The sequence below is a fragment of the Ciconia boyciana genome, chromosome 1, assembly GCF_034638445.1.
Source record: "Ciconia boyciana chromosome 1, ASM3463844v1, whole genome shotgun sequence".
In the NCBI taxonomy this organism is placed as follows: domain Eukaryota; kingdom Metazoa; phylum Chordata; class Aves; order Ciconiiformes; family Ciconiidae; genus Ciconia; species Ciconia boyciana.
This window is the reverse complement of record NC_132934.1, coordinates 210,313,769-210,442,000: the sequence shown is the minus strand read 5'-3', so window position 1 is coordinate 210,442,000 and position 128,232 is coordinate 210,313,769. Positions and strand designations below refer to the sequence as shown.

Below are 128,232 nucleotides of genomic sequence, written 5' to 3'. Positions count from 1 at the left end.
CTTCTGAAATACTTATAGAATATCTTTAATGTATACAATAGCCTAATTTTGAGACAACAGCTGAACATTATTTAATAGAGCAATAAGCCATTCAGTTGTGATGCACTGTTGATTTTGCAGTACCTGCACACGACCTTTGCACTTAATGGGTTTCAGACAGCTAGGAATGATCCCAGCGCTGTGAATCCATGGACACAGGAACTGGACATCAGTTCAGGTAATAACTTCCTTCTCTCAGACTGAGGGGAATAACCAAAATTCAGCCTTCAAAGGAAGAGACTTTCAGCTTTGGAAAGCAAGAACAACACACAGATGGAGATAAACCTAGATTACCTTTGTAGAAATAAATTAAAAAAAAACAGTTCCCAGGCAGCCTTTTTCCAGTAACCAAGTATGCTTTGGAAAGTGGGCAACCCTTCTGGTACAGAGCCCTTTCATTTCATCTCGCTATTCTGAACCACAATCTCCCTTGTAGTTCTGGGGCTGGGAGGTATCCTTTGGAGTGATATACCATGCACAGCTCAAGGTGGTTTTTTCCCCCAAGCACATGATCCAAGTGAGTGAGTTGCATTTTAACAGATTGCAGCCCTTCAACATCTCATTTGAAGATACCTGGGAGTTAAGAACACAAGCCCCATTTTTTCTTAATTGCTTTGGACTACAGCAACACTGAGGAGCTGCAACTTGAAATCATATTCTGTTCATTACTCAAATCATATGTACAAAGGTATCATCGCTCACAATGAAATATTTTATGGATTGTGTAATCCATAGGTGTCTTCACAAACCAGAAAGTTGGAGGAAACCTATAAGCTCCATTCCTTTTAATCACCATTCATTGCAAGCCAGTAATCCCTCAGAGACTACAGTTTAGCTATGTTGGAGGGAAAAGAAAGTTCACCCTCCTCATTAGTTCCCCTTTGACCTAACTTTGCTTCCACTTAGGCTCTGTCCTAAGTGCAGTCACCCCCTGGGGTCTGTTAGTCCTCTGAAGACAGGTGACAGCTCTGAGGGTGCTGAGGTACTTCATACAAAACCTCAACAACAGAAACACACCTAGCAACTGGAACTGTGGCTGCTGGAGGACGAAATTGGAAACTCTGCCGTGTCTGTCCTTTGTCACATTGACATGTGACATCCTTTCTTGGATCATTTCTCTAAGAATAACATCCCCCGAGCAAGGAGAAGAGTCTACATATCCCAAAGAGTAAAATCAGCCCCCAGAAGAGGAACTCTGACTTTCACGAGAGCATGTGCTAACCTGAACTTCAGAGCTAAAACTAGCATTCAGGCTGTTGCATGCAGAAATTCAGTAGCTGCTCAGTTTTTCTTGTTAATTCAAACATATTAATAAGTAATTATTTAAATCAAAGAACCATCCTCAGGATTCATCTCAGACTGGGGAAATGCTGAGATAAATGAGGTTAAGAAAACTAATTCTCTCTCTTTTTACGACATATTGAAATAGTCTAGCTTTGCACAAGGGACTAATTCCACGGTAGTTAACTTATAACCACGTCAAAAAGTGATTTCAAACTCTGCCAAGACATTTGAGAAATAAGTGACATCCAACTCTCTTTCTATCACATTTAACAAGAGATCAGTTTTAACCTTGTTTTGTTGTAGAGAAAGTTCTTTTCCTGGCTTAACAGTTATGATATTATTTTTATTTTACCTTTGGATGACAATTCAGCTAGTAGAACATTGCCAAACCCAAGCATTAAAAATACATCTATGAGTCAGCTCCAAAGAATGCAATTGAAAAAAAAAGTAATTAAAAAAGGCAGATTTTCACATTTAAATATCTAAGCTACTTTGAACATGTTTTTGAGATTTAATCTATAAATATAAGGTACAGTCTCTTTTTTCTTTTTGAGGGAAAAATACATTGGAACTGGGACTTTTACGCTGAGCAAAATTATATCTGTTTAATCAAATTCAAGAGCTGACAAAAGGTTAGTATCAAATTCCATGTAGACTTTCCATGACCAACCATTTCTGCCATCACAGATCATTTAAGTGCTAATATATTTATCCTCACATAGTTATCCCTTTGAGGCAGGGTAGTAATTACATCTGAGTTCCCAATGTCTCACAACAAGTCTAGGAACAGAACTCTGGCATTGTTTGCTCTGTGATAGTAATTTCTTCAGAAGAACGCTTTTTCACATTATACACGTATTTTGTTTTTAGCCCCACAGCACTGATTGAGCCAGACCTTGTTTACAGTTTATTCATCAGAACTGCTGAAACCAAGGCACAGGAATAACTGCTCAGACAAAACTGAAGAAATGCATCAGTCAGAACTAGATCCCAGGGACCTTGCTTTCCATACCTACATTTTATCTTCAAATCAAGCATCCTTCTTGCTATGAGAGGTAATAGAAATCGTCCAAAGCAAGATATGCCCTACTAACATGCCTGTTCATGAATAATATCACTGAATAAACAAGATGATTTCCAGCTGAAGAGCCTGTTAATATTACTGTGTATAGAAATAACTGTGAGAAGATCAAGGGTATTTAAGGAGACAAGTGGATATCTAAGAGACATTGGCTCTAGTCCTACGCCGTGTACAAGTCTAGCAAGGCATGCTGTCTGCTTGGTACTTCAATCATCTCTCCCAAAACAGGAATTGTGAAACTTTTCTGACTTTGAGAAGTTCTTTGGAAACTGAGTTTAAAAAGTGCCATACAAGGAAGACCAATGTTTTCAGTCACAAAGCATTTCCATGAAATGAATGTACTCTCCTGGGAGATGGGAAATACATACTCTACATCAGGCAGTGCACTTGTATGGACCTGGATTTCCCCACATCTCAGACAACTGGCCTAATCTCCAGATTAACATCTTTATCCATAGCATTATTATTTCAATTGAGTTCTGGAAATGAGAAAAGACAGCTTTATTGAAACTATTATTTTAGGAAAGGTACTGGTTTCAGACAATAAATATTTCTGGCTCCTTGCATTCTTACTCTTTCATTACCTTATCCCTCAAAAAATGAGAAAAAAGATCCCAACAAATCTTACCCCATTCTTTAGTAACAGCAAGAGACTAATTTCTAATGACGACAAGGAGAAATGGCTATTCTGAGACGGCTGCTCAGGCAAATACCAACGTTTAAGTTAAATAATGCTAACAATAACAATAACGATAACAATAACAACATCAGTCACAGACACCTGGAAGGGTTTGATTCCATCCTCATGCAGTTTTTTAACTTAACCATTTTTCTGAGAATACTTAAGAATGAAACTTCAGAGCTATGCTTCAAAAACAAAACCCACAAACCTAAAGTTCCTTTGTAAACAGTTGCTTTTCAAGAGCAAACTATCAAATTTATCAGTAAGGGAACTCCAAAATCACACCTACACACCCTGAAAGCCTTTCATATCCACTTCAGTAACTCAAACACACACAGGGTCCAAAGTAGAGATGGCCCCAAACTGCTGCCCAGATTTCGAAGCACACGTGTTCAGAACAGATGTGCAGGGAATGTGTCCCCAGCTTCTGCTGAACCACAGCAGTCCATGCATTGTCTGTGTGCTTTCACCTCAGAAACATCTAGGCAATGCGGAAAGGTAGGGAACTATTGATTCACATCAGCCTCTGCTGATACACAATCTAGCGCATGTCTGCACTGTTAATGTATGTTTTCTTCAGCTCAGAGAGACTGTAGCATCACAAATCAACTATTAACATTGCTCCTCGAAGAAGAGAGTTAAGGCTGAAGAAACTATGTGCTTGCATTAAGATTTTTAGGCTTGTGTGATGCTTGCTTCAAACTTGAGTATCCATCCTCTTACTCTAAATCACTGAGCACACCATCGAATCAAGAAGAAAAGCGGAACAACAAAGTAAAAATGAATTCATGACTGCAGCAATATTTTATGTACAAGAACCCCAAATCTCAGCAGAACATCAGAGAACCTTAAGGTATTGTATTCTGTTCTGCAACCTTCCTTGTCACTGAAATAACAAACCTACATAGGAAAAAGTGTTTCAGGAAAACACAGGAGATGGCGATTTAGTTGCCCCAAAGAAAAACAAAGAAATGATGAATACTTAGATAGGAACACAGAGTAATTAAAATAAATCCCTTTTCTTTATGAAACAGATAGCCCATTTATGAGGAAATATGTCTAGATTATTCTTGACTGATGAGCCAATAAAGAAATTAAAGGAAGAACACAACAGCACTGAGTTTTTAAAGAGAAAGGAATATTGCACTTTGTCAGAAGAGCTAGTGAAAAAGCGTGAGTTCCTAGAATCATGAAATCCTCTGGAAAACAAAGAAGAAAAATCAATAATAAAAATATAATCCAATGAACCATAAAGTCTAATATTAGAAAAAAGTAGGGCAATGATATAAGGAAACTGAAAAAAAATCAGGAAAATTATATCTAAAAGAAATCTAGCTACAGTCACCAGCAGCTTCTAGGGGATGAAAATTATCTTGTTAAACTAAAAACGAATAGTAGAACACTATCACCTAAATCACAGATGAGTGGGCTACCCTTAGCAAAGAACCTGATAATATAAAAAAGAAAAGGTAAAAGAGAAATGCAGCACAAATTGAACAAACACACTCTTGGGAAGGAACTAAGAATATAAAAGTGAACCCAGAGGAAAGAGAGCAAAACAACCTCATGAAGGATGCCTCTACACACGCACCTGCACTGCTGTCAGAAAAATTCACAGGTCAACTCCCCTCTTAATATTCCATTTTGGCTATCCCAATTTAGATATATAACTCAGTAGAGCAAATTTCTTCAAGGCAATTGAAGTACACAGGAACCAGTGCTAAAAACAGCTACAAAACAAAGGAATCCTTATCCACAGCTGATCTCATCCCAGACAGAGAAAGCGCTACCACTAATAGCAAAATATCATCAACAGTGCAATTCACCTGCTCCAAAAATCAATAGCACTCATATTCATCTTCCCACATTTAAGCTACTCAATGCTTTTCTGCTACAAAGTGAGGTGCATGGGGTGGAATGCAGCAAAAAAAGAAACACTGCCCAATTTCACCAAAGCCGCATCTCTAGATGAGGATTTAACAGTGTTCAACACTAACACATCTCTAGGCTTTCTGTGAAGCTGCTTTCTGGGGAGAAGAGCATACAGCAGAGATTCTCCAATTCTGCACACTACATCCCTGTTTAAGAGCTCAGTGGCTGGTCTGGACTGAGTGACAGCCCTGGTCCTGGCTGAGGGACAGTCTGATTGACAGACTGCTTCCTCACAGAATGTAAAACTCAGCCTGGAAACAGAAGACAGGAGTCAGTCACACTGTTACTAACAAAGAAAATCCCATCTATGACCCTAACCACACCAAGATAACTGGGACTGATAGAAAAAAGTGCCTAAATGGGGACACGCATTATATCCAATGGAGAAAAATGCTACAGAAAGAGTTCTTGACTTCAACCAAGTTCTTTGTCTAAAAACCACCAAGCAACAGCTCAGGGATTTTTCTGTCACATTGTTTCAGTGTGCCTTTTGTCTATTATTTCTAAGAATTAAAGCCTGCTCTTTCCTCTAAGTCAATACTGGCAAATAAGATATGTATCTAGATACTTCAGCTCTTTCTAAAGCTATTAACAACAGGAATTCAACACTGCAAACATCCAAATTCCTCTCTCTCTCATCTTGTAAAAAGAGCTTGTGCTCTAATTGATACCATTTCTAGGAAGCAGAGAAGAAAACCTTATGTTTTCATTGTGGTGTTTGCGCATTCATTTGCAGTAAGTGTATCGTTACCATGAAGATGTCTGTAAAGGCTTTAAGAGCAAGACAGGGCAGTGCATTTTAAATTGATTGTTTGGGAGGAATATCTTTACCCCTGCCCTGAGAATGCCTTAAATGAGGCAGAACAGCTGGATCTCATATACGGTTCTGTACACAAACCAGCAATGTCAAGTACTGTTCTACAGTCTTAATATTCACTGCAGAGCTGAAAGGCTTAATTACATAGAAGCCTCTTGTATTTGGTGTTTCAACTGAAGAACAACCATCAACTGGAGTTGCTCTAACCACACCATTGCGGACTGGGCTAACAGGAAGACAGCATCAACAACAAGTACTTAAACAGACACACAGCGAGGAACAGGACTAGGCAGAGCATTTCTTCTGCTGTTACCCGAGATGACCAACAAGCAGACGTCTGTGTCAACAGTGATCAGCTTGCTGGCCAAGTGCAGCTCTTATTTACACCAGATTTCTGCCAGGCAAAGAGGATAATATGGCTCATATTTCCAAGCAATATTCACAGCCCCCAAGCTGGAACTGGTTCAGATCCACTCTCATAGATGCAGCTCCCACTGCAGTTGATGGAAACTTTATCTGTGTAATTGTACCTATGTAACCAATTATAAAATTAGACTTCCAACCCAAGATTTCATTGCATTATTTTGGCAGTGCTTAGTTGACAGACTGTGGTACTCCTAGTAGTTCTGTGTATTTGAACAGACCTATTAAAAGAAATAAAAAGGATATCACAGTAAGCCCCATAATAAACAGACTACTAAAATCCTATTTCAGCAGCAAGAAGAAGCATGTCCTTTCATACAGGTACCTCGTGTTCTACTAGTCTAGAAGATTAGTCGGCAAATCAAATTAAAGCAGGGTGAGTCTTCAGATAAACAAGTAAGAACTGAATTTCATTGTATTCCCATCAAATCTCTGGATCTGGATCTCTGGATCTCTGCAAAAAGTCTTTACCTCATGATAAACATGAGAGGAGGCATGAAAGAGAAAAATTTGGCTCTGGATGAGCCATATCTTTGATGAAAATTTTAATCTTGCCTCTTGTATGCAGAAGCAGAATTAATTTTAGATTTTTTTTCAGCTGTCCTCAAAGAAAGGACAACATAGTCTCATAATTTTTTTTTAGATTGCCTGCAATAGGGATGTTTTAGTTGTGGCCATTCACAGCAGAAACAGCTTATTGTTGAGGCTATAATGTCTTCTATCAGACCTCACAGCAGCCTTTCTTTCCACACCTGCAGGAATGCACAATCCCAGTAGAGCCAGAGAGCTCCCCAGCTACAATTCCAGAGTCCTGCAGTTCCCTCTGCTCTCCCCACTGATTTGCACAACCAAGAAGACATTGTACTGCCTAGGTCCAAGGTACCAGCCACATCAGTGGTAGCAAGGTAGCTCCCTTCTTTAATGATACAAGAGAGATAACATGGGACCTAGGGAGCTAAGAAGAAATGAACTGGTTTATAAAATTCATGTTTGAGAAGACACCATGTTGACACCAGGACTGACCTGGGGATCTTCACTCCATCCTCCATTCTGCACCACAAAGTTTGGAATCTAAGCTGCCTCAGATTGCCAGCAGTGGGAATCACTTGTGCACATGCCAGTCAAGCATGGATTTAACAATGCTGTTTTTCCTTTCATGATATTGTGTAGGACAGGGCAGTATCATATCACTCTACCAAAGTACTCCACTGCAGATAAATTTTGTCCCAGCTGGACATTCAGCTAACTATCTGATCTTCCAAAACCAAAACTTTCTGAATTCCTGAACTATGAAATTTCACAATCAAGAGATTAACAACTTGTGACTGTATTTCCAGAAATAATAAAATTAATGAAAGCAAACCCGTGCATCTCATTTCTGTTTTTTTGTTGTTGTTTTGGGTTTTTTTTAAACAATTGTGCAGGGAGAAAACTTCAGTTAGACAGAAAACATCCATTGAAATTTCTGGATTATATGAAAGTTGGGAATCTAAACCGCAGCACATAAACTCATTTATTTCCAGTCATTTTCTTTCAACAGCTAGTAGTAGAGTGATTTACTGTCAAAAGCAGCTATTTTTCCCCACAGCCTGATACAAAATAAATTAGTTACCTTTATAATACAGTGCACAGAATTTAATGTAATGCTACTGAGGCAGGGGGCACCTGCAAATGAACCAGATGTTGTTAGATCATGAAGATGACTGAGCAAAGATATACTTTTGCACGGTTCTCATTTTACTGTTAGCAGTTGGACAGAACATCTGGTGCTGGGAATTCATCAGCTACTCTTTATCAACACACTTTCTAACAGACTGGTCTAGGAGTGACTATGAATGCTGATTGGTTTTCCCTAGATTTCAGGGAAATCACAACATGGATGTGCAATATAAAGAAAGAAGAGAAATAAGGCAGGGCTGTGAACAACATAAAAAGAAAACAAACAAACAAACAAAAAAAGGACTGTTGGAGGCAGGGAAGAGCCAGGTAAAAATATAAATCAATTTCATGTATTTTAACATCAGAAACCCTAAACTGATATGAGAATATGCAAACTCACTGTATTCGCTGCTTTTAGCAAATTAAAGCTCCACAAGCAGCAGTATAGAAGCATCTACATTATAGCAGACTTGGGATATGCATGTATTTTTACCTCTGCAAAACTTTTATTACTGCAGGCTATTCTGGCAGCCTTGCAATCAGTGTCTTAGCGAAAAGGCCAGCACCACTTTCACCTCTGCAAAATATGGAAAAAAAGCAAGAGACAACTTTCATGCTGTGTATGCTCATGTCCTTGAGCAATTAATTCCTTTCTTTTCTACTTAAGCCTTAAAGAAGGCATCAGAGTTAACACACTTGTGCCTACACCCACTTTTGACTGGAAGAGCAGCATTACAGTTTCTTCAACCATGTAGCAAATTGCCCTGCAAAATTCTAAGGATTTGCTATAGGGACTCCACTCACAAGGCTCTTCCCACACAACTGATGACTGAATAGTTCATTTCTAATGTTAATAATCTCTAGGAATTCACCAGTCTGGTTCAATGTTCCCCCTCATGGGAATTTAGACTTTTAATGTTGCAAATCATTTCTTTGTTTAATAATTTATATTCCTGCATCAAGACTGCCCCCAAAATTAATAGCACTTGCACTGCCTAACATGAAAAATTTTTTACAACACAGCTAGCCCAGAACAGATACAGTGAGCACAGACTTCAAACCTGAAAATACTACATAACATCAGGTCAGTTACTGCAGTGATTTGCTCAGTCCATGCAGCAGTGTAGGAATAACAAAACTGCCAAAAATTTAAAAAAAAAAGCTTCAAAAGTCCTTTAATAGGAGAGCTGTGAAATTCTGATATTGTAAGCTTATGGAGGGCTATGCTCCATGCATCCTTAAATCTCTTTGTTAGCAAAAGTATCTTCCTTCTTTCTCCTGACTCTGGACCCAATTTTATTTTTTTGGATTCTAGTTCATGTTGTCAGCTTTCAACTCCACACACTGCTAATCTACAAATACGCCAGCTTTTTTTGAAAAGTTTTATACTGTTCTAGGATAAACATCTGGGGAAACATGACATGTGGATTAACCCTTCCACTTTTAGCAGTGACGTACTGTCTTTAGTGATCTGTGCTGTGTTGAGTCAAAGGGCATTCCACTGATTTCTTGCAATAAAATTGTGCATACACACGAGATCAAATAAGTCAGACCTACCCCGTTCAGACCTGTCAATGTTAGGAGATCTGGAAGAGGCCAACAGCCCATCACAGAGTACTACTGCAAAGCCTAAGATCAGACAGGTGTACAGCCCAAATTCATCTCTAAGTTATCTATCTGCTATGAAAACAATTGTCCAACGTCTTTGATGTCTTCTTATACTTCCCAATGCTCAATTTTGACATTGTCTGTCAGACATCAGGATGACCTGCTACAGCCTCCAGGGTATCATCTATTTCACAGTCAAAAAGAGTTTAAAATTACTTCATCTAATTCTATGCAGAGTCTGGTGCTCCTACCCTTTTTCTTAACCAGAACTATGGACTAAAACCACACTGAAATCTTCATGGTATTTTAAGTAAACTAGAATTCCTCATTCCTACCAATAAAATCATGAGTTTGTTTAATGAGTTGGGATATCCAGTATCAATTTTATGTTTGACCAGAAGCATTGACACAGACCCTTGAGTCAAAACTATAATTCCCAAACAGAAATTCTGATGGCTTTGCTGTCCCTCATTTAATCATATGACTTTGCACAAAACTGAATTCCCTGCAGACCTTTAGAACTTTACCTTCATCCTCTTTCCCTTCCTATTTTCCTCTCTACCACTGTTCAACAGATGTATAGATCTTTCCAAAATCTATATTCTACAAACAGATTGTCATGGTTTAAACCCAGTCAGCAACTAAGCACCATGCAGCTGCTTGCTCACCCTCCCCCACCCCACCCCGGGATGGAGGAGATAATTGGAAGAAAAGTAAAACCTGTGGGTTGAGATAAAGACAGTTTAATAGGACAGCAGAGGAAGAGATGATGATGATAATAATAATAATAATAATGATAAAAGATTGTACAAAACAAGTGATGCACAATTGCTCACCACCTGCTGACTGATGCCCAGCCCATCCCCAAGCAGTGATCGCTGCCCCCCGGCCAACTCCCCCAGTTTCTATACTGAGCATGACGCCATATGGTATGGAATAGCCCTTTGGCCAGTTGGGGTCAGCTGTCCTGGCTGTGCCCCCTCCCAGCTTCTTGTGCACCCGGCAGAGCATGGGAAGCTGAAAAGTCCTTGACCAGTGTAAGCACTGCTTAGCAACAACTCAAACATCAGTGTGTTATCAACATTATTCTCATCCTAAAATCCAAAACACAGCACTATACCAGCTGCTAGGAAGAAAATTAACTCTATCCCAGCTGAAACGAGATTTTTTTTCCTATCTGTTGTTGCTCAAACATTCAGCCAGAGAACTGACCTCTCACTGTTTCATCACTTCTACATCTTGATCCCTTTTTTCTTTTACTGCAGAAAACTTACAGAATGTAGAGGTTCTAGTAGAGACTTTCCCCTGAAGTAGAGTAGTTCCTGAAAGCCAATTGCCTACAAACCACTGCTTCAACCTGTGCCAGATTTTCAAAAAGCAACTTCAGCAGACCAAATTTGCAGACATTTGCCATAGGACTGACACTCAAATTATTAGCCATGCTAAAATGCAGGTCAGTTTTTCCATGACCCAAACTTCTTTCTTGAATTTTAGAGTAGTCATATCCCATTTTTGGATGACTGCATAATCCTGGATCATGAACTTGATTTAGAGCAGTTCTGCTCTGAACACCCCTCATCCCACAATTTTTTAGAATGCCTTTTCCAAGAGTTTCCTTCAGAGTTTACCACTTCCTTTTTGCATTTCAAAAACTAAAATGCTATTATTCAGCTGCAGACCTTGCACTTCCAAATCTGTCCATTTAGCTAGGTGGTTTTTCAGTCTGGGAAAGAGATTTTCTTTGGGCATGTGTGATGCTCTCTGCTAACCAGTCTTGCATTTATAACGATCCTTTTTATAAACAGGATTTTTACACTGCCAGCACTTAATGGAACTGCTTCCCTTAATTTTTGCATTATTGCCAATTTCCTTTGTGTTTGAATAGTTCAATAATGGTATGACCCAGGATAGAATCTTCTTTTCCCTGGACATAGAGTTGTACTTATGGCCAGCTTTCACCTTCTGTCATTCTCATGTTTAGTACCCTAGCAAATTTCTTACTTTCTGAGTGTCATAGGATCACAGAATCACAGAGTGGTTGAGGTTGGAAGGGACCTCTGGAGGTCATCTGGTCCAATTCCCCTGCTCAAGCAGAGCACCTAGACCTGGTTGCTCAGGACCAAGTCCAAACAGTTTCTGAAAATCTCCAAGGTTGGAGTCCTCATAACCTCTCTGGGCAACCTGTGCCAGTGCTCAGAACAATAAACAGTAAAAAAGTGTTTCCTGATGTTCAGAGGGAACCTCCTGTGTTTCAGCTTGTGCCCATAGCCCCTTGTCCAGTCACTGGGCACCACTGAAAAGAGCCTCACTCCGTTTTCTTTGTACCTGCCCTCCAGGTATTTATAGACATTGATAAGTTCCCCCTGAGCCTTCTCTTCCCTAGGCTGAACAGTCCCAGATGTCTCAGCCTTTCTTCACAGGAGAGATGCTCCAGTCCTTTTATCACCTTTTGTGGCCCTTCGCTGGACTCTCTCCACTATGTCTACGTCTCTCTTGCACTAAGGAGCGCAGAACTGAACCCAGTGCTCCAGGTGTGGCCTCACCAGTGCTGAATAAAGGGGAAGGATCACCTCCCTCGACCTGCTGGCAATACTTTGTCTAATGCAGCCCAGGATACCATTAGCCTTCTTTGCTGCAAGGACACATTGCTGGCTCCTGTCCTTGGCATTCTTGAGATTTCAAGTCCAACTGAACATTCATAAATTGTTTTATTGTCAGTTTAGCTTTACAGCCCTTGGAATGCCTGTAGCACAGATCTCCACAGGTCCTTCATCAGCTCAGAGACAGCTGATTCTTTCCTCAATATTTAGTTCTTGGCGCACTTTAGTTAGTTGACATAGAATCATAGGATCATAGAACCATTTAGGTTGGAAAAGACCTTTAAGATCATCGAGTCCAACTGTGAACCCAACACTGCCAAGTCCACCACTAAACCATGTCGCTAAGCACCTCATCCAAATGTCTTTTAAATACCTCCAGGGATGACGACTCAACCACTTCCCTGGGCAGCCTCTTCCAATGCTTGACAACCCTTTCGGTGAAGGAATTTTTCCTAATATCCAATCTAAACCTTCCCTGGACCAACTTGAGACCATTTCTTCTTGTCCCATCATTTGTTACTTGGGAGAAGAGACCGACACCCACCTCGCTACAACCTCCTTTCAGGTAGTTGTAGAGAGCAATAAGGTCTCCCCTCAGCCTCCTTTTCTCCAGACTGAACAACCCCAGTTCCCTCAGCTGCTCCTCATCAGACTTGTGCTATAGACCCTTCACCAGCTTCATTGCTCTTCTTTGGACATGACTTTCTATTGCATGTCCAGGACTTGCATAATTTCTAGACCAATCTGTTTTATGAGAGCAAATTCTTCAGTTTTATGAGACTTGGGTGACTTAGCTTAGCCATTAAGATATGTCTTCACACCTAGCCATTTATGTTCTACAATGCTGAACTAAGAAAATAAGCTACCCTTATATATTTTTATGTAAGCTGGGACATCCTGACCTCTGGCCAAATGGCCCTCTGTCTAAGCTTTCTTACCATTACCAAAAAGACTTTTGTAACTGTACTTTTCAGCCTGCCTAGACATCTTGCATTTATTGTTCTAACAGATGTATTCAACTAAATGCCATTTTTTTTCTGCTCTTAATGGTAATAAAAATATAATGGTCTTTGGATTGTATGAAGTTCTACCACTATTTGTTCCACATTATTATAGGTGGGTACTAGCTCACAGCATATCTTCTTGGCAATATATTTTATTTCTAGCACCATGGTTACCTTCTTGACCAGAAAGAAAAGCTAAATTGGCTTCTTTGAAATCAGGTAGCATCAGAAATTGTGAAAAAGCTAGGTGACAGCATATGTTTGATGCTGCTGGCAGTTTATAAGCATCTGAACCCTCTTGAACACAAGGGATGAAGACAAACAAAGGCAGTTTCCTGGTTTACAGCAAGCACCTTTCCAGAAGCCTTCTAACCCATTCTCCATAGTTCTAAATTTTGATTGATTCTTTCTTCCAACCTGAGTTCCATCTTCTCCTTTCTCCAACTCAGTTTGCATCATACACACCAAATATCCTTCACAGAGGTTATGCTAACTACTGAATGCTATTACACCTTCTTCTCTTTTGGGCAAAATATGCATTTAACTGTCTTCTATAGCTATTTTACATGAAAAGCAATGATTTAGTAAAGTTTGACTTAGCCTGTTAATCTTATGTACTTCATTGTTTGTACAGTAAAAGACTCTAATGTAGAAAAGTTAATAGACACAGTTCTAACTCCTCTGCCTTATCAAATAAACATTGGGTTTTGACTGAATGATATTTCTCAAGCACAACATCATATTAAGAAATCTTTTTTTTCTGTAAACTTACAAGCAAATGCCAGGTGTTTCTAGGAGGTATCAGATAAAGCTTTTACTTTCCAGCAGAACCCTATGCTGTTGAACTCAAAATAGGTGTTGCATTTCATGCAAAATATCAAATGTGAGGGAACCGATGAATGTAAGGGAACCAATGATAAAATTGGTATATCACCAATCACTCCACCTGGGATATCTGTCTGTTAGAATGGCTACCTCAGTCAAGCACACAAAAGCACAGTAATCCAGCTGTTTGATGCTAACAGCCTGTTCAAAAGAAATGACAGCTACTTCATACTTCACTTCATACCTTCTAAAGCACAGAAGTCTGAGCTTCACAAGGGTGTGGTGCAGCAGAAGCTGACTCCAGATATATTGAATTCATAATGCAATTGATATATCATCTGGGAATGCCTGACAACCTTATCTGGGGTGTCAGATTTTGATGAAGTTCAATGACAGTTGGTTTGACTGATTAAGCACAGCTTCACCTATGCCTGCATTTCAATTTTCCATATGCATGAATCTGGGAGCATTCCATTCTGGCAGACTAAAGACTATCATCTACCATCTGTATCTCTTCCAGGACACCTCTTTACATGTCTGGTATGTAAAGTCACTTAATTTTCCACTTGGCAATCCAGAAAGGACACGGATCAACTGGACAAAGTTCAGGGAACAGGGCTAGAAAAAGACAAGCAACATTTACTAGAAGAAAGAAAAAAATTGAGCTGTTTTCTTTAGAAAAGGAAGGCTAGGGAGATGTGTATTGACTTTTCAAATATGTAAGAGGTAGCCATAAAAAGATAAAGGAAATAAACTCCTCTCTATGCCTACCATGAGTAAAACCAGTATTAGTGTTTTAAATTACAGAAGCAGAGATTTTGTTCAACATTGGAAAAGAAAAGCTTCCTAGTAATAAGGACAATGAAGCACAGGAATAAGTTGTCAATCAAAGTTGGTGGAACCTCCACCACAGAAGATTTCAAGGATTTGTTGGGTAGGCACCTTTCAGAAATTAAATCCATTTCATGTACACCTACTTCATGTACACCTTCATGTATACTGTCCTTTTCTTCATCTGTGCTCCTTTATAACCCTATTTTCTATGATCAAGTCCTCCCTTTAAGTCAGGTTCAGAGAGGTTTTTCAGGCAGCTCTATCCACTTCAGGAGGCACTTAGACATCTGTCTATGACTTTTGATGTACTTCCAACTTTCACATTTTCAGATAATACAAAGAAGCATTTCAGTTGAAGATTCATTGTTTGATGTTTAAGTCATAGATTTTTCTATGGCTCTGAAATGCAACTGCAGCCTCTCCAATATATGCCATTTTTTCTCTCTAGACATTTCCATTGATTGGGTAGAAAAAGATAGCTATGGAGTTGCAGCTAATGACTCTATTTTGCTACACAGATAGCAAATCTAGGAGGGGTTGTGTGATAAGTGGATTTTAGCACTCTTTATTAGTGTCAGGCCACAGAATTTTGATTATGCCCATTTTATTTCTTATACTTATCTTGCTTGCCAGATTTTTTGCTGCATGAGATCCAAATATATCTCTACTGAAAGTCTTATGAGGGAGAATACTGATAGAAAATTAAATAACTGTTTATGGACTTTTCTGATATGAAAATCCCAAGCTGCCAAGATTCATCTGAATCAGTTCTGGGAAAAGAGCAAAGCTGCAATAATATTATATTTTCCTAGTTCACTTGGTGACTTATTTCATTAACACAACAATTTGCTCTAAACCCTTGAATGATGACTGTAAAGTACAATCAGCCACCAGCTCTATCAACATAAGTCAAACTGTATTTTTGCTGAAGGGCAGAAGAAGTCTCCATTACAGAAGAGAAAGTATTCTGCAGTACCTTACATAGCTTATTAAAACATTTCAGTCCGTATACAATTTAAAAATTGTCCTAATGCTCAGTCTCTCTCTTCACCACTGGAAGCCATCTGCAGTTCTCTGATCCTCATGGTATAGTGGAAGTACAGTGGAAGTTTACCTACTTAAGCTCAATTTTCTTCCCAATTCTGAGAAGATCTGAGAAACTTAGAAGATCTGAGGTCATTCAAGATCTAAGAAAAGGGTGTTAGTACAATTGTTTAAGACTAAACAGTGAATTCGGAATAAATATCTAAGCATCCTCTATAAAAAAACACAAGACACTCAGCTGAAAGTACAGAATGTGAAATGCAAGTCATTTAAGACTTATTGTAGATTCTGCTTCTACAAAATGCACCGATTAGTCAAGGATTGATTTTCCAGGGCAAGCAGCTCTACAGGAGATGTTTCCTGAGTGATCAATATATTATTGCTTATTCAGTGAGTGATGAAGCTTGCCTGCCTGAAAGAGCATTATTGGCTCATCTTCCCTGTTCTCTAATATGGAGAAGGGCGATGAGCAGTGGACATCTGTGACACAAATGCAATCCACAATGGCATTGCTATTATCACATTATCCCTAGTGGCTGAATTAGTCATGTATGTCACTGGCACAAGTGACCAGAAAAAAATACTTTAGATTATGCTCTTTTCTAATAGCACACTCTTCCCTTTTCCTGGGACAGTTCCCTGACTTTTGACTTTGTAATAATGAAGTACAATTGAAGGATAGAGCCCATCTCCCTGCTCTGTCGTCCACTCTCCCCTCAAAAACCACATAAGTTTATGTCACCTGCACTTAAAAGCCTCCAAAAAAGGAGATTATGCCCTCACTGTGGGTAGTCTCTTCCTATTTTTCATTGACGAGCTAATTAATTAGAGTGCCTAAGAACAACTATACCAGGTCAACTCAAGGGTCCTTGTAGTCCAGAATTTTATCTCCAACAGCTATAAACAGAAGAGTGTAATAACAAGACAAACACATAGCAGTACTTCTTCGGATTATGCTCACTGGTTGTAATGAATCCTGGCTTAGGAAATCACTGAGCCAGAGTTGCTCAATGTTTTTTTCGTAGTACACAAGGTAAAACTCACCAGCAAAGGGTAGATTCTATGTGGAATAAGGAAAATCTATATTGAAGAATTATACAGCCTCAGAGTTAATTCAAGATTTAGTATTGCAATTCATATTGTAGTGAATATCACTTGAAATGCTTCAAAGGCATTCAATTAAGTTTCAGATTTTATATCCCATTTCACCTATCTTCACCACTATCACTTGCTGCCATGACTCTTAATAGACTTCAGTGTGCTCTGAATTGGGCTCAGGAAAACATTCAAGTCCTAACTTTTGGAAATTCAGCTGCCTAGAGTAAACCAAAAGTCAATTAAAAGTTTTTACAACAGGATTACCTTCCCTCCTCTACTTGAAAAAGGTTCTGTTCCTCTTCTTTTTTTCCCAAATGGTTATCTAAAACTAGTGATTTTGTTACAGGAACATTTTCATTTTCAAGCAGGCAAAAAGGATTTTGTAAAAAAAAATAAAAATAAAAATTGGAAAATAGTTATTTCAACAAAGAAACTCCTGCAAAAATTATAAGTGTGCTTTTTCTAATCTTTTGAAATAAAAGCTTTTTTTTTTTTTGGGGGGGGGGTTCTCTTCCTATTCAGTTTTCTTTCATATATTGCTTTCTGCTTCAAACAATATACAAAGGAAAAAAGCCAACAGTGTTTGCCACATGTAAGATGACAAGCATTGCTAATGAAAGAAATATACACAAATATAACAGGTGTTAAAGGTAAGAAAAAACATGTTGCATTTATTAAAATTATTGCTCATGTTTCTTTTAAAAATCATTATTTAATTAACATTGATCTAACATCCTCATTTTGCAGATGCACCTCATCATACTTGTGATTTTCTTCTTTATTTTGATTTGCCTGATTAATCTCTGCCTCTTGTAAAGACTAACCATTTTAGATGGCTATATTCTGCAGCAAACAAGAAGCTAGGAATATCTCGGATAGATTAGATGATGCAGCAGTCTAATACTTTCTCTAACTTCAGTATAAACATTCCTGCATGCTAAGAACAATTCTTAGATTTTGGAGCATCTCTGCAGTGTACTCTGAAGGTATTAAAATGGTATTACACAGTTTTGCTTGTTAGCTAGTGGATAGACAGCTGAAGCAACTAAGGAGATAGATAGCAACATGGAATACTGTCTATTTAGTACAACTGGCCTGTTGTTAATTTACTAGGCATAGTTCCTTGATGTGAAAAATGTTAGATACAATGGAGACAATATAGATATTCATTCATTTTCAGATGTGAGCTTATGACGTCTGAAGACCTTTGAGTAGTGACATACTTTAGATCGGCAACCGCATAAATTACCAGTTCACTTAGACTGCCAAAAGACAAATTGAAAAAAAACCCTCAAGTTCCCCATTTTGTAAAATACCCAAGCGAATGAAACACCAGCACAAATTTTAGAATGCTCTGTGCTGAGAGCTGGTAACCAAGCCCAGAGATGGTTTATGAGCTGGTTTCAGCAAAGTTATTTTAATCTTCTTTGGAAGTTTTCCATTTCTTCCTCTCCTAGCATGGCTCCCTTTGGACAGCTTCAGTTAACAAACTGGGATTTTAGAGTTTGAGGAAAAAAATATAAAAGGGAAAATAAGGAAATTGTAGTTTTGTTGCTTAAAAAATTCCTGGCAAATATTTGAAGGAAAAGAATACTGGGAGGTAACTTAAATCCTTAAGAACACTTTGTTTAGATGCAGGTGTGTAGCTCTGAACAACCAACTTAGGAAGTTTCTTTTTATTGCTGTTTCATTAATTAAAAACATGGAAAATATGTTATCTTTTCACATTGGATACACAAGAGTAGAACATACATACAATATGCAAATATCATTACATGTCATATTATTTCTAAAAAATAAACTGAAATGGTGAAAAGGCCTTTGAATTACACAGGAACCTAGGCTCAATTGAAAACCTGACTGAAAGTCTCCACTGAAATCAGTGTTCTTAAAGGGTAAGGACACAAATACTATGTTCAACTAGAACTATAGAGAACTGCTTTAGAATACAAACCTGCTTAGCTTTCCCATCCTGGAATACCCAAGGGCTTCATTAGCTGTAAGGTGGCATATACAGGGGAAAAAAACCTAAATTTTTAGGGCTCCAGAGAGGAAATAAAGGGCACATGCTTTTGCAAAGCTTCAGTAATGCTATTTTGATTAGAGGAAGGTTTCTTTCTAAGGAAGTTATTAACTACAGGAGTTTAAAAAAGCTATTTTAAGATACAGGAGTAAAGCAGTTGCACTTCAGTGAGCATTAGCAAATGATTTCGGGCTGCTTTTAAAGGGGTGCAGAGGGGTTAATTGGTTTTCTGCAAAAATGCAGAAGGATATGCTGACAGACCCAAGTATTATTTTGAAGACCAGATAAGGAAATACACATGCGCACACACAGTTTGTGGAAGTAGTCAGCAAAACCGACAAGTCTTGCAAGTTGGACATTCACAAGGTGTCAAAAATCCTGTAAAAACACCATACAAACCTTAGAGGAGGAAAAGACAGCCTGATGACAATGTGTCCTGGTTTCAGCTAGGATAGAGTTAATTTTCCTCCTAGTAGCTAATACAGTGCTGTGTTTTGGATTTAGGATGAGAATAATGTTGATAACACACTGATGTTTGAGTTGTCGCTAAGTAATGTTTACACTGGTCAAGGACTTTTCAGCTTCCCATGCTCTGCCGGGTGCAGAAGAAGCTGGGAGGGGGCACAGCCAAGATAGTTGATCCAAACTGACCAAAGGGCTATTCCATACCGTATGGCATCATTCTCAGTATAGAAATGGATTTGGGCAGGGGGGCAGTGATCGCTGCTTGAGGACTGGCTGGGCATCAGTCAACAGGTGGTGAGCGGCTGCATCACTTGGGTTTTTTGTTTTTCCCTGGGTTTTGTTCCTCTCTCTCTCTCTTGTTATTTTCCTTTTCATTACTACTATTATTATTATTATATTTCAATTATTAAACTGTTCTTATCTCAGCCCATAGGTTTTCTTACTTGTGCTTTTCCGATTCTCTCCCCCATCCCACCAGGACGGGGGAGGGTGAGCGAGCGGCTGCGTGGTGCTTAGTTGCTGACTGGGGTTAAACCACGACACAGTGGCTTGCTCGTTTTATGGGTACATTGAAGGGAGAACTGGGATCCTCCTTCAAAGAAAGTTTGGAAGAGTTCTGATCAACTCCAAGAGCAACGTAAAGAGAAAAACAACTACTTCATGCATGTTTACAGGTTTGCCATTTTGCAGCAGATACCTGGGATGGGGGCTTCTGAGCTCCAGTGACTATCGAGCTTTTTCAGTCAGCCTGGATGGTTTGGGATATAAGAGTTAGTAAGTCTGCCAGTGCTGTTTTCAGTCGCAGATCATGCACTCCTAGACCCATCATGTGAAAGGGGCCCAGCACCAAATAGCCCTAACAGCAGCTGTGCAAGACCAACTGAGTGGACAGTGAATGTGCAGCATGTCTGGTGACTTGCCAGGCATGCAAGATTTCTGCACCAGGCGCCAAAAGCCCCATAAGCCTCACTGACAGTGTTGGCCCCACCACTGCTGTTGCAGGGGGAGATTCACCCAGATATACATGCACTAAGGGTATGATGCCTGCTCCTTTTGCCACATTGAGAGGAAAAAAGGTCAATGTCAATGATGGATTATCTTTCCCACAAGAACAGGCAGACCAAGACAGCATCCTTGGCATTCCAGTAATAGAAAGAGCACACAGCGTATCACACACTGATACTCAAGTCCAATAAGCATCTCACTCCTAGGTTTATCTAAGTTCATCAGTTCTGCTCTCTGCACTTCTGTAAGCTCACTGCTTTCATACTGGCACTGTTTTTGTACCCACTCTGTCTGATGCCATCAGTCTAATGTGCAGCAGAGTCTTCTTGTTTTGAAGTCTTTCCCTTACACCCATTTTAAGCCCAGGAAGAGACGGCCAGGCCTCAGGATTCCTGCTTCAAACTATACAGCTTATTTTAAATAAGCTGGCAGTAAAGTCCTGGACATGCCCTTCAGCGACAGACATTGTTGCAGAAAGGACTGCGCCCATTTCAAACTGTGAGTGAAAACAGATCTCAGATACTTGGTCTCTCATGAACGCAATCATCATCATTTATTGTCTCCTGGCACTGTTGAGTCAATATGCATAGCTGAATGCCAGAGATGCATGAGGACAGATGATTAGACACTTGATTAGGGTGACAGAAATGTAACCCAACCATCTGATACCAAAGTGGGCTTAAAAAAATTGTAAACAAAGAATAATACTTTTAGTTAGACTACTGAGAGAAAAATGCTACAGAATTAAGATGCTGGTTGAAATGGCCTAAGATTCAAGCACTGCGTCAACCCTTAATTTCTATTTAATTTTTGTAGAAATCATGCTGAATAGTGAACAGAAACTACTTAAAAAGAGGCACAAAAAGGTAGTTGTTTAGTGTGACACCCAAAGCAAAAAAAAGGAAAATAACAGAAGAAAGCAGAAATACAGACAACAGGTAAATCCAGAGTCTGGCCCTCTTAGGTAAGCAGATTGATATTTTTCACCCCTCTTTTGGCAAGAAAAAGGTCTTTTCATTATACATGGCAACATTGGCACTTTACTGTCCCTAAATTCTTACCAGCCAGTGTGCCCCACCACCCAGAGAAGAAAAAACACAAATTAAAAAGCAGATTCAGTCCAGTAAGAACTTTCCACTCTCGCTACCCTTTCTAAAAAGAGGGAAGTATTACATCTTTGCAAAGTTCACAAAGGACTGATATCACTACTGCTATTCATTTCAGACAGCTACTATAATGACAAGTATAAATGTCCTGCAAGAAAAGGATGTTGGCAGCATGATATATTATATTTGAAGATCTTTTTGAGATTGACCTGGCTTTCAGTTAGTGACAGCTTTAATCATAATGGAGACAGGGTCTTCAAACTTAAACTACTCATGAGACACACACATTAATCCTGGATAGTAAAGGCCATTAGTCCCGCTCTTCACAAAAGCTATCAAATCTGATCAAACTCTTACCTAACTTAGAAAAAACATCCTAGCCAACCTTAAGAATGGGAAGAATAACCCCACCCAGACTACAACTTACAGGAAAACATGTGAATTTCCTAATGCAGAGCTCTGATCCCACAAAAAATCTCAGCTTCTTAGTTTGTCAAGAGCAAACTGATTTCACTCCAATTATGCAATTCTACATTTGCTGTTACAGTATTGTTGTTACAAATGAATTGCTCATTTGTTCCTTAGTAGTTTAACTTTTTGGCTCTCATCCTAACACAGAACTGCAATTCGCAGGCTACAAACACTGCACAGGGAAGTTTCATTCTCAATGAAACAAACTGTTTCACCATTATTATTTAAAAACCACCCAAGAAAATGTATGCATGTGATGTATATAACAAAATTTAAAACCTGGATTTATACTGTGCTATCAGACCACACCATCTTAAGGTTTCTTCATATCATCTGTGGGCTTTGGCAGCTATCCTAAAATAAGTCCTAAACAAAGAGGTGTAGCTTTACTTTCATTACAGTTTGAGATTTGTCACTGACTTTAATAAAAGCAGGACTCAAGTCTATAAACTCTATTCAAACAGGATGCAAGAAGACAGGCATCTAACCATGTAACTGACTCATCTCAAATAAATGGTACATGATTTAGAAACTAAACATCATCTGTCTTCACACCCTCACCTGAAAATATTGCAATTCAAAGGGTTTTTATCCAAATATCACTGCTCTGGAAATCATCATGAAAAGTATTCAGAAAGAATGACATCAGAATACATGTCCAAAGGTCAACAGAAATTTTCTATGGAAGCTATACCAAGCAGCAGTTTTGAGGACAGGTTTATCATTTCACAGTTGCCTATTAAATTTAAAGGACCAGATCCAGATAAGAATGCTAGCAAAAAAAAAAAAAAAAATTGTAAAAAAGGTTTTAATCTGATTAGCCCATCCGTTGTTGATCTAGGCTGTTCAACAGAACCTTTCAGCTATGCCCATCTCATTTTCTGCCTCCTCCCTTTGTTCCAATGCATAATTCAGTTATTCGATAAGAATTTGTAAGTACAATTGCTATGGTACTGCTATGATTGCAGAAGCAGTCTTTCTTTTCTAGCTTGATCACTTTCTCCCTTTTCCCTACTGTCCTCTACATAGTTATAAGAATACAAATGAGTGAAAAAACAAGACCTGTTTCACTAACAATTTTTATTTGAGAACTGCTTTATATGTTTATGTGAATGAAACTGAAAATTGAATAAAATTGAGTGTGTTTTATTCTATAGAAGAGTGAGTCCCTAAAATAACACAGGGGATCATTTTCCAGTTGACATAGCAAGCCAGAGCCAGAGTAAAGACAGGATCTCAGATGCAAACTTTCACACAACTCAGAGAGACTGATTTTCCAAAAGTAGATTCTCATGCCTGTCTGCAAAATCAAATGAACAACAGCAACAAAAAGATAAGGTCTTTTGCTTCCTCTCAAATTGAATTCTTGCAATAACTAGCCATTTTTGAAAGTCTTAACACAGGTTTCTATTGCAGTTGTTAGATAACACTCTCTCCCCCCAGACATACATTCCAGTCTGGCATATGAGAAGCAGGCTAAGATATAAGAGCATATATTGTAAAGGATGGGGATGTAAAGGCAGAGGCATTTTCATGTGATCTCAGGAGTAGCACCAACATTGCTCACTGGAATATAAACAGATATCTTCTGTAATAATAAAAGTTCAAGATGTTTCTATTCTAAAAAAACAAATATGCAAGATGGAATTTCCTCATGTATAACATCTGGTAAAAATAACCACTGAGCTCTTCTGTTGCCATGCAGCACAGAACACATCAAAAAGGTCCAAGAGTACAGTCCTTGCACAACCAGTTCCTGAAGCAGTAGGATCAAGGCAAGGACCAATGGTCAAACTGAGCTTCTCAAACATTTCTCCTCTTAAAAGCAATTGGCTAGCTAAGCACCACAGCATCATCCGTACTAATGACTCCATTCACAAAATGATGAAGTACCCCAACAGTCCAGCAAAATGCCAGATAAAGAAGTTTGCAAGAGTACTTTATCTAACATTAAAAAAAAAAATCTCCCACCCCCAACCAAAATACTTAGCAACCTCAAGGATCTTTCAAAATGTAAATATTCCATAGACAGTACCATTGCAAATGCATTTTTAGAGAATAATATAACTCTGGTTTTGCAGCAAAGAGGACTCTGGCAAGTAATTTACAGTTCCTCAGTGCTCTATAGCCTGTGTCTCTCTTAAGTAATAGCAATGTGACATGTTTGTTCTTTCCTGTGTATCTCTCTACTGAAAGTGAAGAAGTCTATAATATAGCAGCTATTAGAGATCTATAAATTATACAACATATATTCTAGAAGGTCAGGTTTTACCACTGCTCTAGTGCAATACTAACTTGAATAAAAACAAATTTTTTATTATGAATCATGATATTGTTTCACAGCAGTGAGGGTCAGTTTTATACTCTCAGCTGTGTGAAATTGCCTTTTTTTTTTTTTTTAAAGACATTAGGAAGTCTCAAAAGCTCTAATGGAAATGAACAGTAGCTTAGCTATTCAAGACTGATCACCTGATCTTCAAACACAAAGGCAACAACAGCTCGGGGTATCCATGTTGGACTCAAAACATCCTGAAGATACAAGGACACAGCATCTTTTATTTTAATGAAGGACTGGCAGTTAATATTCAAAGCAAAAGCTCTAATAGGCATGTTCTTTCACATTACCTAAACTGAAGGCAAATGATGACCTTGCCTTAGGACATGAGTAACATTCTTTTTTTCTAAGTTGAAAATAAAAATAGTATTGCCAGCTTTTCTTTCCGGAAGAGAATGAACAGTAACTGGTGAAATCCTTCCTGGTCTACACATGTGAAATAAAGTAGGTCAGGAAGCAGTCAATGGTAAAGCCTTTCAGAAAAGCTACCAGCAAATGAAATACGTGGGAAGGAAAGAAGTGGGCCTGTGATTTCTCATCCGTGCAGCATTCCAAATGTGTAGGCTGCTCTTTAAGGTAGAACTGAGACAAGCAGCTACTTAGGAATTAACTTCACAGCCATGTCCCTTTTGAAGACCAGTCCTCAGATCAAAACCAAGCATAAGAAAACTGAAATAGCTGCTCACAGAACCAAGCCTGCACCCTTCTTAAGCCTCTTGCACTCTCCTTCAGCCAATGTGTCAGAGAGGGGGCATAAGTATGAGGGACCCATGCAAGTGGCTCTCACTTTGTGCTCCCTCTTAGGTACATCAAGATACATCGTCACAGCTTCCTTCCTGCTAACCGATTTAATGTGTTGGCTGCAACTAGCTGACCTGAGCTGCATCCCACCACCATGCTGCACTTTTCTATCAGGTAAACAGAGCAAGAAAAGAGCCTGTGGCACTGCACTTCAGCTACAGATTTACAATCCAATAGGATCCCATTAAAGAGCACACTGTACTACTATAAGACAGTATGATCCCAGTACTCCAAGACAATTTTCCATTTAAGCTTGTACATTACTTGATTTCCATCAGTCTGGAGTAACCTCAGAGTGGCACTAGAGCCTGCTGAGCCAGGAGCTTGCTGATGGCCAGGATGTCATGCTGGAGAGTGAGTAGACTTATCTATAGAAAAGTAGTTCTGCAGCAAGGAGGAAACCCTCCCTTTGTTTGTCCGCATCACATGGTGACTGAAGAAAAGAAAATTATGTTACTTGGCTTGTCACTTCTTCAGCCTACACAAGTGCAAGATTCCCCAGTCATTACCACATCTTAAATCCCCAACCGTGCAAAAAGTTTTGATTTTCTTTTTTGCCATAGAGAAAAGACACACACTCCCCCTACCCTGCACCATCCTACATTACAAAGCAGTTTTGGGGAAGTTCTAGCATCCTTTCTTGTCATCCACTCATCCATGCAAGTTTTTCTTTTGGATTTAAACTTTCTTTGGCTTCTTTTTTTTTTTTTTCCTTTTAAGGAAAAAAGGTATTTAAAGAACTAAACAAAAATCCTACAATACTTTTAGACCAATACTCTCAAGGCTGGCCAAACTCCCATTAGATTTAGAGAGCCATTTGCTGCCCTTCATTGCATCCAGGAAATACAGAGAAGCTCCACTAATATCAAGAGATTTCTCCTGGAAATAAACAAATGTCATTAGCCCCTCCCAGGGTGCCTACCCAAATTATCCATTGGAGCAGCAAGGGTATTAAAATGCTGGGTTTTTGCATGTTCCTCAAATCCTGCCAGCTCAGAAAAACTCACAGCACATGGGTAAAATAAAAGCCAAATACAAAGCATACATCTGGCAGCTCACAGGAAAACTCATTTTCTTGTGTTGCTATTCCTTTGTCCTCCTTGGACAGTAATTTCTAAATTAAGTAGCCTTTACACCAAAATTAAAACCAGTTCTAAGAGCTCAGGAAAACAATAGGCTTAAGTGATATTTTTTGTTCAGTGAATGCTACAGTGCTAGTAACCCAGAATACCTGGGTTCTCTCTTGGTTCTGTCTTGATAAACCCTATGATCTTGGATGTGTCCCTACTCATCCTGGTGATAACTCCCTTACACTATTTAGACTGTAAGTCCTCTTCTAAGAAGGTCCCATCCCATGACAAATTTGCACAGGGTCCAGTCCAGCAGAACTCCATCTCTGCAAAATGCTGCTGATCATCTCTCTGACTGAAGAATTTAAGAATCTGCTTTCAAGGTACTAAGTCAGACTTCAACTTTCATGCTACTGATGATGTCAGAGTGGAAGAACAGAGGTATTTTTTAACATTAGTAGACAAGAGTGGAAGGCTGGGCTGAAACAAGGAGATGGGATCCTAGCAGGCTCCCCATAGGAGGCATACTCCAAGTAAGTTATAGTACTGCCATATCTCCCACTCAGTAGGCATGATGGAGGAAGAAAGAAGGCATAAGAAGGAAGGAAAGAATGAATGGGGGCGAAGAAAGTTGAACAGTCTCTCACATTGAATGTATGAGATTTAACGAGTGTCAGTGTAGTTGGCAGGCTGCATGACACCAGATGCTGTAAAACTAGGACTATTGTTTTCACTAGCTTAGGCCAATATAACTCAATTGGATGTGTATCACAAGCTGAGGACCTGACCTGACCTTACCTAACCAGACCAGAAAAAGAGCTGTGAGAAGAATGTAACTCTCAAAGAATGAATTTACTCTACAGTTTTAAATGCATGACACAGGCACATCTTTGCACACATATGAATTCAGCGAGCCTGATTCCTCACTTTCCCAAATTGTAAATGCTGTAGCTGCACTTATATAAGGCAAGTATAAGTGGAAATCAGAAGAACCAAACCCGTGATGTTCATTTTACAGTTGTATTTCTTTTTGCTGACTTATTTGAAAGCAAAGCAGCTCTGTCGGACTACGGTCATGGGTCACAGAAGTTAAATAAATAGGAGGCGAATAGACTCAGATTGGTGGGCAGTCTGTGGTTGCCATCTGGTGGTTAAATGTAAATAGTACAGGAAAATAAGGAAATATTCCCATCTCTCGATCATGCTTTCTTAACAGCATTTTTAAAGAACGTGCATGTATTCTAGCTATTTTCTTTTGTTTCAGGGTTAGTAACATGTATAAGATATTCCAAGATTTATTACTCATATATGGAAGTTCTCAGAAATGTAATTCTTCTCTTTTACCTTTTGCTTCCAGAAATCTTCAATTATTGTGTTCTCCTTCACTCTCCCTCATGTAACTCACTCTCTGCAGACTAGCTCTAAAAAGACTTAAAAGTAGTTGCATGTAGAAGACCAAGAGATTCTTATGTGGCCCTCATCCTTTGTCTAGTAGACCACTAACCCCAGAGACATTGCCACCCCCACCACCCCTGTAGATCTTGTAGAATCTAGACAGTTTTGTTAGACAATAACAGATGGTGTTCATTGACTGTGATGTCCAGGAAGCTGATACTGGGGTGGCCAAGAGCATCAGAAGAGGAACTCATGATACGGACATTGTGAGGAAGGTTAGTCACCGAGGTGTGATGATAGCCAGGACACAATTCTATAAAATTTATGCAGGAGAGATTGTTCACTTTCATTTTCCTATCAAAACCCCTGCAATTTAAGGCTATTTCATTTATATTTTCAAAATACCAAGATACAAGCTTTTAATTCCTTCTCCCCAGCTTCCCTATTTCTATGCTGTCTTTTCAAATAACTTTGGCTTGTTCCAACACAAGAACAAGTTGCTATTGGCAACATTTATTTTTTAGCCCCTCTCTGCAGGACTGTCTAAAGGATTCACCCTGTGGGTTCAGAATGTAGAACACAATTTCTCCAAGGACTAAATGAAATGCTATAGTAAGTCAGACTGCCTTTATTTAAGCTCTTCAGGTGAGGAAGAAATGATTACACCTTTTGGTAAAATACTCATATAAAACCTTCAGTAGTCAGGTATGTATGGTTACAGTGCCATATTTCACAGGCATCCCTACATATGCATAGCACCAGTCCCATCTGAAGTTGTAGGTGCTCCTATAACACAAATTAATACTATAGTATATGAAATGTCACATACATTCTACAAAAAACTAATGTAATTTTATTCAGATGATCACATTTACAAGTTTGGATGCAGAAAACAGCCAACCTTTGCAGCTCCTTCTTAGCATCCATGAAAGGTCCTGTAAGTTCTCATCAACGGGCTTGTTTTAGCAGTCTTTTAGCAACAAAACCTAAAGTCTACATCAATTTCGCTGACCATCAGCAGCTGCTGAAGGACAAGAACCTGCGAGTTAAATGCTGTAACACTAAATACTTTGGCAGAGCTGAATTCTGTGTCACCAGTAAGATTCAGGCAGGACATACTCAGCTGATCCCCATACATACCTGCTGCCATACATCCTTTCACTTCAGTCTTCCATTATGGAGGTGCAGGAAATGTGTTTGGTTTACACTTCTCGCATAGCAATTGAAGCATGTGAGAGGAGATCTTTTTTTGTGATAATGATTTTCAGCAAAGAAAATAGACTAAGACATGAATGGGACCTGCCCTCTCATGCCTGCCATTCACAGAAAAAGGAAAAAATGTAGACATGGCAGGTCTCCTCAGAGTCACTAATTTCATTGACCTCATACTTGAAGGCTGAGAGGCAGATGGTAATTTTAACTGAACCACAGCGGTGTTGGAATTATTAAGGTATCTCTTAACAAGACAAGAAGGAAAGCTGTTTACAACTGGAGTAATTCATCTTGTAGTGACTGAGGGAAGAGTGGACCCCACAGATCCAATTTCATTCATCCTGCAATCTGCCAGACTCTCATTTTCTATCAATTTAGTTTAGTGTTTGTTTCAAGCTCTGCTAGAATGATGCATTTTCAATATAAAAAGGCTCAGCAGAAGAGGGCTTTCCTTACATTGCTGGGTAGAACCGCCAATGTGACTGAATTCTTGACGTTAATTTCTTTCTTCAAACAATATCAAATTCACTGACTGAAGATGGGGAAACAGATGTTAGCACTTCCTTTTCACATAGAGTTTCAGAGAACTGATGACTTCTCTTTAGAGGTCAGGGCAGGAGAAAGCATTTTTCCCCTTACACTGCAGGACTTTCACAAGAGTTATTTTAAAGAGTTGTTTATTTCTTGCCTTGCCTTTCTTCAGCTTCTGTCTTTAATCTGAACTCTGTCCTTTGCTCATATTTTTTTTTCTACAGCTGCATATCCTTTTATTGCTCTCTCAATTGCTTTTTTTATCGGGAGGTTGAGTGTACTTCAATTTGTCCTTCTCGTGGTGATCACACAAAGTTCAGGAGTCTGATTTACTTGTCTATCATTCCAATTTCACACCAGTGCAGTTTCTTTTTAAAGAGACTAGAGAGTAAGACTGCTGTGATTCAGGCCAACGCTACAGATTTGTATGCAGTACTGAAAACCAGTGAAGTATTTAGGTGTCTGTTTGGGGGATAGTTCATTTGAGCCACTGGGATATTTTTCAAGGAAAGACAGTGCTTGAAATATGCAGACAAATGGGGGGCGGGGGGGGAAACTCTCCACTTTTTACTGACAGCAGAAATTATGATACAGTAAGTGGAACTTTCCCTGGTAGCATCTTTTTCTACATGCACACAGTGCATAACTATCTTTGTCAAAACAACTTGCCTTTGCAGTGCGAAGACCAAGAACTAGTTAGCTCATCATCTGAAAGTAAACTGTAAACTTAAGGAATACTACAGGCTTTGTATTCAGGGAAGTTATTGTAGTCTTGTGGTCAGGACAGAGGAAACTGGGAAATCAGAGACCTTCCTGTCTACTACAGTGACCTCAGACAAGTCAGAAGACTGTACTTCGGACTCAGTGAGGATTAAAAGAAGTACCCTTCATAAACTGCTTCAAACTAGCCAGGAGAAATGGTGCTATCTAAGGCCAAGTATTCTAATTTCTCCGTATAAGAAAAGAAATTAAAAGAAATAAAAGAGCATGAAATCTCCAACCACAGAATTATCCTGAAGAGGACAAAAATTGAAACAGACGTTGTAAACTTCTGGAGCAAATATTTATTTCTTACATCTGACCACAAAAAATCCCACTGAGAATTATTAGCCTCGCATTTCTGAGAAAATGAAATTCACAACAGGAAACTATTAAAAAAATAAGCTTCATACTTTGCATTACGATGCAATCACACAACCAACACAAACGTCCATAACAGTGGTGCCTATTTTTAACTTGTTTTTAAAATTTAAAGCCACTATGTCTTGTTCACCAACAGAATTGAACTGGATCCCTGCTTCTGACTACATATACTAAATCTCTTCCAGCTGCAATAGAAGTTCTTAAAGAATAAACAGCTAGGAGCAGACAAAATTGCCAAAACACATGTAACACTGATAACCACAGCAACACCACTATTCTGTAAAATTCAAATAATACATATTGGCTAACTGTGACTCACCATCAGTAAAGAGCGGTATTTAACAAGCAATACAATTTAAGTCTGTGGAGGTAAGCATAGAAAAAAACCCCTCTTATCCTTTACTCCTGTAGCATGCAAAACCTAGGATATTAGTAGGCTTGAGAGCACTCCAGTGCAGCTATGAGGAAAGCAAAAATGGTCAGGATGCTTATCTTAAGGCAATTGCAACATGACTAAATTGCAGTTTATTGATTTCTCAGAGCAGAAAGGCATGTATTTTGATGTCAACTATGCCCTAACACCTGAGAGGATGTACACCATGTGTACATCATTAATTCTGCTCCATTCTCCTTGTTTTCCACGTTGGCATCCCAGTCTTTGCTAGAAGAACCACCAGAAGAATCCGTGCTTGTTATATGTGCAAGATCAGTGCCCTGGGAAGACAAAAGCTGAAAAAAGTAACAGAAGAAATCGCCTTTCTTTAAAAACTTGTTCTCAGTCCACAGAAAGATTCAGCCATGGTGGAGTTAATTCTGCAGCACTAACAGGAAATTTATGTTCTCATGGTAGCTTGAGCTGATGTAACATTCTGCTGCCACAAAAGGAGCAGATACTCCCTGGATCACCTTTTGCCATGTCTACAGCTTGTCTGACTCCTGCACAGGTCAATTCAACACCATAATCCAGCAGCAAACTGAAGTTGAGAGAAGTAAATATTCTTCTGTGCCATACTGATGAAGCCTAATGAATCAGTTCATGAGAAGTTCAGTGAGCACCACAGTTGGGAGAGTACTGACTTGTGAAGCCAAGAGCAGAAGTAACAGTGAAAGCTCCCTCATTCAGTATGGCAAGCTGTTAAATCAGTGCAGGCATCTTTACTTAGCTTTATCCTTCTGCATCTTGCAACACTGGGGCTGAGACGGTCTCTGTTACAATCCAGAATTACCTCAGGTCTTTCCATGTGTAGCACAGAACCTCAGAGGCCTTTACACTAGTTCACAGTACCTTTCTCTCCCCTCTTTTACAATGTACTACCCCAAAATGCTTACTATTTGAATAACCAGACTCCCTTCTGCAAATAGATGGTTATTCACTTCTATGACTTCTGTAGAAGCTAAAGTGTTCCAGCATTTCATTAGCAAACTCCAGAAGACACGAGCATAATTATTTCTGACAGAGTAACTAATGTCACCATTCAAGACAGAAGGGAGTTAACAGAAGAGCACACCTGAGCAGGGAGTTACTATGGCCAATTCATTACCATTTTCACTAGGGCATAAGAATTTATTCCCTTGCAGAGTTTGAAGGGCTGGGAGAGGAGGAAAGAGCATACAAAAGGAACTCAGAAGAGAGAAGGAGGACAAAATGAGTGAGCCATTACAGTAGGAAAGCAGCCCTGCCACAGCTGCTTTTTTTGATAGTCACCAGAGCCTCAGCAGAAGGAACGTTATCACAGCAATGTAAATACTCCACAGATCTCTAAGCACACAGCATAGGGACAAGGCACAAACCCAATTTGGAAAGCTAATAAACTTGAGTACCGAAAATTAAAATCGGGGAGGTGTTGGGAGGTGATTCTGCCCCTCTACTCTGCTCTGGTGAGACCCCACCTGCAGTACTGCGTCCAGCTCTGGAGTCCTCAGCACAGGAAAGACATGGAGCTGTTGGAGCGGGTCCAGAGGAGGCCACAAAAATGATCAGAGGGCTGGAACACCTCTCCTATGAGGAAAGGCTGAGAGAGTTGGGGTTGCTCAGCTTGGAGAAGAGAAGGCTGCGGGGAGACCTTATTGCAGCCTCTCAATACTTAAAGGGGGCTTATAAGAAAGATGGGGACAGACTTTTTAGCAGGGCCTGTTGCAATAGGACAAGGGGTAATGGTTTTAAACTAAAAGAGGGTAGATTTAGTCTAGATATAAGGAAGAAATTTTTTACAAGAGTGGTGAGGCACTGGCACAGGTTGCCCAGAGAGGTGGTAGATGCCCTGTCCCTGGAAACATTCAAGGTCAGGCTGGACGGGGCTCTGAGCAACCTGATCGAGTTGAAGATGTCCCTGCTTATTGCAAGGAGGTTGGACTAGATGACCTGTAAAGGTCTCTTCCAACCCAAACTATCCTATGATTCTATGATTGCTCAGTGCTTCATGTAGGTGCAGAGGCAGCATTCTGACTTCTTTATACAGAGACCTATAGGGAGAAAGATATTAAGACAGCTCAAGTTTTGTTTCCAGTACACAGGCATATATGGCACCTTGCAGAATGGGATGTTTCAGAAGCACTGTAGTGACTTGTGAAAATCAAAAGCAGCATGGTTTCTAGGCACCTGAGAAAGTTTTATCTATGCAACTTCTATTGCAAATACAACGAGAAGAGTATATAGAGGGGGAAAGGAAAACACGAGTTATAAACCTACTTATGATTTGCATGCCTTATGAGTAAAATGTATGACGCTGTTTTTTTTTAATAGCTTGAAAATATGAAGCTAGAATAAAGTGTAAGAAAAGTTTTCTAGGTGAAAAGTCTTCTAGGTTTAATTTCCTGCTCTTCTATTGACACTTGACAACAATCCATCTAATTTAATTCACTCATGAAGCACGTAACAATAACTTCTATCAGAAACACTTCAAATTTAATTAGTGAGTGGTTCTATAGCATAATAGAGACTTGGAACTCATGAATTTCTTTACTTTTTTTCAAAATAAACGATTTAATCCTACAGAACCCTTGGGAGCTAGGCAAGTCTTTTCATTTCACTATCTGTATCACAAATTTGTAACAGAGAAATGCAGACTTTAACATTTTCAAAGCAGACTGCATATTAATCCACAAGCAGCTCTCCGTTAAAATCACAGAATCATAGGAAAATGTTAGAAGGGATCCTGGGAGGTCAATTCAGACCAACTCCTGCTCAAAACAGAGCTAATGTCCAAGTTAGATCATGTTGCACAGAGCTTTGTTCAGGTGTTTTGAAAAGCTCCAAGAATTTATATAGCACATGTTTGGGCAGCCTGTTCGAGTGCTCACCGACTCCCATGCTGAAGGACCTGTCATCATGAGACTTCTTCTGTTGTTTAAAGAAGGCTTCATCCATTTCTCATCTTGAGAGAGCAGTCAGTAGCAGACGACGCACATGATGTCCCCTTGTTGGCCGCCCCTCAAACCCTGACACATAAGCTCTCAGCCAGCCTGTCACCAATTCCACAGCAGAACTCCATGCATTTGAGCATCCACTCTTTTACAGTTAAAACTGTAACAAAGACTGGCAGCTATAAGCAAACACACCTTCATTTGACAAGCTATAAAAGCTGTCCTCAGACACTACCATAGTGTTATCGCCACACTAAACTGGCTGTTCCTCCAGTGGGTTGTAAGTGACATAACTGGTTTCACCTTCTTCGCCTTATGCTCTAACCAAAAGAGTTTGGAACTCCTGTCCCAATCACCTATCAAACTAGCTTTGTGACTCAGAGGAATGAAAGGCTGCAGCAAAAACTGCCACTGAGACAACTTTTCCCCACCATTCCCCAAATCCCAAACCTGAGTAAACTCACAACATGCATTTAGTAGGTACATCAGGAACCCTCCCCACAAATACTTGTAAGCCTTATCTGCAGTAAATTAATGTGACCACATTTTCACATGCTGAAGGGCTAGCAAAGAATAAAGTAGTAATCCTGCAGGTATATCAAAAGAAAGTAGCACGGAAGTTAATCTTATTGTATCTGCGTTTGAACAGCACCTTAACATACAGCTAGGGTCCTCAGCACCTTGCAAGTACAGATCCCACCTAAAAATGTCACATTAAATTGGCTTCAATTGGACCTAAGGAAAACTGTGTCATGATAAATGATATATAAAAGGATAATCCTAACCAAAAACATTGCCCAAGATTTGCATCTCAAAAAGCAGTGAGTTTGTTTCTTCAGGTGGATGAATTGAAAAAAATTTTTTTTTCATACGTTCCTCAGAGCTCAAAGATAAGAAAAATAACTTATAATACTTCAATTAGTAGAAGATTTTCCACTAAAGCATAGAGAGAGGAGAAGCATTCATTTTTCATACTTTTGGTTTAGTTAACATTTTTGGTCTAGTGAAATGGCTTTGCCTGCAAAATGACCTATACGATTCTGTATAGGAACAAGCATAACATTTTATGCATTTATCATAACTGTAATTTGTTCTTGAATAAAGCTTTCCTATGCCCTTTGGCTGCTGCTATTGTGTATTTAAGGGTCATAATGTCCTGTCCAAGCTGCAGGCACACTGGAAGACTATATATAAAATGTCTCAAAGCAGTAATTCAGAGCGTCTAAGTGGTGTGGGCAGGTCAATTAGTTTCAGAGTACTGAACAGCACCAAACTTTTGACAATATTTCCATCTTAGTTTCCCCACTGTTCCTTTCCATCTTATTTTACTTGAATAAGTGTGGTCATAAGCCACTGGGATTGATTAAATCCCTCCGGAATATTAATCGAGAGATGAGAGATGCTTTTGCTCAGCGCTTAGTCCCATGGTGCTTCATTAACTTAATTTCCAAGTGCTTGGAGCAGAAATTAGCTGATCCAGGAGCTCTTCCAAGTTGCTATGCCCAAAGGTGCCCTGGCCATATTAATCTTTTTAGGAGTACCAGAAGACGTGTCCGTTCTTCAGCCCACTTAACTTACACACCGCATTGATTTCGGCTTCCATCAATGAGTAATGGTAGAGTAGCGAACACGGGTGCATTATGCCCCTCCAGGTACAGAATGGTGAAGGAAAGTAGACTGCTTGGTAGGGGTACAACCTTCTACTGTGCTTATTTACAAACTTAGGTTCCCTATATATTATAGGGGAGAGCTAGGCGTTCCAGAATGGTATTTACAACAGCCAGCACGCTGAGGGCAACTTGGCAGGCATCTGGGTTTGACTTGACAATGTGGCAGAGTACCCCACTCAGAGTATCATTAAAAGCAGGGCCTTTGCACAATAGGGCCAGACTGCGTAGGATAGTATAAAGCAGGAGACAGGACTAATATCACAAATACTGGCATTTTTTTTAGCATCTGTCTGGTCATTTGGAGGGTTTTTGTATCTTATAAAATTTCAAAGCATGCTACTGCTGTGTCATTCGTGTATTGCTCTTTGCAGCCAACACTTCTGCTTTCCACAGGGCCCATCTAGTGGTCTTGTACTAAGATTTCCTAGTGCAATGGGCTCTGCAGATGAGGTCAGTCAAAGTCCAGTGTCTGGAATTCATCCTAGACTTTGGTTTTGTCTGCATCAGCAAGTAGTGTGGTGCAATAGGAGCAGTCCTGTAGAGTGCTTGCAGTTGCTGTTGAGAACTGCAATATACTATACATGGACAAGGACAAAACACAACTACAGACTTTATGTCTTAAACATCAGCTGTGTCCCTAGCTGGCGCCTGAGCAAGGGTTCTGAGGATGAAAATCCGTGCAGAGCCCAGGAGGTCACCTCGGCGTGCAAAGTTCCTCTCTGTTCATGGACCTAAAGGTACAGCCTTATCCCAAATGTGATGACCGAACTGAACGGAGAGATTTTTCCAAAACCATATGGTGGAGATTTTAAGAGGTGGAAAAAAGACTCCCGCAAAGTCAAGTGTGTACAAAGGTTCAGGCTTGTCCTCAAACCGGCAGCTGGGGTGCACCTGCACTCTTTGGGGTTGTACCTCTGTAAACTGGAAAGAAACACAGAGCACAGAGACGTGTGGTAGTCAACCCACCTCCACAGGGGCACACGTCTCTCTGAAGAGTCTTCATAGCCTTTTGGACAGTGTTGGGTATTGGGGTACAATATTTCTTAAAATAAATCTCTTAACATAATGGCTTTTACCTTCCCCCTCCCCCACGTTTGCCCAGCCGGTGTTGCCACTCTGGCGTGTACCCATGGAGGACGGCATGGCACAGCTCTGTGTGACACAGCCACGGCGAACCAGGTGTCGAAATCATCCCTTTACCTCCTCACCCCACTCTGTAGCAAGTTACAGAAATATAGGGTGGCAGGATATCTAGGACATGCAGGGAGAAAGGGGGAAGGCAGAGGGGAGGTGGGCACATCTGGACCGACGGACAGACCTCAGCGAGAGAGCGGCAAGCGCCCGGGCAGCGGCTTCGGCACCCGGACGGGCGCCGACATCTCCCGCCTCGCCCGGGCGTGACGGCGGGAGGGTCTTCTCCCTGGGCGGTGGGGGAGAGCGGAGCCCTCACGGGCGGCCCCGGGCGTGCTTGTGAGGCGGCCGGGCTGAAGCGGGAGCCGCTGAAGGGGCCGCGACCAACGGCCGGCGCCCGCCCACCGCCTGCGGCCGCTGGGGCGGGCCGGCCCGCGACGGAACTTCGACCGGCGAGGCGGGTGCTGCCGGGACCGGCGAGGCGGGTGCTGCCGGGAGCGGCGCGGAGCGGCTGGGCCGGCAGCGATGTGGACGTCCCTCGGCGCCGTCACGGAGCCGGCCGGCCCCAGGGCAGCCAGAGGCCGCTTCTGGGCTGTCGTCCTGGGAGCAGCGGCGGGGCTCTTCCTCCTCGGGTTCCTCATCGGTACAGTGCAGACTAACCTCCCTTCGGACCGGGGGGCTCTCGGGCTACCCCCGGCCCTTCCAGCCGAGGGAGGTGGCTCGGAGCCGGGCCGAGGAAGGGCGGGGTGGGGGGAAGGAGCGGGAGGGTTTCCAGCGCCCGGGGCGTTGTGCCAGGGGTGCCCGAGGCGAGTCCGTGCTCGGCCCGGCCGACGCCTCCCTCCCTTCCTACCCCTCGGGCCCGGCCGGTGCAGTCACCCACCCCTGCTGGGATTTCTAGCTCCTCCGCAGGAGAAGGGGTCTTTTGTTGAGAGTGTCTTTTTGACTTGTTTTTCGATTTCCTTTTAAATAAAGTAGTTATGCTATGCGCAAGAGCAGCGGCGCTGGGTTTGTGAGGAGGAAGACAGGCCCCTTGACCTTGCTGCACTGAAACCGCACTAGCCCAAACCAGAGAAGTGGGAGGATAAATACGAGGCTGGAGGAGCGCTGACAGGAGGGGTGAAATAGTCTTTAATTTAATGTCCCACCTCCCCCTCGGCCCAAGCACGCAGGCCTGGGGGTTGCTGCCACAAGATTTTTCACCTCCCTACCTTCCCTTTGGTTCACAGATGGACCGGGAAGGAAAACAAAAGAGCCACTTGTATTTTGAAATGCCTTTTGGTATGTACCTGGGGTTTGTGCCATTGGGACGCCCTAACTGCATTACTCTCTCATGTGGAAAGAGCTTTTTGCTGTGCCAGTGGCCAGTGCCCCGCTGGTGCCAGCTTGTTACCCGCTCTCTGCTCCCCACTGGTTCTCTGATTTGCACTACGCATGTAACTGCTGCTGCATTTGCTCAGAACATTGTCCAGTCTCTGACTTAAAAATAAAAACAGATGTCAGAAACACTTTCTTTCTAGCCAGGTGTTCCTCTCATCACTTACTCTGGTAGTGCCTGCACAGTAAGGGAAGGGTTCCAGAATAAGAGCCAGACAGACCAGAGAGTGAGAAAAGAGATACAAGACATCTGTTCCTTACAAAGGGTGTCTGTGTTTCTCTGCATTTTTGTAAAGCTGCTGCCTTATTACTGAGGTGACTGATACGACTAACATGACTGACAGCATGATGTTCTGGTGCTAAAGGAAGATAGATAAGTCATCGTAGCATCTACAGTAAAATAACTGTGATGAATAAATATAATATAGTATTTTATTCCTCTCAATATCTACCTAGGTAAATAAGTCCTCTTTACTGTGTGGGAGACTGCCACTGCCATCACTGTGCAGCCTGCTTTAGGTTGTGGCTGCTTGTCTGTGCTGAGATAAAAACAGTTGTAAAATACACAGTGAAAATCTTGTGGTGATACCAAAGAGAAATGGTGTGTGTTGTGGGAATATTGCTCTGGTGTTTTTACTGTTGTATTTTGGTGTGTTGTACAGGCTGGTTTGCAAAACCTACAGAAGAGAAGACATCTGTGAGTCCTCATGAGGACATGAAGGTGGCATTTATGGCTGAAATGAAAGCTGAAAACATCAAGCAGTTTCTTTAGTAAGTAATGTTAATAAGTAATTTCTGACTAATCAGTCAGAAAAAGAAAACAAAAAAAATTCAAGAAGGAACCAGCCCAAGGATGCCAGCAGACAGAAGATGTTGTGCAGGTTCTTGGCCATAGGTTTTATCTAATGTGTCCCAGTGAGCTGTGATTGACAAAATAGTCCATCTCAGCTCCTCTCATTCTTGTTTGTGTTGGAAACAGTTGAGGAGTTGTCAGTAATCTCAGTACTTAAAGTAGTTAAAAACTGGCCAAGCTCTTGGTCAGCCTTTGGTGAATGCTTGTAAAATGATGTAGAGGTTCAGCCTTTCTCTTATGTGTCCTTTTTCAGTCTACAACAATGTTTATCTTACATTGGTTTTTATGGAAAAATCATTCACTTCAAATTAGGCTGTATGAATGAACTTAAACCATGAGAGATTAAATGGAAAATAGTGGAGTACATCAATGTAAAAGAGAATAAAATCATACCAGTGTTCAAGCCTTTAGTTCTTCCTACAGCTTAAGCTTTAATACTTTATTGCTGCTCTCCCTTCACGCGTTTTCATACTGTGACCAAATTTATGTGTTAATCTGTTACCATTCCGACCTTGTACTCACTTTCATGAAGAAAGATATGTTTCCAAGCTCTCTCCCTCTGCACAGTGAATAGCTACAACAGACGTAGTAGATACCAGCTAGTTAGCTGATGGTACATTACACTGCTCATAATAAATCTAATAATCTTAAAGCTTCAGAGTCTTTTTTAAGACCATGTTTTTTTCCCAATTATTTTTTCCTCTCATCTACCCTTTAGGACTCAAATTAGTTGATTCTAAATGTACTCTTAGTTCTTTTATTAAATCCTAAAAGAAAAGCTGCTAACATTTGTTCTTGAAAATTCAAACAACGGAAGATGACAATATAATTTTTTTTAAATCTATTACAGTTTAATTACTGTAATTAATTTCTTAATTTCTGTAACTTGGAATCTTTAACTACAAGGAAGCTGATGCACTATTATTTGTTTATTTTAGGGATCTTGTAAACAGATTATTTTTCTCTTAGGGGAGTGTAGTATTTGTTAAAACCTGTATTTATTCCAGTCAGTAATACACCAGAAGTCATAGTTTATTGATAGAAATTTACTTTCTGTGTAAAGAAAGTGTTAGAGTATCAGTTATTTTAGGACTAATCAACAAATTCAGGTTTGCCTTAAATTCCCAGCCTGATTAAATAGCACGAAGTTGTATCTTGCTACAAAACTAAATTACTAAAAAAACATTTTTGGTTTATAAGATTGTGGCAATTCCACTCATTTCATTTTAAGTGCACTTGCCACAAACTATTGCAAATAAATTAGCTGGAAAATATGTTCTCTTTACTACATAGCAGCCATGTCCTGGACTATATAAACATTGAAAACTGAAGACTTAGGATTTCTTACAGTCTTAACCTGTGTTTTGGCTCCTACAAAGTCAACTGTTGTTCAACAGCTCTGTAAAAGGAATGCTTTCTGCCCTCTAAACTCCCTGTCTCTATGCCAACAGGAAACATTGTACCTCATTTACTGTGATGCAGCCACCTCTGTGGTGAAATAGGCAGATACTTAATCACTACTCAGAACTACCAGTACAGGCAGTCAACAGATTAGAAGAGGAAATGAAGAAAAACACAATACTCAGTTAAATGGGAATATAATACAGGAGAATGTTATTGCATAAATCAAATTTTAATAAAAACATGAGACTTAAACATTCCTAACTCTTACAGAAAACAGCCGTTGGCTCTAACAATAACACAGAACTGTGCTCTTGGTTCAGTATGTCATCCAGAAAATGGTCCTGTCACTGTAACAGGGACTTTTAGTACAGTGTTGGTACTAGATGTTGACATTATCAGAGGAACATGGTTTTATTTAGCAGCATTTGGCTGCTAAGGACTCTGGGTTTGTCTAGTTTGGAGAAAAGGAGGCTGAGGGGCGACTTCATTGCTCTCTACAGCTTCCTGAGGAGGGGAAGTGGAGAGGCAGGTGCTGATCTCTTCTCCCTGGTACCCAGTGATAGGACGCATGGGAATGGTTCAAAGCTGCACCAGGGGAGGTTTAGACTGGACATTAGGAAGCATTTCTTTACCAAGAGGGTAGTCAAACACTGGAACAGGCTTCCTAGAGAGGTGGTCGATGCCCCAAGCCTGTCAGTGTTTAAGAGGCATTTGGACAATGCCCTTAACAACATGCTTTAACTTCTCGTCAGCGCTGAATTGGTCAGGCAGTTAGACTAGATGGTCGTTGTAGGTCCCTTCATACTGAAATATTCTATTCTATTCTATTCTAAGTGTATAGTTCTTTCAGAGTCCTTTGTTTGATGGCTTTGTTCTCACTCAAACTCAAGAATTAATTTTTTTTCCAATCTAATACCCCTTCCTTACTGAAGATCCAAGTTCTTTCATTAACACCAGCTGGTGTGACACATGCTTCTGTGGCATGTTGATGGCATGGTCATATGACAGGTTGAGGACATCATGATGACAACGCCATTCAGCTGTGAGTTTCTTCGGCTCACTTCACCACTGGGCTTTTTCAATGGTCTGGACAATTTTTTTTCCAGACAATGGGCTGCTCACTATTTATGGTATCTTTCACTGTTTGTTATTCATGCTGTGTGACTTTTAAGTTACCAGCTGTTGAGTTTTTCTGTTCCTTTTTTGTAAGCCACTGTGAACTCTCTCTTATTTGCCAACAAGACACACTCGGAGTGAACTTTTAGATAAATCAGTGTTTGTGCCAAAATTAATTAGAACAGTGGGATCCAAGGAGAATATCCAGTTAATTAAAAGTAGGGATCAGAGTAATTATGCACATTTCTAAATTGAATATGCAAAGATAAGTATATTCAATTCTTTTATCACTTCACAAGGAAGGTCAGTCTCATTGTGCAGAGGAGTGATTGGCCTAAGGTCACCCAGAAGACAAGGAGTAAAGCAAGGACAAGACCCCACAGCTGATGTCATCACGCCATTCTTGCTAAGCCACACTGTGAGGAAGATACAAACACCTGTGATAACTCAGGGCAACCTGAAACCCTTTACCTCAACTTATGTGTAAGACAGGTGAAAGCAGAGATGCAGAGGAGTCTGGGTCCTTATTTATCCTGGGTACATCTGGTCATCTCTAGGGAGTTTATTTCCAGCTAGGCTAAGAGGAGTCTGATTATGAGCTGCAATGCCTGATCCTGACTCATTGCTTCTTTTTCTCTAGCAATTTTACACGGCTTCCTCACTTAGCAGGAACAAAGGAGAATCTGCATCTGGCACAGCAAATCCAAGCTGAGTGGAAGGAGTTTGGTTTGGATTCTGTTCAGTTGGTTCATTATGATGTCTTGCTGTCTTATCCTGATGACACTAAGCCCAACTACATCTCAATAATTGATGAGCATGGAAATGAGGTACAGAAAACACCAGGTTTTGCAACCAGGGAACAAAATCACCTTCACACACCTGGGAAGACTGGGAGGCAAAGCTATAGTCTACTTGGTTAATGCTGTTGGGCCTGATCCAAAGCTCACAGAAATGAGAGGTTCCAGTTTGTTTTTATATTTTGTATCTTTGTTTCTTAATGTATGTGCTAGGAATACTAATAATTACCCTAATTCATATAGCATACTGACATATGTGGATTAAAGGAGAATTATGTAAGAGAATTACTTTATGTAATTCAATTGTTTAAAAATTGTTCTGTTATTTAGAAAGAGGAAAACAACTGTGGTCAGCATCATTTTTTGCATTGATTCATTTTACAGTATTGGTAATTGTGGTAAATTCAGTTTCTTGAAGATTAGAGTTTATGCCTCGAGATGTACTGTCACAAGTAACATCGGTTCATTATGGAGCACTTCTAGTGCTCATAGAAGCTCCAGGGATGAGTAGAATGCAAGCATTTTTTACCATTCTGATCTATCTTCTTATGTGCTGTACTGAGACCACCTTAAGGGACGCTCTGTTCATTTAAGCAGGATTCTGTGTGAAGAGTGGAGATGGGATTTGGAAGATCACACATTGAACCTGCATACTGAAAAGGATGCCCAGTGCTTGCTAAAGTTTTGGCCACTCCTCATTTAGAGTTCTAAAACTAGAGTCCTTTAAACTGCAAATGCACGTGAAATGTGCCTGAATAGACAGTACTTCTTTTCCATATTGCTTGGTTTACTTTTTTTCTTTTCTTCTTTCCCACTAGATTTTCAACACATCATTATCTGAGCCTTCTCCTCCAGGATATGAGGCTGTTAGAGATGTGGTGCCACCCTACAGTGCGTTTTCAGCCCAAGGAATGCCTGAGGTAACATAGTAGAAGAGTAAAAGAAGTAGAAGTAGAAACGAAACAGAAATAGAAATAGGAACAGAAGTAGAAATAGAAATAGGGACAGAAATAGAAATAATAGAAATAGAAAAGATGGAATACCATAGTGTAGTATAGCGTAGCATAGCACAGCATAGCATAGAGCGACATAGAATAATGTGAAATTCCTGGGTCTTAGGCTTTAGTTGAAAACCTGACATGTCACTAGTAGGAAAGAGGTCCTAGCTCTGATGTTCTGGGGAGTTTTGTGATGGAGCAGTGTTCAACTTGAGCAGTCATACATACATGTTTAATTTTTTTCTCTAGTCTGAATCAGAAGTGGATTTTATTTTTACCTTTTCCTTAAAAAATATGGTAATAAATCTTTAATGTTGTCAGCTGCCATAAGCTTCTCCAGATATTTCTGTGACTGTGCACCATTGTTTCCCATCTTGGTGAACAAATAAGACTGTTATATTTACGTAGCCAAATGAACAACCTAATTTTCAAAATGCTCCTTGCCCAAGGCTGACACTGACAGGTATAACTGCACAGTGTACGGTACGCTTGAACATGCTAGGCTTTTGCTAGCATTTCTAGCTGGTGGTAAAAATGTTGCTGTGATCTGAGCTTAACACTAATCCTTTCTATCTTGCTATACAGATGGTACCAGCTGACGGACTTTCTTTTATAAAGCTGCCCTGTGTAACAGGAGTTTTCTATCCTATGATCATTAGTGGTTTCAATTAATATTTTGTAAGATTAAAAATTTTTATTGTTGTTCTCAGTATCTTTCCTGTCTAGATAGAATAATGTAGGTTGGCAGGGCCCTCTAGAGGTCATCTGGTCCTATCTCTGCTTTAAAGCTGGATCTGACTTTGAAACCTGCTGACAATGCTTTTACTCACACAGCCCGGTATTACAGTCATGTACTTTCTAAAGTTTGTTAATAAGCTGTGCAAGTCTACAAAACAAAAGGTATCCTGTATTCATTTGCCTCAGATACTCAAAGGAAGCTGGAGAACCAGGCAAATAGTCTTTACCCTAGGATATTACAGCTTTGAGTCTTTCAAGAATTGCAGTGGGAATTTTGGAACATAATGTAAGGTAAAATTCATGGATTCTGACTTTGTATCATAGCGTAATATCCCCAAAGAAAGACAGAATAACTTCACTGCTTTATTTGGTTTCTGGAGAGCTACAGTAAGTGATGGGATATGGGAAATAATAAAAACAAGGTTTAAAAGCTGCAGCTTCCTTCTTTAGAAAATGATTTTACTTTAATTAAATAGAAGAACGTTGCTTCTGAAAAAAAACAAATAAAAGACAGATTGTCTTTTCAAAATATGATGCTTATGTTCGTCTTATTGCATAATACTTTGACAAAAGCTCCAGGTACCTAGCTAGTGCTGTTAGCACTAATGTTCTCCAGTGAGCAGTTGTCTGCAACTGTACTGCAAACAGGGAGCACGTATATAGCTCATCAGTGGGAATACTCAGTGGCTTCAGGGCTCTTTTTACTCCAGGTTTCTCCTGGAGAAACTGGCTGCTCATGGCTTGGATGGGTGTACTCCTCGCTGGGTAAAGAACTGGCTGGATGGCCGGGCCCAAAGAGTGGTGGTGAATGGAGTTTACTCCAGTTGGCGGCCGGTCACAAGTGGTGTTCCCCAGGGCTCTGTGTTGGGGCCAGTCCTGTTTAATATCTTCATCAATGATCTGGACAAAGGGGTCGAGTGCACCCTCAGTAAGTTTGCAGACGACACCAAGTTGTGCGGGAGTGTTGATCTGCTTGAGGGTAGGAAGGGTCTGCAGAGGGACCTGGACAGGCTGGATCAATGGGCCGAGGTCAATTGTATGAGGTTCAACAAGGCTAAGTGCTGGGTGCTGCACTTGGGTCACAACAACCCCATGCAACACTACAGGCTTGGGGAAGAGTGGCTGGAAAGCTGCCCAGCAGAGAAGGACCTGGGGGTGTTGGTTGACAGCCGCCTGAATATGAGCCAGCAGTGTGCCCAGGTGGCCAAGAAAGCCAATGGCATCCTGGCTTGTATCAGAAATAGTGTGGCCAGCAGGAGTAGGGAAGTGATCGTGCCCCTGTACTCAGCACTGGTGAGGCCGCACCTCGAATCCTGTGTTCAGTTTTGGGCCCCTCACTACAAGAGAGACCTTGAGGTGCTGGAGTGTGTCCAGAGAAGGGCAACGAAGCTGGTGAAGGGTCTAGAGCACAAGTCTGATGAGGAGCGGCTGAGGGAACTGGGGTTGTTTAGCCTGGAGAAAAGGAGGCTCAGGGGAGACCTTATCGCTCTCTACAACTACCTGAAAGGAGGTTGTAGAGAGGTGGGGGTTGGTCTCTTCTCCCAGGTAACAAGTGATAGGATGAGAGGAAATGGCCTTAAGTTGCGCCAGGGGAGGTTTAGACTGGATATTAGGAAATTTTACTTCACTGAAAGGGTTATCAAGCATTGGAAGGGGCTGCCCAGGGAAGTGGTTGAGTCACCATCCCTGGAAGTATTTAAAAGGCGTTTGGATGAGGTGCTTAGGGACATGGTATAGTGGTGGTCTTGGCAGTGTTAGGTTTATGGTTGGACTCGATGATCTTAAAGGTCTTTTCCAACCTATACAATTCTGTGATTCTTCTGAGTTCTCCCAGGCCTGTTTATGTATTTTATGATAAAAGCCATTCTATTAAAAACCTGAACTAAGCTGTGGAGAGAGATGTTTGGAACTTGCCAAGTGCAATTGTCGGTCATAGGTTCTCTTTCTGCTCATTAATTTTGCAAACGATTGCTGCATAAAGCGCCAAGTTCAATGAAGGGAGAACACTGTAAAGTACCTGCACCCCAGGCTAACTGTAGTCTCACAAGTAGGCCACCTTCCTGGAAAGTGGGAGAAGTGGATCAAAGTTCTTCATACTGAGAGAGGCTGAGAACACAGCTCTGACATTTTCTGGGTGAGTGCTCTAATCAGGGAGTTGTGGAAATACAGTTCAGTGCTGCTAGCACTATTACTTTTTCCTGCAGCTGCTTTTTAAAAAAAAGTGGCATTGACTGTGTTTTGAAGGTTAAATACTATCAGAGTGGGATAGTAGCTACTTGCCTGCTAGAGTGAGACCCTGCAGAGATTTAGAAGTAGTTCTCACTCATTTCTGGTTCTCAGTAGATGGAAAATGGAATATATCCTGGTCTCTAATACAGATTGTTAGAAAACGTATGTTTCTTCTGTGTGGTGTATTTCAACTAAATCCCAATAAACAGTCAGATGAAAAAAATTAAGCTTTGAGCAGAAACTTCTTTTAACAGAAATATTTAGCAGAAAGCAGACAAAGTAGCGAAGTCACATTCTGACAGACAGTAGTAGTAGGAACATTAGCATCATAAATAATGGTAAAATTCTGCTCTTCCCTTCCTTTTTAAGTGACGGCAAAAGTACTCCCATCTAGTTAATGGTGGTCACGAGTAAGAGGTGTGCTTGAGATCTCTAACTATACTAAACGAGCCCAGACAAGACATTTTATGAGTCCACACTACATTCTCAAAGCTTGTATTTTGTAGTAGTTCTATAAACATGAGGGATTTCATCACATCACTAGGAAATTCTGATCCAAAACTCTCACAATGCTCTGATGAGAAATTTATTGCATCGATCTAGTTCTTAGTCCTGTTAAAGATGAAGAATTTTCAGAGATGCTACTAGAATTTAATTAAGGAAGCCTGATTTACTATGCAATATATCGAATATCTTCAAATAAAGTACCTTTTAATGTAGTTTCAGAAATCTAGATATTGAATAAATATGAATTATTCTGCAACAGCAGGAAAAATGCTATGAATATGGATTATATACTTTATGTCAGATATAGTTATGAGACCTTCTTCTAAAGATCAGAACTGTTCTTTTCTTTACGTGATGGCATCTACTTAATCGAACACATTATTTAAAAAAACCCCATGAAGTGCGAACAGGTTTTCACCATAAAATGTTGCTCTCAAGTTAACTTGTTTTGCACTTCGTTGTAGAACAAGGGCCCTGAATATGAGAACCCAGCAGGCTGCTATTAATTGTTATAATTACAGCTCTGCAATTATGTAAGCCAAACTATTGAAATCAACATTTTTGTGTTTGTCATAAAAAATACAATAGCCTACAAATGTAGGTATTCTGTACAAGATATTCTAAATAAATTATTTTAGAATGGAGGACCAAATTCCCATTTTGCTTAATCTAAATGGACTGGAAGAACTGTCTTGACTTCAGTACAGTTACACTTGATTTTACTGAGAGGGAAAACTACTCCATAAATTCAGAAAAGCCTCCTCAAGAATAATCCTTGTGTTGATGAATTATTCCCTGAACAGAGAGGACCAGAATCTTACTAGGTGTGAAACTGCTTGCCTTATTACATACAGTCCCCTTTATTTCATGAATTTATCCTAACTGAGTTCATTTTGCTTAATTTAAGAAGAAATTGCAACTTGAGCAGTTTAACGATGAAACTAGTACAGTCAAAATGACTGTACCACAGTCTTATCAGGACATGCTGTGTGCTGTTATATGAGACCACCTGAATGTCTAGTCAGCAGTTTTCATCAATATAAGAGATTTAAGCTTATACCTTTTTGAAATTAAATTGAAGATCTCTCTGGAGGTGTCTGGTAATATGGAGAAATGCGCTAAGGAAGAGTTTCCTGTCACCTAATTTTAGTTGTCTGAAAGTGTAGGCATCTTTCCTAAAGCAGTCTTTTAGGCTTTTTATAGGCATTTACTCTAAAACAGTCTTTGAGGTATAATCAATGAGAGGTATATCCAGAGGGCAATTTATTCCTTCCTAAAATAGGTGTTTAAAACAGGTTTGGAGTGAATTCTTCCGGAAGGGTGAGTTCTCAGAGAACTTCCTAGCTCTTCAGTGGCTATGGAGTACACTACAGGACCTTCTTAGACAATGCACATAACTTTTAGGCAGCTGACATTAAGGAAGATGAATCACGCATCAAGTATTGAATAACATGGTTGAAATACAATCATGAAGAATACTTTATTCATGTGCAGGGTGTATTTGGCAGTCAACCACCTGTAGCTTCTGCTGTATTGAATAAGAATCGAGTCCTGAGAATTTCATAGGATATTGGCATCATTCAGTCTACTGCATAAAATACAATTTATATTTACTGTGGTGTCTGGGTCCAAAATACCTCCAAGTATTTTGTCCGAGACTGACTACAGCTTAAACAGACTATGAAGAGAAGTAAATGCTGTACTCTGAACACTTACTCTTAAGTTTCTGATTCACGAGTTATATCTTAACATTCTCCATTGAGGACAAAGTCTGGCAGCTTTGGATGGTAGGAGTCTAAATTCATTAGAAGTCACTTGCATACCTAATTGTCTCATGATCAAAGAAGAATTCATATCAGAGCCAGTCCCACAGCTCATTGTTCTCATCTTATTCTCTCACTAGATCACATCCTCCGTTTGACATGCTCGTTGACATTCTTGTTTCAAATTCTACCTCTTTCTATCAGGGTGAATTAGTGTATGTGAATTATGGCCGCACTGAGGACTTCTTTAAGCTAGAACGTGAAATGGGCATTAACTGTACAGGAAAGATTGTTATTGCCAGATATGGGAAGATCTTCAGAGGAAATAAGGTAATGACTCTATATAAAAATGTTACTTGTGCTGTCCTTCAGTTGATTTCAAGAGACTGAAACACTTACCTAAAGAGTTCTGGAGATTTTAGTGTAACTGAGTTTTTCATAAAGCTGTGTTCAAAGATGATTCTTTAGTAGAAGATATAAAATAAATATTTAATATCTAAATAATACATCTATAGGATAAAAGTAAATAAGTTGGAAAATGTTACATATTTTTATATTCATTTGCATACTATAAATTGTTTCAAAATATTACTAACATTCTTGGGTGATACACTCTAACTCTGAAGTGAACTAGACTATTCTTCCCTATTGGTTAAACTGTGCTTTAAGAAGCCTATATTGTGTCTCTTTGTAATGGTTTCTGTACACCAGGCAGAGACTATAACTATATGGAGGTTATTTTAAATTCTGTATTTGTTTATTCAATGTCCCTACCATATAAATATTTTTAAACTACAGATTTCTGCAGATTTCCATGGCCTGACAGGAAAGTACATAATCATGTGCACACTTCAGGCATATACACAAGTTATTTCCTCAATAGGGGTGTAAGAAGACAGTCTATTTTAAATGTGTTTGGCTCTTGTACAAAAATTAGTTTGACCCTAATTTGGGCAGGACTATAATTTGTATTTCTCAGTTACCTAAGGGTGTCAAACACTGAAGCTCCTCACTGGAATGCCAACTCTTACTATATGCTGTTGACTAATCTGTGAGCTTTTAAGTGCGTAACTCACTGGTTTACATACATACCATTTTCACCAGTGAAAAGTGACATGTAACTCGTATTCTGGGTCAGATAATATTTTCACTAAGTTGTTTACCACTCTTAAAGATACTATCTGAATGGAAAAGACTTAAAAATTGAAGAAGGTATTGCTGTCTACGAATCTTTTGTTAAAATTAAATAGAAACACCTCAGAGTTACTAATATCTAGAGAGGCAGTTGTCCCATGATTTGGAAATTACATGCCCTCATTGACACAAAAAGATGATAATGTTCATTCTTATGGTAGTATTTCTAATGACTGTTTATATACTGAAGAATTCGGTAGTCTGTATAAAATCTGGAGAACTGTACTGTGATTTTCCAACTTCCTAATGGTGTGCAAGAATAGAATAGAAGATGAAGGGAAGTACTGTATTTCCTAAAAAAAGCTATGGTATTTCTGAATTAAAATACCCAAATTTAAAACTGTTGAGGATTAGTTGTCAGTCAGTCACTATACATCACTGTCTTATCTAGTGGCAAAACAGATTGGGATCTCAGAATGACATATTTTCTCTCTCTCTCTCCACCAACCAGGATTATACAATAATAAAGTTGCATGAGAACACTTTTAAAAATCAAAACAGCATACAAGTCAGTCCTTCTGCCATAATAAGCCTAAGTTACACACTCTTTGGAGTTAGTCTTGTTCACAGCCAAAGACAGTTTCAAGCTCTCCAATAATGATCTTGCTGTGTAGTCTGAACCCTGAGATATGTTAGGAGATCATTTAGGTAAATAAGGTGCATACATCGCTAACTGAAAGATAAAGCTGCGTCAGTGTGATACAGTTTTTTCCATCCTGATGTGTACATTTCAACAGTCAGTTGATTGTATTGATCTGGATGACAGAATACAAAATCAGGTTATGTAGTGATAGTGAAGGATTGTTTTCCATGTTACTGCAGTTATCTCCTAACTAAAATTCAAAGCAACAGCAAACCTCTTACTTTCATATGGAACCTGATATCTGCATATATATTTTCAGGAAATTTAATTATATGAAACAGTTATTGGCCCTTTACTTAGCCCAAGCACTGTAAAAGGCCTTGAGGAACAGTCACTGTAACTTACAATACTTTCTTTTGCCTCTTGAACTCTTGTGTCGAGCTATAAAGGACTGGATAGGGACTGGAGATGTGCTTTGCAGGTGAAGAATGCTGAACTGGCAGGTGCCAAGGGAGTTATTCTGTACTCTGACCCTGCTGACTACTGCGCCCCAGGAGCAGATCCCTATCCAAAAGGCTGGAACCTTCCAGGTGGAGGAGCCCAGCGTGGAAATGTATTAAACCTGAATGGGGCAGGGGATCCTCTGACACCAGGTTATCCTGCAAAAGGTGAGTGACACTAGAGGAGTCATGCTTTTAGGGTCTGGTTTCAGGAAGAGGGGGAAGGTAATGGGGATGTTCTTTCCCTTGGAATAAACCACATTTTTTCCTGGTCTTTCTGTTGCTCAGAAGAGGGAGCTTTGGGCTTCACATCAATAGGACACTTCTGCAAATGGTGCATGAGAGAAAGTGAGGGGATGTTAAGGGAGCCACATAGTGCAGTGCTGGGCTGCTTAACTTCACAGACATAGCCAAGTCAGCCCAGAGATCATGACACAAGTTTTCGACAGCTGAAGCCCTAGTCTTTCCTTTCTGCTTCTCATCAGTAAGTCAGCAAGGAGCCAGCCTGCACAGCTCACAGGTTTCTTCGCTTTTGCAGTTCTCCTTTCTGCAGGATTTGGGCTGCTTTCCCTCCACAAGAGTCCCTCCTGGCAATGCTGAGACCTTTCATGCTGGGACTCATGTCACCGGGCTGCAGCTGAGGCTCCTGAGAAGATGACTATTCCCCACTGGTTCATCACCTTCACCTCATGCTTCCTCAGCTGCTCATTTGAGCTCTGCCTCAGCTTTTTCATTTAGCACCTAACCCAGATCATTTTGACTGAAATGCATTAAGAACCATTCATGCCAGCACTTGAGCCAGCATATCTGAGGGAGGCAGTCACCTCAAGAAGAGCAGTCCCTAAGTGATGGGGAAGGTCGCCTCTAGCCAGCACAACTTGAGCTGGAAGAGGATACATATTCACAATGGCAGCATGGCAGGAGCAGACCATGAGGAAGATTTCTGGTTCTTCATGCTAGAGTCAGTGATCTCATAGATGAATCCCTATCTGCTTCCCTCAACAAGAGTCCCTGTGAATGTTGTATTAAGGAGGAGGCTATTCCATACCTGCTGGCTCGCAAACATCAAATTTTGTCCACATTGTGAAAATCAAGATTCTCATTTGTAAAAAACCATGATTTGTATGTGAGTTCTGTCAGAACAAAACCTAGACTTCATTTCGTTCACAAAAACAGCAAAACACAATATTCAGTAGCCCAGTGTATAAGATTTTATCTTCATCTCTTATCAAGTGGCAAAATTTTTTTAGTTCCTAGCTGAATGTTCCAAGCATCAGACTACAGGATCCCTCTTTGCTCTTGTTCTTTCTCTGTGGCTTAGTCTGAAGTTCCTTTCCATGGAGAGAAATATTTCTACCTGAAAGCATTTAAATGCAAAAAAATTAGCAAACAATTTTAAAATTTCCAGCCATCTCTAAATGCATGACTGCAGACCCTATGGGAGAATCTTTGTTACTCTCTGAAAACATGTTGATAAAGCATAAAGAATGAAGTTACTGAAGAAATGTCAGCCCGACTTCGAGGAAAGTGAAATGATTATCCCTGACTCCGGTGTTAGGACTGTGCTATGATCTGTACAAATTCCTTCTGAGAGTCGTAAATATGAAACTATCTGTCTTTTGCTTTCAGAATACACCTACCGATTAGACAAAGCCAGTGGTGTAGGTCTCCCAAAAATTCCAGTTCATCCCATTGGCTATCATGATGCTGAGTCATTACTGCGGTGAGTGTATGGGAGACATCAGGAATTTTAAACAGACTGTTTTTTGAAAGTTATGAGAGTATTTGAAAAGAAAGGGAAAAGACTTTTGCACTATGCTTCTACTGTAGCTGTTGAAATAGTGTATGTTTGTCAGTAGGTTCTCTGTAGGAGGTAAACATGTTATCTATTACTACATATCAGATATGTGCAGAGTGATCTGGAAAGGATTATTTGTAATATATCATGATAAGTATACTGAAGGTATGAAGTGCCTCTCAGTTTGAATAAAGGCAAAATTTTTTGAGGATGGCGTGATACCTGTCCTGTGAAAAAGACCACAAAGTCATTCATTTGTCCCAGGAAATACTTGCCATGCATGTTTGATGGGACAGTATCTGTACTGTCCTCTGTTAAATGAAGACATACGCTTTCTCTCATCAGGTGTATTATGTTGCGTAAATATGAAATTATGCTAGCAAACTAATATAAGGACACTGGAGAAACTGGAGTATTATAGGGGATTTAATAGACATCTAATTGTAAGTAAGTGTGCTTACTAAACATGCAAGTGATATGAAGACAGGTTACCAGCTTGCCAGAGGACAGCATTAAAATTCATAATTATCTTAACAAACCAAGTAAGTTCTCTGAAAAAAATAAGATGTGATTGAGTTGGCAAGTGTATCATTCCCCTAAAAATGTAGCAGTAGTCATCTATATCAGCTGTAGAGATACAGAGCAGGAAATACCAGGGTTGGCAACAGTACCAAAGATAAGTGTTTAGGGCAATAAGTGAACCGAATCTTGGGTGTGTATTTGTATAGGAATTTTGTATCTAAATCACATGAGCAATCATTCTGCTCTGTCTGATGCCTCTGTTTGAATATTGAGTCAAAAAAAAAATTCTATCTTGGTTTTCTATGCAGGTTTTCCTCTGAAGTATTGAAGCTATTTATTTTTATATGAGGCAGAATTTTACTGTCTTTGGTGTCTTTGCATACCTGATGTTCATTAACACTGTTCTAGTGTTTTTCCTATTTCCTCCCAAACTTTTATGGACTAATATATCTCCAGACTGTCTTTTCTTTAAAACTTTACTGTCATCACTGTTACGAGGATAACTGCTCATAAAGTTAAAGGTATAGGTTAAAAAACCTCTTTTTTCCACTGCCAACTAGTAGTGGTAGAGCAGATTAATATGTATAAATATGACGTAGCTAGATATTTCTCTTCAATAAGTTGTAAATAATTCTAGAACTTGGTTTTAATAATTATGAATGAAATATAAATCCTCTAAAAATACTGGGTCCTTGTTTTCTCCTTTTGTCTTGAGAAGTCATAACTTCTAGTTATTCCTGCTATCATATTTTTATATAAAAATATACCGAGGACTTGAAGACATGCTGAAGTGTTTTGTGGAATAAAGCTTGCCTGAAATATGCATTTACAGTAAAGGACGTGCTTTCATTTACAATAAATATATTTTGCCTAATAAGAACCAGAACATCCAGCATACTTTTTTATATTTTTTTTATGTTTCTCAGAAATTCATGTAAAAAATATAAATCCTTTAGAACAGGTGAATAAGTATGGGTAATTGCGATCCACTGAATTACTGCATTTCCAGTTGTGTTAACTGAGAAAAAACATCTCACCTTTGACAATGGAACAAGAAAAGGTGACTTGGACTGATCATATTTCTCCAATTTTAGATGTCTTTGAAACACATCAACTTGTCTGTGCTACCAGATTAAACAGTGTCCAGGGACAGGCACTGGAAGACAACTGCCTATGCTGTTAAACTGTTAGAATGGTCCAAGTTACTCTCTGCTGATTCAAATGCAAATGCACTTCAAGGCAGTAGAAAGTTCCAGGGACCATTTACAAGAGGCAGTTTGTATGCAAAACCTTTGGAGGCCAACACTGTTTTCCAGGATAGCTATAGGCCATTGCAAGCTGATCTCAAAGCCCAGGACTATTCCTCTGTGTTAATTTACTAGTATTAATGTAGCTAAAAAGACAGATTTTTCTCCTGTGGAGGCTTGTAGTTGTCTAAGACAAAGAAATTGTCTAAGACAAAGACCATCATTGTGGTCTGTGTGTGCATGGGACGTAACAAAGTGTGGTTCCTGGTTCCTCATTTGTGTTTGCTGCTATTGTAAGAAGTCTGTAACTAATAATGATAATTTTTTATTTTTTTTTGTAATAGTAATATGGGAGGATATGCACCACCACATAGTAGCTGGAAAGGAAATTTGAATGTATCTTACAACGTTGGTCCTGGTTTCACAACAAATTATTCTACAAGGTCAGTTTTGTTTCATAAGGAAAAGGTGCTCGGGATCAGAGAAAAACAGGTGGAGCAATAGAATTTGACCAAAGGTAGAGTAGCTGAGGTTATTTGTATCATTTCTTTTATTATGACCATTTCCTGGGCTGAAATGTACTCAGTGCAAAGCTTCAGTAGATTTACATCAATTGGATGGATATGACTGAATTGCTTTAGTTTCTAGCTAGTCTTGAACCAGTTTCATTTGAAAAGCATCTCGCCTTTGACAAACTATTTGATGAGACTGATTATTTTTGAGAACTGAATTTGTGTGTTGTCTTTTTCAAATTCATGTGGGCCCAGCTTCTGGTCTTACCTATTGCCTCATATAAAACAATATTAACCTACAAGTCAAGTTTTCCAGAAAAAAAACTTTAACTACAATGTCATTTTTATTGTTTCAGATTCTTTCTAAACTGATTTAGTAATTACAGTTTAGGACTAAAGTCCAGGTGTTTCAATATTGGCTGAGCTATTGCACTGACTTCGTATGAACTGTTTGACCTTTTCCCTATGTCTTAGTCATACCACATGAAAAATTATTTCTGAAAAATATACAGGCAACCCTTGAGGATGAGTTGTTGCACCTCCAGCTGTGTTGTAGATAAACAAACAAAGTCTCTTGATGCAACTCATGTCTGATTTTCTGCTGCCTGAGCTGCCACATCAGTATTAACTGTGCTGGAGTCATTTCTGATTTGCACCAACCTCTAGATGATTTGAACTATTTACCTTTTTAACATTAGATGGCTTTCATTTTTCTTTCACTCTTCCAAATTTAAAAACTAGCTGCTAGCAAAAAATCTTTGAATTTGGAGTTCTAAGCCTGTTATCCATATAAATCTTACTGACATCAATAACAGTACATAGCTTTCAAGGGCTAAATGCTGTTCTCGGTTGCACAAGTATAAATCCAGAAAAAACTACACTGACATCTTTTCAGATTTCCTTTGGTTTAATGGAAGGTAAATTTGGCCGAAATGTTTTCCTTACAGTTTATATTGTACACTTTTGAAAGGTGTCAAGTTGTTTTATTACCTAATCTGGTGGATTTTCTCTTTGGGTTTTCTTCCCGATACCCTAGAAAGGTGAAAATGCACATTCATAGCCGCAACGACATAACAAGGATTTACAATGTGATTGGTACCATCAGAGGCACAGTGGAACCAGGTAAAGTAATTTGTCTTCAGTGTAATGTGAGCGTGCAGTGACCTCTACATGCACTTCATAGTTACAAGGGGGAAATGAGGAATATACTTTTCTCTGAAATATTGCACTACATGATCATTGGTGTTGAAATATTTATTGCACCAGCTTTCACATGGTTCAGGGTATGTCAGCACTTTCACTGTAAATGCTGATTTTCAAGGGGGAGTCATAACCAAGACAGAATTACTTGTCTTCAGGCAAGTAACTTTGCAATTGAAAGAATATTCTTAAGTGGATATTCTTCCCTAATAACACAGGAATGGATTTTGCATTCCATCTGAAGACATCATATTCACCACTATTGACTTTTTGGCTGTCTTACAATCTTTTGTAACCAGTGTGATTTTACACTCTAAAAAACCACATATGTAGACATCCCTGGGATGACAATAACGTCATTTAACTTGTAACTGCAACACTTCCCTGTTGCCTGAAACACAACTGTTGACCATATTATAGTAGCACAGAGATCTAGTCTGACTTTGATCTTATTAATCACATCTCTGTCATGATTTGGACAACCCTTTTTATGATTGACTATATACATATTCAGAGAAATACTGCATTCAGCACACCTTAGTGTTGTGAGTTGATGTGCTGTACAAATATAATTAGTGGATCAGTTTTACCATGAAACTTACTGTTGTAAAATATGGAAAGATGTTTCTATCTTCAGAGGAAAGCTGCAGTATTTCTAATTATAGAAGTAACGTTACGGAATTTAGGAGGTTTTAAGTCTTATGGGATCTAGTTATTGAGTTTGACAAATTCTTTAGCACTGGCTGAAAATGCAGAAAAATGTCTTTGGAGATTTAAAATGTCTTTTGCCTTTCTATCATGTATATTATGAACTATTAAGCTTTGTTGCCTGAAAACTACATGGAAAATTAGATATTACTTCCAATTAACAGCTCTATGGCAGGAAAAAAGTTTTTCTAAGTAAACCTCCATAATTAATTTCTCTAGATAGGTATGTCATCCTGGGAGGCCACCGTGACTCCTGGGTATTTGGTGGCATTGATCCTCAGAGTGGGGCAGCTGTGGTTCACGAGATTGTGAGGAGCTTTGGAAAACTGAAAAGGAAAGGTAATGTAATGAAAGGATAATGCACACCAAAATCACTGCTCTCAGCAGTGCCCATTGATTTCTTCCCTGGGATTTAAGCATATGCTGAAAATTAAACACATGTATCTCACTGATGTCTCAAGTAAGCACGCTGCTCTGCAGCTGTTAATTAGTTCCCGTTACAACCTTGGTATATGTGAGGTACTTCTACTCAAGAGAAAGTACACCTAAAGGAAAACAAAACACAAAATGAGGGATACTGAAATAAATATGACATTTAGGTACAATTGATTACTGCTTATTTGAGGCCAGTCAGACTGGATGTTTCAATGGTCCTATAAAATTGATACAGTGGTGGACTGATCAAGGCTTCATCAGGACAACATCAAGAGCCTCCTCAGCATTTGATGGTAGTTTGAAGACAGACCCAAGAATAACTAAAGCATGTCTGTGTAATGCAGAGAATGAGCTGTGCAAACATAGTAGGAGGTAATGGTTAAAAATACCTCATGCCTAGTTACATTAGAATAGGAACAAATGTCAACTGTACCAAGTTTCTGCTGCTGTCAGAGCAAATGCTGTCTCCCTATCTGACATCTCATGGAAAGAAGCTCTGACATAACTCAAGTAACTCCGCTAGAGGAGCTTTCTTTGCCTACCCATTACACTTAAAACCTATTGACATTTAGTTTTCTGTCCATTTCCTCCCAGTTATTGGATATCAGGGGAAACTGGCTTTGAATGCAAGCTGGGGAAAAAAAAAAAAGTAAAAAAGAAAGGGAGCAAAAGATGAAAAGGTTCCAGTAGCTTCAAAGAAAACTTTGGGCAAAGATGCAGAGGCAGGGCAATAGAGCCTGTTCCATTTGGTATGCGTTTAAATCGCATGCAGAACTTCAAGTGAAAGATCTTTAAATATCATAAATCACTATATAGTGATAAGTGATCATGAATCACTATATAGTGGTCACTAGACGGACTTTTCTCCCCCAGTCCCTGCCTTCTGGTCCATCCACTTGAGAGGTGGGGGAAGAGAAGTTGTGTCGTGGTTTATCCCCAGCCAGCAACCAAGCACCACACAGCCACTTGCCCACCCCACCCCCGGTGGAATGGGGGAGAGAATCAGAAGAGCAAAAGTCAGAAAACTCGTCGGTTAAGATAAAGACAGTTTAATAGGTAAAGCAAAAGCCGCACATGCAAGCAAAGCAAAACAAGGGATTCATTCACTCCTTCCCATGGGCAGGCAGGTGTTCAGCCATCTCCAGGAAAGCAGGGCTCCATCACGTGTAACGTGGGAAGACAAACGCCATCACTCCGAACGTCCCTCCCCCTTCCCCCCCAGCTCTACATACTGAGCATGACGTCATACGGTATGGAATATCCCTTTGGTCAGTTGGGGTCAGCTGTCCCAGCCGTGTCCCCCCCCCAACTTCCCACGCACCTGGCAGAGCATGGGAAGCTGAAAAGTCCTTGATTCAGTTGTTGCTAAGTAGTGCTTATACTAAAACATCCCTGTATTATCAACACTGTTTTCAGCACAAATCCAAAACATAGCCCCATACTAGCCACTATAAAGAAAATCAACTCTACCTCAGCTGAAACCAGGACAGTTTTGAAGGTGATCTGTCAAAGTTATGGGGAATTCCTTAGGTTTTGAAATCTGGAATTTGGGAAACAGGTCAAAGAAATTCAGTAATAGATATGAAAACATGCCAGACACTTTTCTGTCAAAGTAGACACTGGTATACAATGTGTACTTGAACAGAGCAAAAAGAGTAGAAAATCTTTCTTTCAAGAATTTGTGCACAAGCACATTATTTTTCCTTGTTCAGAGTTTTAAATTTTAGAAAATTTTCTTGCAATTAAAGCTGAGAGAAGAAAAAGAATACATTATTTGGCCCAATATTGAAGTAGAAGTGAGATTGCTACAAAATTAGCAAACCATTATTAGATTAGATTAGTGAAGAAGTTGGTGTTAAAGTTCTTTAAACACACCTCTTGCCCCACAGATCAGGATAAAAGATGAGCCCCCCAAAAATGACATTTGTTTCACATAAGTTACCATGTAACAAGCAGTCTTTATTTCTGTAATACAATTTTTGTGGTCTTTTATTGCAGGATGGAAGCCAAGGAGAACAGTGATATTTGCAAGCTGGGATGCAGAGGAATTTGGCTTGTTGGGGTCGACAGAGTGGGCTGAGGTAAACCAATAGTGTTCAAAGCAGTTTTGACACTGGCAGATCTTTGAGAAATCTGTACCAGAAAGCAACGGTTCTTCCCTCCCTCCCTCCTTCTCTCTTCCTTACACACACACACACACTCTCTTAAGTTTCCTTTTGAACTACCAAGAATATATAGCTCCTTGCAGTATATGATGTCTTTCCCTGAAACAGCTGTTACTTCTGTGGATGGGAAAATAGTGCTGAGGAAAAAAAAGTTCATCAGCATTTTCTTCCTCTTTTTCTTCTCGTAGGAAAATGCCAAAGTATTGCAAGCACGAGGAGTGGCTTATATCAATGCAGATTCCTCCATCGAAGGTACGTAGTGTTGACGTGTTTTACAGGAATAGTGATGGCATCTACAGATGACTGGGAGGCATTTTGGTTTGGAGATCCATGAAAGCTTCAATGTGATAATGCTGTTGCATTAGTTTGGGAGTAGATATGGGGGGAAACTGCAACCCAGAGTCATAAAGTATCCTTCAGATATTCCTGTTGCTTTAGGAAAGAAGTCCATTACAGTAGCTACACTATTTGGGAAGTAATGGGAAGGGACAAGAAGTGTTGTGCCCCTGTCAGCAGCTCTATGGCAACTCTTTAGAGTCAGCTTCTCCTCTTATAACGTATGTAATTAATAAACATAGGGACATAAGAAAAGCTCTTAAGGGTTGCTTCAACAGCTGGGCTGTAATTCATCCTAGTCGATACAAATGCGCTGGCAAAATCACAGGAGGAGAACTCTTCTACAGGGAGAATTAGCTCCCTACAGTAGAGAGTGTAGCGCTCTAGTCCCTTTCTTATTAAATAATGGCATGAGGTTTCAGCTGAGTAGAACTTGCTTCTTTGGATAAATAGTTTTTCCTGTTTTTCAGGAAACTACACCTTGCGAGTGGATTGCACACCACTGATGTACAGACTGGTGTACAGTCTGACTAAAGAGGTAATATCGCTTGAAATTTTTAGCCAGCATGTTCAGCGCTCACTTACTAGATGGGGCTCTGTGTATAAAATATGGTGTCAGATGTTTCTTTCTTTGCTAACTGCAGTAACCCTTTTAAGTCCACAGCTAAGTAACTGGAGCTTTTTCCCAGGAGTGGCAAAGGGATTTCAAGGTTATACCCTTAAATTATTAGCTATGCAGGATTAGGGGATTTTTCCACTCCTCCTGTGAAAGTAATTCCTTCTAAGAACAAAAGAATTAAAAATGCCATGAGCCAGAGGACAGAAACAAGCACAAATTTGGCTGCCCAGTCCAACTGATAGGGTGCCCATGGTAGTGGGAGACTCCCGACTCCCTGTAGGCAGGGAAATAAATCAGGCTTGTTACAGTGTTGGTTTTAGCATGATGTGGCAGGTTTGGTCAATGTGCTCTGCTTTGGTGTATCCTGTTAAGATATTCATTGGCTCTGACCATGATGCTCTCACACATATTTGTGTGGCACACAAAATTAAAAGGTAGGGACCTTTCTCAGGAAATAGCCTCACCATCTTAGATGTAAGATGTTCCTTGCTTTGAGAGTGGGTCTTAGAGGCTGGCACTAAGGGCTTTTTTTTCCTTCTTTTTTTCTGTTCATCTGTATTAAAGCATGAACATTTAATTAGTCTTCTGTGTGTGCGTTTTATATACATATATATAATGTACATTCAACTACTGTATATATTCTATGAATCTACTATATCTGTCTTCATCTGCTGTATATATTCAGTCATCTGTCTTTTCCAGGGTTGATAATTTGTTTTCTCTTGGAAGCTGGCATTAGACTGGTAGAAAAGTAAATGAAATGTAGTAATTCGGTATAATAATCTTCTGGCAATTGAAGGACAACAAATAAAATTTAACTCTCTTAAAATTAGGTGCCCAGATAAAGGTATGTCTGTCCAGAACTGCAGAAGAGCTGATCACCTGCAGTTCCCATGGTAACCTGCGCTAAGTGCAGGTGTTCAGAATGGTCAGAAAATCAGGTCAGCAGAGTCTCAGTTTGGGCACCAAGAGCCATCGTTAAATGTTGACCTAAATACCAGTAAACATGGTTGTGTAACCCTTCCTCGAGCTGGGAAGCACCAACAAAGGCTGATGAATGCATGTAACCACGGCTTGTTGGCAGCTGATGTCTGAAGAGAATGCTGATCAGGAGGCAGGTCCTGTGTGATCCTGTCCAAAGTTAATCTGCAGCAAAAAGTGTTAACACTGTTCTATGAACAATTAGCTTCATGACCAAAAAAGCAAATATATTAGTTTTATTTTGATCGCTATTGTGGAGTAATTCTTAGATGGTAAATATAGATATTAATAATAACATAGATATTAATAATCTTTAATAGATTAAAGATAATAAAACCTCAGCAGCCCATCAATAAAAAGGAAAGATGAAAAAATACCCACAGTGTTTAACCTGATCAGTAATCTGGAAAGTAGTCTGAAAAGAGTGATAGAAATGAACTTTAGGATGATCATGATTTGTATACCTCTGTAGCAGATATGATGACATAAACACCAAGTACTGTACACTTTGCCCTTCTAAGGTTACTGCTGCATCCATGAAAATAATTTTTGTGAACTAAAACAAGGTAGAAACAGTTTTGAATTAAACCAAGACAAAATTGAAATTTCATGCCAAAATGAGACAAAGTGTTTTGGTTTTGTGAGGGATTTTTTTTTTAATATTTAAATTAAATGGCTGAAAATCTCATAAAGAATTATCAAAATGTAAATGTTGACTTGAAATATTTTACTTTCCCTGTGTTTTCTTCCATCTAAAATTACCTATTTTTAGCAAATAAACTATTCCTCTGGAAAATGCTATGTATTTGAAATGTTAAAATGGAAATGCAGAAAGGTTGAGGGACTTAAGACTGTGACTTATTCATTGCCCTAAGCCATAGGCTTTACATGATGACAGGTTGTAGATTTGTTGCTTGGTAACATTTAAAATTGTACCCTTTGTCTTTTTTTACAATATACCTTTTCTAGATACCAAGTCCTGACAAGGGGTTTGAAGGAAAATCTCTTTATGAGAGCTGGTATAAAAAAAATCCATCAAGAGAATATAAAGAGGTCCCCAGGTCAGTGACAAAAGAAAATAAACGATATACCAAAAGTTATTATAACTTGTAGAGTGTGGGTTTTAAAGAAATATCCACTTGAAAAACTGAGTGCCTAGAATAAATGTTGTGATTCTCAGCTGGTATAAATTCCAGAGTTTTATTGATTGCAGCTGGTACACCATTGTACAACAGTTTTGTGAACTTGCCTTTGTAGCATGACCAGGAGGCTTTATATATGAAAAGTAAAGTGTTCGTGTAGTTTATAGAGATTTATGCACAAGCCAGAGGCAGGCACACAAGATGCTAACACAGCAGCTTTCCCTTGCACTTTCTTCCAGTCTCCTGGAAGGCCTCTGACTTTGGGTGGCTGGGGAGCACACCAGGCTGGTTTTTACAACACTGTCCTTCAAATTTACCAGGGTTTCTCTACAGAATCTCAATTCTGATTGTATTCCATGGAGCCATGCTGGAACTGTTGTGGTTTTTCTGAGTTGAGAGCTTGGGATAGTGGAAGTTCAGTAGGAGGAAGGTCACTGGGTCTTCTCAGTGATTAAAGATAGCGAGTTAAATTCTCCTCTTGAGAGTTTGATTTCTCTGACAATGAGAATGACAACTCTGTTCCTCCGAGAATGCAATTGATGAGGTGCATGTAATGTAGGGGTCACAGGCAATTCATGGTATATTGACTCTTTCTGTGAGCTCTTTCTAGAGCATACTAGGAAAAGACTGTGTAGTGACTGTGTCTGCAGGATAAATAATTGCCACAGTACTTGGAAGCAAACTAAAATTATACTTTAACTATTGTCACTCAAGGTATTTTCCTCTTTCTTGTTAAAAGAATAAATAAACTGGGTTCTGGCAATGACTTTGAAGTCTTTTTTCAACGTCTTGGCATTGCTTCGGGCAGAGCACGTTACAGTAAAAATTGGGTAAGTCTGTGTCTTTGTAATTTTTTCTCCCCTGTAACTGCCTGAATAATATCACCTGTAATTGAGCCATTTAGATTGCCAGCTTTTTGGAGTAGTTCAGTTTAGTGTGTCAGAGTCACAGTTCATTACTAGAACTCTATGTGCTACTACAACACAAATATTTAATAAATAGGAATGGTCAGCTTGGTGTCAGACAAAAAGACCTTTGCTCAGGGTAAATGGACATGCTCAAAATTACCTATGGTTGGTGAAGGCTTATGAGCGGCTTATGATGACTTTTGAATGATTTGTAACAACTTACGAAGCTTTGAATTCAAAATGGTTCATGTTTTATGGACAATATGGGTTTGACTCTGGAGCATACTGTGAGATGACACTAACTGAGAAATGCTCAAGGAGAAATCTATTCAATGTAGTCTTTTCCTCTAAAAAGGCATATCCAAAGACACAAACAGAAATTACTGTTGAGATCCAAGCAAAGAGAGGAAGGGCAATCTCACTTCAATTTAGCCAACTAAAAGTTATGTGTCTGTTCTTAGCTACCTTCTTTAGGCTCTGTATATGGTCAGTGGAGAGAGACATCTCCAAATGACTGTTCGTCTCATCATAGGGTGATGTCTAAGAGAGCCACCACTGAGCAGTTCTTCTCGTTCGACTGTCTGTAGTGGTTACATAGGATTAGTGTGACCTGAACACTTAATTTTACAGTGCCTTGAATCCCACAGCAAAGCTTTTCAAGCAAAGCTGAAGTATCCACAGCTGAATCTTGATTTTGTTTGGGTTTGTTTGTTTCAGAATGTAGAAAAATATAGCAGCTATCCAGTTTACCACAGTGTCTATGAAACCTATGAAATTGTGGAGAGGTTTTATGATCCCACTTTCAAGAATCATCTGACAGTAGCTCAGGTACGGGGAGGGCTGGTGTTTGAATTGGCCAGCTCCGTTGTGCTTCCTTTCAACTGTAGAGATTATGCATCAGCTGTAAGCAACTATGCTCACATCATCTACAATTTGTCAAGGAATCATGAAGAGGAGCTGGCAACATACAATGTATCCTTTGGTATGTACAGTCCCACTCCTCCTCTGTTAGTGCTAGCAGTGACTTATCTTAATGTATGTCTTAGTCATGACCTGGTATTTACCTTGTGCTGTATGAACAGTAAATAAAACAAGAGCCACACCCACCAATAATTTGAAATTTTAATATTTTGTCACTAGTATGTCTGTGTAGAGACTATGCCGCTGCCAAGTAGAGCTAACACTTAGAGTCACATGTTCTTTGACCTGTATATGGTTCACCGATGTTGGCAACAAGGTATCTTTGTCTTGGTCCCTAAAAGAAATCACACTGCTTTGCAGCTTATGGTGTTGGATAATTCTCTGTCGAACACTGATCGTAGGATCATAGCATAATTCAGGTTAGAAGGAACCTCTGGAGGTCACTAGGTCAACCTGCCCAAGGCAGGGTCAGCTCAGGTCAGCCCAGGTTGCTCAGAGCTTTATCCCAGTCTGGTCTTGAAAACCTCCAAGGACAGAGACTACAGAACTTCTCTGGACCACAGTGCTTGACTGTCCTCAGGGTAAAAAGATTCTCCCTATATCCAGTCAGAACTTCTCTTGTTTCAGTTTATGGGCACATGATGGCAAGTGCTAGCACCATGAGAAGTTTGCCTCGGGGCTTGGTCGGGCAGGAATGGTTCATCCCTCTGCCACAATAGGGATCTTGTGCTGGCACGTGAAATTTTATTTCATGTTATAGGGATTCACAATATGCCTCCTGCCTGAGAAGCCTTTACTTTATTGGCAACATTATATAGTATTCAGCTTAGGACTTGGCTGCTAATGACCAATATCAGGTACGTGTGCACGCACGCACACACACATATATACCCTCAGTCTTTCTCAAAACTCTGTATGTGTGGAGGGACATACCAGTAAAACACAGGTTGCCAGGATTTATAAAATCCCGCACCTACCTGAACAGTCCGGTTCTGGCAATCCATGCTCCAGTTTTTGGTATTTCTGTACGTTCTTCAAGTGGCAAATAATAAACAATATTCACAAGAATACTGACTTCTGTTGTCTCCAAGGCAAGTTTTCACACAGAATTACAGTTTTTAATGTAGGAATATGGAGTCATCTGATTTTCATTCAGTGAGAATTGACAGATCATGATCACAATGAGAGATAAATTGTGATTCTTTGATTTGAAGAATTTGATTTGTTAAATGATTCCTTCAGTATTTGAAGTTAAATACTTTCTTCCTGCTCCCTCCAGATGCTCTCTTTTCAGCTGTGAAGAATTTTACAGAAGTTGCTGCTAGCTTTCATGAAAGACTGCAACAAATAGATACCAATAAGTAAGTTTAACTCTTTTTTTTTCCTTCCAGTCAAATACTCCATGTAGTCCTCAGGGCTCAGAGGGCATACTCTTTACTTGCATTTAATCCCCTGAATAACCTTGGTGACAAATGACTGTCAGTCATTTGTTTCATTATGAGTCCTTATGGACTCTTGTCTTGAAGGATCTGGTTACTCTAGGAAACAAAGTATAGAAATGTTGAATTAGTGGACATCAGAGACACTGCAGAGCCTGGGAATCTAGCCATATTAGCTTCAAAAACTGTGCAAACTAATTAGTGTCAATTCTTGATGGGTTTTAATTGAGAAGCAATGCCAGGATGATACATGGATGTGACTAGAATGCTGGTTAGCATGAGCACAGCCAGCTCAGGTGTGTAATTCCCTCGAAGCAGAGACACATCCTAAGACTTTGTTACTGGATTATCATTAAAGAACAAATGTTGACTTGTGGTCGTCATTTGCCAGCACTTTAGTTTTCAAGATACCAGTACCACTTAATGAAATAAAAAAAAACCTGTACCATGATTGTAGTTGTGGCAAGGTTTTTGACGAGCTTTCAAAAATTCTATGCACCACCTATGCCAAAAGGCCTAATTTGCAGTTGACTTCATTCTTAATTTATTCTTTGTAGGCCATGCCTAGAATACGAAACCAAACTTCCTTTTATATGTACATATGTGTATGTTACATTTCTTGGGAAGAATCTCATTTAGCCATATGCTTACCCTTATGGAAGACTAAGTGAGAATAAAGCCATCTTTTTAATGGCAGCAACTTTCAAGATAAATGAGTTAACAATAATTTCTTATGTAAAATATGACATTTATGACATATGACATGTATGTGATATTTTCAAAATCATTTCATTGATGGATGGCCTAAATCCAAGTATTAATTCAACCAACCAGTTTCGGTTTCCCTTTACACCAATGTAACTTGAAACAATTTCATTGATGGTAGTAGAGTTACTCCAGGCTTACTGTGATATAAATTTTACCATTTTTTTATTGGTGAATGCCTTTGAAGCTCTACAATAAGTTACTTCGGATGTAAACTACCAAACCCACATATATTCAGTATAATCTTCTTCACAGTTCTTTTATTTGTTAAGCATCAGTAATATGCTCAGAGCTATTCAAAGCACACAGACACAGATGGTCTCTGCTCTAGGGAATTTACAATCTGCCATCAGAAAAACAATTCTTGGATGATTCAAAAGATGATTCTAACATCACAAGGTTCCTGTTTCTCAGATGTTGTGGTTTTACATAAAAACAAATGTGATTTTATTGAAGTAATTTGCAGCTGGCTGGCTTTGTGGAAAATAAGGTCTTTAGAAAACTGCCGTACAAAAGAAGATAATGGTCTGCCTAAGCATCCTAATGAAAAAGAGATAAAGGAATAAGACGCAACATGAGAGAAAATACCTGAAAGTCTCTGTCGTCTTTGACACTATTCCTTGGGCTTTAAAAATAGCTTTAAGAAACCTTCATGTTGTTAACCAGACTGTCTCACAGTACAGATCAACATAATTCTGTTGTGCAGGTTAGCTGACATGGGCTGTCTTGTGGGCTACACTTTAAGTTCAACATCTTGGATCTACTGTCCTTCATAAATCCAGAGCTGTGTACATTGGGGGACGGGGTGAGAGTGGGCCAAACACTCTGTAGCTAACATATTCCTCTGTTTGCTTTTTAGCCTACTTGCTGTCAGATCACTAAATGATCAGCTCATGTTTCTAGAAAGGGCTTTCATTGATCCTCTTGGATTACCTGGCAGGCCATTCTATAGGTAAGAAAGGTTTATTCTGCACTTTCTGCCTGAAGTACCCTATGAGAATTCCTTTAAGATTTACAGGTCTCTAAGTGGAATTGTAGTGATTTTATTAAACATGGTAAAAGTAGATTAAACAGGAAAAATAAGATTGAAAAGGAAAAACAACATTAGGGAAAACTTCAGTGAGATCGATACACTATATAGAATGAGGAAAAGTCTTGCTGGAAACTATTCAGGTCAGTAAACTAATTTCCGTTGATTTCAGTGGGCTTCTAAACCGATCTAAAAGTTTGGCCCTTGTCTCAGTTCAAGTAATTTCAGTGGTAAAGGATCTTTGGGAAGTTACTATTATTTGAAAGTGAAATAGGATATAATTGAAGTATCTTCAATTTGATCGATTGTAGCAAAACCGTCATGCTAGCAAATACAGTGTGGAGGGCAGTACTTCAACAGCAGTGAAGTTAATTCAGTAGTTCTCTCATCCAGTTCAAGAAGTGAATCTTGTTTGAAAGGCAGAATAGTCAAGCCAAGTCTAGCTTTTTGGTCCTTCTACCAATCTGCATAATTCAGAACAGTAATCTTTCCACTAAAAAGTTCCACTGAAAAGTAACTGTAGAAAGAGAACTTAAGATCTACAGTCCTTGTACCCCTCATAGCTTCTGATTAAAAATCTGTTGAGAACAGTCTCTTGTTAAAGCATCAGCTTTCCTACCTCAAAGCATGCCTGTATCTGTTGGCGATTCTGTATATCTGTGAGAAAATAAGCTGGCTTTTTTTTATCTTTCCATTTCATCTAAAATGAGGGAAAGGAAAATACTGCAGTCATCTTTATCTCAAGTCTTCTTAGCTATTAAGTTCTGGAATTCACATGGAATAATTTAGCTTATGTTATTTTCTTGCTTCATAGATTATAGGTACTATTGCTGCAAAAATCTTATTTATTTACATCTTCAGTGTGAAGAATTTAACAGATTATATAAAAACAGATTAGTTTTATTCAGAAAATAATATGTTTTACTTTCCTAATGCAGAATATTGTTATTTTTTTCCCCCAACTTCCCTACAGACATGTTATCTTTGCTCCAAGCAGCCATAACAAGTATGCAGGAGAATCATTCCCAGGGATCTATGATGCCATGTTTGACATTAAAAACAAAGCTGATCAACATGAAGCCTGGAAAGAAGTTAAGAGGCAGATTTCCATTGCAGCCTTCACTGTACAGGCAGCAGCAGAAACACTGAAAGAAGTAGCATAAATATCAACAACATAATCATCAACGAAGACTATATATGACAGTTTGCAGAAGCCTTAAAAACAGAGCATTTAAAAACACTAGCATTTAAAAACTACAATAATCCACTAGGAGGATTATTACAAAGAACACAAAATCCAAAAAATCTTTTTCTTTGCAAATAATATACCCAAGTGGAATGCATTTAGCAATGTTAACAAGGTAAAGTACTCCATTTGGACAGCTCAGGCTTTAGATAACTTCTGAAGTGAAAAAGTATAATGTTTTCTCTCATCTTCATATTTTAAGAATTGCTAACTACTGGATTTATTTTCAGAGCTTTGAATTTTGCTAGCTTGATTATTATAGCACTACTCATAGTGCATTAGGAAACCAGAAGTCATTTCATGTTTCTATCAGTTTCTAATTTTGTTGTTGACTTTTTATTATTTACCTTGGAGTTTCATAATTGTACTCCGAGATAGCCCTTTCAGCTCTACTTTTACACAGAAAATCACGTATGAAGATGGGAAAACTGTCACATACTGTGTGAGGGATGTATAATGATCATAACAAGTTTTGGGCAGCCAGCCCAGAATACTCATCCATGACATTCTTCTCTTCACATGCTGAGTCTTGCAGCTGTTTGCAAATAAAATTGAGCAAGAATCCTTCTAGTCACCAGAGTAAAAACAAGGCAATACATCTTGTCAGACATATAATCATCTCACAAAACATGTCTTTTGAGATGAAAACCTACTTACATTCTTTTATCCAAAATCTACCCCTGCTATGCCTTGTCGTATCAAGGTATTTTTAATATGAAGACAATTAGAAGCAAAGAAAATTAATCACGTCCTTAGTTTGAAAGGATACCAAATTATTACCATTTTAGTAGCGTCTGTATTTCTGATTTTGGTGTGCAGGTTACTCTTATGACAGTCTGCTCAAAAGACTACACTGGGACAACCGAGATCAGACAGAAGACTCAGAAAATCAGATCCCTTCATCTGACACTCTGCCACTAGAGGATTACTAACCTCTTGCACAGCAAATATTTTGCGTAATTTGAACTGCCATTTCAGCTGAGGCCTCTGCCATGTCTTAGAAGACTGTCCCATGATCTGATGGATTTCAGTGTCATGGTAGATTTTTTTTCTTTTCTATAAGACCTCATTTATTCATAAATATTTTTACTCTTCACATTAAAACCCTTTAGGCAAGTTACTATAATTAAGTCATTATTTTACTTAGCTGTTGATATTTCTCATTAAATAATCCATTTTTCCAGATAATGGGAAATGCTCTTACACCCACAGTTATTGCTCAGTTATTTTCACATTTTTATGAAAATGATTGGAGTAAAACCATGGAGACATGTCTTCCCCCAAATCTAGTTGTGCTGATGGGAGACATTGCTGTCTCTTAACTATTTTATCGCTGCTGGCTGCTCCACTGCTCCTTTTGCCAGTGGAGAATCAACCTCTGAAAAAATTGGTCAGGTTAGTTTAGAACATGAGTTAGGCTAACCTAGAGGATTTTGTCTGCAGCAATGAAGGGAATGAAAACACAAATCCGCCATGCAGAGGGGGGCAGCGATAAACAGCTTCTATTGACCAGCTGGATACAAAAAGAGTATTTTTCTATTGTGACAGAGGATGTATCCAGAACTGAAGCACCAACTCTGAAATTGTTGAGATCTTTCCCTACATGATCTGTAAGCTTTGTCACCAACTTTTTCTCTCAGCCCAGAAGACATAATTTTTTGATCTCTGGCCTAACCATAGCATTGTTTCATTTAAGTTTAATTAGAGCCCTTTTTGGCAATAGCTGGCAGATCATATACAATGTCAGGGCCCAGCATCTCACAAAATACAGAGATAGTTACACTCTTAAACTACAGCAACACCCATTTAAAAAAAAATATCTGTGGGCTGTCCCCTAACCACTTCAGGGAATAGGATAAAGGGACAGAAGTTGTCTCTCTCCTATTGATTCTGTTTCCTTGCACACAAAAAATTCAAGGCTAATTGGTCCAGAGAGAGGAAGCACCCATAAGACTGGTTGTAACACGATGGTTTAAGTGATGTTTTGGTAAGGTGCGATTCAAACTGTCCAGTGCCTTCTCCCAGATTTGGGTCTGCTTTGTGACCCATATTTGTTCAGTGCTAACCACAACCTGTAGCAGTTGAATTTTAAAAGCAAATGGAGCTTTGCTTAATTTTTTGAGAGAAGAAGATCCTCAGATGGACTCAGTCCAGCTTTTCCCCCAAGCCCTAACCCAGTCATTTATCAAAGGGATTTGAGGTCAAAGACATTATGCTCCATGCTATCGGTGGGGGTGTTTCCCCACTCACTTGTCAGCACAAAGCTTTTCTGATCTCCATTCTGAGAAGCCTAATAATTGGTGCTGACTTCTCTTGAGACAGCCACTGTGATTCTTATCCTTAGCTAATCCAGCATCATCTTGGATGTTACTGGCCCCACTACAGAAAACCAGCACAATTTACAAAATTGTAATGACAAACAAGCACTCATTCTGTTTTTCCTCAATATACTGTGCTGCAACTTGTGCCTGTTCAACAGCTTCTTCAAGAGCTGCTAAGACATCTTTGTGTCTTTATCTGGGACTTGTTGAGAGAGGGAAAGACAGACAGCAGGTGGCAGTAACGACAGCATGATAGGTATTCCATGGTAAGCTCTCTGCACTTGTACCTCAGTATACCCTCAGACTCCTTTGTTTCTGTGAGGAAGGAAGCACAGGTGTCTAGTTCTGCAAGCCCTAAGTTAGACGTGGCAGCATCTAGCATTTAGACACATTATGGCCCATTCTGAAGTTCTTGATCAGTTTTTAAATTCAAAATAAAGGTGCTTTTTAGACTTCAAGAACTTCTATGAAAATTCTGATAAGAACATTCTTCTCCCTAAATCATTTCTTCTTGTCAGTCTTCTGTGGAGTCTAGATATAGCCACTGCAGCCTTCAGTTCCTCAGACACTATTCCAGGCAGAAGTGGCTGGTGTCATTACTGGACAGCAAAGGGCAAAGCCTACGTAGCTAATTACTGAAGCTACATGATTTGTAGTCAGCTGTCCAAGCCATATGTCAAAATATATGCATATGCAGCTGTCCATTTCCTGTATGTGTCACTAGGATTATGAGTTCTAAACATAAAGCAAAAAATGAAAAAATAGTTGTATATGCACTGAGAAATGTCATTTCACATGACTCATTTACTAGGATGACACAGTGAAGCAAGGGTCACATTTCACGTTTATGAACAAAATCAGGCCAACTGACATGTGCCAGCAAATGAAGACATCTAGTTCCTACCAGACAAGTGGGGAACAATGGTTAAATAAATAAGTAATATGCATTAAAAGCATAGTCTGTTAATATGTCCTTGCAAACTTTGTAGCTGCACTGAGAAACATTTCCAGTCCATTGATTCTCAGAGCTCAAAAAACTGTCTGAACCAGCCGCATGAGCAAGGAGGTGTATGCTATGAAGCAGCCTGCTAAGGAAAGGCAGACAATGAGAAGCCAGATACAGGGATAACTACTTTTTAAGCATCTGTGGTTTTTGTTAGATCTGCCAGGGTATCTCAGGGGCATAGCTATTAGCTAACTTAAGCCCTGAGTGTGAAATCCTTTCCTATACAAGAAGTCAAGATAAGGTTTGTGTGCTAATTCTCCTTCAGCGAAGTAGAACTTCAAACAACATAAAGAAGTCTTTTTTTTCCTAGACTTCTACAGCGAGTTGAAATTCACTTAACACTGCCAAGTGCTGTTGACCAGATTAGGTGTTTTGGCTCTCAAGCTTTGATATTATTCCATAGGAACTGGCCAACAAAGACTGTTGAATTAAGTAAAAAAAAAATAATTCTGTTGTTAACATGAACAAAACCCCAAATCAACTAAGTGTGTCGAATTTACACTTTATTGATCATCTAACATGAGCCAGTTGTTCATGTAACTACAGATGTTTTCAGCTAGAGATGGCCTTAGCAGAGTTGTTTACTAGAATCAATTTTCAGTTCTTTTATTTTCTAAATATGCTGTAATTAATACTTGGAAGAACTAAGATCCTTATTCCAGACAGCTCCTTACAAACACTCATTTGGCTTTTACAGTTACTGCAGACAAACTCACTGAGTCATTGATTTATATACAGCAGCAGATGACTTAATTACAAGACAAGAGCTTTAGAAGTATTTAGTAAGCAGAGGGAGGACCCTAGCTGGCACAGTGGCGTTGTTGAGAGCATCCTTTCCAATTTGAACAATTACATTAAAGAATCTGGAGGTGAAATGAAAAATGAATGGTATTTTTTGAAAAAAGTACTTCCTATCCTATGATCACAAATTGGATGCTGTCAACATTTTCTAAAGAGCTCCATACAATGACCATCCCATGCACTAAGAGTCTAAATCAAATGAAATGAAAGCATACCTATGTATGGAAAAGGTAGAAACTATACTTGTATTAAAATGAATCCTTGCTATCATGAAACCAGCAATGTCAATGTTACTTTGGCTGGAAAGTCTGTTGACCTGGCAGCATAATTTCTAAATTAAGATGCTGTTGACACAGATCTTACTTCAAATGTTGGTTTAGCTGAGGCAGAGCAATCACTGGTATTCAAGATCTTTGAGATGGGGCCTGTGCTCATCTCTGCCTTGTATGAGCAGTTTGAAATGTGCTGCTGGACTACAGACAATACTGTGGTGGAGCAGAGCAGCCAACTCTCACAGCTGGAGTCAGAGTAAATTGTATTCTTTCACTTGATGGACAGCAGCTCCCCAGGGCAGGGGACTGTAATGAATGGAAGAATATCACACAATCACAGGATCACAGAGTTGGAAGAGAACTCAGGAGGTCTCTAGTCCAAACTCCTGCTCAAAGCAGGGTGAGCTCCAAGGTCAGACCAGGTTGCACAGAGTTTTATCAAGTCCAGTCTTGAAAATCTCCAAGGATGGAGACTGCATAGCCTCTCTGTGCAACATATTCCAGCACTTCACTGCCCTCATGATGGAAAAGCTTTTCCTTATATCCAGACAGAACCTCTTGTTTCAGTTTATGACTGTTGTTTCTCATCCTCCTGCCATGCACCAGTGAAGAGGCTGGCTCTGTCTTCTTGAGAAACTTCTTGTACATGCTGGAAGATATAATTTGGTTTATGTTCAATGCACAGTCCTTTACTCTCTCTGCCTCACTGGGTGCATTCCTCTTGTAGAAGAAAGGGTCAAAGTCTGCAAGCTGAACTTGTCAGCTGACAGCAATGTAAACTTTATTTTAGCTGGAATCTGATAATGGACTCCTGAAGTTCAAGATAACAGAGACTCTGACTTAAAGCATTAAAATCTACTACTCTTTTAATCTGGCAGTCAGATAGACTGCAGAGGCTCTGCAAGAGTTCTGGGGAACTGAGAGGCAGAGTCAGAAGGAAACTACTGATTTGAAATTGCAGTTGAACATTCCCCGGTTGCCATTTTTCCTGCAAAGAGCTGCCTTTCCAACAAACCAGGGCCCTTTGATCTGTCAAGCCACAAGTTCAACCTTTAGTCAAACAATAGGTCAAGCAGCACAACAGTAGCATATCTTTCTTGCTGCAGATATTAACCTTTGGGGCCCAGTTGCTGAGCAGCTACAACCTACAATTTACGAGCCCTGGCATTTGTTCTGTGTATTATGTATTTTTATGTACTGTTGCTGGTTTTGCTAATTGGCTGCATAGCATAATTATGCATTCAAAAAACAAATGCATGCTAGTTTTGCATTTGGCATGTGTATCTTTGCCATTTTTGGAGCTTTTCTAGTTTTCCAGGGATATTTATTTTATTTTTTTTAACTAACTAGAATATATGTAGCTATCTTCAAGTTCTGCTAACTTCAGCTGAACCTCACTCTTGTTTTCACTCTCAACATGTGCAGTTCTCACCACTCCTGAGCTCAATATGAGGCCTATGCAGTAGCTGATAGTTTTCTTGCTAGTTTTAAAAGTGATATTAATTTGAAGAAGTACTGCGTGTTCAGGAGTTTGTCTGTGTTTTGGACCTTCTTTCAGTTTTGTCACCTGGTCTGAGAAAAGAAATCTCTTTTCCTAGTAATCTTTTCACATTGCTTGTCTTGCGTAATTTTTGTGACTACCTGATTAGGTCCTAATTTTAGGACTGGTTTTACCTCCCATCAGCCTCAAGTCTTAACTTCGATTAAACTTGGGCTAAGGTTGGTATTTTCAGCATTGAATAAAATACTCGACTATTACTAGAGAAGCAGTCTTAGCAGTATCTCGCATTGATAATACCTTAGTTCTAGCAGGAAAAGCCCCATGTAAAAGAACAGGGTGGCTGATAGATATGGTTTTGATTTGGTCAGGAAGTGACTCAGACACGTGAGTCTTATGGGATACTGATCATCTTAAACAGCTCTGAGCTCTCTCCTTGGCTGCTAAGTGAGATGCTCAGTAACAGCTAAGAGTGAGATGAGGTTTGCTTTGGAGCAGCTTCTTCCACCTCCTCACAGATGTGACTTTGCATTCCGGGCATGCTGTACTTCAGATCTCACCATGTCAGGCTCATTTTTCTCTGGCTCCAGTTATTCTGAGGAGCATTTGTAAGACATGATACTACAACTTTGGCTTTGTGTTTTAGTAATGTGTATAGTGGATTATTTAGGCCATGTCCCAAGACTCAGGAAACAGTGAACATGCAGGATAGATACTGCATTCCTTATGCTGCATATCTTGGAACTGATAGTACCAGCAAAGGGGAGAAAGTAAAGGAGACACAGAAACAAAAAGAGGGGGACAAGAAAGGAGCAGCAAAACAATGCTGAAGAGAACCCCCACTTCCAGCCCAGGTACTGAGGAAAATGGAAGCTGGTATAGGAGGAGGTAGCTTTATTCCCCCTCCCTTCTTTTGGAAAACTTAGTTCTAGCTGCTCTCTCCCCACATTCTTTAAGAAGCATCTGGATTGCTGCACCCTGTTCCCCCTTCCAAAAGGGAAGCCAGCAGCATCTATAAACTGTTATCAAGCCAAAACTTCTTTTTTGCCTAGGTGAATGGTATTTATTTAGCCTTTATGTGCTGTTTTTCTCATCTTTCCAGGAAGTATGTAGATGAGATAGTTCAGGGATATTTTTGCAATGTATCAGCAAGCAATTTCAAATATCTGTGTATAAAATAGATATCATCCAAGAGGGACAACAAAAATTCTCGTGTAGTAATGTCACTCCTTACACTGGCCTCCACAGCATTCCAAGCTGATTCATAGAATGGAACAGAATGGTTTGGGTTGGAAGGGACCCTTAAAGCTCATCTAGTCCAACCCCCATGCCACGGGCAGGCGCATCTTCAACTCGATCAGGTTGCTCAGAGCCCCGTCCAACCTGACCTTGAATGTTTCCAGGGATGGGGCATCTACCACCTCTCTGGGCAACCTGTGCCAGTGTTTCACCACACTCATCGTAAAAAATGTCTTCCTTATATCTAGTGTGAATCTACCCTCTTTTAGTTTAAAACCATCACCCCTTGTCCTATTGCAACAGGCCTTACTAAAAACTTTGTCCCCATCTTTCTTATAAGCCCCCTTTAAGTACTGAAAGGCTGCAAAAAGGTCTCCCCAGAGCCTTCTCTTCTCCAGGCTGAACAACGCCAACTCTCTCCCCAATAGGATAGGTGTTCCATCCCTCTGATCATTTTTGTGGTCGTCCTCTGGACCCGCTCCAACAGGTCCATGCAAGAAGCAGCAAATATTCCCTTATTCAGCTGGGAAAGAAGAATAAATGTTTCAAGAATTTAGGGCAGGAAAGAACCCAAATTTTCCAATTTATGAAAACAGGAGGTTTCACAATGTGGCTTTATTCAACACTGCATTAGGACTACAACAAAACTTGCTTGAAAACGGTTGACGGCGCAGTGGTTTGGTAATAAATTCAAGCAATACATATGTGAAGTTCATGACTTTTCTATGCCAGCTGAAGACGGTGGACTTGGATGTGACAGGATAAGTTTGCAGGACTGGTTTATGAAGACTGTCACTTTCTTTCCTAGTGAATATTTCACTCGTTCACAAGACCTGAAGGAGTTTAGGAGATAAAAGATCAGCCCAGATTAGCCAATAACTACAGCACCTCAACCTAGTCAGAATGAGGATTTTTTTACAGAGGACTTAACTTTCTGAGGGAAATGTTGTAACTCTAGGGCTCTTCTGCATAACAAACTTCCCTGCCGTTTATATCAAACTCCCACTCTTGCTCTGGTATGTCCGCGCCACCAGACAGCCAAGGAAACACAAAGAAACTGCTCAAACGTCTCCATCGATGCATGGATCAGTCCAGGGCACCCAAGATCTCTGTTCTTTTCCACCCACTCAGTATTACCACCTCCAAACTTTAAAAAAATGGTAGTCGTCGTCATCAGTGTAAGACAGGATCCAAAAGCACAAAATTAAGAATAGGTCTGCAAGACAGGCGGTGGGATTTCTGCCTGCTCCTTTTAATCCCTGCTTAGCCACTTTATGATACAGATTCTCGCCCTCCTAAACACACCCTGCAAGCTGCTTTTGCCTCCTGCATTGCAGTTCCGCCTGGCCACAGGAGGATGACATCTCCAGCTCTTTTCTTCAGGCCACAACGTGACAATAAAGTGATTCCTCAGTCAGCCCACGCTCAAGATCCCTTTATGGCCTTACCTGATGCCACAGCAATTCACTTTTCCCTCCTCACAGCACATCCCTTTCCTCTTGCCACTCCTACAGCTTTGTAGCTTTTTTAACTGGTCCAAGCAGAGGCACAAGTTCTAGCACAGCTTTCTTCTGGATACTTTCTCTCCTCTTTCTTGGGCCTCCAGGGTCAAGAAGGATATAGAAGACCACACAGCAAAGCAGCAATGTTAATCAGAGAGGAGATGAGAGGGAAACTTGTGGCTGGCATGGTTTTGCCCTGAAGAGGCCTGAGAGGCCAGGGCTGCCCGGTGCCAGACACAGCCGGTCCCAGCTGGCTCCAGGACAGACCCTCCACAGCCCCAGCTGGGCTCATCAGCCAGTTGGTGGTGCTGCTGTGAAAACATGGTTAGGAAAGGAGAAATACGCTGAAAGAGCAGAGGAGGGAAGAGAAAGAAGAAACAAGAAAAAGTGAGAAACAGGGGTGTGGGCACCAAGGTGAGAGGAGGGGGAGGGGGAGGAGCAGGTCTCCAGGCGCTGCAGCCGGCGTTGCCCGGCAGCCTGGGGACGAGGCCATGGTGGAGCAGGTACCCGCACTGCAGCCTGTGGAGGACCCCACACGGAGCAGCTGGATATTGCCTGAGTGAACTGCAGCCTGTGGAGAGCCCAGGCAGGAGCAGGGGAGCAGTGCGAGGAGGAGGGAGCAGCAGAGAGGGGCGGTTAGGGCCTGACCATGACCCCCACTCCCCATCCCTGTGTGCCGACTGGGCTGGGGGTGTTGGCGGAGTCAGGAGTGAAAGAGCGAAGCTCAGCCTGGGAACAAAGGGTGGGGAAGCTGTCGTCTTAATTTTTGTCCTTGTTTCCTACTACCCACATCTATTTTAACCGGCAATACATTAAATTAATTTTCCCCAAGTCAAGTCTGTTTTGCCCATGACAGTAGCTGGTCGGCCATGCCCCTGTCTTTCTCTTGACCCATGAGCGTTTTCATCCTCTGTTCTCCCCCGTCCCCTTGAGGAGGGGGAGTGAGCGAGCGGCGGGGTGGGACTGTGGCCCTTAGCCAAGGTTAACCCACTGCAACTGTGAATAGAGCTCATTGTTTCTAACCTTGTTCATGACTATCGTAGAAATCTTATACAGCAGCACAACATTTTTTATCTATCATCTGCATCGCTTTTTGAAGACTGCATATGCAGAGAGATCATGGCAAATTCTGAGCAGCCGCTTCTTTTAATGGAGTTAAGCGTTTTGCATTGGTCAACAGCATTCATGAAGATCAGCTCTAGTTCAGCATAAAACAAAGTGTTAATCTGAGCTATAAGAGAAACATGGATAGAATAAGTTAAGATGACTTAAGCATATGCAACATAGGACCCCTTATATCGCTCATAGTCTGCTAGAATGGGATTCCTTTCACTGAACTTCACACTTCCATGCTTATATCCACGTTATGTCCAAGAATCACGCTAGAGGAAAAGAAAAAACACTTCTAAGGTATAACTTGTTTCATCCTAAATCAATGTCTGAAGCAGGTCAAATGATTTGTGCCTAAAAAGCACCTGTTTTCTGAAATAGGATTTCTGAAATAGGAAGCCTACTTCAGAAGGTGAGAAATTGGCATTGTACGTAACTAAATGAAATGAGGCGACTCTCACCTCTAATGCCTGCTTGGCCCATTCTTTGCTGGTTTACCAATACTTTTAACAGACACATAATGCAATATAGTCAGGGTCTCTAGCACAACCCACCAAATGTAGTACTCTAGGTCATAAAAGATGTGGTCCACAGAAATGCACAGAAAACAGTCTTTAGAGTTTATCATTTGAACGACACTCAGTGCCCTGTGAAGAAGCCCTGCACATCTGTCGAGGTATATAGTACGAGTAGGATATGAAAATACTGATCAGCAATAAGGGAAGACAGGTTCACAAGTCATACGAGGACTGCGAAACCCCAGCTTGGTACCACAGAAATACGAGTCATCAGCTTCACAGATCGTGCTGGGATTGAAACAGAACAATCTGGCATTCCTAGTGTGATTAAGTGACTTGATTTCACAGTTATAAAAAAGTAACCAAGTTGAGTCAAACTATTATTTTAGTGGTTTTGCATCATAGGTCAGAAAATAATTCCTCATGAGAGGTGTCTTAACCTTGAACTGTAGGGATTTGAATCAGGCTTCAACTCTGAGGAAGGACTTTGCTTCAAACTGAATGCAGAACTCTCTCCTCTGCGTTCTTTGTACCCTTGGGTGACAGACTGGGAAAAGGCAGCTTTCCATTTAGCCTAGTCCAGTCTAACCCAGTGAGCCCTGCACTGCGCCTGGCCTGGTGTGTTACTTCAACCCCTCCAAGCGATACATTTTGCACCAGGACTAACATTTATCATGACAGATCTTTTTATAATACTCTTCCTGTTGTAAACCAGTATCTTTCTCATCACTTTCTGATTAACATGAGAATGTCACACTCGACTTTGCAGAACATGAGTTTTATGCACTTCCTTTATATCCATTGACATTTCTGGGACAGATCTAGCTCAAAAAATCAGAGCAAGAGGAGAGGAAACAACAGCATAGGTGTTAAATTGCCAGTGAGTTTAAGGCTCAGAGTCTCATCTAGACAGTATTCTAATTGGGTACCTTAGTTGCATCGTATTATGTAATTAGCAATCATCTCATTGATTCAAATGAGAACAAAAAGAATCCCCGAAAGGCAGCAAATGAGATTCCCTGACATAGTCCCTTACATGGGAATTAAAAGCCTGCTATGCCGCCTCTCACAACACAGTCTGCCCAGAGACATCTGAATCACAAAAATGGGCTTATATATTTTGGTGAAACTTAGATTCTACTGGGATTTTGAGAAGTTACTGAGATATTAATAAGATACCGGCATTGTATTATTGACATAGACTTAGATTTATAATTTTCTGAGAATTTGAGGGGGTTTTTTAAATCTATGTAATGAAAGTTTGGAAAAAATCTTCAGTAAAAGCCTGCCCTGGATTTGATGCCACGTGTGATAGTATTTCAATCAAGAAATTCAGAATAGCAGCCATATGCATCTGTATGTGAATCTATAAGGGATTCCATGGATAACGGATGTTTTCTGAGACAGAACAGGTAAGACAGTGAAAAGTTTTCCTTTGATGGCCTCAGACGAAAATTAGCAGAGATGGAGCGCAAAACTTCCCAGTTGTGCGCTCAACAGCGAATGGCCTTGTAGCGAGGTCTGCGTGGAGCCCATAGGACACCGAATGCCCGCGACATCCTTCCTCCTCGGACTGACTTAAGGACGTGACTCCTGGCTCGCGCCCCGCGTGTTTCCATACGGCTCTGTGGTTGACCCGTCGGTGTGTTTTGAAACCGTCATAGCCACGTGATCCCAGAGCACCCTCTCATTGGCTCCCCGCTTCCTTTAGATCAGGAAGTGCTCCTATGGAACAATATGCAGATGTACGTAGAGACATTCCTGTATATATATATGTGAGTGTACAAATGTGTGTAAATATGTATTTATTTATACATAGTCACACTTTACATGTATAAATACCTGTGTATTTATGTATGTGTCTATATTGCACATTATGTATTATATATACACATATATATAAATATATTAAGGAAATAAGGATCATAAGGAAAGGCCCGAAAGGTTTCCCCAAACCCCCCCACAAACCCGGAGAGCCAGCCAGTGGGTTCATAAACCAGAAACTTTATTTCGAGGTCAGTTTCGGACAGGAAGGCGGGTGTCGCGGAGCTCCCCTTGTCCACGGCTGTGAGGAGCTCCCAGCTGCCTGTGAGGCCGTGGCACGGTGCAGACTGGGGCTGTGTCTGCTTCCTTGTCCTCAGGTCAAGGGCGTTGCAGAAAGCTGCAGAAACCTCTGGCTGAGTGGCTGAGGAGAGAGGGGACGGGAGTGCGCCAGGGTCTAGTTGTGTCCGTCTGGGCCTGAGGCTGTGAAAAATAGGACAATATGTACAGACAAGGGGAGCAGCCACCCCCGGTCACCATGGGCAGCCCCTGCCCAGGGCTCTCCCAGCCTCAGGCCAAGGCTGTCAGTCCCACGTCTCCCCGGCAGCCCAGAGACACCCATGCTGGGGTGGCCATGTCACCAACCCCACCACCAGCCTGCTGCCCGCTGTGACATGGCCGCTACATTGCTGGGGCTGGTGCCAGAAGCACATAGCTCAAAAATGGCACCAGCCAGGTGTTATTTTGATTCCTTATCTTTATGTCGATGTCCTTGTAGAAAGTTGCGAATCTCTCCAGCCGAGTGGCTGAGGACAGGAGCGTGCCACGGTCCGGTCGCGTCCTCTTCGGGGCCTCTGGCCCAGAAGGCAAAGGAAGAGCAGCCACTAACGGTTGCACCACAGGCAAGCCCTGCCTCCCTCCCTGGGGCCCAGCCGTCCCCTTCCCTGCCCTCTCCCCTGTCCTCTCACCTCAGCCTTTGCTCATCCACCGGCTCGCCTCCGGCCCAGGCTGGCTCACCCCGCAGCCCTTTTTATACCCTCCCTGGGCCGGCCGTGTCACCGACCCCCCTGTGACGTGGCCCCTGCCCACTTTCTGCCTGCTGTGACAGAGCCGCTGTAGGACCGGGGCAGGGGGGTGCCAGGGGCTGATGGAAGGCCCGGCCCTCGGCTGCCCAGGGAAAAAGGGCTGTTGCTCTTCAGATTTACTCCAATGCAGAAGGACAGATGGTAAGTCAGGCCTATGAGGAAAATGGCCGACACAGCCAGCCTGCTGTTGCTCCTCTCTGCGTGGGGACAGCCCCTCGCCTGGGGCTGCGGTCACATCACAGCCCCTCATCGCCCCCAGCCCACCCCACCTCCCCTTGGCCTCCTCCTTGGTGTCAGGGCTGGGGCAGACAAATAAATGTGGGGTGTAAACACTGGGGAGCAATTCAGGTGTTTAACATACTGACCTAGTGCCACTTTGGCTGTCTGAAAGCTTAATATCCTGTGAATCTACACGAAATCAGCAGAATACTGGACCTGGGAAAAATGCATACCCAGGTGGAGTACACTAAGGCATCTGAAATTGCACTAAATATTTATTTTAATTCCAGTTGTAGTGCCTGGAACTCCACTGGCTCCATCTATGGACAGTTAGCTCCCACCTGGCTGCACAGAGCAGGATTCGGTTGTCTGAAAACAGGCTCTGCAGTGTCACTTTAGGTGTTGTGAGAAGTAACATCTGACCTGTAGCCGCTGCACCTGAACAGGGCAGGCCTGATATAAATGCTGCCCTGCACTGGTCTGCTCTGTCTAGAGGTCTCAGACACTCTACAGCTCCCAAATGGCACTGGGTATTTTTCTGTTAGGAACTGAACACTCCCTGTACAGAATAATTCAAGTGCTTGAAGTTAGGTGCCTAGCACACTTTAGATATCCTCGGGTATCTGGCCTGGTCCCAGGAGGCCTCCCGTAGATCCTGTGTCATCTATGGCAGCTCTATGGCATAGAGGAGTCAGGAGTGGAGAAGTAAAGTTAAGCTGGAAAAACTGGGTGCGGTGTGGGAGAAGATGTTGTTTTAATTTTTGTCTTTGTTTCTCACTACCCAAGTGTATGTTAATTTGCAATAAATTAAATTATTTTTCCCCAAGTCGAGTCTGTTTTGCCTATGATGGTAACTGGCAAATGATGTCCTTTGTCTTTATCTCAATCCATGAGCTTTTTCATCTTATTTCCTGCCCCTGTCCTGTTGTGGAGGGCATGTGATTGAAGGCATAGATTTATACTGTATGTTAAACTTGAATTTAAATTGAACATATTATATTCCACTGGTGGCCAATCCATGGAATGTAAGAACATGCCACAACTAATAACTAGTAGTATTAGGACTGTATTTTAAGTGGAAGAAGCCACTTGGTTGCTGCTGTTGTTCAACCTCAGCATTGCTGATGCCCTTATCACTTTAAAAAGATGTAGGATAGAAATAAATACATTTTTTTACTTTCTCACTGTTGCTATTCTTACCTTCTTCCTGCACTGATGTTATCATTATGTGAGGTCTAATTTAGATAGTAATCTCCAAAAGCCCTTGTCACTTTTCTGTCTATTATGTGCCAGTCCTACACCTGTGGTGCTGTATAAATGCTAATAATACATCAATATGCTCATTCTTTATAAGTTCCGTAGGTGGAATTCCATCTGGTTTGTATATGTCAAGTGAGAAGTTGGTGTGAAAAGTCCTTGCTGTTCAGAATTTGTGATGGCTTATGAGCAGTTGGGAAATGACAGAAAAAAAGATCACAAAACTGGACGTGCTTATCGTTTGAACAAAGACATCCAGACGTATGCCGAAGGCAGTGGCTGGGACTGGTGCAGAATACCCAGATGGTGTAATTCTTCTCTAATCTCTGAAAAGCCTTAGTGAAGTAATTAGGACATTAACCAGTCTTTTCGGCTGTTTCTGAATATTTTCAGCTCAACCTAATCTATTTAAGAAAGTTTTGATATCTGGAGCACTGCCATTTCTTTCACAAGTTGTATCTACTTTGGACTCTTTTGGGAGTGAGTGGTAAGAACTCAGAGCATGTCCAGGCTCCCAGAAAAGCTTTCCTCCCTTCAGCCAGATAACTGGTCTCAGATGGGCAGGTCCTCAGTTCCAGAATGATCAGTCTTGGCTTCCACGTAGCCGTGCAGAAACTCACCAGCAGGGAGTGATGTGCAGGGTCAGGGTAAGTTTGTACGAAATATGTTGATTCTATGATTCTATGAAAGTATCATCTTGACTATTCCCTGGGCTGAAGTTGTGTCCTTTTCCATGAGATACTGATGGATTTGGGTGAATTAGAGTAGGAAAACTTGATCCTAAAAACCTTGTAATCCAAAATGTAAAAAGCTGGAGAATATAGAAAATAATTTTACAACTTTTCCCAGTTGCAAATTGGATGACGTCTGGAAGCGTCCCCACTGGCTAATCTAAATTGTATTCTGAGCTGCTCTAAGCATTCATCACTTGCCAAGGATTAATGTAACCACGGATTACAAAGGGGAGCAATTCAGTGCTTCCTGGGTAAAGAGAAAACAAGTTTTCCCTTCCTCCACTTAATCTCTTGGCCACTTCCACTGGAACAAATACTGATTGTGATTAAGCCTAAAACAGGAACTTACAAAAACAGAGCGTCCTGATAATTTATAGAAATTAGCCTTTAAAATAGTACTTATGCATTGCTTTATGCACAGTTTAGATGTGTATTTGTTACAGAAATACACATGCAGCTACACACAAGCTGTCTTGTGGGGTGAGACTAAGAAATTAAAGTGTTTTATTGCACTCGGAAAATCATATCATCATCATCCAGGGATTAAGGCTGGTTAGGCAGGAGGAGAGCTGAGAATCACAGAAGCGGGGGCAGCCCTGGGGCTGAGGGCGGGAGGAGGAGGAGGAGAGAGAGGAGGAGGAGGAGGAGGAGGAGGAGGCGGAGGAGGAAGGCAGCTGCTTGCCTGCCCTCTTGGCAGCCTGCAGAGCTGCTGGCCACCGATGCCCGTATGGCTGGGAGCAAGGCCGCCCTCTGCACATGGCTAGGCTGCCCCGGGCTGCTGGGCTGTTTCTTGCTGGGCTTTCTTGCAGGTGAGTACAGAGCCACCGGGGCTCAGCCCGCAGCCTTTGCCCTCTGCAGATACTTACGTGCGACTCCTGCTCTGATTAACTCCCCATCAGGGAGCTTTTACTGCTTTTTAGGGACGTTATAAAATACTCATCCCACTGTTTTTCTAAGAGGTTGTTCTCTCTAGCAGTCTTGGTCTTTAGGGAGTGAGGAATATAAGAGCTGCATGCTTCAGCCCAAGATGAGCCCTGGTGAACTGACAGCTTCCTGTAATGGGCAGTCAGATGTTAGAAGAGGAGAGATTAATAGAAGAGTTTGAGACTTGTGATTGCAAAACCTCCAGGATTTTTTTTTAATTTGTATTTCCTGGTTTTTACTGAAGATCTATTTAAATGTTCCTATTCAGTTGCTATTTTAGAAATTAAGGGCAGAATGTAGGGGAGGAGGAGTTTTGACTGACAGCCAGGAGTGGAGTTGCTGAATTTTCCATCATGTACAATGAACTTCACTAGAACATTAGATTCTTTTCTGCAGTCACTTGCAGCATTTGATTTTAAGTCTAAAATTGCATGTCTGCAGCTGTCCCTTTTAAACTTGCGTTGTAGCACACACCTAAGGTTAAAGCATGAAAGAAAAATCCATGAGGACTATTAAATATAAAAAAACCCATTAGTTTGATTTAGGAGATCCCTGACCTGCAAATTTCTGGTGCTTGTGCTGTTCTTACACATTTCTCTGAACATCATCTTTTGGCCATGCTCCAAAACAGGATACTGGGAAAGATGGACCTTTGGTCTGATCCAGTATCGCTGTTATGTTCAGAGTGTTACTACAATTGCATTTAAGTCTAACAGGTCATATGTATTGTGCATGTGACAGCACATATACTTGGCTTTATTATTACAATTATCCCAGTCTGGGATTTTTTAGCTGTAATAGTAAAAGGATTTGTTTTTTTTAAAGACAAATTCATATAGTTGATATACTCTCTCCTTTCAGATTTATGGCAACTGAAAAATCTAACTTTTTAAAACTGACTAGGGTCACAGTTAACTTTATTCCTTTAATTATTAAATAGACTAAGCCCACCATTCCCCAAATCTGTAACTACTATAATGCTGGCAGGGTGGCTGTTGGGTCCTAGACCTTCACTTTAAATAGGCTTATGCATAATTTTTAAATATATGTATAAATTAAATAAGGGAAGTTCATCATGCGTATCAGGAGTTCAATCCTCCCACTGCAAACAGTTAATTGAGAATTTAAACTATAGTTTAAAATTAACAACAGATGAATCTGCCTTAAAAAGGGGACTGTATTTACCAGAGATTTAGGGTGTGCTTTTCTAATTATGTAATTTTTTTGGCAATTCAGTCAATGAAGTGTATTTTACTTTTCTGTTTCACTTCCATGTTTGAGCCAGCAAACACTGACAGAGGGTGCTCTAAGCCCTGTGCATCCTTGTGGTTTTCATGAGACTGTTCAGTACTTGAGGTTGCACATGGGCTCAAACATGTGAGGACTGGTGTTCTTGCTAAGTAGGAAGCTTTTCAAATGTGTTTCAGGATGGTTTACAAAACCGACCGAAAAAAACCCATACTCTTCAGATGTCTATCAAAATGTGAGACAGAAACTTGCGGCTGAAATGAAAGCAGAAAACATCAAGCAATTCCTTCGGTAAGCCCTGCGCATCTTGGTTTTTGAATAATTTTATCAGTCACAAAAGCCAGAAAGTGATAACATCAGCTCCAAGGAACAGCTTCTGAAAGCAGAGCTGTTAAGATGCTTTCAAAGTATTTGGTTTGTACAGAATGTCTGGCGGAAGGAGAAGGGAGAGACTCACAACCTTTCTGTTCCCCCCCTCCCCATTTTTGAAGTTACTTTTTTGGGGTGGTTGTACTGTTAGGTGTACTTCCCTCAAGCTGCATTACTGCCAGTGCTTATCATACTTTTTTTATTATGGTTTTCCATTGTCTTGATTTAATGCAGTATAAGTGTCTGGTTTTTCCTCACGAGTGTCTGAAGCTCTAACATCGAATAACTTTCATTGTTATTTTTCTTTTTTAACTTTTCTTTGTTTCAGACTGAGATGATTTTACTGTATTTGGGATACACTGCTATTAATTACATTTGACTGATAATCTCTCCAGTGTCTCCTTAAACTTTCAGTTTGAGCAGCTAGTCTAAGTAGAAAATGAATATATTAAAAATGTAGCATTAAAAATGATACAAAGTTTGCATGGCACTGAGTTGCATATATAGTTACAACGGATAATTCCTTTAGTGTGGCCGTATTGGATACTGTGCTGTTAAGTTGGGTGCTTGGGATCCCATTATACCCTGTCTTCTGTTTCAGAAGTTGAAGGGCCCTGTCCAAGCACAGTGTGTGTGTATGGTTGGTTAAGTCTTGCATGGTGTAATTGTTATTAAACTGCATCCATGCGGTTCTTTCAAAACATCTAAAATGCTAGGGATATAGAAATACCCTCTTGTTTTGCTGTGTCTTTCACTGGAAACGAAAAAAAAATGATTCTTGTGCATATTTATATCTTCTACAGAGGAACAAATATATTCACACAAAAAGTAAACAAATATAACCTCTGGTTAGTAACATGTTGGTATTCAGCACGTAAGTCAGCAGCTGCATCATAAACATCAAAGGATTGCTGACAAATTTGATTTCTGTTCATTTATTCTAAACCCAAAAGGTTTCATTTCTAACATCAATTAGCTTTTTAAGTCGATAGGCCTTTTCTTATTTTGTATTTGTTGCTTTCATTGGAGAGTTAGATTGGAGAGTTAGATTGCTTAGATTGGAGAGTTCCTGAAGATTATGTTTGAGTGAGAGTCTGAGCAACATTGAGATTGATGACGGCATGAAATAGCTCTGCAATTATGCTAAAGTTTCTTGGCCATAGGGTATTCATGGTGTCTGATTTGTCTGCTTGCTTTGATAATTGGCCAAATGCTTCATACTGTTTTTTTTCCTAAATTCAAATAAAAAGCAGGAACTGCAGAAAAATTATATTAATACACTATCCCAAAAGTTTGTTAAAAGCATAAAAAAATGTGAACTTGAGAATTTTGATTCATATTCTTAGTTTTTTAAACTACTAAATCTGCTTTTATCAAGTGGGGAAAACAAACTATGAGTCTTAGAAAATGCAGACACCTTGACCTTAGCATTGAATCGTAGCTCTGGAAAGGATGAAATTGTTTGAAAGTGTAACATTGAAAAAAGGCATCGTGTTTTTCAGTATATTTTTCCTGATGGCATATGTAGTATTTAAACTAAAGTACTTAAGGAATCAAAAGGTACTTAAAATACTTAGAATTAAAGTGCAAGAAGAAAACAGGCAACAAGCTTTGGCAAAGGTTGCTTCTGGATCTCGGTGCATACCCGCACAGTTTAAAGAGAGGAAAAGACAACAGCAGAGAGCAGAAGGTTGTGGTCTACATGAGAATGTAGATGCATTCAAATCCAGGGGGCCAGGTGGGTTTCACATGAAAGACCTGGATGTTATGATTGCAAGGCTGCTGTCTATGAGAAGTTCTGGTGATTGAAGGAGGTCCCTGGTGGCTGAAAAAGGCTGATGTTGTGCCCATCTTTCAGTAAGGCAAGAAGGACAACCTGGGGGGACTGTGGGCTGGTCAGCTTCACTTCAGTCCCTGGAAGGGTGACCAAACATCCTTCTGGAATCTGTTTCCAAACACATGAAGGACACGAAGATAGTTAGGAACAGGCAGCATTTTTTTACTATTTGTAAATAAATAAAACAAAATCACTACTGATCAGGGTGATTGTCTTCTCTACAGAAATGACTGGCTATGTGTATCAGTGGAGATGTTACAGTGGCTGTAACATCCTTGACTTTAACAAGGCTTTGGACATCATCTCCTGCAGCATTCTCATTTGGAAGCTGAGGAAGTACATACTGAAGAACAAGCTCTTACATGGGTTGAAAATAGGCTGAACTAACAGGTTGAAGGGGTACTAATCATGGTATTTGGTACCACTAATTAATGGTAATTAATGGTATCTGACATCCGTGGGGCAGCCATTAACAAGTAGCCTGTTGGGGATCCGAAGCTGGTGCTTAGTACCCGGCTGACTCATCAGCGTTCACCATAACTCATTTGTTCAGTGGGCCAAATAAATTCTAGACAGATTTGTGTAGGGTAGCCCAGAGGGGCTGGATATTGTTTCTGACTATTTATCACCATAATGTGTTATATCTGATCTGCATGTAAATGTTGTTAAGAAGGCTTTTATTATTCAGGCTGTTGATTAAGGAAAAAAGAACAAATCTGTGCAGATAATTTGACATAATGATTTTCAAGTTAAACTTATTAGTACATGTTATGCCAACAATGTACAAACCCATCATCAGATACCAGAATTATTTGGAGAGCTCCTTTCTGAATGTGTAGCTTTTCTGGATCTATTTCTGCTCCTTGCATACTGTTCATATTCTTTTGCTGAATGTCTTTGACACTGATTTTCATTGCTTGTGTGTAGATGTGGTTATTTCTGTTATGCAAAGAGAAAGGTTCAGCTGACTTATCTTAAGCCCTCAGGAAAGATCCTCTGCTCTGACTACATTTTGTGCTTATGCTGATGCAGACTGATAATCATGTTATACAGCTCAGACTTTAACTATAAGACCTTACTTTCCACACATGTGGCTTGAAGATAAGCTTTATACACACTGATGTGAGTTCACTATTGTGCTTCTCTGTATTTGCTGCTTACTAGCTATATTCTGTTTTACTCTAGCTCGTTTACCAAGCTGCCTCACCTCGCAGGAACTGAACAGAATCTTCTTCTTGCCAAACAAATTCAAGGACAGTGGAAGGAATTTGGACTGGATTCAGTAGAACTCGTTCATTATGATGTGCTTCTTTCATACCCAGATGAAAAGCAGCCAAACTACATCTCAATAATTGATGATCAAGGGAATGAGGTGATCTTTTTAATGATTAAACTATATTTATGTAAGACTCCTTTAAAGAAATAGTGGCTTCCTCTGTTTTCCCACCCACTCATTCCAGCATGTGCTTGATATGATAAAAAATCCACTGCAAAGGGAACTCATATTTAGAAATGCTTTTCCAGACTGTGCAGCAGAAAAGAGCAGAGTGGCTGAAATCTCAGTGCCTCGTACAGTAGAGAGAGGATGTGTGGAGAGGCTGTGATTAACACCAATAGATCATAAAGTATAAGAATAGCCATACTGGTTCAGATCAAGGATACATCTAGGCCAATATCCTGTTTCCATAAACAGCCTGAAGTGGATGCACAGGGATGTATAAGAACAAAGAAATGTATTTAAGGCATGCAATTCTTCCAGTGTCTGGCTATTTTCAGCTCAGGGGTTCTCTGAGCGTGATGCAATTAGTCTCTTTAAGAATCCTCATTAGACCTCTTTTCCAAGTATTTATCCAGTTAGTAACCCTTGTTGGATCTCTCTTCCAAGTACCTATCCAAACTCTGCTTGAACATCTGTACAATTTTTGCTTCCACAACATGCTGAGGTAAGGAATCCCACACAGATACTATGCATTGTATGAAGTACTGCCTTGTTTCATTTGCTCTGACCCTGATCCTACTGGCTTCCTACAGTGTCTCCTAAGTTAGCGTTGGAAGTAGTAATGAACTGTCAGTCTGTAGTGACCTTCTCCATTTTGTACACCCAGGGGAATTAATGAAGTAGATGTAAAATCTGACAAGGAGCCTGCGCGAGGAGAGGAGATGGCACTGCTAGAGAAACATCATAGCACATAGGTAGGGATGAAGAGTCCTGGTAGAAACTGAGGAATATGTGCTTAGGGATGACATGATCTTAGAGGTGAAAGAATGGAGAAATTATTCCAGAAACTCCCTAACACAGTCTCCCAGCTATAATCTCACAAGGTGACAGAGTGGACGTGAACCTTGAGGCAACATGAGTGTTACAGTAGATAGTGATGAAAGGCAGCATGTTTAACTGGAGGGTAACTAGCGAAAAGGTGAAGAGAGGAGTAATAATACAAGTGGGAGTAATCACAAAAAATAACTGTGATGGCATGGACGAACTAGGTGTCTTTTTATTGTCACCGCCTCTTGGCAATTTTCAGCTACTTCTTTGCTTAGGTTCAGGCAGTGACTGATGAGCGTCTTCTGACAAGTAATCTATCTCTCTGTATTCATATCTGCATTCTGTTATAAAAATTAAGCTATGTATCCCTAGCTGTTTTTTTGTTTGAACTTATACTTGATAGTTAGAATTGTATTTTTTGCTAACAATTTATGGAAACTAGCATATCATTTGCAATAACAAAGCTTAGTGTACAAACTTGTGCCTGGAGGTAGAGTGTTTGACCAAAGACTTCTGTTGTTTATTGATAGATTTTCAATACGTCATTGTTTGAACCACGTCCACAGGGGTATGAAAATATTACTGATATACTACCACCATATAATGCTTTTTCAGCACAAGGAGTGCCAGAGGTAAGAAAAAAAAGAGTAAGAGTATTATTAGCTGAAGTCATATTTTGCAAAACACTTGATGGGATAGATTACTCCAACTTCTCAAAATATGTCTTGTAGGAGTTTTAATTAACCATTAGTATAAGAGAACATGTAAGGACAGCTAGGCCACATATTGTGTGAAGGTTAGAAGTCTCCTGTTAGAAAAAAAGCTTTCTCAAATTGCTAGAAATCTGAATCACGTAATAAGTGAAAAGCTTTTATCTTTATGGGAAATGTTGGATATGTCTCAGATTACTCCACATTACTCAATCACATGGAGAGGACTTGCTTAAGTCTTAAGTAGAAATAGCAATATATAAATCAATTTGGAAGACATTTTGGATTAAGTGAATGCCTTCAAAGGCTACAAAAGTCCCTCACTTAATCTGATAATTCATCATGGAGGAACAAGTCAGGGACAATATTGCATTGCACAGATAAATGAAGTTATATAATAGTGAGTGTTTGTGTATGCAAGGAATGCCACTATTTTTTCATGGCCACAGAAGTTTGTCAGTTTAGCAAAGTACATTGGTTTAGTTTCCAACCTCAGTTTATAGGGCTGCTGTTAAGTGCAGGGTAATATAGAAAGGTCAGCAGTTTGAGCCAAGGCTTCCTATAGAATCTTATGGAAATCTTTTTGCTATTGTTTTTATGGGCACTGGATCTCATTTGTAGAAATGCCAAAAAATAGCCATGTCATACATAGTGAATAAAACTGTGTATTTCTGAAAACAGATATTTTGTTTGTTGAATGACCAGTTGCCATGAAACTGCTCTTCTTTTCTGTGCAGACAGATCTCGTATATGTGAATTATGGCCGCACAGAGGATTATTTTAAGCTGGAGCGTGAAATGAGAATTAACTGTACGGGAAAGATTGTCATTGCCAGATACGGGAAGATCTTCAGAGGAAACAAAGTAAGGGTTGTGTTTTATTTTTTCCTCTGTGGGTCAGACACTGCTCATGGTAGAGCTGGCAGGAGTTAATGAGGGCTCGAAGTTGGAACATATGAGCAGAAGGAAGCCTGCAATGTATCCATTGTGACTGCACTCTAAGAATAACTTGAAAACAATAAAAACAGATGAATGTGTTAATCTCCTGAGACTGAGATGACTGCAAACTCCTTAAACAGCTCCTGCGAGAGATTAGTTTAGGTAACTAAGTAGTCTGCAGAGCCAAGGCTTTTAATACTTTTCATCCATAGAACTGCAGTATTTTTAAGAAGTAAGTATTTGACAAGGAGTCTGATGCATAGAGATTGAATAACTAACTCTTCTGACTTTAGACAACAACTCTGACAAAATTGGTGATAGTGGGACAGTGGGGATAGTAGTCAGTTTTTGTGCCTCAATTTTATGTCCTGTGCTTTATTTCATAGCCTTGAGCTATGACTAAAGGTGTGACACAAATAACAAAGATGCTGTGTTTCACTGTGATTTGTTCTTCTGCCGAGTCTGTGGTCATTTTCACTCTTCTACATATACAACTTCTAATGGAAGTAAATTGCAACATTCAGATTTATTACTTCATTTAAAAAAAAAAAAAGGCATTTCTTAAAAGCAAATAATTTCACAGGTTAAAAATGCCATATTAGCAGGAGCCCAAGGGATCATACTTTATTCAGACCCTGCTGACTACTGTGCCCCAGGAGTAGATGCTTATCCAGATGGCTGGAACCTTCCAGGTGGAGGAGCCCAGCGTGGGAATGTGTTAAACCTGAATGGAGCTGGGGACCCTCTAACACCAGGTTATCCTGCAAAAGGTGAGCGAAAGATCTGTACCCTGAGCCACCAAGTACTTTATAAACTGGTGCTGAAAGTTATTGTGGCACTAGAAATTCATCTGTTTTCAGTACAGATGCAAAGAAGAAAGCTGCTTAAAATTGTTTTTAACAGTAGTTAACTTTCCTATTGTAGACTAAGTTCTACCTCTATGTCATTTCAACTGGTTGCTTTTGAGTTAGGCAGGGAAAGTAAGTTTTTAGGAAAATCTCTTTGTATGATCCCAGCTTCATAGCTCTTAGAAAAGCAGGACGTGTATGTTTACAGACTGTGAAGCAGTAGAAAATGGCTGAGAATTTATAGCCATTTTTAAATATCTGTGTTTCTCAAGAGGACCAGTCTAAACTAGATTATAGTCTACCATCAAAGAGGAGTAATTGCTTTGCTTGGAGGTATGTTTTCTTGCTGATCCTAAATTCCAAGCAGAAAAACAGTTTAAAATCCTCTTTACAGGGAGTAAAATTTCTGTATTAAAAATAAGAGTAGCCTGGAGTCTCTAGAAACTTGGCACCACGTGCTTGTCTTGTCCTTGTAGGCGTCCTGAACTCAGTCTGAACTAAGGTGCCTACCAGGCCTGTCTGCAGATGGGATGGGAACACAGGGGTGCTTCTGGAAAGCTCACTGGCTTGTGTGACCATTGTTGGGGGCATAAGACAACACCATACTGAAAAAACAGGATAGATTGTGTGTGCCTGGCCCACCAGATTCAGAGAGGTATTGACTGTCTTCACCATAGATAAATGCATCTGTGGATGTCTTCTGCAGCTTGTCAACAGGCTGCACAGGGGCCGTCTTCACCTCACACACCAGTTTGGTTATCCCACAGTCAGCTTTGAGGAGATGTAATAATGTGGATGGACAGCAAAACTAACCTTGCATCAAATCTGGGGACTTCTCTTACACAGTTGTGCAGATGCACTATTGGGTTTGTGGTTCTGCCATTACATTTTGGTTTCCTAGAAGCAACATCTAAGAAATGATGTGAAAATTAAAAAGTTGATGCATGCTTGTGGCTACTGTGTGGCTGCACTGTTCAAAAGTATTTCCAGTTTGGTGAAAGTTGCTAAGAACACTATAAACCTGACATTTTGTTCTGGTTTCTCAGAGTACACTTTCAGGTATAAAGTTAATGAAGGTGTAGGGATTCCCAAAATCCCAGTTCATCCCATTGGATATCATGATGCAGAAGTATTATTAAGGTGAGTACACATCCGTCCTCCTCACCAGAAGTCAATATTCACAAATGTGCAGCAAAATCTTTTATACTAAGATGGTAAAATCTATGCTGTTACTTGTATTTATTGCTCTTTTGTAATAGAGTGCGCTTCAGAAAATGTGGGAAATTCAAAGCAATCTGCTTCTGGCATAATGTTTTTAAGAATTTTGTAAACCGACCTTGTTTTAGGTGCAGTAATCATTAAGGGAATTTAAGGTTTTAGCCTACTGGTCAACTACATTGGTCTTGGTTTTCACTTAACAGTGCAATGGGAGGACCTGCAGCTCCAGACAGCAGCTGGAAGGGAAGTCTCAATGTGTCTTATAACATAGGGCCAGGATTTGCAGGCAGCTCTTCTACAAGGTTTGTTTTAACACTTGCCTATTTATAAAATATTGCAAAAAAAATCTCAACAAGAAAAGGACTGTGAAACAATACATCTAGAGACATTCTGGAGAAATTTACTTCCTTCTGAGTGGGCAACACTTGGTGATAATTATTAGAATTTGAAAATTAATTATGAAAGCGATCGTTTTGCTCAGTGTCCCCAGCGCTAATGGATAGACAGATTCAGAGGGTATAGGTCCAGCTCATTCCAACTTTAATCCTTACTTTAAGGTTCAGACATGGTTTCACTGGTCCTTTTAAAAATGGCTTTATAGGAGTAAGCAGACTTTTTTTAATACTGTTGAATTAACCCTAAACTTCCTCCTCACTTCAAGTTTGGTCTTTCTTCTCTGTTTCTGATGACCAAGGGGACAATAGGACAGCCAGCTTGTACCAGTCCAGCGGGGAAGGACTGACAATTCAGTAGTTCTCTTCTACGTACATTTCCCTTGTCCACTGGAAGCCTCCCAGGGTTTCTGTGAACTTAGAGCTGTGAAGTGTGGCGATGATTTGGGAGTCCATCAACTGTTCCCCAAAGCTGGTAGGCCCTATGGTTGAAAGCCCTGAATAATAGCAGGATGGAAGAGCCCAAAGCACATATATCTTACTAATTTGTTTGTGAGGAACTGGCTTTTGACCAGTTGGATTAGTGATACTATGTTTGCAGTTTACATTTTTTCAGCTCTAACAGAGAAGTACAACTGTCCAGGTCTCCAGCACTAACAGAGTTGCTCTCTAGCAGACCAAGCCATGTAACAATTACATTTGGTGATCAGGGATTTGACTGGCTGTCAGGGACTGTCATAGCATTCTTCATTGTTTATAACTGATAAGCTGCAATAGATAAAGCTAAAGATCACTTTTTCACATAAAAGTACTTTCACTTTACATGAGGTATTATTCTACGAGGATTGGTGGTGGACCACAATGAACAGTGTGTAAAAATGGTGTATCACTATCACTGCTCCACCTCCTGCAAAACAAGAGTGTGTCTGAATATATAATTTTATAAAGACTTCATTGATCATTATTCTTTTCTGCTCTGCTTTAACTCTAGCTGAAGATGAATAAAGTAGGAATAAATAAATAAGAAAGCATATTTGAACATAATGAAGGTGCTGTTTGGAATGTCTTGAAAAGCAACAGTGAGAAAAGAAACAACATGATTCATCCACAAAATATATACATGGGAGATATTTTTGAATGCACTTTTTAACATCTTCCTAGTTGATAGGGTAACAGTTTTTGTAAATATGGGTGAATCCTACATAGACTTCTTTCTCAGAGTAGCTCCATATCATAATGAACCTTTTGAGTCTAGGTAGAAAGTCACTTAGACATGGAAAGTGTGCAAGTATATGCACGCTGAAGGCACTGGTGTCAGTTATTTTCTGGGCAAAGATCCAGTAGCTGTCCTGAAGTAGGTTTTGATTTTGACAGCTGTGCAGATTTGCTGCTGAAAAGATAACTTCAAATGTGAAACTCATGGGGTTTTGTCAGACACAAAAAAAGCATTGTTTGATGCTTTGTTTCTTCTACAGGTTAAGAGGGGCTGAATGCTACATTATTTTTAGCTCTCCTAATACCTGAATTTCCTTCCTTTTTATAAAATTTCACAAGCAGATTTTACTGGGGGAGAGGATGGAGGATTGACAAATCTTGATCACTTAGATCTGTTGTCCTAAACAGAGATTTCAGTTTATTCCTGGATGAACATTTCTAATGACCTTCTCTCCATGTTCTATCTTATTACATGGAATTGTGCTACAAAACCAAAGTGTATTCTTTATAAAAATATGTATATCCACAATTATCATTTTGGTGAAAATGTAAATGTATTTTTAATTACTGTATATGCTTTTCAGTTTACTCCTCTAATACACAATTATCTGATTGACTCCCATAAATAACAATTCAATAAATGCTGCAAATGTTTGAAAGTTATAGATTGGCCCACTTCATAGGGTTGTTTCTAAGGTATCTTTCTGTCATCAGGTTAACCTGAAATAAAAAATGGGACACTGATACAGCACGACAGGTTAGATCAGTGCTGAACACACAAAGCAGAACAGAAGCACAAAGTTTCTGGCTTACAAGCTATTACATTGCTTTTTATTGCCTTCTCAGTCAGAAATGGTTACTCCATACTGCTTTTCATTTCAGAAAAGTCAGAATGCATGTTCATACGAACAATGAAATAACACGAATTTACAACGTCATTGGCATCCTCAGAGGAGCTGTGGAACCAGGTGAGCATCGGGTGCTTGAGGATTTTAATTCCTTCTTTATTTTGTGTTTGGTGAAATTGTTCTCATATTGCAAGAAACATCAAGCTTTTTAGATAGCCAGATAATATGGAATCTGAGAAACCCTTGATAGTTGTCCTATCCCTCCCATCACACTGTTTTTCATTGGCATTCCCAAGAATATATTTGAATGGGAATGCTAGGATGATAGATGTCAGAGAATTTTTTTATAACGCCTGTCATTTTACAGTAGGTTTCCCCTTACATCATTCATACATTTTGCCTTTGCAAAAATTAACACAATGCAAAGTACAAAAAACCAGTGATGATCTGGGACCTCAACATACTATTGTTGACACTTAGTAGCTGGCCATATACATGAAAGACTTTTAAGTGGTAAAACATGTATAAAATATTTCTCGTCTTCATTTTTATACTTCAGTAGAGTAAGTGAATGATTGCAGATTACCTTAAAAAATAAATTTGTAGCACTGGTATTTCGCTTGACACAAGTAGGGATGCAATCAAAGGAAATACAGGTAACCTAAATGCATTTTTAATTAAGGATTGATATTGTGTGTTTGTTTCCAGACAGATATATTATTTTAGGAGGTCATAGAGACTCTTGGGTATTTGGTGGTATCGATCCAACTACGGGTGCAGCTGTTCTGCAAGAGGTTGTACGGAGTTTTGGTAAAATGAAGATGGAAGGTAACTTACTTATTGCAAACATAAAATGATGGATATGGAAAACAGCAGCTTTAAGGAACTGTGTTGAATGTTCCCATAAGCAGTTGTGTTGATTTAACTTTTCACCTCTACAGAAAGTTGATTTCTCATTATGAAAGATGCAAATTCATTGAAGAGATGCATATGTAGCATTGCATCTTAGTGGGCTGAATTTACTCCCTCACATCTCTCATCAGTTTAATATTACCCTCTTAATTGTGTGGAATGAAAATACCGCATTAAGAAGAAATGCCTCTGCAATAATGTGTTCCTCTAAGGAGTTTAGAGAGGATTTTTTTTACTGCCATATCAATTAAGTGCTATTTTTTTAAAGTGATTTCAATTAACTGTGGTGATCTTTTACTAGACTTTCTAACTTTAAGTTGCATTTTCAAGCTTAACTATGTGATTGCAGGTTGGAGACCTAAGAGAACTATTATTTTTGCTAGCTGGGATGCAGAAGAATTTGGATTGTTGGGTTCCACAGAATGGGCTGAGGTAAATAAAAAATAGCGTAAAGAAAGCAAAACTTGAAAGTCTGTTGCAGGCAGCTGCAGTACTCAGTGGCATGTATTCCTAGGCTGCAATCAATAGCTTCAAGGTAAAATTGGAGCACAACAGACTCTTTCAGGTGCTGTGAGGGCCTCATGTATTTAAACAAATTACCTACCTAGCTTCTTACAACATAAGTGCACTAACTCTTCTAAGATTTAAAAATCTACTTTGATTCAAAGCTAATGTCCCTCAGTGGTCTCTATGTGGAAATCTATCCCTTCATTTAACAAAATGATAGCATTTTGTATAACCTAAATTGGTTTATTTTCTAACCTTCTATTTGAGAAATTCCTTAGTTTCTATAAACTAAAGTCCAGATCATATACCTGTGATCTGTAAGCACACCAAGCCCTTTGTGTGGAAATTAATCCTCCTGGGCAAATGAAAGGGTAGGTAATCTGTGAGTTAATAGTTCTAAATTCATGTGAAACTTCCAGTATTGTAGAGTCTCAGGGACAGGACAATCGATTAATTCTGTAGTGGGATCCCTGACTATATTCCTGCCTGAGAGAAGGATGTTGGGAAATTCAGAAGTGACGTTCTGAATGTTTTTCTCTTCCTTTCCCTGTTGGGCATGTTCAGTTCTTAACCCTGTAAGTGGATTTGTTCAGCCCTGGTAAGAAATATAGGTCTTATGAGAGTTTTCATTGCTTTGTCTGTAAAATCCAAATTAGAAATAGAGCAGGCAGAAAATTGTCTGATGAAACACACTTCTGCTGAACTATGTCAATTTATTAGTACTGAATGGTTTAACGGAAATGTGTTGTCTTGTTCTTCTGTTAGAATTTTATTTACAAGGTTATATTTAGATATGTGGATAGAGCTTTCAAAATCTATAAAATAAAATATTTTAATCTTTTTGTTTTAGTTCATTGGCATGTATTTCAGTAAACCACAAAATTACATAGGAAAATGACACGTGTCAGAGGAGGGAACAAGGCCAGAAATATGCTCCCAAACACCAAAGGGATTCCATCATTCTTCTGTTAACAAAGCTGAGACTTCTATTCCTTTGGATTTGCACTAATTCTTTCTCCCATAAACCATTTGGCTTCAGCTGCAATAGACTCTCTGCATCTTACTGTAGGTTTATGAGACATTAGATGAAGAAAGAATAATTTAAATTATCTTTAAAATAATTTACTGTGAGATTTTAAAGAGTTGTCATTAAAGTTTCATCCCACCCGAACTCCACTGGTAACAAAAGTATACTGTATATAAAACTTTATTGGTGATTTCTTTGTCTATGTATCTGTGCACATATTTAGATGCTGTCAAGAAAAAACACACATTTGTTTTAACAATGAGCAATATGGTGCAATGATACTTAAAAGATCAATTTATCTTGAGCAAGTCATAAATAAATTAGGAGTTCTTTTTACATATGCTTTGTTCATATATTGCTACTGCTGTTCTGTAATGTTTTTTGTTTAATAATTTAATATCTAGTAATCTATCATCCATTATTTCATGAAATGGCAGCTGTACTAGATTAGAAAGCCATAAGCACAATTCATATTTGAACTTCAATGTTTTTATATTATTGTTTTCTTGCTTTACCTCGGTGGTGTATATTCCTCCTCTTTGACACCTAAATTACATTCAGTTTCTCCAGAGACATTCCTCACAGCTTACATTCATGTTTTCTGCAGCTGCCAGATCTGTCATCTACTAAATCTTGAGGAAAATTAACCCATGATATTCACCATCTTCTGTGTAACAAAAAGACTCTGCAACTGTGGCAACATTCTTTTGTTACACAGACAATCTCCATTGCTCATAAATGAAGGAATTACTTTATGTTGCAAATATGCTTTTGCATATTTGCATATATGCAAGACCTCATGTATGCGTATACAGGCTTGCTCCCTCCCTTCACATTCTTTTGCGGAATCTTCTCTACTGTTTGTTTTAAAGATATTAATTTCATTATGAAGTTATCAATTACCAATTTGATTTTTAGTTCACATGACTTACAAATGATTAGTTGGGTTATAAATTCAATGAATCAAGTAACAATTACTAACCTAATTAGAATATCTATCACAAAGCCAAGACTTAGTAAAATACCACTTACTGATTAGAATATCAGTTTCAAACATAATTACCAGTTTGCAAAAAATTAAGCAAGTGTGTGTATATATTTAGCACGAAAGCAATGCTTGGTTGACTCAAAACAGTCAGTCAAATTCATTTGAATAGGAAAAGTCAGTGCTTTGACTCAGCCCTTTTTGAAATGGAAGAGTGTAGAAATGACAACAATACTTTTAACATTGATAAACCCAATAAATGATAAACCCAATTATCAGCGTTAAAATTGAGTTCAGTGCTGGGAGCTCAGATGAATAACTAGGGATTAAAAGCATGGAGGAATTCTGGCTGACCTCACAGTTACATGTTGCATGTTCAAAAAACACTGCAAGTGCAGAGTTAAAACACATGTATAACCTTAATTTACCTTGTTACAACGCTGTTCAGTAATTTTCCTTTTCCATCTTGCTGCTGTGTGATGCAGCAGGCAGCACCTACATTTTGTGGATGTTTTCCACAACAAATTAAGTCCCAGAAAGCAGGAGTGAATTTCATATGCCCAGATCATTGACCCATCCTCAAACATTCATATAATTAGTAAGGTACATAGGGCTACTTATCTGACTGGGTTTTTAAAGGTAATGCTGTAAAATACAGTGCACTTAACATGCTCTTGACTAAATGTCACTAACTGAAAGTAATAATTACACTTTTGCAACCCCAGGAAAATGCCAGAGTCCTCCAGGAACGGGCAGTTGCTTATATCAACACAGATTCTTCTATAGAAGGTGCGTCTTTTATTTTTAAACTCACTTTACTTCACAGATGTCAATTTTAATAGTTCACTCTGTATTATTTATTGCATCCAGAGCTGGCAAACATAAGATAGATAATGTGATGTTCAGAATAAGTGTAGCAAACACAGACTTATATGGAGAGAGAGAACAATTTAAATTCTCATGGTGCTTTCCTGTTGCAAATAGTCCCATCCATGAGCTGCAGCCCACCTGTCTGGAGTCCAGAATATCTCCTCTGGAGGAGTTTAGTATTCTGTGCTAATGAACTGAGCGGTCTGAATGTTAAACTCTCTCTTAATTACATTAGTTTTAATTTACAATTACAGTTTTAATATATGACAGACTGCTCCTTGTTCTGCTTGCAGCTCCAGCTCCTTTCCCTGTGGAATTATAATATTTTGGGGACACTAATTTATTATGATCTTAAGACAATTTTTGTCGAGACCTTAGGCTTACATTTTGTGGGGGTGGGACCCATTTTGGTGCTTTGGGCCAGTGTGGTCACCTTTGTTCATTGCTATGAGCAGGGAGAATGTGCAGGGAGTTACGTGTGTATTATGGCAGGGCTCTTCTAGAAAAATAGGCGCTGAAGAGTTGTTCACAAAAAAACTGATCCACCATTACCCAATTTACTATGCCCTTCAGATTATGAGAAGAATCTGTCATGCAGGAATGCTGCTTAGAAACTGGACTTTGAATTTTGGGCCCCAAACTATGACCTAAATCACAAAATCCTTCTTAAATTATACTGAGCTTTATTACAGAAGGACATTTACTGTTGTCTGTGCTGAAATAATAGTCAGTAGAGTCCTGTGAAGTTGTCCTGCATCATAACCTCAGTTATTTAGGGCATTGCTCTTCCCATGTTAAACTCAACTTATTTGGGCTTATTGTGTGTGACTAAAATGGATATCAACAGGCATATTTAAGAACTCTTTTTATTCCTGTCAGCTGAAAATTTTGTCTGTCACAAAAGGATTGGAAAGAAAGAAAAGCCAAACCCAGTGTCTAAATGCTCAGTTGGAGCTGGGGTGTAGGGAGGGTTAGAGCTGTTCCTTCAATTATGCAGCCTACATGCTGTGTAAAAAGTAGAGCAGAATTTCACGCCTAGAAGATCTCCTGAATGAAATAATAGCTTTACAACTGCTTCATATTCTCAGCATGGATGGTAACACATATTTTTTAGTTGGTTTGCAGCCAACATGCTGCTGCCTTAACAATTTTCTTCTAAATCTTGATTATTCAAACATGTCTCTTGCTTCATGCATTAAAGAAAATGTGAAAGTAAAACCACTGGAAAAGAAATATGTAATAAGGAAAAGAATACCATATTCAGTGTACTGTTTTAAGTATCTTGGACATCTTTCACCTGACTGAGCATTAAAATCCCCTGTAGAGCCATAGCATCCATGTACTCTGCCAATTATTTTGTTCATCATCATACATTCTCCACAGCACTTCTTATGCCACGTTTTGGACAGCAAATTATTTCTATTCATTGTCCTTTAGCAATGAAAAGAAGAATAGTGGGTCATCCTTTTGAGCATTTTTGTGACTTTAATTTCCAGTTCTCAAATATAGACTCTCCTTGGAAACATTATTAACATTATCTAGTATTTTTTCCATCATCATGGGATTTTTCTGTAATTGTCAGTCTAGTCCTCTTGTGAGTACACACTGTGCAAAGGATGACCCAAAGGTCTAAAGCCATATCAAAACCTAATAACTGTGTTATCTGAGAGCTTATGTTTTATATCAAAGCCTTCTCACTCCTCTTCCCCTCTTTGTTGTTGTCCGTATTTGAGGGCAGAGGTGTTTGCCCAGCTGCTGTCCCGTGGCTGTAATCTGTAGAGAAGATTGCTTTACGCTCTTGCCTGCCTCAAAAATGGTGGTAGTTTCTTTTCAATGGGGTCTTGCTGCTGTAACTGACAACTTCAGTATGAAATACTTACCTATCTCAACATAGCCCGCAGGCAGTGTGGAAAACTCATGGGTGTAAAGTGTAGAAGCCACAGCGTGGTGGTAAAAGGGGAGGTTTAGGAGACAGTAGATGAAAACATTACTCTGCATCTTTGTTGCCTCCTATTTGGGTGAGACTTAGTCCCGAAATACAAAATGCCAAATGTCTTGCAAGTCTCTTACTCAGAAGATGACCTGTCTTTCAGATACAGTCTGGAAAAACATTGAAAAAGTCCTCTTTATGATAAAAGAAGAAGCAGCTGCATTGAAAGACTTCTTAGAATGTCTTGCAGGGAATATGTCTTTCCTCCTGCACTGTTCCTGAATGCACCAACTTTATTTTTAACATCCTACAAAAAGTAGGATGTTACCATTGCCTTCTGTTTAACACAAGCTTCAGGGGGAGTATGAGTGACAAGGGCTTGTAGCTAATGAGGGATAGTTGGGCATATTTTAGAACCATGGGAAGGCTTACATTACTGTGTATGTAGTATAACCAATGCATCATTGTTGTGTAGTAGCAGTAGCTTATACAAAGTGACCAAGTAGTCTATCTCTGTATATATTCTGAGGCAAGATCTAAATTCTTGCCTTGAAGTCAAGAAGTTTGTCTAAGAAAGGACTGCAGGGTTTAATCCATTAAAAAGGTAATGTCACTGGTACGCGAAGGGAGAATTTCCATGTCTTTGTTCATTTTCAGGCAACTACACATTAAGAGTTGACTGCACCCCTCTTCTCTACAAACTGGTGTATAATCTGACAAAAGAGGTACAGAATCAGAGTGTCTATTATTTGTGACTTTCTAATAATGTAAAACTGAGAGTTTACTGGATAAAATTGGATTATTGACTAATGCTGGATTTATCTCATCGCTGTGCTGGAAGAATCTTGATCCCACCAAAATCAATAGCAAAACATCCTGTCAGTGGTACACAGCCCAGGCTCATGGTTCCTCAGTATTCTTAGAAAGGTTGCGATATGTCACTGACATAAATGGAATATTATTTGTAATATATAGTAAAAATAATAATAATAAAAACAAAATAATAAAACACTTGAGCAAGATCAATTCTCTAAAGCGATAAGCATTCAAGGAAATAAATTGCATTTTAAATTTCCATTTCATGTGCAAAAGCAAATCTATTCATTTTCACATTGGCTAGCTACTATTTTCCCTCTGTCTGTTCCCCCTGAATCTCCTTCATATCTCACTGAGCCCCTGAAATACTGTGATAAATATTGAAGGATTGGGGAGGTTTTGTAGCAGGCCAGATGTATGGATTTGCATGAATACAAGTGGTCTAATCATGTCTCCTTTGCTTTCACCTCTCAGGATAAATTATCATAAGGCTGAAAGATTGTGGTCCACTAAAGCATGAAACTTCATTGGCCATATGAGGAGTTAACCAGATTAGGCACCTAGCATGAGCCATTGTCACTATCCTCAGATCTGGATTCATCTCAATTAACAGAAGACATCTCTGTCTGACTTAAGCAACGTAGGCTCCTTTTAAAGGCAATGGGTATAAGTACATACCTTTAGGATGAGATTCATTTGACCAAATGTGGTTGTCCACTCTTGTACCTACAGAACTCTCAAACTATTTTTTTCCCCTGATGTTAATGGAGCCCAAGTGACTTGGTCCAGTGTAAAAATCTGCACTGTAACTGCACTTGGTAGGATGATTCGAGCTATTAGTCTCCCATCCCATTAGATGCATTCATCCTGAGTTATTTTCAAATGCAGTACACTTTCTTTTAACACTGGAAATGCCATGGTTGGAATCTGGGTGGTTTATCTACACTATTCCCATGTTTTTATTTTCTTTTCTAAATTTTATTTTCTTATCAACTCTTTCTATCTTACTCTTTCTTCCTTGTGAGGGAAGAAGCTGTGCTTGTTCAAACATTAGCTGTGACACTTCACACACTGAAGGGCATTTTGTTTCGCCTATAAAAATTTCTACGTCCCGCGTGCTGCAGGGCCCTGGATAAAATACTTTACTTTCTGTCTGCGTCAAGCCACTTACCCAGGGATACGTTTTTCTGCAAAAGATAAACAAAGTAAAAAAATGCTCTGGGCTAAAAATAGTACCTCACTCTTGATCTTAAGTCAACTTTTCAACTATTGCTGGGTTTGAGTAGAAAACTTCCATTAAACTACCATATGAAGTACTCGAGACTGGCTTTTTTGAACATTTTCCTACTCAGTGTTATTTAATCTTTTAACAGTAGAAGCATGATATAAACAACAGAAAGCATGACAACTATTCCATAATTCCATGCTGTTTCCTTGCTAAAAAGCTCCTAGAAGTACATTATAGTCATCCATATTCTTCATAGCTTCATTTGTAAAGGGGATTATTTTATGGTAGAGAGTTGTCAGCGAAAAGTCTGACTATTCCCTGAGCTCCTTAAAGCTACCGTTGGTACAACTTAGGTTTTTTTTTCTTGTTAGCTTGTTATAGACAAAACCCACAACTACTTTTTCTTTTCTGTTGTTCCACAGAGCAGGATTCTGCAGCAACATTCTGATTCTCTGCTGTTCTCTGCTTTCTGTACACAGTCAAGGAGCACTTTCCCCAGTTTTCTTGTATCATATTGTCTCTGTCCAAAGAATCTCATCTGCAGTCCTTTTTTTCTTTTTACTCTTTTTTTTCACTATCTTGCTAAATAAATTTGAGACACTCCTTGCCACATTTCTCTAGAGGAGTGTTTTCCTCTTTTCTTACTACTAAACCTGGGACTGCCTCTTATCTTTTTGAAAAACAAAATCATGGTTCAATTTTTACAGTGATTCAACATTGTAGTTTTCATTTCCCAACCGTCTTTAATTTACCAGTGTTGATGTGCCACCAGTGAGCTTCAGTAATCCATAAATCGCAGGCTGTGAAACCTTTCTTTAGAATACTTACACTCTTTTGAACTTTTCTGTAAGATCATTCATAGAGATTGTTGGACTTTTCCCAAGGAAAAAGATGTTTTGATGGATCCTTGGAGAGAAGTCAGGGATACCAAAGTGCATTTGCTGAAGGACCACTTCTAACTAGGACGCCATTTTTGTTGGCATAGAAACATGTATACAGATGACTGATAGACCCTGTAGAAATGTGGCACATCTTTCACTTGACTCATTGCTTCTAGCATCACAGAATAAAATTCATTTAAGGGTTCAAACATCTTTATTCTCCAGGTCTCTAAAAATACCAGTGAATTGGAGTAGCGAAAGAAGGAGAGAAACTAAAGCAACAGCTAGAACAGGGTAGCTCTGTTTTGCAGAGGGATCTGCTTAATTTTCTTTATTCTTTTTTTCTTCACTTGAATTTAGGTAGCCTCTTATAAAGATAACCAAAGACTACCGTCTGTGCCTTTGCTAATCAGTTGTATCTTTTTCACTAATTGAAAAAAACCCTAATTTCTGTAAGGGCTAGAAGGGCTAAGGCAGAATGATTATATTTGTAGTTTTGCTATTTCAACTGCAATGCATTTCGTTTTCGATGACATTGGGCAGCTAGATGTACACATCAAAGCCTCAACCCATTAAGTCTTTGCATATCCTGGTTGTTAGTTTCTTGAATAGGACTAAGTGAGAAGTCCTGTGCACCTCAGGAGGCCTAGTTAATTCTTGGAAACAGCATAAATGGAACTGAAATATTCCCTATGCTTTGCATTAGGCTTTTGCATGGGATTGAATTTCATTCAGAAAGCCCAGTATGTGAAAGAACATTAGTGCAGATGTGGGTGAGTATGCATGTCCAAAATAAAGTTATTTCTGTTCATATTAAAGAGTCCAACATCCAACTATCCAAGATCCCAAGACCTCTTTGCTCTTCTGGTTTTTTAGTGAGCTGCTTCTCACCAAAAAAATGTAGTGTACACATGAAGTGTCGTCTTTCAAGGGGTTCTGCATTTAAGTGTGGTCCTCAGCATACAGATGGGACATTTAGCTGTTGAAAGTCTTTTTTGGCGCTGCTCTACTGCTAGGCTTTAGACAATTGGTCACCACCAGCCAGCGTCTGCAATAGTTCAACTCCAATTCCCCTGTTCTGATCACCACTTCTTACTTTGTATTTATACTTAAAGAACTCTGCATCTTCCCTTGAGGTAGCAGTAAGCTTATGCTGATTCTAGATTTGGATCTAAGTCAGGGCAAACAGTATGTTTTACTAGGCTCTCAGTGTTATAAGAAAAAGCTGGCCAATGGGTTTTACATAACCAGAGCTGTCAGAATAACATCTCTGCCAGAGCATGGAGTACTTTTACTCCCATATGTCAGAGTTCAGCTTGCTCTTATTAATGTGCCATTTTCAATTTAGCCCTAGAACTTGAACAAAGTGCCCTGAAAATGACAGCAGCAAAGCAGTTGCTTCACAAAGTTGTTATTTATCTGCTAGCTGCTGACATAATCTCAGAGGTCAGAACTCCTTGGATTTTCAATTTGGAGTCTGTATGTTTTTCGATGCAGGATTTAAGTCTTGACAATACTGTGGGACCATGTATCTAGCCATGAGCATTTATGCTTTGTATTTTGGGAAAAAAAAAAAAAATCCCAATCCTCTGCACATCATAAACAATCTTGTATTTAAAGGACCATGTCTATTAAAGATTGTTTAAGTATAGCTGGAGACCAGGACCAGAGTCTTGATTTATTTTTACCTCTGCCACTGATTTTGTAAGAGCTTTGGTGAACTAATTTTATACTCTTTCATAGTTTTCCTGGCTGTAAGATAGCTTTACTAATACTAAAACATATTCCATCCTGGTTAGATAGCTTTTCAATTTTTTTAAGGTAAGGGTGGGACCTACATTTGTACATACAGTGTCTTGCACAATGGTGCTCCAGTCTTGGTTGAGTCCCCTTGCCACTGCTGTAATATAGTTAATGGCGGGTTTTGACTCTTCCTTCTAGCACAATTCTTTTTTACCCTTTCCATAGCAAAAAGCAGTCAAATTTCAGACTCAGCCTGTTGAGAGAATATTGCTGCTGTGCAGGGCAAACCTCCACAGGGTTAGGGCTCTCGTCTCCCCTTGCCTGCTGAAAGGAAAGCAGTTGGGGCACCCTGGCTGCTGGAGGAACTCCACAGTGCTACATATGCTGGTGTGTGTGTACATACACAGTGCAATAATAGGGTGGTAAGAAGTCCTAGAAATCTGCAGGATCCACTTCCCACAGAAGTGGATGAGCTCCAGCTAGTGTCCTTGAGCTTTCCCCTTGCTCTTCCCCACTATCTGTGGCTGGTTCCAAGTGCCTGTGAGAAGCTCGCCGTGGCTGGGAATCCATAAATGTATGTGACAAATGTAAATAGTGTATGTGTACTTCCCTGCATGCAGCAATGCTGTTAATTAACGATGACGCAGGTAGCTGTAAAGGTCTCATTTGATACTGAAATAAGCTAGTGGTACTTCCGATGAGATTATAATCTTTTCCTCTCCAGATTTTAAGCCCTGATGAGGGTTATGAAAGTAAGTCTCTTTATGAGAGTTGGCTTGAGAAAGATCCTGCAACTGAAAATAATAGCTATCCCAGGTAAGTTGTTAATCTGGTTTTTTTCTTTCCCGATATTTTAATCATATTGTAGCATGGCTACTCTCCAGAATTTCTCAAGATGTGCTATTGATGACAGCAATACAAAACCTTTTAGTATAAGGTGACTCTCTAGCAGTATCTTTTAAAGTAAAATAAAATAAAATTTTATGACTTCTTATTTTAATGATGGTGACATCTATGTTTGCTGTAAAGTGAAACCTCACACTTTTAAAAGGCCTTTTATTAGTAGAAAAGCAATTTGGAAAGCAATCAAAAAAAGACCAGGGTGGGGAAAGAGTTCAAAATATAGTTTAATCACCCCACTAGATGAGATGATAATATCAAAATTGTTAGGATAAGCAAATGCTCATTTGAAAGAAACTGCCTAGAGCAGTAATTAAAAAGCTCTCATGATACTTATTCTTTGTTTATACAATGGATGTAAATGTAATGCATTACAAACCTATATCTGAAGGTATTAAAACTTCATGTTTGAAGGTATTAAAACTCCAAAACACTGTTTGAGCTTGTGACTTGTAGGGCTAAATCTTACTCACAAGGTGGCATTACTCACGTAAGGTAAATAGAACTGCCCTTTTGTGTGATTTGACCAAAATGTTCTGCATGTATTACCTTATCTTTCAGGCCCTGCTAAGATGAGCTTATAGATTTATTAGACTCATGGAGGTTTATTCATTTTGAAAAAGCTACCAGACCTGACCTTTCTCAATTGATACAAATAGTTCCTTGAAGAAATTTATAGTAACAGAAGAACTTGAGCTGGATTATTTTTCTTTTTTAGCTGAGAAACACCAATTATTCATCAGGCTAGACATATAAAGCTAAAACTTAATATAAAACTTAAATAAATATCTGAAAATACTTAGAATATTACATCTGCCTTTATTATCGTTTTCTTTTCCTCTGTCTTGCCACACCTACCCAGCAGATGGCAATATTTACTTGTAAGTAACAAATGCTAACTGTGTCTTCTGCAGTCGAAATTATTTATCAGTCTTTGATTCTACTGTGGAATATGCTAAGTGTATAAACACATCTGTCTTTACATATATTGCTGCCCAGTTTATATTAGTTTGGAAATAGATGACTAATGTTTTAAGATTGCAGAGGCATGTCTGATACAATTTTATGGCTCTTGTGCATAATGTGTACATTTTTTTTTAAATGCAGTCAGTAACACAAGCAGGATTGCTACCTTTGAAAGATCTTCCTAGTAATATAGGATACTGAATTAGTGTGGTAGAATAAAATCAGTTAGAGTAATTAAGTTTGCCACTCATCTAGTCTCTGATCTTACTAGTGCCCCTGATGTGCCCTCCAAAAGAATTGATCTCAATTTCTTTGAATAAAATCTGCATTTTGCACAAATTACTACCATACTATAAAGTAAGTGCTCTCACTAAGATGTTGTCTTTTCTACATGTAGAATAAACAAACTGGGATCAGGCAGTGATTTTGAAGCTTACTTTCAGCGACTGGGAATTGCATCAGGCAGAGTCCGTTATACCAAGAATAGGGTAAGTCTTCCAGATTGCTTGAAGAAGTTTGATAGTGCTGAGCCGTCATCTTTTAAAAGCATTTATTCAAAATTAATAAAAAATCTTCAAAGAATCTTTGGCTGGTTTTTATATCAGTGCCATTTTTTTAATTTAGCAAGAAACCTACATGTTTGGAGACTATAACATGTTACAGTGATGTGTATAGTCTATAGGCTGTCAAGATCACATAAAGATATTTATAGAATCTGATTGGAGGTCTATATTTCATCGCACCATACTATTAGTAGCCCCCTTAATATATAAGTCTTCCCTGATTGTGTTCAGAAGTAACTACACAAGATAAAAAGGGGCCATGATCGAGGATTTCTGCTATCCAAAACCCCAGGATTTCTGCTAACCCTGAGGATTTCTGCTATCCCTTTTTCACTTTTAGTGAAGGCAATCTCTGTACAATGGAACTGAAGGCAGGTCTGTGTAGATAGAGAGAAGGAAGCCTGTTCACTTAATCTTGTGCAACGGTCCATGGATCCAAGTTGTTTTAGTTTCCTAAAATGAACACACAAAAATGGAAGGATAGTAAATCGTGTTTTGTAGCAAATAGCTTTTTTGGTTTGGATACTGTGCAAAACATCATAGTCGTTAAGTGATCGATACATCCCTTAACTACAGTTAGAATATAGGACACTGACAAATTTGCTTGCTCTTTTTCAGAAAGCAGACAAATTCAGCAATTATCCTGTTTATCACACTGTGTATGAGACCTTTGAGTTAGTGGAAAAGTTTTATGACCCCACCTTCAAGAAACAGCTAACAATTGCCCAGTTACGAGGCAAACTGGTTTATGAACTGGCAGATTCCCAGGTCATTCCATTCGACTGTAGAGATTATGGAGAAGCCTTAAAAGGATATAGCAATAGAATTTATAATTTGGCCAAGAAACATGAAGAACAGCTGAAAACTTACAAAGTATTGTTTGGTGAGTAATAGCCACAAGACTATTTCTTAAGTGCATTAATTTGAATGATGCAAAGACACATTATATCTGTTACAGCTCTGAAATGGAATTCCTTACTTTCCTGTTTCAATTCTGCCATCATAATAAAGAGCGTCTATTTTTTTTTTTCTAAACATAACACAGGTTTAACACATTATAGAGAATAATGTGTTATAAACATTTTAATGCTTATTACTAATTATGGTCATTATTACAGTGCTCATGACCAGTCATGGACCACAATCAAATGCAGAACATAGAGATATATCAGCCTGCTTCTCACTTTCTTGCTTGAAAAAGAAGACAAGTTAAATGTTTATGGCAACCGCCTGGAACTTGAGCGGCACAGGTGCCCATTCCTCCTCAGCCAAAGACTTCATCTGACCCTGGGAAACTTGCTTACCATCTGTCTCAGTGCCTGGCTACCACTTTTAGGCAACAGAAGCACTTCTCTAACTCTTCTGCATAAATACATCCATTTGCTGAGTACTCGAACACATTGCAATGAAGCAAATAAAACAGGTCGGAAGCAGCAGAGTGCTCTGGATCCCAGGCTAGGATAGCTTCCACAGTAATTTTCTTTCTCTCCCTCTCTCTTCTTTTTTCTTCTTGCCTCATTCACCCCTTGTGTTTCTGTACCAAGGAGGATTTTCAGTCAGTCCTAATTCGCTTGCTATCCGAGGGACTCATGGTTTACAGACATACACTAGCTCTTTGGAGATGCAGTACTCTTTCAGGTTGTGTGAAACATTAGAAGTAACTCAAATCGAATCCTCATTTTGGGAAAATTAAAAATGATGTTTAAAACTTCATGTAATACCTTAGATGAAAAATTATTGACTATTTTGAAAAGTCGCCCTTTTTTGTAAAAAGGCCACTCAAGACAGGAAGCCTTGCATGATGGATCACCTGGTCCGAGATTTTGCATAACACATGGATTTATTTCCATACGTTCTTGTGTTTACTGCAACATACCTTGTAAGGAAACACCAAGTCTGGATTTTCTTTTTGCAGGAGTAGAACATCTACCAAAATTTCTGTTAAATCATTTATTTTCATTGTTTGGGTTTCTTTCTCATTTCAGGTTCGAACTTGCCCAAACTACCTTCTGACCAATGCATTGATTTTTGTTCCTAGATTCTAGAAGCAATCTAGTTTTTTGCTTTTCCCCCCCCAAGTATCGTTTAAGACTCTCCTTAATAACTTTATAGATGTGTCATTTTGACCAGTTTTTTACAAGGCATATTTTTTAGTCTGAAAAGACTCTTCTCTGATGCCTGATCAGTTTTAAATTATTTATTGAATAAAAATATAATTTTTAATTTTTGTTTATTCTGTTACACCAGAGTGCATTAAAATGTGTAGGTAGTTTTTACAATACTGTGAAAATTAAAATTAATTTCACTCAGAATTTTCATAGAATTGCCTATTGACAACACTGAATGTCAGAAAATTGTTACTTAAGCCTGAATAAATCATATAATTCTCCTTCAAAATAATAGATTAAGGTTTTTATTTGCCTTTGGATTCACATTTCAGCTGCTCCTCTGCAACAATGAAGGCTGGAAACCTTTTTTCATTAAATATGTACTTGTAGGCATATGCTATCAGGAACTAAGGTTTGCAGGGAGAAAAAAAAAAAAGTGATATCTTCTAAAAAACCCAACACTGAATAGCTAGTGAACACAAGCACACATTCTCTTACATATTTTCAGATGACCTTTCTTTTTTTTCTCTTAAATCCCCTCCTACTGCTTCTGAAATATAATCTGTTGCCATGATATAACCATGATGTCAGCAGGGCAGAACTCTGTCTGCTGGCAAACTTATAACTATGGCCACAGTTGTGGACAAGTGTAAATTCTCACCCTCACAAGGTGACATGGGTCTGTCTATACTGCAGTCCGTAAACAGGTCGCATACATAAAATCTGTGCCTCTAATTATGTAAACTAAACAAAAATATTAATACAAGAACAAGCAAGTGTAGGCTGGTGATGAATAAATAAGTTTGCTAGAAATAGAAGGGCAAACGAGACTGCAGAACAGCTTTCAACGGGAGACCTGGGAACAGAAAGCCTATCACATTAAAATAGTGTGATAAATTTATAAACAGTGAAGGTCCATAACTGCCAACAGAGGACTGGATTTAGGAGATGACCTAATCTTATGCCCCATATTCCTATATGATCAAAGAGAAGATACTCTGGTTTATCTAAAGTTTTATGAAAATTGTGAGCAAAATCTACAAGTTGTAAATCTTCCTTCTTTGTAATTGAGTTGCATTTTGGTAAGGTCAGAAGTTCTTCTCCTGGTAACACCCACCTTTTACTTATTCTCCAAAAATTAGTTGTATGAATTGATAATTTTCCCAGGTCTGTATTAAATACACCCTTCCACAGGAAAATCATCACAGCAGATATTGTCATTAAAAGAAAGGCCTGCTGCTTCTTTGGCTAAGTTATTCCACATGGCTAAATTATTCCACTCTGTCCCTCCCATACTGCCAGGGACAGAGCAGGAAAAAGCAACTGACTTACCCACCAGCCTGCCTGCACAGTCAGGCATAACAGGCAAAAATCCTGGGGTCTGAGTAGCAGCACTGTGGGATGGCATGCAGGGTCAAGGCAGAGACATCTCCTATGCTGTAACTCTAGTGCACATGTGGAGCAAGGACGGGACTTAGCTACTTCAGTCTACCTTGTCTTTCACTGTGTTTCATGACAGTTGTGTCTTTTATGCCTCACCTAATACTATTCAATATACATATCACACTCTTCTGTTATGATATGAATAGGACATAATGATCCAAGAGGGAAATCCTGCCGTCCTTCCACAGCCTGCTGGAAGAGCTGGTATTTTTGATGTAAGGCAGGTTTTTTATACCTAAACGCTGCAGTGCACCCCTTTGTTAAAAAGGGAACTGCAGAGTTCTCCATTTGCAATGCCAGCCAGTCTTTTCCTTGCCAGGCAGAGGGAAGATGCATACTTGTGAAAGCTTTATCAAGCATTCTGCCTTATTGCTAGCCTCGTTGCACAAGGCCTTTGTCTATTACTGCTAGTAGTGCAGCTCTTTAAAGTCTGCACTAGGGCAACTAATGAATTATGGAAAGACAACAAAATTAATGCAATTATATGAGCAAAACAAATGTAGTTTTTCTCCCACTGGGCAACTGAAAGGTATATTGGGCTCAGCATATACTCTGAAGTTGTTCACAAAGTCCTTCCTTTTCTAGATCCTCTTTTTTCCGCTGTGGTGAACTTCTCAAAGGCTGCTGCTGAATTTCACAGGAGACTTGAGCAACTTGACAAGAAAGAGTAAGTACAAAACCCTATATATATATATATGTATGTATATCTGCCTTAGGTACCCAGGGCAGCAGTTCTTTGTTTCCAGTGACTACACAAGGAGTCTCTCTGGTTAGTGTACAATAGAGCCCTTGAACTCTGAGACAGGCAATATCTGCTAATATGAATTCTGTTTCCCATGATGAATAGTATCATCTATAGAGCTTATTACTAGTATCAGCTGGTCATTAAAATGATCGTAATATATGGAAAGGCAGGTAGCAGTAAAAGTTAAAGTTGGTCTGATCTCTGTATTTAGACATCTACACTTGAGTGTTGTAGGTGATGCCAGAATTCGTACTTTCATCACACCTCAAAGAGACAGCGTGATGCTTCAGAGCATCTAAGACAAAGAATCATAGAATGGTTTGGGTTGGAAGGGACCTTAAAGATCACCTAGTTCCAACCCCCCTGCCATGGTCAGGGACTCCTTCCACTAGACCACGTTGCTCAAAGCCCCATCCAACACTCAAACACTTCCAGGGATGGGGCATCCACAACTTTTCTGGGCAACCTGTTCCAGTGTCTCACCACCCTCATAGTGAAGAATTTCTTCCATGTAGCTAATCTAAATCTACCTTCTTTCAGTTTAAAGCCATTACCCCTTGTCCTATCACTACATGCCCTTGTAAAAGGTCCCTCTCCAGCTTTCTTGTAGGCCCCCTTCAGGTACTGGAAGGCCGCTATAAGATCTCCCCTGAGCCTTCTCTTCTCCAGGCTGAACAACCCCAACTCTCTTGGCCTTTCCTCATAGGAGAGGGGCTCCAGCACTCTGATCATCTTTGTGGCCTCCTCTGGACTCCCTCCAACAGGTCCATGTCCTTCTTATGTTGGGGGCCCCAGAGCTGGACGCAGTACTCCAGGTGGGGTCTCACCAGGGCAGAGTAGAGGGGCAGAATCACCTCCCTCGACCTGCTGGCCACGCTTCTTTTGATGCAGCCCAGGATATGGTTGGCTTTCTGGGCTGCGGGTGCACATTGCCGAGTTGTGTTGAGCTTCTCATCAGCCAACACCCCCAAGTCCTTCTCCTCAGGGCTGCTCTCAGTCCATTCTCTGCCCAGCCTGTATTTGTGCTTGGGATTGCCCCGACCCTTGTGCAGGACCTTGCACTTGGCCTTGTTGAACTTCATGAGGTTTGCACGGGCCCACCTCTCAAGCCTGTCAAGGTCCCTCTGGATAGCATCCCTTCCCTCCAGCATGTCGACCACACCACACAGCTTAGTGTCGTTGGCAAACTTGCTGAAGGTGCACTCAATCCCACTGTCCATGTCGCCGACAAAGATGTTAAACAGCAGTGGTTCTGTATGATCCATGTGATGCTTGCAAACACAAGGGCTCTATGGTACTCCCATCCCTCTGAGTGCAGTGCCTGGAGGCCAGGTGCTCCTAGGCACCTAGTATGGTACCAGATAGTTGTATTTAGGCAAATGAATCCCATCCTTACTATGTTACTGTATAACATTAGAGTGGGAGTTGGGACACTTGGCTTATCGATGGACACCAAAATCTAGGTATCGTCATCTTGACCTAAATCTCAGCCTTCCTCTCCCCTCTGTTAAGTGCAATCTCTCTAGTGCCATTTAGTACTAAGCAAGTATCTGACACTCTCAGAAAGTTTCCCATTTTATTTTTTGCATAGTGTGAAATCTTGTAGTTGAGTTTTCTAACACAGAAATCCTAATGCATTAATATAACATGTATTGAATACCTCCATTTGCAAAACCTAGAGACCATCTTTGTCATTTATTTTTCTGTCCAAAGAAAAGGAAGTGTTTAAATGAAACTGGGAAGTCATGTTTCCTCATCTGTGAAACATTTCTGTCTCCATTTTCTGCAGTCCAGTTGCAGTGCGAATCATGAACGATCAGCTGATGTTTATAGAAAGAGCTTTCATTGATCCTCTTGGCTTACCAGGAAGGAAGTTTTACAGGTGAGGCAATAAGTTTCTTGACCAGCTGTCTAAGACACTGTATTTTTGCAGGCAAACCCCACCCTAACTGACTGGTCAGTTGAACTGCTGTGTAGGCCTCATATAGGAATTACAGCTCAACAGATTCTATTTTAGGTATAATACAGTGAGTAGTGGATTTTGTTTATAACCCCCAAGGAGAACTCCTTGGCTGCACCAGTCTTGTGGTGCCTAATTCCTCTTCTTGGGTCTGGAACTCTGTTTTTATTAGCCATCATACTCTGTGAGTTTTATTTGCAGGTGTGTAGTACTACTTCTGGGGTACTTACCACTTGCTCTTTTAAATCTGTACAAAGTGCGGATTCAGTGGAGAATCAACTGTATGGAAAAAAAGGGTAAACAAAGGTAGAGTAAAAGGGAGAAGAGGATGAGAACAGATGTGTAGTGAGGGTCAGGTGAAGAGAGAAGTCATGAAGAGAGAGCTTGGAGGGAGTGACCTTTGAGCACGGGATAGATAAAGGCCCATGAGCTGTGCTGCAGAGTCCCATCTGTCCCAGCTTTGGCTGCTTCTATAGGTGCTCCTATTAGCTTAAATCATTCACTAGTTATTCCTGAAGTTTCCTCTCTACAAGCATGTGGGCCTGGAGAAAGACAATGTCCGGTGCACCACAATACCCTTTATAGAAACCCAGTGCATTTATTAGTAACACTTGACAAGAAACTAGCTTCCAGTGTCACGTGTGTGACTACCTCACTTTACTCTCTGTATTCCCCTTTTCTTAATGACTGGATATATCTGACTCACTGAGTGATGGCTTTCACACCAAGCCAGAAGTCCCTCAGGCAGGTAGAATTGAGAATTCCACTTCCATCCTCCTAGGATAAACTCTTGTTTACGCTTTTGGAAGAATGAAATGGTTGTTATCTGCAGTTCTTCTTGTTGAGTGTTAAGGTATCATTTAGAGCTGTCTGGATTTTTTTTTTACTTGCTTGCATTTATTAATGTAGTTTTAGTGTTTATTTTGATTTGGGGGGGCCTCTTTCACATCCTCTTTCACAAATGTGCTTTAATACTTCATACAAAAAACATGCATTTAAAAGCAGATCTGCAAGTATCCATTATTAAAAAAGAAAACCAACAAAACCAACTAACAAATAAAATTAAGTGATACTTTTCCCCTGTTCTGTTCCAATATAATCACTTCTTCTCTGAAGAGTTCATGCTCTTCTCAAGAATTCTCCCACAGATTTTTTTTCCCCTCTTTTCACATTCCTTTCCCAGATCTGCTGACCATCATTCAACTGCTTAGTTACTTTTGAGGTTTCTGTTCCACTTCTTCTCCCATTACTAGTTTTATTCCCTGCTCCGGACTACCACATTAGTTCAACAGGCTTGTTGAGCTCCCATTTTCAAAAAAATTAACATGGTTTCATTACTAATTGGACAAACGAATCATCTTTTCCCAAGGAGAAGGCTACCTGTCCTAAACTGTGCCCTTTCCCCTAGATTTTGCCCTTGGGGCTGCTTCCTCCTATCCTTTTAAAGACAGTTCCAGTTAGATTTCCTGTGTATTTAGTAAGTTCTGATCTTCACAGGATTCATAGTTGCTTTATGTAGCACCTATACAGTTCCCTACAATGAACATGCACACGGTTAATGGTTGTTTTATTTAGTATACCTACATTTTTTCCTTCTTTCCCCACAGACACATCATCTTTGCTCCAAGCAGTCACAACAAGTATGCTGGAGAGTCCTTCCCAGGGATCTATGATGCCATGTTTGATATTGAAAGCAAAGCAGATCAGCATGGAGCCTGGGAAGAAGTAAAGAGGCAGATTTCCATTGCAGCCTTCACTGTGCAGGCCGCAGCAGGGACACTGAAAGAAGTAGCATAGGATGATGGCTTCGAAAAGCTCAGTCAAATAGCAAAGTCTGAAATGCACTGTAGTCAGGCTACTAGAGTGACTCAGTCTCTTCGGACTGCCTTCCTATCTGAGTTTCCAACCTTCTGAATGCATGCAAGTGTACCGGTAGGGAGAGCAGGAGCTCTGTGTATCAGAGAACTCCTGAGCTAGAAATTACTGCTTCTCTGATGCTGACAAAACTGTAGCTTTAAGAACAACCCTACATGGAAGCAAATTTGGGGGTCGGGAGAAGGAAGAATCGGTTCCCAATTAGAGTTTTCTGAAAGATCTGCCAATTTTGAGGACCTGTTATTTTGGATGTACAATTACAAAACCAGTTATTTGCCATGCTACCTGTGAATCTTGTCCGTAGCAGTGATCAACAGCACACATTTCAAGAGAAAAAAAATAACACTTCTCAGCAGGTGCATTTTTCTTATTCTGATTATTACTTTTATAATATAAGACACCAAAGGCATCTTTGTATTTTAGAATCTATTCCGCAGGACTGGTGAGTGCTCATTATACTGCTTTGCTTTCTTTTCCTGGAAAAATAAAATACTGGCCCTCCTGCTGATTGCCAAAGCAGTACTAGCCATTCTTGATAATCAGAGAAAACAGCTGCTTATATGCAGAAATCCAAACGCATTTTCTTGGTGAGTGAGTGTCCATCCCTCTGAAAGACAGTGTGCACCTCCCTCCTTTGTATGAACTTGGAATATACAGCTTGTGGGGGATAACCAAAAGCTGGCCTTCCTGCTCCTTTTGGCACTTTCATTAGTCCCAAACCCATGGCAGCTTTTGTTCCTATTTTTCCTGGGAGATCTCTTTCATGCAGATGTCTTCTTCCAGCTGAGGGAGATGGAGGACATTGTCACTATTGGCATGGGGCTTGAAGTTATTCTGTCTTCAAATAAGGCCTGAATAGTTTCCCATCAGGAGCTGCATTTACATTCAAAGAGAAGCTGAAATGCATGAGAAGGGTAACTGTACAAAACTTTAATTTGTAAAAAAATTGATTCTTGCTTCATTTGCCCTTTAAATGTACTTCTCATCTACATGCTTACAACTAATAAAATTGCTAGAATTCTATTAAATCACATTCCAGTTTGTGGGAGCTGATAATAACCAATTTCTTCTCTTATGTAAAATATACTACAGTTTTTCTCACAACCATGAATCGCACCAGGTTGTGGGAATAAAATCCTTTTTGTTTTATGGGGAATACAACAGATATGGTACTAAAAAAAGACAGAATTAGAGAAACAGGACAATTACTAGGCTACAGGAGTTGTTCTCATCTCAAATGCCTTGAATTCAGACAAGGGAATGAGCAATTACTGTAGTTCAGTCCTTTGGGAAGTTGTTTTAGGGGGTATATGCCACCAAGAAGACAGGCTTTCATTGGTATCACTTCCAATAATCCCCTCTGAAAGATGAAGGACTGTGTACCTATTGATGTTGTGCTTGTAATTTACTGTTAAATTGCTTTTCACAAATCAATCCTTAGGCGCATGAGGAGGAAATTACACTTCCACAGTCCATGCTTTACCTCTTCTGTTGGAAAAAGTAGTGCTTAACTGACCTTGTCAGCGTGCACATAAGAGACGTGAGTAGTCAATGGTGAGGACACCAGAACAGCAACTACATTTTTGTTGTTCCCTTTACTTCTGCCTAACTGGGGCCACTCACAGTTATTAAGTTGTTCATCTCCACGTCTGTAGCTTAAGGTGTTGCTGAAGGATGGGATTGCCTGTGAACGGTGACTGGTACGGAACTGCATTGTTTTTTCTTCCCTTTTCCTGAATTGCCCACTCTTCCTGCTCCATCATAACTTTATGTTAACTGCAGTGGGCAGTAACTGAATGTGCCCCCAAGGAAAGGTTTGGATATCTGGATGGTGGAAAAAAGCCACTAGTGCCTCTTCTTTGTGAACAGCAGCCAGCTTTGGTTCTGTCAGTGGTCACTGCCATAGGATCATCAGAAGATAAGGCAAACAAGGAATTTCCACATAAAAAGGAAATATCTGATGAAGCGTGCTTCCTCCTTCATTTACAGAACTCTCTTTAATAGTATAAACTGGTGAACAAAGGTTTCACCAGTAAACATACTTTTTCAATGGTAGTTAGCCTTTGAAGTTCTGTGCCATTACCTTGCTGCCGCAAAACAACATATTATCTCTTCTTGTTTCTGTGTGCAGTTTGAAGCTGTAAGAATAAATTACATCAGCTCACATCAGGCTGAATGCCCAGCTGGCATCGATTGCTTTGTTCCTCTTCTCAACTGAATTGATAATTCTGTATGAATGTACAATTCATCATGACCTGCTACATCCTGAGAAGTACACAAAACAGCTTAAATCCATTTCCATTCCTCTCTGAGGGATGGACTCTGAGGGTTCTACTGAGGGAGAGTGACATCCAAACCCTTAGAAATAAGGAAACCAAACCACTTATAAATGGCTTATACTAATTGATTTCCATTAAGTTCCATATTCTTGGTATTGAAAGGATCAGTTACTCAGAGCTGAGATTGCCTTCCCTGCTTCAGTCAGTAGTATCTCCTTTTCTATAGATGGGCAACCAAGCAACTGCTGCTGTCTCCCAGCCCAAAGGCTGCTGTATTTGTGTAGCTCTGCCTACCCATAATTTCAAAGTGTGTGGAGATTTTTCAGGCTCTCCTTACAAATGGATAACACTGGATCACCTACTCTGTCCTTCCCTAATTCCATTTGCACAGTTCATTCACTCAACCTGGCTGAAACAATCTGTGAATCATATAGCTGGGTGAAACAGACCCTTCAGCCTAGACTGGGGCTGCAAAATTAAACTTGGATGAACCAAATATCACTTGGATACTTGGTTTGCCAATTGTCTCTTTAGAAAAACAGTTTCAAAGGGACGGTGCCAGGAAGTTTATTTCAGATTCTCTTATGGTTGAAATACCTTTGGTATTTCAGCTGTAACACTTGGTCAACATAGTGATGGCTGGAAAGTGGGGATAACCTACATGCTCCATTCTCCACTGAGTAAGTGATAAACACAATCCAGTTACAACAACACTCATTCAGTTGCACCAAAAATGGTAGTAATTTAAAATAGTTATTCTGCTGTGCTTTTCAATCAAGCAATAAATAGAAATAGAACCACCTAAAAAATGCTTTGCAGATCTTAAGCTTAATAAAAACTCAAACTAATTAAAAACCTTTGAAGATTAAGTGTTTGGGATTAAGTGATGTCAGTGCTTCTTTCAACACCCTGTAATTTAGCAAGCCTTCCCAAAATTGACTCATGCATCAAGGGACTGCCTTTGTGGAGCAATGAAATTAAAATTTCCCTATGCCAGCATTCTGATCACTGAAGTACAAGTCCACCAGCCGAAGAAGGTTCATAAATCTTCTCAGTAACTATATATTCAGGTGTTAGAACAGGGCATTTGGACTTGTCCCGTTTTTTGGTTCAGCCAAAGCAATTTGTCAAGTCCAGGTCAAACTTTCAAATTGCTTCAGCTGATCTAAAATTGCATTCTTTTACAACAGTCATAAAAATAAAGCACACTGTGTAACTCAGTGTATCTATTAAGGAAAAGACAGTGCAAGAGAAAGGTCCTGAAGCAGTCAATCAGCCCATTAATCAGTACCGGTGCTGTATGCTGACTTTTCCCCAGACCCGATTTCTATTATTCTGTCCTTCTTCTATAGATAACCTATAAAATAATCTCTGCATATTCATAAGGGCCAAGAGAATGTGAACTTTATGGACTGCATAGCATTTTGCAACAGAAGAGGACCTGAACACCTCGTCAGTAGCCCCCAGTGACCTGAAAGCCTTTCCTTGTGTGGAGGAACTATTGCTGCTGCCTGATAAAATATCAGGCAGCAGGTTTAAAACAAAGGGATTACTCACACCATATGTGATTATATGGTGAAGCTCGTTGCCACAGGAGCTTGTGAAAGGTGAAATGGCTTAAAAAAGGATCAAATGCATGCAAGGAGTGCTCATGCCTAATGATCCAGATGCAACCTTTCATCCAGCAGGCCCTAAAGCACTTGGGAATTAAAGCATATATATGCATGAAGGGATTAAAACATACCTGCTTCATTCCTTGCTTTAAGCATTTGTCATGGAGAAATTATTGGGAAAGACAGTACTTTGCACTCTTTCATTGTAGTGCTTTCCACTGAATAGACAGCCCTCTATGTGCTGCTGGTGGTCCTCCATTCGTGTGCACTTGATTGAAAACCATGAAAATTAATAAATGTATCTTTAAAAGGTTGCTTGTTCTCCTCTTTAAACCAAGATAATGATAAAATATGTCAATCACGGCTCTTTCTAAAAAAAACCCCAAAATTGCTTGAGAGCAGAAATAGTTTATCCTGCGGTGATGTCATTCAGAGGGTAAGAGGTGATGTGTAGCATCTGCAGAGAAGAGCTACTGCAGTGACCCCACATTATTCCTAAGGAAAACAGCAGCAGGATGAGACTCTGGAAGATCCTGACTGAGTCTGAAAGTCACTGAGGACTTTCTGCATCTCCCAGGCAATGCTGTGGAAAACCTCAAGGAGGCAGAGCTGGAATCTCCAGGCGATACAGCATCAAAAGCAGCTGGGGACATCCTCGCTGCAGCTGGTAGGAATAGGATATACTCAGCATGGCCTGTTTTTTCTCTCTCTTACTCTGAATTCCTCTATTTTCATTCATGGGATTTTTAACACACAGTTAAGAGTGCCATTAAGAGAGCTGAATGATGGTGAATGCCATGGACTTCCCTATGGCAAAGCAGAGAAGACAACACTAATTAAATGAAATACAGATATCTTGCTTCTGCTACGCTGTTCTCTTCCAAGCTGAACCAAAGTGCTGCGTTCCTCACTGAGCAACACCTGCTACACAGAAATTATCCCTAGAGAAACCAGTAGGAGCTGAATTTAGTGAGCAGCCTTTTTTTAATGCAAAAGACTGTTTCCGTTACACCACTGGGACTAAAAGCAACCCCAATCAAACAAGAGTGGCTACCATTTAACCCTGTAATTTAGCTGCAAGTCTATGCGGTATTAAAGTTCAGCTCTAAGTCAAGTTCAGCAGTTACTGCTGTTAACCAGCATCAGCAGGAGGAACTTAGAAAGCCGAAGTGGTTTAGGAGCTGTCTTGTCCCATGGATTGCTTCTGTACTTGCTTGTGCTGGTTGTAGTCTGTGAAGTCAAGGCAGCTCCTGTCAGTGTCAACACAGTATTTGTCCTGATGGATCTTACACCTTTAAACATTTTCTTTCTCATCCAAGAAAATCTACGAGCTATTCTTCAACCCAATCTGTAAGGCACATCCATTTTCTCGATGAGCGTGGGGAGCTCAAAGAATGGAGGAGGAGGAGGACTTGTTTGTTAGGCACCTCATGCAGGAGAGGCTGGATCTGGTTCAAGTAAACTGCAAAGACATCACAACTTTCCATAAAGGGAAAGAACAGGAGAGGCGATAATGGGAAAAGCATTTCATAGGAGGGTATCAGATAAGAATAGACTTGCTATGTTTACATGGCACCTTCCCCAGATGTGCTTTGCTAGCTTGCTGACAGTAAGCTGCTGACGCATTCCTGATGCTGCCATCCACATTACCTCCAAACTTGGCTGTATTTTTAGAAGGAAACTCAAGCCCCAGTTGCTGGACACAGCGACTGTTGTGACAACACACCCTTAGGTAACCCAGAAGCAGCAGGACGTCAGCTGGGGAAACACGGTCAGCTGCGAACACTGAGCACTGAGAGATTTAGCTCCCTCTGAGATCACTCCTCCCTTCAGATATTCTTGGAACAAACACCCCCCCTCCTGAAACACTGCTTTTGCTTCCTCAGCTCTCTCCGTCTCCCAAGCCATGTTTCCATACCCTTTCCACTCAAGCCTGCATGCCCTGGCACCTCCTGCCTGCATTAAAACACCGTCTTCAGCCTGCAGCTCAGACAGAATTATCCTGGCACCTAGCCTTGCAGAAGTGGGGCACTGCGTAGCGTCACCCATCGCCACGGCAGAGGAGTAAAACACAAGCGTCCTGCCTGTCTTATTACAGGCAGAAAGAAACACACTTTCTAAGTAAAGACAAGTTCATCTTAACTGTGTGATCAAAGAATGTTTAGTCTCTATTCATTACAGAAAAACAAAAAAACAAAGAACATTATTACAGACAAACCTCTCAATAACAAAGCAGTCAAAATTATTATGAGCTGTTTATCTTCCTGGGGCCTCCAGTATCATCCTGTGCCCCTTCTCTAATTGTTCCATGCCCATGGTCCTCTACACCACATCCCATGCCCCAGTTTTCAAGGCCCCCGCTTGTATCGGGCTTGTATTCCTCTGCAGCGTGATGCTAGAATCATAAATATATTGTTCTACACAGAAAAACTGCTTGTTACTAGTATCTATATAAAAAATGCAGTTATATCATACAACTATAAGAGGAGAAACAAAGGTAAAACAAACAAGGCAATAGCCATCTGGTCATGAGAAAACTTGTAACAGCCAAACAAGCTGAAACAAAGCTCCAGGCAGGCAAAGAGAAGTTCGGACAACGCAAGCCTGGCAAGTCCCGAGACCCAGCAGAGCTGGAACAAAGCTTGTGTGTGCCTTGCTACTAGCCGTGCCAGTACTGTATTTATCCAGCTGTCCGCAGAGATTGGCACTCAGGGACTGCTTGGGGGAGATCCCAAGTTTTTGAAAGAACAATCGTTAAGGACAGCCACTTAAATATAGTCGTATACATACTTAGTATCTAGTCCTGGCAAATCTGAGATATGGATGAAACAGACGTGGCTTTTCTTTCTACATTTTCAAACCATCCCAGTTCACGTAATTCAGCCTGATTGGACTTTGGTTTTGCACATATCAGTCATTCTTGTCATCTGCAGTCTGATAAATGATAACCTGCCGGAGGACTATTTATATACTATTCAGAGTGTAACTGCAGGAGTCAGCGCTTGCCTCTCAGGCAGTATTGTACTCCATTTTGTACTAAAACATAATTACCAGAATATGGAGAAGCTCTGGCAAAATCTGTCAGCTCTCTCACGGCTACTGCTCGTTCTGCAGACAACTATACTTACAACTTCAGTGAAGAATACCTACAATGTATGGAGGGAAAATGAGGACATACAACACTGCAGATTGCAATATACCCTTGAAAAGTTACGTTTACTTAAGTACCCCTATGGGACAGTTCAAGATAAAACACATGTGCATTATATAATAAAACTGTGAAATGCAAAACCTCATTAAAATGACACATGCTTTAGCTTAAGAATTGTGCGCTCAACATTTTGGTACTGCCACTCAACCATGCTGAAGTTTTTGGCCACTTTTCATTGTGCAAGTCCCAACCACACTGCAGTCTTCAGGCAATGTGCATCAATATAATGGTTCAATAATAAATGCAGTAAACTTAATTGTCTGCGTTCTAAAGTAAAATATTGTTGAGGAGAAATAACAGCAAAAGAAGAAATGCTGAACAATGCCACTGCGCTGACAGAGCACATAGCAACAAGGTGAACCTTTATAAAGATATGGGAAAAAAGTATAAAACACTGTGATTTGAAAAGTTTCAGTGCTTTGGCTCATTCACAGCTGGAGTTGTTGCTTTGCATTAACCTTCAGCTTTAGCATGTTTTCTACAAACTATTTCATTTTGCTATGAACATGTGAAAACCTTTCTCTTAAAAATTTTTTTCCAACTACATTTTAATATTCTCCATTCATTTTACCAGCTTTGTCTTCTTTACAGCTGTTAACTGCTCTTGGAAAGCATAAGCATCCCATTTAAGTTATAAATCCATTGAAGTAAAAATTTTGTAACAGATGTGCCGACAGGCTTCTGATTTGCAGAGCTACAATTAAAGAATAATTCTGAACTGAACGCTTTTGTGGTAGGTTTTGTTCATGAGCAGACACTCCAAATGTTAACGGCTTTCACAGATGAAGGCAGAACATTTAAAGTTTGGGTTAATGTTTATGTATACAACAATATAACTTGATTACAAGGTGTTCCCTTAAAAAAAAATTAAAACCCTTAGGGTCAGAAGCGCACAGTATCAACTCTGCCTCTTATACATGAGTCTGATTTTCAATAAATGAAGAACAAATTAGGTTAAGCATGTTAGGCTACAAGCACATTAGGTTAGTTTTCTCCCAAGCATTGAATTCAGCAGTAATATTGCAGTATCAATATTTATCATAAATTTAAAACACATTTCAGAGAACAAGGTTTCTGGACTAAAAATATTTCATAGATGGTTGTAAGGTAACAGCTCTGCCTCCAGCTAGCTTTGAATGACTTTTGTTGCAATGCAGCTTTTATTATTTAAGAAGGAACTAATTTTTCAAATACTTGTTTCCAGTAGGTAACAAAAATATTTTATTCAAGAGGACGCTTCCTGCTCACACAGAAGCACTGGCTACAAAAAAACCTGCACACTTTCTGGATAGCTAGAATCACTCATCATATAGGTTGGTCAATTAAGCTAAAGAAAAACAGGTGGATGCATTTCACAGACCTCCAGACTAGAGGTGCCTGTTCCTCCAGCCCCTTTCCTTTTAGGCTCACAGGACTGACTACAAATGCGCAGTTGACAGCAGTCAGGTACAGTAGTTCTTTATTCCTGTTCATGCCAACATTATGGCAGGAAAACCAAATGTTCAGAAGTTGAACAGAAAAATGTTGACTTATGAACACGGGTTGAAATCTTTTTGCCTACAGAGAAGCCTTAAGGAAGTACTCTTTGCCTGCCCATCCCCCTAACTGCTAACACCCTAACACCTACCCTTCATTTTGCAGACAAACTCAGAGAAACTGAATTTGCTTGACTAACAATCATTTGGCACAGTAACTGTGGATTAGTTTATAACGACGTCATGTCCCACTGGTGGGGAGGGAGAAGGGAAACCGTGACGCCGAATGTCACGTGAAGGGCGTGAGTCTGTCGTGTGGCTAAGGGAAAAGAGGTGGCCTTCCTGTTGAGTCACCAGGTTCAGAAAGGACCCCCTTGCTTCCTAAACTCCTTCTCAGAGAGGAGTCTGGGTGCAGCTGGATCCAGTCTTGGTCTCAGACTTGGTCAACGGTTTATGTCTAAGGGTTGTGAGGACGATAAGGGAAGCCACACGGCAGAGTCAGCGTTTGCCTGCCAGGGCCCTCTCCACTCCACTTGGGAGTGACTCAGATTCACAAATTCCCTCCAACTAAATTAAGGTGAAACGACACCAAACGATCAATTAGGCACTTTATTTGTGGTGGGAACAACTTGAATGTGGAACGCATCAACTTGAAGAACTTGGAAAGCATAGAGGGGTTGGCAACGGTGGGATCTGATTGGAACATTTATAAGAAGGAAAGGAAAGGGAGGAAAAGGAAAGAGAAAGAGCGATCAAGAGAGAGATCACCACCCTTGGATCCCACCATGACGATGACGGGCATGGCAATCCTCCGGTGATGGGCACGCACCTGGTTCCCTGGGGGCATGTCTTTTATACTCTAGTCCCCGCCTCTGGTTACGCCCCTTGAGGGCTTATATGGTTCTTGTTCTAGAAGGTTCTCAATCTTCTGCACAGGTGCTGGGGGGGGGTGGTGGTCGCGAGGGGTCTCTCGGGTGGTCAGATAACCTCTGTGTGACCTCTGGCCATACACGGTAAGTCGTTGTGTGAGGTACATGAGGACACGGGACTGCGCGTCCTCCCACACGCTCTCCACCTCCGGTGCTGGCTGACCCCTGCCGAACCGCAACTCACCTCGCCACAGTGTTTGAGACATTAACTCTTTCAGTCTCTCACAAATGTCTGTGACAGTATCTTGGTTATCTTTGGTTAAAACACCTACCCAAACTTTGAGAAAACACAAAGTTGTTATTACCACAGAAAACTTCAGGCCCCAAGAAGTGAATTCTTTTTCTCTCCGTTGTGGGAATGCCAGAGGTTTTGACAGAGGTTTTGATATCTTCTTCCTTTTTCCAAGAAACCAAGAATATACGAAAAAAGCAGGAGAGCTATAATATCT

General features: G+C 39.9%; 2 protein-coding genes across 4 annotated transcripts; both read left to right on the top strand.

Moving 5' to 3' along the window:
• The first annotated feature begins 36,990 nt into the window (after nucleotides 1-36,990).
• Nucleotides 36,991-82,755, top strand: LOC140646583 (putative N-acetylated-alpha-linked acidic dipeptidase). 2 transcript variants are annotated; one of them, XR_012040494.1, is made up of 20 exons: nucleotides 36,991-37,294; nucleotides 38,688-38,796; nucleotides 42,039-42,225; nucleotides 43,014-43,115; nucleotides 48,635-48,760; nucleotides 50,689-50,875; nucleotides 52,337-52,430; nucleotides 54,619-54,717; nucleotides 55,823-55,908; nucleotides 56,914-57,033; nucleotides 59,128-59,210; nucleotides 59,483-59,546; nucleotides 60,101-60,168; nucleotides 62,200-62,291; nucleotides 63,112-63,202; nucleotides 63,998-64,262; nucleotides 65,481-65,562; nucleotides 67,265-67,357; nucleotides 68,409-68,796; nucleotides 69,501-82,755. XR_012040494.1 is itself a non-coding variant. In XM_072850744.1 (19 exons), the coding sequence occupies exons 1-19, from the start codon at nucleotides 37,177-37,179 to the stop codon at nucleotides 68,596-68,598; spliced, it is 2,256 nt and encodes a 751-aa protein (XP_072706845.1). In that variant the 5' UTR covers nucleotides 36,991-37,176; the 3' UTR covers nucleotides 68,599-82,755. The 2 variants fall into 2 exon arrangements, 1 of the variants encoding a protein (XP_072706845.1); XM_072850744.1 differs by having other exon boundaries at nucleotides 68,409-82,755.
• Nucleotides 82,756-84,724: 1,969 nt separating this feature from the next.
• On the top strand, nucleotides 84,725-119,227 carry NAALAD2 (N-acetylated alpha-linked acidic dipeptidase 2). Of its 2 annotated transcripts, none has more exons than XM_072855098.1 (19): nucleotides 84,725-84,813; nucleotides 86,356-86,467; nucleotides 89,568-89,754; nucleotides 91,179-91,280; nucleotides 92,096-92,221; nucleotides 92,880-93,066; nucleotides 94,191-94,284; nucleotides 94,566-94,664; nucleotides 96,852-96,937; nucleotides 97,526-97,645; nucleotides 98,079-98,161; nucleotides 100,974-101,037; nucleotides 103,706-103,773; nucleotides 108,441-108,532; nucleotides 109,980-110,070; nucleotides 110,764-111,028; nucleotides 114,282-114,363; nucleotides 116,231-116,323; nucleotides 118,009-119,227. In XM_072855098.1, the coding sequence occupies exons 1-19, from the start codon at nucleotides 84,732-84,734 to the stop codon at nucleotides 118,196-118,198; spliced, it is 2,223 nt and encodes a 740-aa protein (XP_072711199.1). In that variant the 5' UTR covers nucleotides 84,725-84,731; the 3' UTR covers nucleotides 118,199-119,227. The 2 variants fall into 2 exon arrangements, with proteins under 2 accessions (XP_072711199.1, XP_072711205.1); XM_072855104.1 differs by having other exon boundaries at nucleotides 109,980-110,074; nucleotides 110,768-111,028.
• Nucleotides 119,228-128,232: the final 9,005 nt, after the last annotated feature.

Coding starts and splice junctions, on each gene's coding strand:
- NAALAD2 (XM_072855098.1), top strand. CDS start 84,732: ATGGCTGGGAGCAAGGCCGCCCTCTGCACATGGCTAGGCTGCCCCGGG. Junction 89,755..91,178: donor TTGATGATCAAGGGAATGAG/GTGATCTTTTTA, acceptor GTTTATTGATAG/ATTTTCAATACGTCATTGTT. Junction 94,665..96,851: donor GCAGGCAGCTCTTCTACAAG/GTTTGTTTTAAC, acceptor TTTTCATTTCAG/AAAAGTCAGAATGCATGTTC.
- LOC140646583 (XM_072850744.1), top strand. CDS start 37,177: ATGTGGACGTCCCTCGGCGCCGTCACGGAGCCGGCCGGCCCCAGGGCA. Junction 57,034..59,127: donor TGGAAAACTGAAAAGGAAAG/GTAATGTAATGA, acceptor CTTTTATTGCAG/GATGGAAGCCAAGGAGAACA. Junction 59,211..59,482: donor GGTCGACAGAGTGGGCTGAG/GTAAACCAATAG, acceptor TTCTTCTCGTAG/GAAAATGCCAAAGTATTGCA.